Genomic DNA, 125472 nt, shown 5'->3' on the forward strand with positions numbered 1-125472 from the left:
AAACAAGCTGTAAATACATTCAGTTATTTGACTACCATAAAAGAAACAAAATAATATACAGGATTTGTGTTAGATTATTTTGTTTGACATATTAAAGTCATAAAAGTTAAGCAAGCATAATTCAGGTTGTATTACTGTGAAAGTAAATTAAGGATGTGAAATCACATACATTGCTAAAGGAAACAAAATAAGAAAAATAGGACATTTGCTTTTCTTATAAATAAGAAATTTTAGTTTTGCTTGAAGGGAAATAAGGAGAATCATGATTTTAACTACTTTATAAAATAACTTGCTGATGGTGTACCCTTTTATTTAATCGATGAAAATATTAGGTCATGATTATGACATATTTAATCAAATAGTTCTCTTCCTGAATGATTATCGGAGGCACTTTTGCGTAGTATGTGAATGCTTGTGATAAATCACTATCTATCAAAAGAAGCTGATGTATTGTTAGGGGTGTGGAATATGGGATTGCCAGTGATATTGCATGCATCATTTCACCGATAGCACATGTATCATTTATGCAGGAACAACTGAGCTTTTATAATCCTCTTTATACACTGTTAGAGACGCTCGTGCATGCTTACTACCCTTAGTATTCTGGCATTTGCTTTTCTCCATTTACCTTAAAATGGTTGTTTGTACAACATGATTGTGATGCAGAGAAACACAACTTCGGGCTTTCTATTCCACTACTGAGGAAATCTCAGTTTTGTTTGCAAAGCAACAGGAGCAATTAAAGGCAATGCAAAGGACATTAGAGGATGAAGAGAACACCTCTGTGGATATTGACCTTAATCCATACGACGGGAATGTGAATGGATCCCTAGCAAGAGAGAGAGTAGGCGATGGAAGCCACAATGTTGCTAAGGCGGGCTGCAGTACTTCCAACACGAGGCGCGTCAGGGAATTATTTGAGTTATCAAGTGATGAGGCAAGTGCCACAGAGAAGCATGATTGCAATAACAGAAGTGAAGGAGGGCAAGACACACAAGAGGTGGAATTTGCTGGTGCTGAATGTACAGTGAAGGGTGGATTTGGCTCTGAAGTCGATGGCGTTGAGACAGCACCCTTGGAGGGAGATGCTGTGGGAACTGAGCTAGTACCCGAAAGTGATACTGCTGGTGTAGCAGCCAATATGGAGGGTGACCTAGTTGGAACAGAACACGTGCAAGAGACTGAGAGCTTGGGAATCAATGGTGAAAGGAATATAGATTTAAACTTCTGTGCTTTAGCTGGGAACACAATGCAGCTGGATGATGGAACTACTGGGAAAGAAGCTCAGGAGCAGAACCCTGCAATTCCTCATGAGAGTATGCCTCCTTCCCCAGCAAATAATCTCGCTGATGGTGAAAATGTGATTGAAGATACTGAAGCTGAGGGAACCATTAGGACAGCTGATCTTTTAGCCTCAGAGGTTGCTGGCAGCTGGGCGTGCAGTACCGCTCCTTCTGTCCATGGTGAGAATGATACTCCTATGAGTAAAGACAACGATGCATGCCCTGCAGCTTTACACGATTCAGGCGCTCAAGTGGGTGAAAGTCAATGTGCTACATCTACTTCCAAAGCTTCTTCTAGATGGGATCATGATCGTAAAGCACTAAGTGAGATGATTGGAATTGTTGCTCCTGATTTGAAGGAGCAATTCAGTCATGCAGTTGGTAGTGACTGTGATCAAGGAGGAAATGAGGGAGACGCTTCTGATTCTGCTACAGAAAGTTGCACCGATGATGAGGATAACATAATGAATACTGAAGCTGCATCTGATGCAGAGGCAGTTGACAGTGAGAAAGTGAATGAGGATGTGATGGACGAAGATGATGAAGCCACCCAAGAAGATTCTGTTGGATAGCAGGCATACTTATGGATTGAATTGGGTGTTATCTTTGATTTTTTTTTTTTTTAGGATAAGTTAGGGATTTACAAGTGCAAATGTGACCATGGGTCATGAAGCCACACTCCAAGCTTTCGTAAACAGGAGGGAGGGAGGCTCGTGCTTTGATGTCTGATTTAAACTTGGCATTTCGGACAGCTTGGATCATGTACAGAAGGTAGCCCGGCAGTGTATGTCTAATTTTTCTGTAAGTTTCAATTCACTTTAGCAGTTTGTAACCGAAAACTGCCCTAGAACTACAAATCTTGGTTAGGCTTAGGTCAATGTGCATTAGGTGCTGATTGTCTGCTTGGCATCTCTCAAGTAAATTATCAAGAATGTAGACCGTCTTATTCTTTTTCTTCATAATTTTTTGTATTTATGTTTTATCCAAAGTACACAAGGACTTGCTGGTCATTTATTCACACTTCGGTAACAAGCCTTCAAAGGCGCTGGTTTTTAATTTTTTCTTTTCGCTTAAAAAAGTGGTCGAAAATGTCTTGAGATTCTGAGTTCAAACCCCCACTCAGTAAATAAAAAAATAAAAAAAATCGCAAGGCAAGACTTCACGAAAATTTTGCATTAAGGCAAAAGGTTGCAAGACAATTTTTTTTGGGTAATTTGCAAGATTGCCCTTCGTAGGGGGTGGTCTTTACTTTTTGCTCCTCAAATTGGTGGTCTTAACTTTTGCTTTTTGCTATAAAAAAAATTTGCAAGGCAGAATTTTGCCTTGCGATTTTTTTTTTCCTGAGCTGGAGTTCGAACCCGTAATTTTAGGGTATTAGGCGAAGGACAAAAATTAAAGACCACCCCAAATGAAGGGCAATCTGCGCAAAAAAAAGTTTTTTTTTTCACTCTGCTGGAATTTTACAAAAGATAGGCCTAACTTTTGCCCGAATAGGCTTAATTTTGCTACGAAATTTTGCCTTTTTCAATTGAGCCGGGGTCGAAACTAGAACCTCGGGGTATTTTAGGTGAAAGGCAAAAATTAAAAACTAGCAATTTGGGTTGAAATGAATTTTTGGCCTTTTACAATTTTTTATTTTTTTTTAATTTTATGACTTTTTTACAAGAGATTATGTGTTTTTACACATAAGAGATATGAAAAAAACATTTTCTTTATTCAAGTTGTAAGAGGTCAACGGGTTCTATTTCCTCGCAATTTGAGGGACAAAAATTAAAGACCACCCTTCTGAATAAGTTTAGTTGTGCAAATTGCCCATTAAACTTCTCCGCCGAGCATTTTAGTTTCTCCCAGAGGCGGCAGAAAAAGTTTTGAGTGCCTGAATTTTGACCATCTTCTGTGAAAGCTGGACATGTGAAATCAAAGGGCATTACTTGAACGCATACTGGAAAGCTGTTGCAAGTTTATGCGAAGAAATGATTTAGAAACTGTTTCACTAGAATTAGGCATATTGGTCATAATGTATGACTACTTAACGGGGAGATTCATGCGAAAAATAGCTTGTTTCTTGTCACTTGAAATTTCGATAAATGAAATATCTCTTCCAAAACTGGTCGATGTATAAAACCTTCGTACAAAACATAAAACCCTGAGAAATTACGAAATGTTCATATATTAAAGGAGATACTTAAGTTGAATTTAAATAATGCAAAGTTGTGTATAAAAAAAACAGTAGAAGAACATGGCGTTGAAATCTATGTTGACTTCGTTTCAACTAGTTAAATATAATTTTAAATAAGCAAGTAAATTTTTAAAGACTAAAACTTAGTATTGTTTATCCCGAATTTAGGTAATCAATTGAATTTGTAAATGAGGTATAGGATATGTGGTTGAGCTTTAATCTATTTGATTGGGAGAAAATGGATTAGGATCTGCTATGAGCAAATGAATAATAATCTATGGATTATACTAAATGTATGTATTAAATAATGTATTGAGTATTGTTTGATTGAATAAAGTTAAAGAACACACACTAAATCCGGACCAAAATCAGAGAATGAGAGGGAGAGATTTTATATATTTTGCTATTACAATGTTCTAGATCTGAAGAAGCTAACCCCTAAAAGTAGGATAATGGCTCCTATTTATAGTTTTGCCTTATGGGCCTCATACAACATAAAATCCTTTTGAATAAAGAAAAACCCTAAAAGGATAAGGTTGGGTCGTACGGTCTGACACTCGTACGACAGGCAGTACAATGTGGCAGAACGGTCTTGACGCGTGGCAATTGTGTAACGGATCACCCGGACCAACGGCCACGAACAACCGGGCCAACGGCCACGACCAACCGGACCAACGACCACGATCAACTCAGCTATGGAGAAACCGGATCAAACGATTTCCTTCGCTTTCTTCGAATCAAGCACTTCTCCGATCCGAAAGAAAGTCTTCATGCTCGTGCTTGTTTTTCTCTTCCCTCGATCTCCGGTCTCACCGGTTTAACATATGTCTGATTTTTACCGTATACAGATAGTCCCCAAACTTTCCGGACCGTAGTCTTATCGGAGTAATGGGAAGTGGATGAATCAAGAAACCGGTGATTCCATATGCTCGTTATTATCTTTTCATTTTGGCGGGAACAGTTACATCACGTCCTTCTGTCATCAGCCACGTGTCTCATCCCGGATGGTCAACTCTGACAACCGCCGTAACGCACGTCATTTCAAGTCACTTCTCATTAATTATGGGACACGTGGCATCCCCCGGTTGGCTGGGATCTGTAACCGCCTCGATCCCATATCTATATAATGCCTTCCACCATTTCATTTTTCTATTTCACGCCTTCATTACATTTTTCCTTCATTTTATTTCTTCACTTCACTTTATTCTCTCTTCATTTCGTCACCTCTAATCATTCTCCATCTCAACTTTGTTGCTGATTCAACCATGTATCCCCTTTGATTCATCGCTTAAATTACGTGAAAGGAAACAACTCTGCCAACTTCTTCACTAGCTGGTTTTGTTTAGAGTGTGTTGCTGCCGCTTCTTCTTACTCTTTACCATTTTGAATTCTTTTTTGACTGTTCCCTCACTCCTATTTTTTAACTTCCCCTTCGAATTTGCCAAATCTCTTTTTTCATAACCTCCAAATGTCTGCTAACACCGAAACCACCTCCCATGATGTTCCCTCGGTTTCTTCTCAAGGAACCGAACCAACTTCTCAACCCAAGGGGAAGATCGCCTTCGAACTCACTGCTTTGGATATTGTACCGTCCAAACCTAACTATAACAAAGATTTCGAGGTTGAGAAACCTTCTCTGGTTTCTGATAGAGGGTTTGATGTAAGGCGGTATCCCTCGTCCATTACTGAGGACAAACTCGATTTAGTCCGGGCTGATTGCGGATGGGATAACCGCCTGGTTCAAGTTTTTGCCCCCGGACCAGATGAATCAGTCACTGACCATCGGCAGGGTTCTTGTACGTTTACACTTATCCTTTCACCCTCAAGATCGGCCCCCCGATCGATCCGGTCATTTTAGATATGTGTCGGACTTACAATGTAACCCTGGCCCAGATTGGTCCGATTGTCTGGAGTACCGTGGCCGGTGTTATATCCCGCATTTTTGTACAGTCGGATAATTCAAGACAATCGCGGGAAGACAACAAGCAAGGCCATATTTTTATTTTGTTAAGCATATGAGTTGTTTATGAAAATTTTGAAGTGGGAATATTAAGAAAGGTCAAGGGTATAAAGGGAAAAATTCGCAATATGACTCGTGGAAATATGGAGGAAGACGAAGGGCAAATTTGGAATTCGGAAAAATAGTTTTCATGAATTATAAGAACTAGCCAAGAAATAAATGGGCTTGGAATTAAAGGGGCCATTTCGGCCATCCAATTGGAGTGGCCTTAGCCCATCTAGAAGCTTAATGGATAAATAAAAGATGACTAAGTCATCTTATTCACTTATTTCCCTAGAAATTTCAAGAAGCTCCAAGAACAAAAGAAGGAGGAGAAAAATAAAAGGGGCATTCGGCAACCTTCAACCCCAACAAAAATCTTGGAAAATTTTTGCCAAAAATTATTTTCTCCTAGCCAAACAATCCCTTGAAGGGTCCTTAACAAAGTGGAGTGGTTATTGAAGTAAGAAAAACCTATATTCATACAAGTTGTAAGTTCTATACAAGTGAAGAATCATGGAAAAAGGTGAGGTTTAATCCCTTTTCTTATATGTTATGGGTGATTATGTATGTTGTAGTGTGCAAAAGTGAATGAAAATCATGAAAATAGAGATGTATGTTGTGGCCATATATATGGTGTTTGGCCGTGCATGTATATATAGGTGTAGGAATAATGATTTAATTATTTTATCTAGTTTTTGGTTGTTGTTGTTGTGGGTGTTAGGTTGATAATGAAAATTGGATGATTCTAGTGAAATTCTGGTTTCTTGTGAATTATGGAAAAAGTTAGAATGGCACTAGTGAAGTTTCTTATAATGGTGGTAATGATATTGTTAGTGTATCGGGTGGAGTAGTGTATTATTGAAGTCGTTTGAATATTATGTGAATCGAATTAAATGTGAATGAAGTGTTGTTGAATTGTGTGACAAAGGTTGCAAATAATGGGTTGATTGTTGAAGTTATTAGTTTGATGGTTGGCATTATTGTTGGTAGTTTGGCCGGGTTGAATTCCCGGATTGTTGTTGATTGAAAATTGGCTAAGTTGAACTTTTGGGAATGGTGTATTTACAGGGGAAGTGCTGCCGAAATTTCGGTAGCCAAGTATTATCTTATGATTCCAATTCTAAATGCTCTAACCAAAGTTTGGTAAATATGACCAATTTGTAGATTGTGGCGGATTTGCAACTTGAATTTGGAATAACATAAGGAGCGGAAAGAGGTATGTAAGGCTTTACTCTTCCTTCTATGGCATGTCTTAGACGTAATAGGTCGGATACGAGCCTTGGGGACAACTCTATTCTCCGGAATCCTCACCTAAAGTTACCTTTTTTTCATTCAAAATAATTGAATTAAAAATTGTGTGAAATGTTGGAAAAACTTCCTAAACCTCTAGAACTTGCATAAATAGGACCCGACTACCTTAAAACCCTCACAAGTAACGCCATGACATGTAACATATACAAATTGTGTACGCTACCTCATTCGGCCCGAGGTGGGCCCATTGCTCCCGGATTTTCCTTATTGTTTCGCTTGACTTATTTTGAAGCAGAATCCAAAGGAAACTTTTGATCCTTATCCCGATTATCAAACGATAAGTACTGTACCATTCTAATGGAAATATGTCTGTGATGACTATGATAACGATGATGCTAAGGAAGGGAATACGTCTATGATAAGTATGACAAGAATGATTCCATGACTAAGAGTCTTAAGCTAAGGATTCAATACGAGTATGAAAGTGTCCAACTAGTTCTTGATCTTTAATTCTATTCCTTGGTCATGACACTATTTTCTAAAGATTTCAAAACATGAATTGATGTCTATGATGCCCCTGGTTTCATACTATGTTTACTTCTGACGCTATTCTCCGTTGGTAGTCTCGCCTCAAAATACTCGTTCCTTCAGGGTGAGACAAGGCGATCACGAGTGTTCCATAATGTAATCGGAGGTCACCGACCTTACGTCACTCTGATGGCTACATGATTTTCTTTGGGCTCTCCTGCAGGCTTATATGACATATGTATATAAGATATGTATATGTACATGGGGTGGGGGAAGGGATACATGGGGAAATGGGAAGGGAAACATGTTTCATTGCCACCTGGTCAGCTGGCTTATCATCCTGGACGCGGGATGCCCGGACGCGGGATATATGGGCGAGCCGATGTATTTCGGTGCTATGTGGGCGAGCCGACATTGTTCGGTGCTATGCTATGACATGATATGATATGACACGATATGATATGACATGATCTCATATGATATGATACGATATGATATGATGTGATAAGACATGACATGATATAAGTTTCATTTTCTATGTTTATGAAAAAGAAATGTTTTTTTTGGGAAAGACAAGTATGCATGGTATCCGGCCTGGAAGGGTATTCCTATGCACAGATTACTTTCTTGTATCACTAAATGTCCTATGATCCCATGATATTGTTAATCATACCTTATGTTTCTGTTTGTATTATTTTCCATGCCTCACATACTCGGTACACTATTCGTACTGACGTCCCTTCTTGTGGACACTGCGTTTCATGCCGCGCAGGTCGGCAGGTAGGCGGATTTGATTCCTAGGAGCTCGATCAGCAGTACTTGGTAGCGCTCCAGTTGTTCCGGAGTCTCAGTTCCTTGGTACTATTTTTGTGTATATATTCGGGCACGGCAGTACTCGGCCCTTCCTATGTATATGTGTACTATGTTTAGAGGCTCGTAGACAGATATGTATAGTTAGATGTTTTGTACTTTTGATGGTCCTCGTCGCTGTGTAATGTGCTAGCAAAGTTTGCTAGCCTATGTTTATAATTATGCTACTAATGTTAATGTTAAGCAGAAAAAAAAAAGTACGGTGATGTTCATACGGCCCACTTAGTAATAAGAATATGATACGAGATAAGAGGTGCTCGGTACAAGTATCGGGTACCCGTCACGGCCCTAGTTGGGTCGTGACAGCCGGCCTCCGGCTGTTGGCCAATAATACGAAAAAGGAGTTCACGCTGGCTCACTTCAGACAGTTATACTCCCCGAGGTTGTTCTGGGGTGGTGTAATAAAACTCGTTAAGCGAAGCCGGAATCCAATTTTTTCAAAAATGGACGAAGATAGAGATCAGGGCTGGTTGGAGCGTTACGTCTGGGTGAGGACCACATACATTATTCCGGCCAACTACATGCCCTTTCCGGAGAGGTGGAATGATAATCGTAAGTCTCAGTTCTTTTAATAATTGCTTTTGAATGCTTTGTCAAACACTAGTTATTTCACATTCTCACTGCTTGTCCTCTTCTTTATACCAGCCGTGGGTTGGATACCTCCGGCTGTCCGGAACATCAACGAATGAGTTGGTGCTCTCCTCAGCCAACATACCAACGAAGCTCGGACATGGGGACTCCTGCGTGGCCGATGGGTCGCTCAAAACCACGGTAATACTTGGCTTCTATCGGTATTCAGTGCATGTTCTACCTCTCTTTTTTGTAACATCTTCGACTTTCAGGTTTGCCCAAGGGCTCGGTGGACCCGAGACCGGAATCAGTAGCTGAACCTGCTACGTTGGCACCCGAGTTCGATTCAACGGGTACATCCCGTGTCATTGCTGCAGCCAACAAGAGAAAAAAGCCCACAGACAAAGGGCAGAAACCGAAGAAGAGGGTGAGGAGCGTCGTTCGGACTTTAAGAGACAAAACAGATTCCGAGCTCCTCGTTCGGAGGATCGGTGTGGCCCCTTCCGTTGCTTCTATTCCGGAGGAGGGTACAACCATTTCATCACTTCCTTCAGCCGGGGAAGGACCTTCAGCTCCGGCATTACACACAGGTGGGGAATAAATTCATTACCCGACTCCTCTAAGGTCGATTGAATTCGTTGATATTTCAGGTGATGCTTCATCCGAAGAAACCCCCCTACAAAGGACAAGAAGATCCGGGAAGGCACCTGCTGCTGAAGCCGGTCAAAGGACTAAGCCGGTCCCCGAAACCGAAGTTTCAACGGATGTTGGTCCATAGCTCGGCTATGAGACTGCTGCAACTTCGGAGATCCCTGCCTTTGCCGAAACTGCTGAGGCCGCTCCGAGTTCTCCAACTCCAACTTCAAGGTCGGATGATTTTGATGACATGTTCTCGGATACTCCTCCTGCTACCGGGGAAGCTGCCGGTTTTAGACATCTCCCTATTCCTCGGGTCACGAGGGCGGCTAGCCGGTCCACCGAGACCGGTGCTAGGGATAGCTTGGTGCGTATCTTTTCGGCCCCGAGTGTGGAACCTAGGAGGAAAAGGTCGGCTGTGATCACTGTTCCTGAGGACTGCAGCTTTTTGTCTCGTCCGATGGGTGTGCCAAGCTACCTAAGGCCCCTTGTCTCGGACTCGGACAAACGGAAGATGAACGGAGTCCCCTGGCAGTGTCTCATTAACGAGGGCATGCATGCGGGCAATCGAGTAAGTTTATCAGCCATCCTTGCATAACTCATTGAGAATTTTAGTTTCTCGTTTATCCAAGTTTTAACTTGCTTCTTTTACAGAGTGTGGTGCTTATTAACGAAGCCTTCGTCCGTGCTGAGCAAGAGGTTGACGATCTCAAGGGCCAGCTGGATGCCCAAGGTCGAGAAACGGAGAAGTTCCAGCACCTTTTGCGGGCGAAGGAGGATGAATTGAACCGAACAGTTACTCTTTCCAACCTTCAACCCGAGCTCGATGCGACGAAGGCCGAAAACCTTCGATTAAAGGATGAGTTGGCCGAGATGGTCGAAAAGAACCGGCTTCTAGAAGCGGACAAAGTCGGCCTTAGCCAGGACAACACTCGTTTTTTCTCAAGGCTTGGTGAGACCGAAACCACTATTTCTCAACTCCGGAAGGAGCTGGACTTGGTCAAGTCTGATGCCATGAGCATGGCTGAAAGGCATCGGCTGCTCGAATCGGAGAGTGCCAAGTACAAAGAGCGGATGAGGGTGTTTGAGCAGAAAGCAGAGGACAGGGCCCGGATGTGTGATGAGATGAAAACCGAACTAGAGGATACGACCGATGCTAATGACCTTCTCAAGGCCGAGCTCGAGTCAGCCACTCAATTCCAAAGGGTCTTCGAGGAAGAGCGGGATGAACTGGTGGCAAAACTAGCCCAGAATGAGGCTGATTTGGCAGAATCCCTTAGGAGTGTGTAGGCTGTCGAGGCTCATACTACGATTGTTGTGGAGTATGAATGGTGGAAGTCTCGGAGGATCACCCCTGAGCAAGCCGGGCATGGCTTTGCGGATCTTCCGGCCCTGATACTCGAAGCTAAAAGAGTCGAGGAAGAAGCTAAGAGAGCCCTCGAGACTGACTCTGACGACTCCGAGCGGGCAGTGTCCGAACACTCCGGATCCAGCCATACCAGATAGACCAGGGCATGTACTTAGCCTTTTGTTTTTTGCCTTTGTAGGGGTTTCCGGTGTAAAAACCTTTGTATAAATGGAACATGCATTTTTCTTTATTTTATTTATTCTTTTGTTTGAATGTTTGTTATGACTTTTTCCCGAATTGTCGGTCCGTTTTAAGGACAAGTAGACTCGGAGTCATTATTCCGGACTGTGCTCGAATATCGTCTTTTCTCTTCGTCCGGTACGTTTTGTCCGGGAATTTGATCGAGTTTTTTGCCCATGGGACTTATCTAATGCTTTGTGAATTCAGACGTCTCCGAATCACGATAGGCATTTTTAGGGCCGGTGTTTTTCTGCTATTTTTTAGGGCCGGTGTTTTTCGGACATTTGAATCCCAGCCTTAGCAAAATTTGATATAGCAGTCCCCATTCGAGGGAGTTTAAAGATTTTGGCTCGGTTCACTGTGACCTTGTTGCCTTTGTCAAATTTCGACCGTAGTGCCCGGAATAGGGTATATGAATGAAGCAATGCCGAAATACGGCGATAATCACCAGGGTAGGGTGTTTTAGTAAGGAGACATCCGAAATACCGTAATCCGAACTTTCGATAATTTTTGTATTGCAAGTATTTGTACATACATGATATGAGAATTTTGTTTCCTTCTGCTTTTGCCGCAGCAAATACTAAACGGACACGATTCATTCTGATCGTTTGGTCCTTACATCGAAACCTAATGCAGAAAGTCCGGTCTTGGTTTTGCCGTAGCAAATACTGAGTGGACACGATTCATTCTGATCGTTTGGTCCTTACATCGAAACCTAATATAGAAGGTCCGATTTTGATTTGTTGAGCTCCTCCGTTTTTCACTAACCGGGGTAAACCTCGATGTGGGTATAATAGTCCCCTAGTCCTTGTCCGAGCTGCAAGATCGGGCAAGCGCTATTAAGCCCCCACTCAAAGGTCGTGACCCCGAGTTTCCGGGCGTTTGTCCTTGTCTTTGTCAAGTAACACGTTGTACTTGTTGCCTCATTAAAAACCTTGTCGGAAAACCTATTTTGGGACAAAACCGTACTAAGGAAAAGAGTGCAACACGCGTTTTCAGACCTAGATCCTAACTTTATCCGGTACTTGACTTCCTGCAAAAAAGAAAAAAGGTTAATTAACACGAGCTATCCATACCTTAGCAGTAGTATCTTTTCAAATGAGCCACATTCCAGTTATTGCACAACCGTTGCCCGTCCATGGATTCCAGCTGATACGATCGTTTGCTCGTTACCTCGGTTATCTTGTAAGGTCCTTCCCAGTTCGGACCCAGTTTTCCTTGGTTGGGATTCTTGGTGTTCAGGGTAACTTTCCGAAGCACCAAGTCCCCAACTTGAAAATATCGAAAATTGGCTCTCCGATTGTAGTACCTTTCCATTCTCTGCTTCTGGGCTGCAATATGGACCAATGCGTTTTCGCGAAGTTCGTCCGTGAGATTGAGTTTTACGGTCATGGCCTCCTCGTTTAACTCCTCGGTGGTATACCTGAATCGGAGACTCGGTTCACCAACCTTTACGGGAATGAGGGCTTCGGCCCCGTAGACCAATGAGAAAGGTGTTTCTCCCGTTCTTGATTTCGATGTGGTTCTGTAAGCCCACAATACCTCCGGTAGTACTTCCCTCCAGTGATGCTTTGACGCTTCAAGTCTTTTCCTCAGATTTTGAATTATTGTTTTATTCGTGGATTCCGCCTGTTTGTTCGCACACGGGTGATACAGAGTTGATACGATTTTCTTGATCTTCAACCCTTCGAGGAAATCATTGACTTTGCCGCCCAAGAACTGAGGACCATTATCACAAGTTATCTCGGCAGGGATGCCGAAACGACTAATAATGTGGTCCCATATGAAGTAAATGACTTCCTTCTCTCTAATTTTTTTGAAGGCCTGCGCTTCAACCCATTTGGAGAAATAGTCAGTCATAAACAAAATAAAACAGGCTTTACCTGGTGCCCATGGCAATGGACCAACAATGTCCATTCCCCATTTCATGAAAGGCCAAGGTAACACCACTGAATGCAGCAACTCCTGGGCTGATGAATCATCGGGGCATGTCTTTGACATCCGTCACATTTCCGAACAAAATTCTTCGAATCTTCCTCCATCCGGTTGCAATAGTAACCGGCTGTGACAATTTTCCGGACCAGGGCTTCAGCACCGGAGTGGTTGCCGCAGGTCCCCTCGTGCACTTCTCTCATCACATACTCCGTTTCTCCGGGACTTAAACACTTGGCCAGGGGTCCGAAGCAAGACCGTCGATACAATTGGCCTGTCTACCAAGCAGAAACGCGCAACTTTTGTCCTTAGTGACCGTGATTCTTTTGGGTCACTCGGGAGATTTCCATCTCGCAAGTAGTCGACGTATTTGTTGTGGCAGTCCCAAGTTAAACCCATTATGTTTATTTCGGCATGTTCCTTTTCTATTGCTGAATTCATCAAGTGCACCGTAGTCCCGAGGTTGATTTCTTCCCCTTCGACTGAAGATCCCAAATTGGCCAATGCATCGGCTTCGCTGTTTTGCTCCCTCGATACATGCTGCATGGTCCATTCTTTAAACCGGTGTAGTATCACTTGGATTTTTTCCACATACCTTTTCATCCGTTCGTCCTTGATCTCGAAGAAGCCATTCACCTGGTTAACGACCAAAAGAGAATCGCACTTTGCCTCGATTAGTTCGGCCCCCATACTCTGGGCTAGTTCCAAACCTGAAATCATAGTCTCATACTCGGCTTCATTGTTAGTCAATTTAACAGTTCTAATGGATTGTCGAACGGCATCGCCGGTCGGGGTTCTAAGGACGATTCCTAGCCCGGAACCTTTGAGGTTCAAGGCTCCGTCCGTGCGTAGCGACCAAATACCCGAAGCTTTCCCCAAGGTTAGCAGAAGTTCTTTTTCAACCTCGGGGACCATAGTCGGGGTGAAGTCCGCCACAAAATCGGCCAAGATCTGGGACTTGATGGCAGTCCGAGGCTTGTATTCGATATCATATCCGCTAATTTCTACGGCCCATTTAGTTAGTCTACCCGATAATTCCGGTTTGTGCATGATGTTTTTTAGGGGGTGAGTAGTCACTACACATATCAGATGGCATTGAAAGTAAGGCTTGAGCTTTCTAGAAGCACTTACCAATGCCAATGCCAACTTTTCCAAGTGGGGATAACGGGTCTCCGCATCCCCCAAAGTTCTACTCACATAATATATAGGGAATTGCGTACCTGATTCTTCTCGGACCAAAACACCACTTACCGCTATCTCGGAGATAGCAAGGTAGAGAAAAATCTGCTCGTCCACTTTTGGTGTGTGCAATAGCGGTGGGCTGGACAAGTACCTTTTTAATTCTTGTAAATCTCTTTGACACTTCGGTGTCCAAACGAAGTCGTTCTTCTTCCTCAGTAAGGAGAAAAAGCGGTGACTCTTGTCTGAAGACCTCGATATGAAACGACTCAGCGCCGCTATCCTTCCGGTGAGCCTCTGCACTCCTTTGACGTTATTCACCACCTCAATATCCTCGATGGATTTGATCTTGTCCGGGTTGATTTTAATCCCCCGGTTTGACACCATGAAACCCAAAAATTTACCAGACCGGACACCGAAGGCACATTTTTCCGGGTTAAGCTTCATGTTATACTTGCGGAGTACATCGAAGGTTTCCTGCAAATGCTTTAAATGGTCCTCTGTTTCCAGGGATTTGACCACCATGTCGTCAATATAAACTTCTATTGTTTTCCCTATTTGTTCTTCGAACATTCCATTAACTAGGCATTGGTAAGTTGCACCGACATTTTTTAATCCAAAAGGCATGACATTGTAAGAGTAAGTCCCGTATCGGGCAATAAAGGATGTTTTCTCTTGATCCTCCGGGTGCATCCGGATTTGGTTATACCCGGAGTAAGCATCGAGAAAACTTAACATCTCATGCCCGGCCGTCGCATCGATCATTCTATCAATGTGAGGCAACGGAAATGAATCCTTTGGGCATGATTTGTTTAGATCCTTGTAATCAACGCACATTCGAAATTTATTACCTTTTTTCGGCACCACTACTACGTTAGCTAGCCAGTCCGGGTATTTTACCTCCCGGATAGAGCCTATTTTTAAAAGCTTCATTACCTCATCCTTTACGAAGGCGTGTTTTGCCTCTGCCATGGGCCTTGTCTTCTGCTTCACCGGGGGAAACCTCCCGTCTAAGCTGAGTTTGCGAGTTGTTACTTCTGGTGGCACACCTGTCATATCTATATGGGACCATGCGAAGCAATCGGCGTTAGCTCAAAGAAATTTAATTAACTTGTTCCTGAGCTCCGAGGTTAACCCCGTGCCCAGGTATACCTTTCTGTCCGGTAGACATTTGAACAAGGTGATTTGCTCCAACTCCTCTACTGTTGACTGGGTTGCATCCGAGTCATCCGGCATGACGAATGATCTGTGTACACCGAAATCATCTTCTTCATATCCCAGATCTAACCCCGTGTGCTTTAATTGCTATTTAGTGTCCTTTACCTCGGTTGAATCTTCTTCCTTTTGATCCAATTTTTTGGGCTGAAGTGTCGCTTCCTCGACCGCGAACATCTCCCTTGCAGCGGGCTGTTCACATCGGATGGTTTTTATCCCCTCCGGGGTCGGGAATTTCAGCAGCTGATGTAATATCGACGGCACAGCCCTCATGCTATGTATCCAAGGTCTACCCAACAATGCATTATACTTCATATCTCCTTCGATTACATAGAACACCGTTTGTTGGATAGTGCCATCAATGTTAACCAGCAAAGAGATCTCCCCCTTCGTGGTTTCGCTCGCCATGTTGAACCCGCTGAGCACCCGGGCTACCGGTACGATCTGATCGAGTAGCCTTAGCTGTTCGACCACTCTTCACCGGATGATGTTGGCCGAGCTACCTAGGTCAATCAAAATACGTTTAACTTGTGTTTTAAAAATAAATATAGAGATTACCAACGCATCATTGTGCGGTTGAATGATGCCTTCTGCATCCTCGTTGCTGAATGAGATGGAACCTTCGGGTAAGTAATCCCGACTGCGCTTCTCACGCACAATAGAAACTTTCGTCCGTTTCATCACCGGCCCTCGTGGGGTATCGGTACCCCCGATTATCATGTTGATTATATGCTGAGGTTCTACTGGTTCGGCCCGTTTATGAGACTCCCTTTCCTTGTAGTGACCTTTGGCTCGTTCACTAAGCAATTCTCGGAGATGGCCATTCTTCAGTATCCGAGCCACCTCCTCTCTTAGCTGGCGACAATCCTCAGTTTTGTGTCCATGGGTTCCATGATATTCACACATCACACTCGGGCCCCGTTGGCCCGGGTCTGACCTTAGTGGTCTCGGCCATCTTACATCTGCGATACGGCCAATAGTCGAGACGAGGTTAGAAGTGTTGACGTTGAAGTTGTACTCCGATATCCTCGACAAGTATTTGTTTCCGGCCAAGCTTTCGGCATCGCTCCTGAATGAGAGATCTCGACTGTTCGACGGGCGCTCGGCCCGTTTATCACCCCACCTGGAGAAATGACTCGGGCCAATCCTTGATTTTTCCGACCGGAAGCTTGGCTTTTCCGAATGAGAGTATGGCCGATACCTTTCCCTCGATGGTCAGGACTCCGGCTCGTAAATATTTCAGGATCTCTTCGAGCTTTTGTTCATATTCACGGGCCCCGAGGGAAGCTCGAGTTGGTCGTCCTCTACCCGAATCTTCGACTCGTATCTGTTATGGACATCCGCCCAGGTCACAGCCTCATATTCCAACAGGTTTTCCTTTAGTTTGAATGAGGCCGTCGAGCTCCGAGGATTGAGTCCTTTGGTGAATGCTTGTGCAGCCCATTCCTCCGGAACCGGAGGGAGCTCCATTCGTTCCCTTTGGAACCGATTGACAAATTCTCTCAATAACTCATGATCCCTTTGGGCTATGCGAAAAATATCCGCCTTACGAGCCTGCACCTTTTTGGCACCGACATGAGCTTTTATGAACGCATCAGCGAGCATTTCGAAAGAAGTGATTGAATGCTCGGACAGATGGTCGTACCAAGTCAACGCTCCCTTTGACAGAGTTTCCCCAAAATTTTTCAGCAAAACGTATTCAATTTCGTCCTCTTCAACATCATTGCCTTTTATGGCACAAGTGTACGAAGTCACGTGTTCCTGAGGGTCCGTTGTGCCGTCATATTTCTGGATATCCGGCATTTTGAACCTCTTCGGGATCAACTTCGGAGCCACACTCGGAGGAAAAGGCCTCTGGATGTACCTCTTCGAATCCTGTCCTTTCAAAATAGGCGGAGCCCCAGGGATCTGGTCCACCCGAGAGTTGTATATTTCCACCCTCTTCTCAGTCGAGTCTACCCGCTTCGCTAATGTTTCGAGCATTCTCAGGACTTTGGTGGACGAACCAGCTCAGGACCCATTACTCTCGGCCATCTGCGTCTCGTCCCTTCTAGGTTCAGCAATACCTTTTATCCTCTCCGGGGTCGTTTTATTATTTTTGCTTTGCAACTGGGCTATTGCGATTCCTTGTTCGGCAATCACTGCTCTCTGTTCCTGCAACATTTCAAAAATTAAACGTAAGTCAATATTATCATCCGAGGTATCCGGTACTTTCCGGCCTTGTGTCCGGACAAAGTAATTGAATTGTGAATATTTAAAGGATCGGTGGCCGGCGGGGCGACATTCTCCTGATTCACGGTGTTTTGCCGGTTGGGGCCCTCCCTCTAATCAACGGGGTTCGGGTCAGCGGGATTTGCTGGTAATCCTCGTGGCCCACTGTCTTCATTTTCGGCCACAATCTCGTTGTTGTTGACGTGACCAGATTGTCCACTGTTAGCCATTTGGTCCGTTTTCACAGAGACGAACAACAAATATTTCTATTCTGATGGGTAAGAAACCAAGATCAAAGACCACTATTATCCTAGCCCCACGGTGGGCGCCAAACTGTTTACCCCGAATTTAGGTAATCAATTGAATTTGTAAATGAGGTATAGGATATGTGGTTGAGCTTTAATCTATTTGATTGGGAGAAAATGGATTAGGATCTGCTATGAGCAAATGAATAATAATCGATGGATTATACTAAATGTATGTATTAAATAATGTATTGAGTATTGTTTGATTGAATAAAGTTAAAGAACACACACTAAATTCGAACCAAAATCAGAGAATGAGAGAGAGAGATTTTATATATTTTGCTATTACAATGTTCTAGATCCCAAGAAGCTAACCCCTAAAAGTAATATAGTGACCCCTATTTATAGTTTTGCCTTATGGGCCTCATACAACATAAAATCCTTTTGAATAAAGAAAAACCCTAAAAGGATAAGGTTGGGTAGTACGGTCTGACACCCGTACGACAGGCAGTACAATGTGGCAGAACGGTCTTGACGCGTGGCAATTGTGTAACGGATCACCCGGACCAACGACCACAAACAACCGGGCCAACGACCACGACCAACCGGACCAACGGCCACGATCAACTCGGCTATGGAGAAACCGGATCAAACGATTTTCTTCGCTTTCTTCGAATCAAGCACTTCTCCGGTTCGAAAGAAAGTCTTCATGCTCGTGCTTATTTTTCTCTTCCCTCGATCTCCGGTCTCACCGGTTTAACATATGTCCGATTTTTACCGTATACAAGTATCAACTTCTTAAAACGAGCTGGTCATTCTCTATTTTCGAGTAGATTCATTTTTTCAACCCAAAAAAAAAAAAAAAAAAAAAGATATTTAGCTTGATGCCTTGACCTAGTTCGAGTATTAAAATAATGCCTTGAATCATCTATGAACTTGGTACACTTGGCAATTGGCACAAATCATGTTTGTAAGGTATAATCAACAATCAAAATAGGTTCATGCATGGATTACTTTAAACTCTTAAAATGAGCGTGTTTTCATATACCTAAATTGTTGCCTAACTATTTTTTTCTGACGGTTCATCACTGTCTTCAAAGTTCATATGGCCTGTTAAATTTTTTCTTGGGTCAACATTCAAATTACGCCACTCAAGAATAAAATTACCAAAGAAAGAGTTAGTAGTCGTAGCAGGAGCAGCAACAGTTAAGTTTATGCTGTTCAATTAAGGGACCATTTGAATTGTCCACACGTAGTAATTGGATAAACGCCACGAGTCCACAATCTTCTTCTTCCCCCTATAATCATGAACAAGACTCCAAGAGAGAGAAAAACGATAGGGGTTTAATGATGGTAATGGAGAAGTAGATGAGCTCAACTTTGGCACCTTTTGACTCTCCACCACCTCATTCACATGCACTTGGAACTTGCTTCACGTGTCTTTTTGTAGACAACAGAATTACAATCCCAGGGCTTTAATTTATTTATCACTAATTTTCTTATCCAAACTTTTTCCTTTTACAGAATTTATCCATTTAAAGTTTTATATATAGTCCAAAGTACCACCAATTTTCTTTTTTCGTCATCATTGATGATGTATCATGTGATATATCTAGCTAATTCTCCATCAAAAGGGTAGCCATTTGATTGCAGTTGAGACCCTACAAAGAAGAAAAAACAGACGAAAACATGAAGAAGATAAAAGGAAGGAAAAAAAAAAAAGAGAGAGAGAAAAAAATCCCCTTCACCCCAAGATATATATATATATATTAAGGAAACTACGTCCGCTATTCTTTGGGTGCGCTCTTGGTAGACCTCGCTCTAGTGTGATAGCCTGCAAACCATACAGAAAGTGTAAATGCAAACTCGTGCGACGAGCTCGACTGACAAATGCATGTAGTATCGATCCCAGGACCCCTACTTGAGAGATCCCCGCTCAATCAACTCGGGTATCACCGGTGTGGCAAAAAGTTTCATATACTTCCTGATATAATTTTTTTTTTTTGGTGAAGTTACATATATTAGATGACTATCCCACCTTTCCTACCGAAAATAACTTGAACACTAAAAAGAAAAAAGAAAAAAGAGAATTAGCGACGACCATCTTTGTTGCTAAATAACAAAAATTCATCATTAATCCTATCAAATGAGGAATTAGCGATAAATTATCATAAATCATGTTAGCTATGAGTTATTTTGCGACGGATTTCATATATAGCTAATTCTTGTTTCTTTTAGCGATACAATTAAAATAACTTCCATTATTTCTTACAAACCACGAATTCAAAAAATTAATGTCTAGTATGTGAAAATTATGAAAGGTTAAAAAGTTGAAACTTTGAAAAACAAGGTGAAATTGCTTGGTAATCTTAAGAACAACATAAAATCTGCAACAGTTTCTTGTCTGATTACAAATATAAATCTTTGTTTAGCAAAGTTTTCTCTGCTTCTTATCTTAATAATAAGCAATATTCAAAGAAAAACTTTGACTACTAAAATGGAATTAAATTCAAAAGGCATTCTTTACCAACTAAATTCAACTTTAATCAAGGCATTCTATTGGCATTATCTTAAAAAGTGCTTTACTATGGGCAAAGAACGAGCCTTCTCTGTATCTTCTTCAATTTAATAATTTTTATTTCCTCCTTTTGGACTTTGAATGCCTCGATTAAATAAACAGGTAGAGCCTTTGCCTCGTTCTAACGTCACATCAATTCGTTAAATTACATCACATAGTCTACAGTCGTGCCTTTTGTTTGGCTAGTAAAACATGAAAATTATGCAATTCTTTAGCTTTTTCCACACTATACTTATTAAAACAATGTAAAAGACTAGATAACGGGTATAATCATGACATCTAAAGGAGGAATCACCTAAAATTCAAAAAGGTGACCTCCAAGTGGTAGCTAGTAATGCCAAAAGGAAAAGTCATCTGATATTTTTGAGTTTACTGATTCAATTAATTTTAATTTTAATTTTTGCTCGAAATGTCCACTAATAAAATAAAACGCCTCCTAGCAAAAGGTTTATCAATTCCAGATTTCCAATAAGAAATATTTTATTGGGGGTAAAAGAATCCTAATTACTCTATTTATATCTTTCACTGATAGTAACTAGCGAGGGTTTCAGAGTACAATCTATAAGCTCATGAGAATTCAATAGCTTTTATATGTGTCTGTATATATATTCCATATAATTTCATTAAATATTTAATAAATTAAATAAATATTGTATATCAACCTGATATCTATAAAGTTCTGTAGAGAAAAAGACAAAAATGGTCCCTTAACTATGATAGTAGGTTCAAAATAGTCCCTTAACTATACACTTAACGGTTTTAGTCCTTTAAGTTTGTTATAAGTTAACAAAAACGGTCCCTTAACTATGAGAGTAAGTTCAAAATAGTCCCTTAACTATGCACTTAACGGTTTTGGTCCTTTAAGTTTGCCATAAGTTGACAATTTTAGTCTCGACAAAATATTCATCGAACTCTATTTGTTAGATTTGACGAGAACTATGAAAAAAAGGGAAAAATTAGTGAGAACTCTAGATCGGTCAAATAACTCGGGACAAAACCGACGGACGTTAGTCGGTTATAGGATGGACTTCCGCACATTTTTCCTCAAAAATAACCGATGGACTTCCGTTGGTTTTCGTAAAAAACAATAAAAATTAAAAAAAAAAATAGTGTCCCTCGATTTTATCCATCGGTTTCCGTCCATCGTTTTTTTCGCTTGTTTTTTATAGTGACAACTTTTTTAGTTTCTGCTATTTCTAATTTATTTCTAAAGTCTAGTGTATTTTATTTAGTCGATGGATTCCCTTAGTTTTAATCGATAGAGTCCGTCGGTCTTTGTGTTTCGAGACACTATTTTCTGACATTATCAAACCGTTAAGTGCATAGTTAAAGGACTATTTTTAACCAACCCTCATAGTTAAGGGACCATTTTGTCAATTTATGGCAAACTTAAAGGACCAAAACCGTTAAGTGCATAGTTAAGGGACTATTTTGAACCTACTCTCATAGTTAAGAGACCATTTTTGTTAACTTGTAACAAACTTAAAGGACTAAAACCGTTAAGTGCATAGTTAAGGGACTATTTTGAACCTACTATCATAGTTAAGGGATCATTTTTGTCCTTTGAACAAGTTCTGTAAATATTAAATTCTGAATCCTTCTCGTTTGGTCTTGGACTCTTTTCAAATGTGCCAAGTTAGTCTTGGATTGAGTTATCGAAAAGTCCAAAAGCATCATTTGAAGTAATTCTATTTATATTGCTCTTCCTCTCGTTCTTTATTTTCTTCTTCTTCATGAGATATGGTTTGTCTATAACTTTGTTGGCCTTTTGTAATCATGAGGACCTTGTGTCATCATTGCTGTGGAAAAATATACTCTCTCCCTCTTCCTCTCTTCTTCCCTATAATTAAGTTATTTCCCCTCCCTATAAGTTATCCATTCCTCTTGCACTTTTTTTCTCTGCTCAAAAACTTGAATACAACCTATAGTCTAATTTTAAGACCCTCTATTTTTCCCTCATCTTTTGGTCTTCCATTTTAATTTTCTTTAGTGAAGATCAAAATGTGCCATGAAGCATCAGATTTAGAGTCACTTCAGCCCTCATGCTACACTACTCTCAACAGGCCACATACATCTAGAACAACCAAGATGCATATGCTCAGGCTAAGAAGGTTAGTAACTAGTAAGCCTTTGTAGTTATTTTGCATTTACAGTATATATATTTTTTGTATCATCATTAAATTGATTTACAATAACAAGTAATTCTTCAGGCATGATATGTTAATCAAAATTGAGTTATAACCTATTATAATCAGTTATAAGTTGGCAAGGGCACTTTTTAATACCAAACGTGATATGCTAAAATATATTTAATAGCCTGCTATATAAATTATTTAACATCTAAAACTATATACATACAGTAGATATTTTTACATCATCAAGTTGACTTACAATAATGGGTACTCTTCATAACAAACATGATATGTTAAAATAGAGTAATAACATAGCTATAACTAGTTATAAATTGCATTGATAGAATTATTTGGACGTTTGATCATTTCATTTGTAATATGTGTAGGAACGGTGAGAGAGTGTCAAACGAAGCAAAAGAAAGGGCAAAGCTGAGGAAGTTGAAGAAAATAATGAAGATGAAGAACTTGAAGCTCTACAAAGAGAACAAAACCATTATTGAAGAGAATGAAAGGCTGCGCAAGAAAGCTCTTCTTCTTCATCAAGAAAACAAAGCCTTGTTCTCTCAGATTATTCAACAAGTTTCAAAACCTCTAAATCACAACTAATTAATACTAGTAATTACTATAAGTTAGCATCATATGATAGGGCTAATCAAAGCATAGCTAGCTAGAATACACGTAATATCTATCAAGTTATTGTAGTCTGGAGTATGATAGACCTATTGGTTATTTATATTTGATTTTTGTCATCTTGTATTCAATTTCTAATTATCACGTGGTGGAATAATAGTTTAAAATGATGATTTGAAGGTTTGTTTAGCTTCGAGGATCCGTGTGAGTTTGTGACATTGGAAAAGGGAATGGAGAAGCAAGTTGTTGAGAAGTCTTCCAGAATACGCATGGAAAGTGATTTTTGTTTATATTCAGGAAAATTGGTCAACAAATGTGTCCTAAAGGATGAGCGACTAAGTTCTCCATCAATTAAGATGCCATTGTAGCCATAGCTTTCGAGATATAGAATCAGGCTTTTCATAAAGAATAGAAATATACACTAATTAAGCACCTAATGTATTCTGACTTATTTTGTAAATATAAGCATGTATTTTAAAAGAAAATAACTACACCCTTTATACTAAGAAAATCCTACACAAATATTAATTTGAATAATATTTTCATTTTACTAGGGTGTTAAGTGTTTAGTTTAAAAAAACATGAAATATCTGTACCTAAATATATCAAAATAGAATTACCCAAAGACTAATTGAAACTAAAAGTAAAATGTTCATATATTTGTAGTTTTATGAGAACTAAGAGGATCAACATTTTTGTTGAACTTTTTTATTCAGACCTTTGACTAAAAAAGAATAGATATTTTGTTTAAACGTCTTAAATAGGAAATGACAACATATTACTCCCTCCGTTCATTTTTATTTGTCCACCATACTAAAAATAATTTTTCACTTTTACTTGTCTACTTTAATTTATCAAGAAAAAACAATTTTTTTTTTGTTTTTACCCTTAACATTAATTACTCATTTCCAAATTATTCTTCAAGTTCTATGAGACTATCCACCAATTAATATGGGCATTATAATAAAATATATACTTTATTTATTAAATCTTAAGAGGCGTACAAAGTTAAAAGTGGACAAGTAAAAATGAACGGAGAGAATACTTAATAATATTGTAAACAACAAGATTCACGTAGAGAAAATAATAGGATTAAAAAATATTGCGACAATTGTAGTACTACTTTACATCAATGATTCTTCTTTCCAAAATAAAATAAAAAATTCAAGGGTCTTTGAACTTAATGAATTTAATCTTGATTTTTATATGACTTCATGGGCTTGAAGCTTGATCTTGACTTGTATTTGAGTTCAAGGGCTTGAAGCTTGTTGTAAAATTTGATAAATTTTATCTTTACTTGTATCAATTCAAGAACTTGAAGCTTGATCTTGACTTGTATTTGAATTTTAGGGCTAGTTTGAAGCTTGATCTTGAATTGTAATCTTGAACTTGATTATGAAATTGATTTATTCATCACGAACAAGTAACTTTGATGTTGACGCATTGATATTTGATTTTCCTTGGTTTTTATTGTCGAGTATTTGATATTATAAAGAAATACTTGATAGCTTATAGAGTAATTTGCGGTGCTTTTTATTACCGAGTATTTAAAATTGTAGAGAAATACTTGATTGCTTGTAAAGTAATCTACTGTGTTTGATACATGAGCTTTCTCTCACTTCTTATTCTGAATCTAGTCTCTTTTCTAAATTATGAGAAACCGTTTAATGAAATTGATCGCAATAACTAATGGTTGCAAACTTGCAATGGTTATATTTAGGAAAGTGGTGTTTAGACAGAATGAAACTGGGTTGTAAAGTTTCCACTTCAAGCCCAGTATCTTTTCACAGTCCGTGAAATACTGGGCTTTTGTTAATCGGTCCCATATAATCAGAGACAACACTTTTCTGAAAATATATACTATTAGTTAGTGGGCTCGACACGATGGCCCGGACAAGTACACGGCCGAACCCCACTTAGACTTTCACGCATATCATGGCACTACTTTTAAGGCGGTTACTATTCCACAAAAGCCCAATTTGGTAATTTCACTATGCTCCACCGGTCGGCGCAATTCAAAGTCACACCCACGAGGGCGGTCCCTTAAGAAAACACTGCTGAATTAATATTCGGATCTGGCGATCAACATATTATTTTTGGAATTAATTCAGACAACATGGATTATTTTTAATTTCAAAATAAACTCCATGTGTCTAAAAATAAAACTAAAATTATACCAATTCTTAAAAATATATACATAAAATATCTAGTTTTACGGAGAGACGACGTGTTCACATGACCCAAAATTAGTACATAAAATCGCCCCTGTGAGTAATTGACCTAAAAAGATGCCGAAATATCCGGTTGATGGAGAATATTACGGCCCCCATGCTTATCTACTCAACTGCTTCTTATTCCATCTTGATGCTCTTAGTCCGTTCAGGCTGTGCTCACTGCTCGGTCATGATCGATACTCGATTAACTTGATCCTCTGCGTGCTCGGTTGAATCAATGTCAATGTTTGCCCTCGATCATGTTGAAGTCTCGACTAAAGGACCTTCGGTTGGAACCCGTTCAATCTCATATAACGGTCCAAATCCTTACATGACATAATGAGAAATCGAGAGTAGCTTTGACCTCGATCTCACCCGTATACAATTTTAATATTTAAATTTAAATTAAGTATTTAATTAAATAATATCACATTAAATAAAAAAGAGGAAATAGTGATAAATCATTGACATTTTTGTACTTCATCACAAAATCTAAGCACCATTTTTTTTAAATTACATAGAAGGTAGCGGAAGGAGAGATGGAAAAAAGAATTACAACGTGAAAATTCAAATTCTCATCAACAAAATAAAAATTCAGATAACAATCAACTGAGCTAATGGATCCGTACAAATCTAAGCGCCATACTTCGCATCTCTTGCTTCTTTTTTTTGGGTTCACTTCTCACTCTTTAGTGAGTACTCAGTCACCTGGTGCTCCTGACAAGCCTCTGTCTTTTTATTTTTGAAAATTTTATTTGAAGTCTCTGTATATTCACCGCAACTTGGACCCACACACCATCTCTCTCTCTCTCTATATATTCATTTTGAACCCAAAAAAATAAAAAAAGGTTCATCATCCTTGCTGTTTTTCTCTCTCTACAAACAAGAAAAAAACTCGGGCATTTGTAGAGAGAGTGATGGCTTCGGGTGGAAGTTACAGAAACGGTACTCAGAAAGCGCCGAGTAGTCTCCGTACTTCTTCTTCATTCAAATCCAAGCTTCCTCCCTCCGCTTCTTCTAACGGCCGTCGGAGTAGTAGTGCTATTGACGCCGGTAAGTTTCCTACAAGTCTCCGTTAACTAGTTGCTTTCTGGTTGCCGATCGATTTTATCTCTCCAATTGAATTTTTAACTTGTCGATTTTGCTAAATTGATGCTTTTCTCTGTGTGTGTGTGTGTGTGTGTGTCAGACATTGCGCTTTTTAGTGTTAATTCGACGATGTGGATGCATTTTGCTAGTTGATAGCTGATATTGGCGCTTGATTTAAATGCTGCATTGTATTTTATTTTTGTTTTGTAGTTGTGAATTTTACAAGTGACATTTTGTTTTAAACAGGTGCTTCAAGCCTTTAAACTTTTACTTTCCACTTAATCAATGTCGAAATGTGCACATATTTATGTATGATTTTTTATTATATATTCATAGGAATGGCTTGTATTAAAGTAACTCCAGTAATTATGGCTTTGATGCTAGGCGAAGTTTCTCTGGTATAGAAATGAGTTGTCATCGCTATCTGGTTGAGGATCAAGTTTATTTTTGTAATTGGATTTTTGAGTTTTGGAATCTATGGAGTTAATTCTGCTATTAATGTGCTAGAGATTGTGTTCTTTAGTGGTTTAGGTTTGTTTTAATTGGAGGATGTGATGTTATATACTGATTTTGTTAGTTGATACCGGAGCTCGATTTAAATTGGTTAATTCGAAAGTTCAACAGGTGAACTATTTTTTCCCCCAAATATTACCAATTAGGTGGACAGGTACTTCAAGCCTCCAAACTTTTCTGTGCACCTAATCAATGTCTAAGTTTGCTTAGGTTTGTGTGAGTATTTTTCACTAGACATGCCTAGTAATGTATACTGTGGCAGATTAGCTCGTACTGTGGAAGTTCATTCCTTTTCTTTTCTTTTTTTTTGGGATGAAAAACAAAGTCCATTTCTTTAATAGAATTCAACACTTTCCTTATTAAAAAAGTTTTTTTTTTTTGGATAAAGTAAACTCTAAGGAACAGGTTCATAAATTTAAGTAGGGTGAGAATCAGAAGGAGATCTAATTATCTGGGAAATAGGAAGTACTTGTATTAGCGGAACATAATCTATTATGCCCTTCATTCTTATTTATGAAATATGTTTAACTAGCACAGAGAAAAGCATTGGTCGTTGTATGCTGATTGTGTACTGCTTGAAATGTTTCTGTAATAAATTAATCATCCATACTAAAAAGAATATGAAACTAAGGTTTGTTTTGGTTGAAATTTGAAGTCGGTCAGACATATATTACATAATAAACAAATGTACAGATCTAGGTTATTTATTGGAATGATATCACATCAAGATATATGTCATATGCGGTACTTAGTGATTTCTCTCGTTGCTGCTAAGAGTATTTTATGTTATGCTCTTTCTGCTGCCTTAAGCTGCACAGCTCAGATTCTTCGTCATTCTCTTGCTTCACTATATGTGAATATGAACTATTTCTTTTGATTGTTCTAAATAGTGTATGGAAGAGTTAGAGTTTCTGTCAGATTACGTCCTCGAAATGCCGAGGAAATGGCAGCAGATGCAGATTTTGCTGATTGTGTAGAGCAGCAGCCGGAGGTTGTCATTTTTTACATTTTTCATTTTCCTGAGAAGTTTTTTTTTTTTTGGGAATAGCTTGAGTATGATGCAATTTTATTCATTTGGCCTTCCAGCTCAAAAGGTTGAAACTTCGGAAAAACAATTGGGATTCAGATACTTACGAGTTTGATGAGGTGTTCACCGAGTTTGCATCCCAAAAGCGTGTGTATGAAGTTGTTGCAAAACCTGTTGTTGAGGTTTGTTGCTTTCTTTTGTATTGTTTAGTTACCTTGACGAATTTGGAACTACTTACACCCTGGGAAGAAACCATTGATGCAAAATAACTAGCCCAACATAAATCTTTTCGTTCCTAGGGGTTAGTTGTGGATGATATTTTGTTATTTGACAAGAAGGAAGTTATTAATTAATGGAGGGCTGAGGGAGTGAGTCATTTCCCCTTAACGAGGTGATACCTCAGTGGGACCCTGATTAAAAGACAACATTTGACCCTTTCAGTATCCATTTGTTCCATCTTTGACAAACCATGTTTCGATCCTAAACTGCAAGGCATTAGGTGGACTTACCACAATAACTTCTTGTTCCTGCAGCTATTCTTCTCATTAAATGGAACATATTATTTAATTTTATGACAATTTTGATGATTGTGGTGAACAATACATGTTATGTTACATAAATTATTTCATGAAAGATGTGAAAATTCATACAAGAAATATTCAGAGCACGTATTGATGTATTCATTGATATAATAAAAAATGATTTGTTACCTACAAACAGTTGGATGGAATCATTAAGGACACCTTGAGAATCTAATTTTTATGGTATTCCTATGCTATATCTTTCTGAGATAATGCTTTATGAACAAACTTTCTTTATGAACAAACTTTCTTATATTTTTGCCCATTTTACTAGAGTGTCTTGGACGGTTACAATGGAACAGTGATGGCTTATGGTCAGACTGGGACAGGGAAGACTTATACCCTTGGACGATTAGGTGACGAAGATGTCTCTGCTCGTGGTATCATGGTTCGTTCAATGGAAGACATATTAGCAAATATTTGCCTGGAGACCGACTCAGTTTCAGTCTCATACTTACAGGTGGGAATGTGCTTATTAAACCTATCAGCAAATACATTGTCATTGTGCATCTTTGGGCTTGCTTGCAGACTATTGCTCTCTTGACCACAATCACTTTGCAACCAAAAGATTTGCCAAGTTTTATCTAAATATCCTGGTTTGCATGCAGCTTTATATGGAAACAATTCAGGACCTCCTAAATCCTGCTAATGACAACATCCCCATAGTTGAAGACCAAAAAACTGGTGATGTGTCTTTACCAGGGGCAACTGTAGTGGAGGTCCGGGACCAGCAAAGTTTTCTTGAACTGCTACGGGTCGGGGAAGCTCATAGATATGCTGCTAACACAAAGCTGAATACTGAATCTTCCCGAAGTCATGCTATTCTCTTGGTAAATCAGGAATTCTATATTTCATCTTTTCACCCCTTGGGGTGCGGCGCTTCCCGGATCCTGCTAATGCGGGATGCTTTGTGCACCGGGCTGCCCTTTTATATTTCATCTTTCCAGTTAAATGCATTGTTTATCAATATCAATCAATCAATCAACAGTCCTCAAAAAAACTATAAATCTGTGTAGAAGATATCAATATAAACATGTTCCATTTGGAATTTGTGTTTTTAATATTGTTGTAGGTACAAATTAAGAGGTCAGTTCCTGGAAGAGAAGCTGATTTTTCTGCTGAAACAGATCACTCATCTCACTTGTCAACCAATTATAAGCCACCTATGTTGAGAAAAGGCAAACTAGTTCTTGTAGATCTTGCTGGTTCTGAGCGTGTAAACAAGTCAGGTATACTCAACACCAGGATTCCTAAATTGAGTAGCAAATATTAGTTATTTTTGAGATTTTCCTCTTTAATCTCTTCCCTAATTTAAGAACATTTCGGTGTATGTGCTTTTAATATATTCTTTATTTTAGGCTTAATGCATATGCAGCCCCCTAAACTTGCCCCTTTTTTCCATTTTGACACCTCAATTATGTGTAGTTCCCATTGAACCCTTGAACTTGGCCTCAAGTGTGTCAATCAAACACAATTCAACTTACATAACATATATGGTGAGTTTCATTTTCTTTAGCCTTGCACGTAAACGTCAATCGCATCCTACGTGGAAAATTCAACCAATTAAAACTCCCCATACATTTTAATTATACACATCATTAAAATATGTGTATAACGGCCTTTTTTCAAGAACCAAGCAATTCAGCCAACTAGGCATTGAAGACCAACCTTTTGAGATTGATTTTGAAGGTTTTTTGGGATTCTGGAATAACATAATAGTATCTGGTGTTGCTTAATATTTTTGACTTCTTATTATCCAGTTTTGGTTTCTTATTTTTCAGTTTTCAGTTTTTGGTTTTAGTTTCCAATTTTGATTTCTTATTTTCCATTTTTGTTATTTGATTGGTTGAAGTGGTGCTTCTTCACTTGTATAACACAATAGCACACTTCTTCCTATCTGATGTGTATAATTAAAATGGATGCGGTGTTTTAATTGGTTGAGTTTTCCACGTAAGATGCGATTGACATTCATGCGCAAGGCTAAAGAAAATGAAACTCACCATATTTGTTACTATGTAAGTTGGATTGTGTTTGATAGACATACTTGAGGTCAAGTTCAGGGGTTCAATAGGAATAACACTTAGTTGAGGTGCCAAAATGAAAAAAAATGTACAAGTTTAGGGGGCTGCATATGCATTAAGCCTTATTTTTATCTTAGTTATATACTCTTTTCTATACAACAACAACATACCCAGTGTAATCCCACAAGTGAGGTCTTGGGAGGGTAGGATTTACGCAGACCTTACCTCTACCTTTGAGAGGTAGAGAGGCAAAGAAGATTGAATATTAGACCATAGTTTGTTAAAGCAACATCGAGATAGCATCTTGATCTAATTGTAGGTATTGTAGTGTGTGTTAGTGGCCAGTCTGTAGGAGTATATGGTTGAACAGAAGAAAATGTGGAGTGAAATATTGTTGTAATAGAACAGAAGAAAATATGCACTTTGTATACATAAAAATATAAGAATGGGTGAAATGAAAAGGAAGGAACAACTTATTGCCCAAAAGGAAAAGAAGAAAAGATTTTTATTGCCGGAGTCATGTTGATGTAGCAACTCTTCTGGTTATTGCTGTAACTTGTCCTTTTGATTTGTAAACAGACTACATATCCTTTTCTTTCATCTCCTGTAGGAAGCGAAGGGCACATGTTGGAGGAAGCAAAGTCCATCAATCTTTCATTAAGTGCCCTAGGGAAGTGCATAAATGCCTTGGCAGAAAATAGTGCTCACGTACCTGTTCGAGATTCGAAGCTTACGCGGTTGCTGAAGGATTCATTTGGAGGTGGGCTTTTTTTCTTGTGTCTCTGCATAACATGGTAAAGTTTAGAGGTATCTGATATCAACAGATGTCTACCGAGTGTACTGCATTTACAAATGGGCTATACCGGTGTCTAGAGTTGTGAAGATTCTGGTTTGGCTTTTTCTTACCCAAGGACACCACATTTAATTGAGATATGCTCTTTTAACTGTTTCAAGAGCTAGGAGGCGATATTCTTTCTTACTTGTCCATAACCCCAAAAAAAGGAGTTAGGACTCAATATCTTAGTTCTTAAAGAAGTTCCAATCATGTTGGTTTACTTCCTGTGATTTTGCAGGAACATCGAGAACTTCACTAGTTATCACCATTGGGCCATCACCTAGACATAGAGCAGAAACAGCAAGTACCATATTGTTTGGACAGAGAGTGAGTTCTCCATTTGGAACGATTTATGTGGATAGGTTATGCTACTGCGTATGTGTGCCAAGATAGTTTTATCCTTTCGTGCAGGCTATGAAGGTGGAAAACATGTTGAAGATTAAGGAAGAATTCGATTACAAAAGTTTATCAAAAAGGCTGGAGGTGCAAGTAGACAAACTTATTGCTGAAAATGAAAGACAGCAGAAAGCTTTTGAGGCTGAGGTTGAACGAATTAGATTAGAAGCACAAAGGCATGTCATAGAAACAGAAAGGAACTATGCTGAAGCCCTGAAGGTAGTTTATGTTACTTATTTCTCTTGGCTTTTGAGTCTTTTTCTGTAATTACTAATTAGACTGGGAGTTGATTCAGATCAAGAACCACATATTGTTGAATGCACCACTTCACTGTCTTAATTTGATGGGAAAAGGGTTAAATATACCCCTCAACTTTGTGATTTACAGCATATATACCCCTCGTTATAAAAAAGTGGTGCATATATACCCCCGCCATTACATAAATGGTGCATATTTACCCTTTTCGTTAACAAACCTATATTGATTGAATTAAAAATATTTATCTGTTTTTTTTTAAATATGAAATTACCCTTTTGCCATTTAAAAAATCAGTTGATCCATCATCTTTTATCGACTGGGGAAATACCCAATCACTAGCGTTCTTACGGCTGTGGAGACGATGCCACAAGGGACTTCTAATAATTGAATGTCAATGTTATGAAACTGTCTGGAAATGAAGTACTGATTTTGGGGGCAAGTGCAGAAAAATTTCAGTTAACAGATCTTCACTGCTGGCGATTGGGCAGATTCTAGTGAAGGGACTTCCATTTCAGTTGAGATTTTGCCGGAGATTGACATCTGTGATTTTGATTGCCTTTCGAAACTCCGGCAGTGGATTAAGGTGATTTTGATTATACTATCAAATTTATCGAAGTAGGAGGAGTCGATTGGGTATTTCCCCAGTTGGTTCGGCTCGGGAGGGTAAAAATTGATGGGTCAACCAATTTTTTAAAGGGCAAAAGGTAATTTTTAATTTTAAAAACCAGATAAATATTTTTAATTCAATAAATATAGGTGTGTTAACGAAAAGGGTAAATATGCACCATTTGTGTAACAGCGAGACTATATATAGTCGAGGGGTATATTTGCCCCTTGTCCCTAGTTTGATTATCTGCCCCTAGTATTGCTACCAATAGTTAAAGTTAAAGGGCAGCCCGGTGCACTAAAGCTCCCGCTATGCGTGGGGTCCGGGGAAGGGCTGGACCACAAGGGTCTTTTGTACGCAGCCTTACCTTGCATTTCTACAAGAGGCTGTTTCCACGGCTTGAACCTGTGACCTCCTGTTCACACGGCAGCTACTTTACCAGTTACGCCAAGGCTCCCCTTCACCAATAGTTAAAGTTAAAAGAAGGAAAAACTTATACTCCTGTTTTATTATATGTAAATTTATCAGGGCTCTTTTGCAGTTAGTTGCGCTCAGATAAAATAGTTTTTCCTTTCTTAAATGTATCTCTTTTAGTTTGTCTTTCGATTTCGGAAAAGTATATATCAATTGACTATCCCTCAATCCCAAACTAGTTAGGGTAAGCTCTATCATCATAATTTAAGAATTGAGTTATAAGTTGATGGAATTTTACTAGGATTCAATATTGTTCCTACTGGAATTATGTTTCAACTATTGTGGAATAACACTTCTGCTTTACTTGCAGGACGAGAAAATGAAATGTCAGGTGGAATATATGGAATCAATTAAGAAGCTGGAGGAGAAGTGGAGCCTTAATCAACAAAAGCCCACAAACAACGTCAGAACTGGTGGGGCATGTATCACAGAGGTTGTAACTCTGCTTTTGTCTTTTTTTTTTTTTAATTTAAATTATCATCATCATCTTAATTATTAATGCTGCTGTTCTGTTGTTCATGAAGACTGTCCTTAACGTTTCCTGTAGCAAAGAGTCGGTTTCTGGAAAAGGAAATACCATAATTGAAACAAGTAGGATCTAATTCCATAGTTGAAACAGGTCAAGTATTAAGGTTGTACTTTGTAAAGAGTCAGTTTCTTAAAATGGAAATACTATAGTTGGAACACGTAGCATTCAACACTTTAGTTGAGACAAGTAGCATGTTTCATGCCTTTGTCTCCATAGTGACATCTTTGAAGCTAGACTTATATCTACCAGGTAAAAAACAGAGGAAGGGAGGGAGGGAGGGGGAGAGAAAGAGAGGCACTGGGTAAATATTGAGGTTCAGAGTTTTATATATCAGTACAGTAAGAGAACTTCTAGAACTAAGAACCTTATTTATTGAATATCGGAATGAGACTGGTCTAAATGAGAGCGAATTGGATAGTGAGGGTTCATATTGCCGACTCCGACTAGCTTAGGATTGAGACTTAGTTGTTGTTGTCGGAGATCCTTTTTCGTGCTTCTAATGAGTCTGCAAGTTCAGTGTGGGTGCTGCCTGATATTATAATAGAACCTTGGTGTCTCCTCTATAAGTCTCTTTGTAAGCATGTATTTCAAGGCATAAATTGGGTTTTACTTCTAGGGAGAGAACAACATAGTGCTTGTTGATTCTTTATTTCTTTCCAGATGTTTAAATTGCTTCTTGTGCAGGAAGCTTCTGAACTTAAGATGTTGCTTCAAAACGAGATGCAAACAAGAAAGGCAGCAGAAGAAGAAATCAACAAACTCAAAGATCAACTGCACAAGTTTACAAAACCAGGGGTATGCTCTTCATCGATTATTCATTTTTCAAATAAAATTGCTTGAATTCTATTGGGATTGAGCTGATGAATATGACTGATTAATGTGCACTGTAGTCAGCAGGTGGAAATTCTGATATTCTAAACCTCCAAAGCATGCTGGAAGAAGAGATTCGTCAGAAGAAGAGACTGGAAGAAGAAGTGATTGTCTTACGTAGTCAATTTTCTCAGCTAACTATGGAAGCTGGTCAAGTACGGTCTTTAACTTGCCTATAAGCTTGATTACACCTTTGCTTTCTGTTCTACTTACTGCTAGTATCTTGTTCTGTTTGCCGTGCGCGATTGACAAGTTCTATGGTTTGTGAGAATTTATGATTTGATGGATACGTTTATGTCCCCCCTTTGCGTCTCTGTTTTTCTATTTCCTCTCTTTTCCTTGGTAAATGTTTCAATCAGTTTAACTTTAATTGCCTGTACACAGAGAACAAGCTATTTGGATAGAAGCAGAAATGGCACTGGGCTTCCTGGCCTAGATTCATTGTCTCCTCTTAGAAATCTGCATTGCAAAGATGCGACTAATGGAGAGAGATCTTCAATCACCAATCTGCACGAACAAGGTCCCAATATATTCTTCAGAGTATGTCCTTTTTAAGTTGCAAAGCCTCTCAACAAAATTTTCTCATCACTTCTTCATGGGCATTACAGTTGGATTACACAGGATTTTGTCGCTGCTGGAGTCTGAAGATGCTACCGTGCGGATTCATGCTGTGAAAGTCGTAGCTAATCTAGCAGCTGAAGGTAATCTAGTCTCCACCCAATCTTCCCAAGTGCAGAAAGCAAAGTCTGGCGATGGCATATTTTTCACTTGCCACTTTTCGTGATTTATTGGAGAAAAAGTGGATCACTTATTTTTTGTTTCTTCATACTAATTCCGTAAATTGCTCCAACTACTTGGTTGTTGGGTGTTTCCATACGTTATCCTTGAAAGTTACATCTTGGTTCTTGGTGGCTTCAGTAGGTTGTACAGTGTACATAACATTTTTTGTATTCTTGTTGCTCACAACCTTTGCCTCTTCGATGGAACCAAGGATAAAAAGGATAGGGTTCCATGGGTGGTATACTGCTGTTTGTGATAGTGGTCTGATACATTTTTAATCCTGCCTCAAATATACCCTGCAGAAGCGAATCAGGAAAAGATAGTTGAAGCTGGTGGTCTTAATTCATTACTGATGCTTCTTAGTAATTCAGAGGATGAAACCATTCGCAGAATAGCAGCTGGTGCAATTGCAAATCTTGCAATGAGTGGTGATTCTCAATCTATAGCTCTCTTTTTCTTTTTCTCTTTATTTCCCCTGCAGAGGATGCTTTACGTCCTTGTCGAGGCCCTTTGTCTCCTAAGAACTACTATGTTTTGAGGATTATTTGCTGTCTTTTCAGAAGCCAACCAGGAACTTATAATGATTCAAGGCGGGATTGCGCTATTGGCGGTGACAGCTGCTGATGCTGAGGATCCTCAAACATTACGCATGGTGGCCGGAGCCATTGCTAATCTATGTGGTAACGGTAAGCTCATTCACTTTTTCTGTAGGAGTAGCCCCTCTGCATGCCCCATCCATCAGCCTTTCAGGTCATTGTTGGAATAGCTCTGTCAATTTTTGTTCTTGTAGTTGGGTCCAACAAAGTCTTTTGGCATGTTGTTGATTGAATCAAGAAGCATCCATTTCTTCAGATCCTGAAGAGAGATCATCCTATTTTGGTAGGGCAATTTGCAGCAGTAGTAATGGAAGTGAAAACATGGTCATTTTATAGAGTTTTCTTGCATTCTTGTTACTATTTTCGCTGTGTTCACGACAACAATGAGGCCCTACTGATTTAAAGGATTCCTCGAAGCTGCTATTTATCCTTGTATTCAGTGAATTTAGCTTCACTATGGTCCCGTCACTTCCTGGGAAGATTCCATCCAAGTTTTACTTTGTGTTGTATCTAAGCCTGCTCCTCCTTCCATCAATTAATTTCAGTGCTTGAATCTTGATCATGGTATATATTTCTATTCCAGATAAACTACAGACAAGGTTGAGGTCTGAAGGTGGAATCAAGGCACTGTTAGGGATGGTGAGATCGAGACATCCAGATGTTTTGTCACAAGTTGCACGGGGAATAGCAAATTTTGCGAAGTGCGAGTCCAGAGCTTCAGCTCAAGGTAATGCTGGACATGTCAAATCTCGTTTATCAGATTTGTTGAAAATTGTTTTTGTTACTGCAGATAAGAATAATAAGTAATTTAGTTGCAGGAGGAGTTTTTGTTTAAATTTGAATTCCAATTTAGTTAGATAAAGTTTAGTTGAGGTAATTTGGGATTTTGAATTGTATTCTGCAGATTTTCTGTTATCAGGTTGGCTATTTAAAGTCCTCCTATGCTTAATAAAATAATTGAGAGACATTTTCAATCAATACTTCCAACCTTTTTGCTGCCCCATCTTTTAAAAAACCAAGATTACCATGATTCTTAAGGTTGATCTGCTACTACAGGTCAGAAAGCTGGACGTTCTTCTCTGATAGAAGATGGTGCACTTACATGGATTGTTCAAAATTCCAATAATGAAGCCTCAATGATCAGGCGTCATGTTGAACTGGCTCTCTGCCATTTGGCACAACATGGTAAGCAATCCTATCCCACCGAAGAGTTTTAGGATACATCCATTGCGTTTCTCTCAAACTATACTTTTAAGTTTCACCTGTTCTCTTATCCTCAGAGGTGAATGCAAAAGACATGATCAGTGGGGGAGCCCTTTGGGAGCTAATTCGTATCTCACGAGATTGCTCTCGAGAAGACATAAGGTCTCTTGCACGCCGAACTCTGACTTCAAGTCCGACTTTCCAAGCTGAAATGCGACGCTTGAGGATAGAGTTGTAGTCACCTTATTGGTTTCACTCCAGTGTTGCACATGCATAATGTACATGAACAAGTTCCTGAATAGAAATTGCTCACAATTTTGTATCGAGGGAGTGCATCAAGCAAAGTCCTCTAGAAGAAAAGTATCTAAGTTAGATAGTTGTATCTAAATTAGATAGTTTCTACTATGTAGCAGCCTATAACGTGCTATTAAGGTTCAGTGAGAAACTTACATTCTTTAATTTTTCTTTGGATTCTGGGTAAGAATCATCCCTAAAACGGTTGCTTCAGCTTCAATGTTGTAATTTGTCAGCCTGTAATTATAATATCTAACTAATGAAATTTTTTTATTCTTCATTTGTGGAAGACTTGATTTCTGATTGAAATAATGAAACTACTATAGTTGTTTCAATCAACTAGAAAAGTGTTTCTATGCACCTCTTTTGTGTCTTCTAATAATTGTTGAAAACTGTTGCGATATTATCTTGTCTTTGTAGAAATGGAATAAAAAAAAAAAAAACTTATTTGTCTTTAAAACTTGCCAAGTGAGGGTTTAGACATGAAGTTGACGATAAAATAGAGGGTAAAGCCGGGAATTTGGCTCCAATTACTGCTCTCCATTTAGTTACTACTCGAGACTGACTCCAACTTATCTCTGTCTTTTTCCTTTTCTAGTTCTAATTACACATTGAATCTCTTCTTACTTTTCAATAAGTTTTTATCCTTTTTAAAAAAAAAATTAATTTGCAAGCTATTCTTTATGTTTCTATACTTATTTAGTTGAATGCTGGGACTCGGTGTATCTTTTAATGGTATTCACAAATGGACTCTGTTTTTTGCATGATGGGTTTTGTTGTATGAGATTTAACATCTACCCAAAGTACTTTCTTTTTTTTGTTGCGGGGATTGTCCTTGCATTGGTCTTTAATTTTTGCCCTTCGCTTAAAAACTCATGGGTTCCTGCTTTGAACCCCCGTTCAGTAAAAAATAAAAATCACAAGATAGAGTTTTGGATCCAAACTCTGCCTTTGCAGGCAAATTCTGCCTCGCGATTTTTTTTTTAAATTTTTGGCTGGCGAAATTCGAACCCGAAACCCATGAATTTTTAAGCGAAGGACAAAAATTAAAGACCACTCCTGAATAAGGCAATCGTGCAAATTGCCCCCGAAAGTAAGACATGGTTGTGATTCTCCTCGTTGACATTCCCATTATATGGAAGAGAAAAATAAAAGAAGAGTCATACCCACCAAATTCGTGTATCTTTCGACTTGCATTTTTGGTGAGGTCAATCGTGTTCTGTTAATTGACTCCTTAGGAGAATAAGATGTACGCAAATCTTAATTTAGTCACGTTAGCTGCGAATGCATTGGATCAAGTACTAACATTTCACTGGATCAAGATTTATAGAATTGACTGGAACTGGAGACACCGAGACCAATTAGCGATTTGGACCACTGTTGGGAAGAAACAAGCAATAACCAAATTGCACGACGAGGTAACAGTGGAAGAAATACCCAAGTCAAAACTTTTCACACTAATTGAACTAAGAGAAGACAATAAATACTAGCACAAATGGAAATTCGAGCAACAGCTATACTAACAATAAAATAGCAAAGCAAGCAAAAATAAATCGAATGCAAGAGACACCAAATTTACGTGGTAAACCCCTTCAAGGTGAAGATGAAACATCCACGGGACCTCCGGCCCACAAAAGCTTCACTTTAACCAACAAGAATTACAACAATGTTCTCCAAATGGCTACAACAACAAAGCCAAGCACAACAATACATAAAAGATAGTACCAAAACTAGTGAAGAAAGGAGAGAAATCACCCCCAAAAATGAGCTACTGTTCGTACTCGAAAAATGGAGCTACAGACCACAAAATCCGATCTCCACCGTTGCAATCGAAGAACCAGATGTTGAGAACCCCCAGTTCAAATTTCAGCATGGTCCAACGGTTAAGAAATTGGAAAACGCAATTTAAAGTGGACTGCTGTAGCAGAAAATTCCTGGACGAAAATCTGCTTTCTCTCTCACGTTTTTCTCTCTATATGGCTGCTATAAATTCACTCTTGTATTCTGAAAATTAGACCTAAATTGATCCTATATATAGAGGAATTTTTGGGCAAAAGTGGCCTAGTCCAAATTGGATTGGGTTTTATTAATCCAATTTCACATATGAAGAGAAAACCCCAAAACCTAACCTCTCTTGAGCAAAGCCAAGTTCCTCCATAAATCTCTTCATCCAGAGCAACTCTTTACAAGCTTCAACAGCAGCTATAAGCTCAGCTTCTGTAGTAGATAGAGCAACACATTTTTGCAACCTAGATTACCAAGACACAACTCCCCTTGCATAAGTAATCAAGTAGCCCGAAGTAGACTTACGAGTATCAACATCACCGGCCATATCTGAATCAGTGTAACCATAAAGAATAGGCTTTCCTGTCCCAAAACACAAACTCAGACTAGAAGTGCCACAAAGATATCTCATAATCCACTTCACAGCATTCCAATGCTCTCTTCCCGGATTAGAAAGAAAACGGCTGACAACACTAACAGCATGAGCAATATCAGCTCTTGTACAAATCATCGCATACATCAGACTGCCAATGGCTGAAGCATAAGGAACTTTCTTCATATCTTCCTTCTCACCATCACTGGAAGGAAAATGCTTCGTGCTCAATTTGAAGTGCATAACTAAAGGTTTTTTGACAACCTTAGCTTTATCTATGTTGAATCTGTGAAGTACTTTCTGAATGTACTTCTCTTATGATAACCACAACTTCTTGGCCTTTCTGTCACGAACAATCTGCATGCCAAGAATCTGCCTTGCTGGTCCCAAGTCTTTCATAGCAAAAGACTTATTTAACTCTTGCTTCAGTACTTGTGAATTCTACAAGCATTCTGACCAACAACAACCATGTCATCAACATAAAGCAATAAATGATAAAGTCACCATCAGAGAATTTTTGCACAAAAACACAATGATCTGAAGAAATCTTCTTGAAGCCCTGTTGACTCATAAAAGAACCAAACTTCCTGTACCACTGCCTGGGAGCTTGTTTTAAACCATACAAGCTCTTCTTCAATTTGCAAACATAATTCTCTTTACCCTTGACTTCAAAACCTTCTGTCTGCTCCGTATAAATTTCTTCATCTAAGTCACCATGGAGAAAAGCAGTTTTAACATCCATTTGCTCAACCTCTAAATCTAGACTTGCAGCCAAGCCCAGAACAACCCGAATGGATGACATCTTCACAACTGGAGAAAATATTTCATCAAAATCAACTCCCTTCTTTTGATTAAAGCCCTGGACAACCAATCTAGCCTTGTATCGTGGAACTGGGTTACCATCTTCATGTTTCACCCTAAAAACCCACCTATTTTTCAGAGCTTTTCTATCTTTAGGAAGCTTAACCAGATCAAATGTATGATTATCATGCAAGGATTTAATCTCATCTTGCATAGCATCGAACCACCTTTCTTTTTCTTCACTATCCATGGCCTCATCAAAACTTTCAAGTTCTCCCCCATCAGTCAAGAGTACAAACTCATTGGGAGAATAACGAGATGAAGGTACTTTCTCTCTGATAGATCTTCTAAGAGAACTCACTGGAGCATCAATAACAGCTGGTTGCTGGCCAACCACATCATCTTCCACTGGAGCATCAACACCATCATGCTGGTCATTCTGAACATGATCACTATCTTTATTATCAACTTGATCTTCATTATTTTGAATATTTTCTTCAAGTGCAATAGTTACAGGAACTGGATCAACATTAACTAAGCTCTCATTGCTCTGAGAATCAACCTTCTCAGCTTTGTCAAAATCTTCAATTGTCTGGTCTTCAAAGAACACAACATCACAGCTTCTAACAAGTTTCTTCTCAAGTGGATCATAGAAACGATAGCCAAATTCTTCTTGACCATAACCAATGAAGATACACTGCCTAGTTTTAACTTCCAGCTTTGACCTCTCATCCTTAGGAACATGCACAAAGGCCTTACACTCGAAGACTCTCAGATGAGCATAAGAGACATCCTTACCAAACTAAACTCTATCAGGGACATCACCATCCAAAGCAACAGTAGGAGATAAATTGATAACATAAGCAGCAGTATTAAGTGCTTCTGCCCAAAATGAATCTGGCAGCTTAGCATCTGAAAGCAAACATCTAACCCTCTCAACTAGAGTTCTGTTCATCCTCTCTGCTAAACCATTTAATTGAGGAGTCTTTGGAGGCGTTTCTGATGCCGAATACCCTGCTGTCTATAATAATTATCAAAAGGACCAATGTATTCACCACCATTGTTTGAGCAGATGCATTTTAGTTTGTTCCCTATCTATCTCTCAACCAAGGCCTGAAAAGTATTGAACACATCAAGTACTTGATCCTTAGACTTTAAAGGAAATACCCAGAGTTTGCGAGAATGATCATCAATAAAAGTCACAAAGTAAAGTGCACCACCATAAGAGCTTACTTTAAAAGGACCACATAAATCAAAATGTACCAACTCCAGCAAATCAAGCTTTCTTGAAGGTGAATGACTCTTAAAAGAAACTCTTTTCCGTTTCCCGGCTAAGCAATGGACACATCTCTTTAACTTTGCTTGTTTCACTCCAAAAAGCAAATTCTTCTTAGCCAAGGTATCAATCCCCTTCTAGCTCATATGACTGAGTCTTCTATGCCATAACTCTGATGAAGTATCATTCTCCACCAAATTTACTGAGTCACCACAAATGGAGCCCTGAAATAAGTACAAATCAGATATCTTGTTACCTCGAGCCACAATCATTGAACCTCTAAGAAGCTTCCACTGGCCACCACCAACGGTTTGATCATAACTCCCATCATCAAGCTTTCCTACAGAAATTAAATTCAGACGAACATCTAGAGCATGCTTGACATTGTTAAGAACCAACCTCGAACCATTCTTATTTTTCAAGCAAACTGTGCCAATACCAAATACCTCAACCTCACTATTATTGCCCATTCGTAACATTCCAAAATTACCCGGAGTATAAGAAAAAAATAATTCCTTCTTTGGCATGACATGAGAAGTGGCACCTGAATCCACAAACCAGGTAAACTCATCACAAACAAGATTGATATCATTTTTACCACAAGCAACAAGAAGATCATTTTTCAGCTACAATAGCAACACATTGTTCATTATGTCCATCTTTCTTTTGCTTTTTCTGGTCTCTCTTAAACTTGTAGCAATGTTTCCTGATGTGCCATTTCAAGTGATAATAGTCACATGTAAGATTCTTGTACCTGGAGGATCTTGACTTGCTTCTACTTTTACCTCTATCATTTTGACCTCAGAAACTGCTTCTCCCTCTGTCTTTAATAACCAAAACATCGGAGTGTGAAGCTGAAGAACACGAAGCTTGAGATCTTCTTCTCATATCATCATTCAAAACACCACTCTTAGCATATTCCATAGTTACACCATCACTGGGAACAGAATTAGTCAAAGAAACTCTAAGGGTTACCCAAGAGTCTGGCAAAGTATTAAGAAGCCAAAGTCCTTGTATTTCTTCATCAAACTTGACACCCATTTCAGATAGATGATCAAGAACACCCTGAAAATAATTTATATGATCAGAAATAGGGCTGCCCTCTTTGTATATAATATTCATCAACTGTTTCAGTAAGAACAACTTATTATTGCCAGTCTTCGAAGCATAAAATGTCTCGAGCTTTTCCCACAAGCTTTTAGCATTTGTCTCATTCACAATATGATTTCGAACATTATCTTCAACCCATTGCCTAATATAACCACAAACCTGTAAGTGCTCAAATTCTCAATCCTCATCTTCAATAGACTCGGGTTTCTTAGAAGCAAACACAAGTAAATTCAATTTCTTGACAAATAGAAGATATTTCATCTTGCTTTTCCAAATATGGTAATTACTGCCATTTAAACAAACCATCTTGCTCATATTTGCCTCCATCATTCAAATAGACAATCAACACAACCAAATACAACCACAAGCTCTTATATCACTTTGTTGGGAAGAAACAAGTAATAACCAAATTGCACGTCGAGGTAACAGCGCAAGAAATACCCAAGTCAAAACTTCTCACACTAGTTGAACCAAGAGAAGACAATAAATACTAGCACAAATGGAAATTCGGGCAACAGCTATACCAACAATAAAATAGCAAAGCAAGCAAAGATAAATCGAATGCAAGAGACACCAAATTTACGTGGTAAAACCCCTTCAAGGTGAAGAGGAAACATCCACGGGACCTCCGGCCCACAAAAGCTCCACTTTAACCAACAAGATTTACAACAACAAAGCGAAGCACGGAGCAACAATACATGAAAGATAGCACCAAAACTAGTGAAGAAAGGAGAGAAATCACCCCAAAAAATGAGCTACTGTTCGTACTTGAAAACTGGATCTACAGACCACAAAATCCGATCTCCACCGTTGGAATCGAAGAACCAGATGTTGAGAATCCCCAGTTCAAATTTAAGCACGATCCAACGGTTAAGAAATTGGAAAACGCAATTTAAAGTGGACTGCTGTAACAGAAAATTTCTGGACGAAAATCTGCTTTCTATCTCACGTTTTTCTCTCTATATGGCTGCTATGAATTCACTCTTGTGTTTTGAAAATAAGACCTAAATTGATCCTATATATAGAGAGGAATTTTTGGGCAAAAGTGGTCTAGTCCAAATTGAATTAAGTTTTATTAATCCAATTCCACATAGGAAGGAAAAACCTAAAAACGTAACAGTTTCGTCACTGCATATTTATTTAGTCACTTAGTTGCCTATGCCTCACACTCAGTTCCAAACATTCGTTATACTGATCGATCGATATATGAAAGAATGAACATTAATTTTCCTCCCTTTTCTTGATCTTTTTGAGCATGTTGTCTAACCTCCTTACTTTGTAAAAAGAATGAACATTTTCAACTAGAAAAAAATATCATTATCAGTATTCGCGAGTTTTGATAGCACTTTGTCTGCCAAACTTCTCATTTTCATTTGAAAAAATGTGCCATGAAAATTGTGCTTTTTTGCTCGAAATATTACAACCTTTTCCGAGACTGTATAAAGAGCATATGAATACCTCGGGTGTTTAACTGTATCACTGACTGTATTAAGGAAATTTTATGCAATCATCACATCATATAAATAAAGAATTTGAATTTTATGCACCGATAGTATAAGTTCTTTTTATACCCTCGCCACAACTGTAGCAAATTAAATTTATAGTACTGTATACGGTAAAAACCGGATAAGCGTTAAACCGGTGAGACGAGGAACCGAGGGAAGAGAGGCACAGGAACGTGCACGGAGACTTTCGTTTTGAACCGGAGGAACGCCTAGACCGAAACCGAAGAAGGGCACCATTTGGTCCGATTTTCTCCATGGCCGGGTCGGACCCTCGTTAGTCCGGATGATTGAGGTCGTCGGTCCGGGAGATCCGTTGCGCGTCTGCCACACGTCGATAACGTCCTGTCATGCTCAACTGCTAACCGTACGGGTGTCAGATCATACGGCCAACCTAACCCAACCTAATCCAACTCATAACTTTTTTCTTTATTCTATTATTTTTTATGTTGTATGAAGCCCATGGGCAACACTATAAATAAGGGGCATTGTCCTCCTTTTAGGGGGTTGGCTCCTTCTGGTCAACATTCTTGTAAAAGCAAAATATATACAAAATCTCTCACATACATCAGATTGGTTCCATATTTGTTGTGTTCATTCCGTATATTTCTTAAATCAAACAACGCTTATTTGCTAGGTGATACATGAGTCTAGAACAAATCATTGGTCATCAACTGTTCCTCGTAGCATAGTCACATATTTCTTTTCTCCATCACATAAACTCAAGATAAAGTCACATATCCTATACCTCACCAACAAAATTAATTGATTACCCAAATTCGGGGTAAACAAGTACCATCTTCATCAGGTCATCAATGGCTATAAGATTTACTTGTAATGACTTATAAGTAACCTGATTGTGTAGATAATTTAGCCGCCATCATTGCATACAACTAAAAACTCAAAAGATAATTACAAGCAACTTTTCATAATGAGCAAGACTAGTGATGTAAAATAAGACAGGTAACTTACAACATGTTAAAAACTCACATTACGCACTAGCTACTCGTGTCAGCGTGAGGAATTTTTTCACTATCAGGTTCACTCAAAGAATAATCTTGAAAATAAATTAGGTCACCTACTACAATAGGCAAAGAGAACATCATCGTATAAATTTCTTCAATATATATATATATATATAACTTAAAACTCTTTATGTTAACCGTTCTAGAACCCTAAGACTTTCTGCCTCTTGAAAAGAAGAAATTATGGTGGATTTGATTGATTATTGAATCCTTTTAAGGTTGAACTTAGTATGCACAAAGAATGAGGCCGAATGCAGTGAACAGCACTTTAAATTTAAGGCCATTCCTGCAGTCACCTACTCATTTACTTCTAGCTCGGCAACTACTTTATTTTTGAAAGATTTAATTCGGATGACTCAAAGATCACTCTCAAGTTAATATCTTCATTGGAAGCTTATGAGAATAATGAAAATGATAGCTTGAAGGAAAAAAACAAAAAGTAAACGATAAAAGACTGAAATGAAAAGTAGTCTTAGCTCCAAAATGTGGAGTATAATGTATATGTAGTCCCTGTATAATATGTATATATAACAGTGTATAATAAATGTATAATCTATGTTATCGGTTAGAAAAAGTAAACGATGAACCTAGCCGACTATTTTCGTAAAGATCCCAAAGCTAACTCGTAGGTTGAGAATTACCCAATATTATATATATATATATATATATATATATATATATATATATATATATATATATATAAAGACTCCTTCCCATCTCTAACTAGTTGATGTCAAAACTCAACACCCCGCACACGCTCAGGCCTGAGAACGGGAGCGTGAATAATAAAATATGGGTCCAACATCGAATAAACCAAGAACCAGGATGAGCTTAGCTCTCGGCCTTTTAGCCCTGATCAATGTGGGCTCGTACCACTTTTTGCGGACTAGTTAAGGGTAAATTCATATAACAGAACCTATCTTTGACAAAGTGATAAGAAATGAACCTTCAGCTTAACTCAACTCTAAAAACCAACTATTGGGATGAGGATTGTCCTATAAAGAGTCATTTCTAAATAGTTGAGGTAGAAACTCAGCAATATAAAGCATTACTATAGATAACATTAGGCATCAATATAGGCATTATTTTAGAACCCACTCTTATATTTTAGAACTCATGTACAATCAATTGTGGCGAAATCAGAAATTTTATTAAGAATATTTAGAATTAAAAATATGAATAAAAAGTAGTACTACAATATATTTCTCGTATATGACCACCTTTCTTCTGCTATAACTTTAATTCTACATATAAGGCCTAAATTCTGAATCTATCACCGAACTGAACAGGAGGAATGGGGGTTGAGGCCTGAGTTATAAAGCAAGAGCAGAAGTTGTGGCCTGTGGGTAATACCTTAGTATGGAAGTGAAAGTGTTAGTTGCCTCGAAAAGGAGCTAAGTTCAGAGAAGTGCACGTGTAACCCCCCACTACGCAATGTTCATGTCTGCCTCTCACTTCATAGTATTAACCCTAAATATAGTATACTTATAAAAGTTCAGTCAAAAGAGCAATCACTCAAAGAATACTAAATGCCCATACCTCTCTGCATGTTCTCATTCTTTGTCCCTCCAATACTATATTTCTACACCTCTCTTTTTTTTTCTACATCACTGCGACAACTGATGTTATAATGGCGCCGCTTCTGCTAATAATGATGCTACTTCCCCCATAAAGTTCCTCCATAATTATCATCACTGTCCTCGCGGTGTCAACTTGAGTAGAAGAAAATATGATATACAAAATATATAGTAACGATTTAAAGAACTACCGAAACTTCGAACCTAAACTATTTTTTTTGTAACTAAAATATAGTAAAAATCTAAAAAGACTGTAAAATGGAGAGGCTTTTTGCTTCTGCAGGAAGTAAAAGATTGATTATTATCTAAGATAACTTGAGGAAAAATTCATGCCCCCTTCTGTTAACAACTTTTTGCTACCATTCACATAAAATAAAGAAAAACCCACAAATGATTCTTGAAATTTTACATCCCTCACTAATCAAAATGTAAGTTCATGACTAAGAAACAGATCAAATAACTCCACAAACTCGACTAGCACTTTAAAGAAGTAAAGGTGATCAATGATGGAGAAGAAGTTGTAGTAGAAGTACTACTGTACTATAATATTGGATTTCGGAAACCATGTCCAAGATTAATAAAATGCAAAGAGAAAAAAAAAAAAAAAAAAAAAAAGACAACTAGTTTTTTGAAGTTTCCCAAATTTTTTATCAATAAGGAGGACGACCTCCTGTTCCCCAATAAGCATCAGTTGGTAATTGACATGAATTTAGTAGATTTGGAGGCAACCCTTGAAGTAAATTAGCATTTGGATCATTACCACCCATAATTTGCTGTGCAGCTTGATGTTGTTGATTAGTACTTACTATCCCACTTGTTGGTAAAGCCCCACTTCCTTGCTGCCCCACCGGGGATTCTTCATCTTCAAGTGGAAGCCTTTCATATGCTGCATTTCCAAACGAAGCCGCCATAATCACCACCGGGCCCGAAGCATTCAAGGGCCCGACAACGCTACCGCCTACTACTTGGCCTTGTCCTCCGGCCAAGTATATCGTCAACCCTGATGCGGCTGGTGGTGCTGGCGGTGGTAAGTATGAACCAGAAAGCGATAAGATTTCGAATCTTCCATGTAGAGTTACCACCGCGCCTGGAGACGCTGGTTGTCTGACAGTTAAAAATTAAAGTGAGAATACATATTACAGGACAGTACTGAATTTGACGCAAATAGTTTGTGGGGATAAAATATTTTACCTAATTGTAACGTTTGTAACAGTTCCACTACCACTTAATATGCAAACACCGCGTTGTCTTCTGGTGGCGAAAGTGGAGATACTGTCTTGTATATCACAGCCACTGGCGATTTCCATAACGTGAGATCTAAGAGCGTTAGCGCTATCACGAGTGATTATGATGGGTGGTTTTGGTTTGTTCTTAGAACCAGCTGGTCTTCCTCTTGGTCTTCTGCTTACTTCTCCACCACCTTCTCCTCCCGTATTTCCTTTGCTGTCCATAGAGCCTGATTCAGGATTTAAACTGAAGGTATCTTCGCGATCCCTTTTCTGATTTCGATGTCCGCTTTGTTGTTCGTCTTCAGCTTTCGTTTGTAATTGTTGTTGTTGTTGTATGTGATGGAACTGGTGGTGGGGATTGTTATTCTGTTGTAACTGAAGATCTCTAGTGTGAAAAGGAGGTGGTAAAGGACGGCCATGAGCTGCTAACTGATCCATCTTTTCTGGAAGCTTGTTCTTGAAGTAGAGCTGAGTAGTATATATTTTCTTGGGAACTTGCAAATTCTAGCTGAACTGAGAAGAGTTGAAGGTGAAATCAATGGGTTTGTTCTAATTAACCTTTACCAGAAAAGAGTTGGAAAGGGAAAGTGAAGTGACCTAAGAAGATTTCAGCTGAAAGAGATGAATCAACCATATTTGTATAGTAGTATAAGTTGATATATAACAAGTGAGTTGTACAATTCTTGGTTTGATCTTCCTTCTCTTTTGGTGAGGGTTTGGAGAAAATGAAGAGAGAGGATGAGTTGGAGGAATTTGATGCTTATGTTTGATGATAGGATTGTGAAGGTGGGTTTGGGGTTAATAGCAAAGCTAAGTTGTAATTGGGTTAGGGTTAGATGAGGGGTAAGGGGGTGTGGTGTATGGTTGGGTGGATGATGGGTTCAGTTTTGGTAAGACAGACAGCGTGCGTATGGGCGGTGGAAACATGGGACCCACATGTCCTCCTTCTTTCTCTCTCTTTGGTCTCTCTAATCTAACCCCACTCTTTAACAAAAACTCCTGTGAGGGTCCCTTCCTTGCTTTGGGTGGCTGGGGAGAGCTTTCATTAATCTATTAACATGTTGTAAAATGGCTTTCGCCTTGTGAAGGCACATACATTGCATGTTGACACAAAGTTGATTACCATTACTCCATCAGTCCGATTTTACACGGGTGTGTTTGACTATGCATGAAGTTTAAGCACCGTTTGGTCATGAGAATTATTTCATTTTATTTGGAAATCAGAGTTTGGTCATTTGGAATTTAAAAAATACCTAAAACTTTTTTTTCACTTTTTTCACTTTCAATACATTTAAACAACCAAATATTCTTTGCAAGAACTATAACCAAACACAACTCCATCTTCAACTCCAACTTCAAAATTTCAAATAAAGTGAAAAATATTTGATTTTCATGGCCGTTGCCTACAAAAAAATAAGGGAAAACTTTAGAAACTTATGGTCTAAAACAAACTATAGAAATTTTGTGTGGCTAGAATCCATTTCATTAAGAATAAAAGGGTAAATTTAATTGTTACTAAATATAGAAAGGTCACATTCTTTTTTTTACTGATTAAAAAGGAAAGAGTGATAATTTGGGCGGAGAGAGTAACTTTTAAATGCTAATATTAGTGCTATAAATAAGTAGGTACATATTTAAATAAAAGATTATTGATAATATGTAATTGATGTGTTTGATAAAAAAAAGTTATGATAAATTGTCCCTTTGATATAATTTCTTTTATTTTTACATAAATATTTAAAAATTTAAAAATATCTTTGTAAGGAAAAAGATAAACGATGGGTATAAAATGGAAAGTAGTTAATTAGGAATTTTATTTTGAAAAAGATAGTTTGAGAATTAAAAGTATATATTAAGGATAAAGTAGTAAAAAATTTGGTTAAACTATACATGAATATAAGCTGAAAAGCATAAATTGAGAGTGACCATCTTGTAATTTTTGATTGATTATGAGTTATAAGCACTTTGAATGTTATCATAAGACGTAAATAAACCCAAAAAATGCTTATGAATAAATTTAGCACTTACCCAAACACCCTCATATTCTTACCGTACCTTAGCTACACATTTTATTTATCTTTAATGACATGGCTAGTGCAAACATGAATGTTCAGTCACCTTAGAAGTGAGAGTATTGATACTTGGTGGTGGTGTTGGGTGGGGTAGTTGAGAAGCGTTACTAATGAATTGGACCCGGAATTCACGTAGAGAGTAGGTGCCATAACAAGGGAAGAAGAGAAAAAGCATCAAAACTCGTAGTTTAATGCAAAGGCAAATAGCTAGAGAGGTCTTTTTTTTTTTTTGGCAAAGGTGATAAAGACAGGCAGGGCAAACACAAGAGTGTGTGCGTGTGTGTATTTGGCTGCTCCCCCAGAAGACACGGTCTGATCATCTTGGATGGCTTTATTGTTTTTGGGGAATTGTCTCTTTCTCTCATCAATTCCTCCAACACCCCACTTTTCCTTGTTCTTTTTTTTTTTCTTCTTATTTTGGGTCTATATATCCCTAGATCCGGATGTCAAATCATTTACTACTCCACCACGTCGTTTTATTTTACATAACGGCTTTGACTCTATATCATTTTTTTAAAAAAAAAAAAAAAAAGATGAAGAACGGGAAGAAATGGAAGAAGAGGAAAAAAAAATAGGTTTAAAACTTCCCATTGAAAAAGTTGTGATTTGGATAATCTTTTAATAGTTATAATAATGAAAATAATAACTAAGTCTCAATCTCAAACAAATTATGATCATAGATCATATTTATTTTGAGCTCAACTCATGTCATTACCATAACCGGTGGCGGATCCAGAATTTTAACTCAGGGGGTTCGAAAAAAATAACAAAATCTAAATATAAAAATTAATGTTGTTGATGGAAATTGAACCTATAACACTAAAAATAATTTTGAACACCCTGGATCGCTTGAGCTAATCTTTTACATTTATTTAGGGTGTTCAAAAGCTAATATATATACATAAACACAAAAAATTTACTCTATATATACACTGTAAATTTTTGCCGAGAGTGTTCGGATGAACACCCTCCGTTGGCTCTGCATCCGCCCCGGACCATAACCATTAAAAATAGAAGTGAAAATATATAAATAACAAAAGTTCTCTATAATTTACTATGCATATCTACAATAATGTCAAAATACTCCTAGAAAATCAATAGGTTCAAAATCAACATAGTAAAAAAGACTAAAACCTATTTCAAGCTAGTATATATCACCTATGTTAATGTTTTTCCTTAATTTTGCCCTATTTTTAGCTAAATCTGCATTCCAAGAACTTGTAGGTCTTTCAGATCAACGCCTTCCGTGTGATCTTAAATTTATCTCATTCCTTTTTAATATCTTCCCTCGCCATATATAATTTCATTCCATTGAATTGGTGCATCGCAGGACACAACTAAATAATCACAAGCGTCCTTCTCTCATTTTAGAAGATTGGAACACTTATTTTTTCCGTAACAGCTGAACATGTTACGTGACCTATTCGGAGGATCTTAACAACGAAAGTTGTGCGTGCCAAGGTGTCTATGCAAATTAAGATGGCTAAAAAAAAATCATTCAAGTCAAGCGGGAGAAAAGTTTGTACAGTACTAGTATTAATTAAGCCTTCTTTCCAACAAGATAATACTCCCACCGTCTCAATTTATGCCGTATGTGACATTTTTTTAGTCTGTACCAAAAAGAAAGTCATCTTTCTATAATTAGAAATAACTTAACTTGAAAATTTCGTTTACCCTTAATAAAATGATTTATAGCCACACAAATATTTAAGGTTTGTTTAGATCACAAATTTTAAAATTCTTCCTTTTTTCTTAAACTTTGTCCCAAATCAAACGATGCTATATAAATAGGAACGGAGGGAATAAGAATTATTCTAAAGTTTATTCTATACAAGCATAACTACTATGCGCCGTCAAATAAAACCGTAGTTTTTACTCAAGCAACATCCAAATAGAGCCCCACCCTAAAAATAATTATTATTAACATTGGCCAAACATTTTTTTATAGGCTAAAATCTAACTATTATATTTGTTAGAGTTAAACACGGGTCAGACACGGCATATAGCATTATAGCTATCGCAACTCCTATCTTTGTATTCTGCTTGAAAATGAAATGCTTCTTCATAAAAGATGCATTAATCCTTCGTAAACAATATTTTCTTTAAAAGAAGGAAATTTTAAAATCTTCAAATTAAGTCAAGATTAGTCAATATATAACCAAATGAATAGATAAATAAATAAAAGAGTGAGTAATTAAATGCACCTGCGAAGCTTAAAACGTCGCAAAATGGACTATGCGTTACTCATCGTATGCGGCTATCTATTGCAACTCGGTATGATATTAAGGTAATTAATTAGTAAAATATTTTGATTTGCGGTAATATCATCTTTGATTCTACGGTTATTGATCCTGTATATGAATAATTTATAACTACCAATGGTACATGGTCATTTCTAAAGTTTAAAGGGTGGTAGCTTTATCCTTCTAAAATTGATTCTTTTTCTTTATAACATTTGAAGAATCTAACCAGCTCAAGTTGAATAATCACATCACAACAAATATAAACTAAAGTGTGTGAACTACATAATAACAATATATGCCAACTAAGCTGGATATATTGTCACAAGTCGACTGATGATAGTAGTATATATTTCGGCCTTCTAGTGACAGGGAGTGGCCATATTTTCAATGCAAAAAGAGAGGAGTTTGAGGAGAGAAATTAATTGGTCAAAGAGAATTAGTGAGTGAGTATGCTGCTATTGGATATAGAAACCAACAAGAGTGGGCGTGATTGAGAAGGTTAGTGGGTTGCACTGACAACTGACATATAAAGTATTTTGCCACCATGAGCACCCTGCTACTTGTGCAATTTGTTCTATCACAACAAATATATAGACAATGAGGATTTATACCATTATCAATGAAATTTAACTTTTGATAGGTCAGTTATTATTTTTTATCAAATGATTAATTATATTTATTAAAAATATTTTTAAATGACCTTGGCCGGACGAAGACTGGCCTTTGAATTAATGCACGGATTATCGTGTAATTACTTCTACATCATCAATGCATAAGATGATAAGAACATAAACTCTTATTTTTATTTTTATTTTTCTTGGAAAGAAGTCTTGACATAATAACTAGAGTTTGCTTCATGTGACCAGACGGCCATTTATAGATTCAAGTCATAAGAACAATACATTGAAAACAATACAAAGCAAATGATTGACAGCATATGATAGACCTAATGTTATTCGACCTATGCCGAAATTATGAGTATTGGGAGAGTTTAGTGCACAAACAACTCTGTCTTAATTTTTCTTTATTATGAGTATATGTATGTATGTTTGAAGCTAGATATTGGTCACTGAAGCACGTTTTAGGGAAGTTAATGAAGTTGCCGTGTTAAGTGATCAAAACGCAATACAATATCTATTTAATTAGGGGTAGTTTAATCAAATTATCTATTTTTGCGTAGAAATTAATATTTTCTAAAAGGATATGCAAATGACTAAGTGGACACTCTTTGAATCGGAGAGAGTACCTTATGTTGTGAAACTTTATTTTGTGTCACACACGACGAACTCAAGTTATGTAACCCTTTTTTTGCCTTTCATAAATTAGTAGACCATCTTACAGTTTTGGATCCACAAACTTTGAATACATCAATTTATGAAACAAAAAGTCTCACGCCACTTGAGTAAATTGTGTGAGTCACAAAGTAAAAAGTTTCGCCTATTCGCTATTCTGAAAGAGACAAAACCGATATTACGTTGTCCAAACTGGTATCTCCATGGAATGAGTCTTAATAGTATTTGGGGTCGTTTTATTCAGAGACTAAATCATCCTGGAATTATAGTCCTGAAATTATAATTGTTGAATTAATTTATCCCATCCACAGACTCCACTTTGTGAGATTATATTGGGTATAATGTTGAACTAATTTATCCCACATCCAAGATAGTATAATCTCAAATTTGATGGGGTAAGGGACGATATCCAGAATTAAGTTTGAGATTAAATACTGTGATTGACGATCAACCAAACACAGTATAATTTTTATCTCAAACTTAATCCTGGATATCCATATATCAAACCACCCTTTTACAGTGTTGATAAAATGCCTTCGTTACCAAACAAAAAAAGTTGAATGAATAATTAAATCAGTCAAAAACAGTGAAAATGGTCGCACCTATTAGCAAAAGTTGTACTCCTTCACTGTTAACCGATTAATATTTTATAGGGTTCATACTGATGACTTTCTTCAATGTGTGCAGTGTGAGTGTATTTTCATCTTTCAATATCCACCCACAGCAATTACAATTCTTGACAGCTTATTGGTTCTTCAGTGATTATTACTCCTCTCTTCCTGCCAAAACCCCGCACGCCCTCTCTCTAACTCGTGCACTTCCACTTCCTTTCCATCTATTTTTTCTTTTTTTTTCTTTTTAACTCTTTTTTGTCCAAACACGCATTGCATCACTTACTCTCTTCCCTCATTTAAAGTTTTAAGTCACACATATTAAAAAAAAAAAAAAAATATATGTATATATATATATTACTCCCTCTGGTTCAAAATAAGTGTCTACTTAGCATTTGACACACCCCTTAAAAAAATTATTAACTCTTAAATTTAAATAGGTATTTTGACTAAATTACCCTTAATTAAAATTTGCATGTTTTGGGATCTGATCGCTTAACACTTAATAAGGATAAATCTGAAAAAATAAAGTTAATTTTTTCTTGATTAGGACATTTATTTTGAACCAAAATAAAAAAAGGCTTAAGTGGACACTATTCATAAATTGGAGGTGTACTTTTTCGTTATCGTGCTATTTTAGCCATCACTTCAATTAATTTCACGGAGTACCTGTTTTCTCCTAAGCATAAAGAGTATATACTTGAGCAAATTACATTTAATAGATTCCTTAAATGAGTTATTTCTTAGTATGTGCCTCTCTTAGTGTAGTAAAGGTGGAATTGAGGGGGAAAATTAATGCATTTTTATTTTTTAATTATTAAAATATTATTTTTACTTACAGATGAAAACAACCGATGAAAGTAGTTTGAGATAAGGCTTGAACATAGGCAGATCCAGCACTCATTATTTAGTCATTGAGTGTGAAGTGTAATGACATCAATATTTCTTTATACAAAGTATATTTCTATCACGTATAAGCGACAATAAGTCAATTTATATATGAGTCCTGTGGAGGTGCCTCGTTCTCTCAATTTTATCTAAATAAAATCGAATCCAGTGTAATTGCTATCAAAGCTTCCTTAGCAACATTTTCAAAAGAATGAGTGTCGATCTCAAAATATTAGTCTATTGATTGTATACAATACAAGTATCATTCAATTTAAGCATATACTAAGAAGCCTCACCGCAGCAATTCGGTATAGTCAACGGTGTAATCAGTGCACCTATATATCAGACCATACTGCTCACTCGGGCAAATTAACTATGCTTATCAATAACGAAAATTTTCAAATACTTTGAGGTTGCAAAGCAATTCTAACCTCAAATTAAATAGTTTAACCTTAGCAAGTAAAATTTAATGTGAAAAAAAGTACAACTTAACCGAGACGAATCCTATTGAGCTAACATTTTAGAGTTGTCTACCTTACTAACTAGCTATAACATCTGTCAGGAAGGTGGCTGCTTGTTCTATGAGCTCATAGTGACAAATTCCCTCTGTATTATTAAGTCCTGTTAATTTAAGATGCATGGTCCTTGCTGCTAATAATAATAACATAATATTGTTATTAAATTATTAATCTGGTTAGAATAATGGTTGACAATTGGATAATGAAGAATCTACATAATAATGTGGGGTCCTTCCCCAGTACAACCGGCCCGCCTTCTTCTCTAATCTCTTAGCACAGGAAAATAAATTAAAATTAAGAAGGGGGAAATTTAAATACCGAAATTTTACAAATAAAAAGAAAATCAAATACAAATCAAATAATAGAGAAAAACCATCATTTTCAAGGGCAGTCAACGATTCTCCCACCACCTTTCCAGGAACTGAAATTAATGCCATCCTGTTACATGTGTACGTTTTCTTTAACAATATATTATCCACTATTTTTTCTTCCCTTGTTTTAGTAGAAGGAAGTACATATCTGGCCAATGGTTTCCCAAATGATTGGTATTTCTGTTATTCTTTTTTTGTAATATAGTTTTTACCTTTGCATAAGTACTCCAATTGGTAATGGAATTTCTTCATTCCAATCAAAGTCTTTAAAAGCTTGGTCAAACAGACTAATCTGAAAATATGAAAATATGCATGTCATCATTTCATGGATTTCAAGTACTAAAATGTTGATTTTTTGATTATATATAGGCTTCTTGAATACCAACCTTGGCATTTTAATATACCAACCTTGGCATTTTAATAAGTTCTTGGGCTATGAGTCATAGTTTCATAGGAATGTACCAAAAACAAATAGCTCCATAGGAAATACTTCAAATATAAGGAACCACTTCAGTCATTCAGTAGTCCTACACTAGGACATTCTGTTCCATGTTATCGGTGGGGTTACTAAAATCCAGTTTTTTAGGGTCAAATGGGTTCATGTATATGTATAGAAAATAACTACAGATATAGTTATATATATTTTGTTTCTCATTCAGTTTCGATACTCGCATTGGAGTCTGATTAAATTCGAATTCCGTACATAGGGCCAATTCAAGAGAAGTGCTCTCTACTAAGGATGTTTTCATACTCGAACTGAGATTTCTAATTAAGGGAGGAGCAGCCCCTTAAGATATATATTCCAAAACTTACCCTCTCAATTTAGAATATAACCATAACATCGTTTAAATTATGAATTCGCCTACATATTATCCCATTCGAAATAAAACAAGGAGACGTTTTGAATGCTTACTGAACAAAGTAAGCACCATTCTTCCATGTTAATCTGACTAGAGAAAAAGATTGAGACTCTAAATCAAGATGCTATAAAAGAAATTATGACCAGCAGATTTATTTTTTGGGTCAATCCTAGCCTTCGAAGCTAAGGAATGATGAGTCCATTTATCTGTCCTTCTCCACTTAATTACTAAACTTAGTTCATGAAGATGAAACAATTTTAACTGTCACAAATAACCAAAAAGGCAAAAAGAGAAAAGAAGTGGTTTTTAATTGTTGTTTCACTTATAACATATTAATTTGTCCATTAATCTCCCATTTAATGCTTACAAAACAAAAAAGAAAACCCAAAAAAAAAATCAACAAAAACAAGATATTTCATTTTACAATATTTAAACAAGCAGGAAGAAAGTGATAAATATTCTATATGTGTAAAGCAGTTAATTTCACATAGGAGCATAATGTAAAGGAAGTGCAATTCTCCGTGATAAAATGAGAGGTCACGAGCATCAGCAAGACAAATCTGTTTCCAAAGATGTACCAACCATATTGTCTTGTGTTTAAAATCTTGGAAAGTGGGGTCTTCAAGGAAGACATGGTCTTCTTCTTCCCCTAACTTAGAAAAACATAGGAAATTGTTGCAAAGATTGGACAACCACGATGATGAAGATATTAATAATTGTGTCCTAATTAATTTAATGCTTTTCTTAATCAACTACTTGTTGTCTTATTAAACAAATGAACCCCCATTACCTTCCAATTAGACAAGCTAATGTTGCGGCAGAAACATGATCATGGACCACTATGATTAGCTCCAAAATAAATTAAAGACAGCATTATCTTTTTCCTTCATGTGAAGAGCACATAATTATGGTTTTTGGCTTTCGGAATCTTTTGACTCACAAATGTTCTGCATGTTCTCACCTTTCTGGGGACTCGCTTTTCTATTAGTGGATTCTTAGCCCGTGTTTATTGCACTTGATCTAGATGCACCAATTACCTTTCCCTTGGATTATATGCACGGAGTTGAATTTTGTTTCAAAAATATATATTTACAACATCTAGTTCATATTATTTGTATCTTAAGGTTTTACGCGCTCCTAAAAAAAATATTTAATAGCTTTGATCATAAGATTATCTTTAGAAAAAATAGAGTCATTTATTTTGATGGAATTCATAGGAAATAGGCTTGTCAAAAATGTCATCGACGGACTTCTCCAGTGATCTCATATTTCTTATGGCATCACGACGAGAACGTCTGTTGAAAATTCACGATATAGTGCAAAACAACTAATATTTGGATTACAAAGAGTATTTACTTACATTAAGTCCGCAATATATGATACTTCGCGCCGATTTAAATTTCAGAATCCGCCTCTTCATCTAATTAGAAGCAACACACGCTTAATAATATTGCACTGCATCTTTAAACAGTAATCCCTTGGTCGAATTGATTATAGTTGCACTGCCCTAATCAACTCTCACTTTTCATTTCAACAAAAAGAACGGAAAGAGAAAAGAGATGTAAACTTACTTGTCGCATACTAATTTGTCGTCATTGCTTCCTGTAGCTCTCAAGTTGAGATTAATTAAAAGCAAGTAGCAACTTTAATTGGAATATTTAAAGTCCTAAACAGCCGACCAGTTAAGGGTTATCCATGTGAAGGATGAGAGTGATCGTTTTGGATTCGACTCTCCTTAGTCATGCCACCTGCTACCCTTTGTTACTCATCAACTTCTTTATTAATTAATTAATTATAATCTGTTTGCTAATGTCCATTATTTTGGCTTTAGCATTATGTCAACCCTCTCTTTTCACATCAATTTGATTGACATTATTGATCATATATATCTTGTTTTCATGTAGGAACAAAAATTCTTGCCATTTAGACAAGTATTGGTGTTGGTCTCGTTGATGTTAACAAGTCTTTGTACATATTATTTAAGCCCCTCTCACTTGACTGGATGTTAAATCGAGAAAAAAAAATCTCTTTTATCTTTAATTAACAATCGAAGATGCAGTAAGATGATTTTTAATTTCTTTTACGGCTATTCAGAAATTTAATTTAGAAAATTTAGAACTTTTTAGTATGGAGCATTTTACCCCCTAAATGTATGCCGTCTGAATCTGAATTAATGTTGTTGATGAGTCCTGAATCGAATTATTAAACTGAAAAAAGTCTCTTTCACCTTTCATTAAAAAAAGTACTGATTTTTTGTTGAGTCAATCGTCATGAGAACTAAGTTTCGAACATCGTGGAAAGCTAACTAATCATCATACCAATCAGGGAGCGACTATGAGGAGATGCCAATTTCTTTTAATCCCACTAATTAGGTATTAGCATACCATTTGAGACTCTATTCAATAAAATTATCAAGTATGAAATCTGAACTGCTTGAAGATAATTCATTCAAGCCTTTTCAAATTTCTACACTTTAAATTAAATGTCATCCTTTTCATTTGAAATAAGGTCAAATAGAATGTTTCTTGATCTTGACAAGTGTTTTTTAACCATATATTTCTGAAAATTGCAACTTAATAGTATTTGAGGTAGTAGAATTTCTGAAATGCAAAAAGCTTAGCTTCTTATAAATTACACTTTTTCTTTTTGAAACTGAATAAATTAGTTCAGAATCTAATTCCAAAATTTAATTAGATCTAATCCATCCCACGCCCGTAACTCCTCCTACTCGCAAACCAATAAGGAAAAGAGTGTATCTCGACTTTCTACTACTCAATCTTTCACTCGTCCTTTAATGATTTCTAATTTTCCTTTCCATTATGATGTGGAATTTTTCTAAGGTAAGTTTCATAATGAAATTCCTTGTTGGTTCAGCCGATAGTCCTTGGACCGTTACACTTGTTATTTAATTTAGGAAATTAATGTCCTTGTTGAAGTTTGTCCCATCTCATACGTACAGGTTTTAATATTATTTAAAACAGCTCAAGTTCAACTATTAAGGTATTGTCGATCTGCTAGCGTAAATTTTTGGGCCTCACAACTTTGTTCCCTTGGCCATTAACCCATAAAGTACCTCGATTGTTGAATCCTGCACTTGCTTTTCATGAACGGCCCTAACAAACCTCTTATGAGTTAAACCGCCAGCGATTCGTGGATTGTTACTTCATAAAGTTCATGCTAATGCTAGCTCTTAATTATAAAGGTATAGAGGTTTTGATTCAACGTTTATATTTCCTTTCTACTTCCCTTCGTCTTTAACCTGAGATAAAGAAGAAATTAAATATTCACTCCCTCCCAGCCGGCTAACTGAAAATTCTATCGGCTCATGTTTGAAAGTGGAACTCAAAAAAGTTGGGAGATCAAGGTAGAATAAATGAGATTTTTTAAGTTACTATATTAATAGGAAATGATTCTAGCAGGATTCATTATCCACCTAGCAAGTTCATCAGGGCGCTGAAGAATTGTATCCTATAATTATTGTTTTTAAGCTAATTAAATAACGCACAAATTTAAAACATGAACTAGTATAGTCTATAGTCGATTTTCCTATTTAGTTAACCAGAGTTTAAACCAAATAGATACAGGTTCTATGCTCCTGCCAACTTGGAATAGCTAACTTATTATTATATGGAGGAGCCTCCAGCAGCAAAGTGATCAAAATTAAAAGTCATTAATATATAGTAACTTTAAACACAATAATTAAAATCAAAGGTTAGGAATTCCTTTTAGATAGTAATTATAACTAGTAATACTAATCTATTTTATATTTCAAAACATATAATAACATATACAGATGCTTGTTTTAAAGTGTAGACGATCTGTTTGTAATGATAACTTTATTGAAGTGTTATTGAAAAGCTTTCTAAACATTCTGAAAAGTCATCAACTTATTAAATAAATAATTAGAGGGTACTCTTGATATCCATTTAAATATTATCTTCTTATAATAAAGGATAAATCGAGTTCACGGCATGATCAGCAAAAGGACTTAGAGAGCAAGAAATCAGAAACTCTGTAGTTTAACTAGAACAATATGATTGCCATGAACATGACTATAACTTTACCTAAATTACTGTAAAAACAATCCGATAAACAAATTAAATGTCTTTTTCATATTCACTGTATCCAGGCAATAATTAAATTTGGACTTTTGTACAAGAGAACATGTAATTAGCTACGGATTTTGTCGGTAATTCTTAGTTAATCCATCACTAAATAGCTACTCGCTAATTAAATTTTCTTATAATCTGTAGCTAAATGAGATTAGCATGAGATTTTTGCTGTTAAGATAACAAATTTTGTCCGTCGCTAATTCCTTGTTTTCTAGTAAAAATCATTTACTAATTATTACTTTTTGTATGCACGCGATAAGTCAACAAACTAAGCGGGCACGGACAAGAAATGGCCAAATGCAAAAAATAATTTGTAGTAAAATTCTTGAAGTTAAAAAGGCCTATCCAAGTGACTGAGTGAGTATTTTTTTTTTACTTTAAACAACAGACCTCTTGTATGAGTGACAAGTTATTAGGGGGAACACCTTGCAGTTTACTAATAAACGAATGTCTACTTAATTAATTCGAATTTTATTTCATTGAAAAAGAAATATTGGGATTGGTAGATATATCATGTCCGTACAAGAGCAGCACATAAAATAGATGAAGAAAAAAAGTGAAGGGAAGAAAAAGAAAAGATAAAATTTGGACATGTTGCAACATGCCTATATAACGACCAACCTAGATCATATATTTAACTGAATTAAATTTTATACTGATAATCCTGACTTTCATGCCTAGGAACTGTACTTTTATCTTGAAAAATAATACTCTCAGAATAGATTTTTTTTATACAACTAGAATGTACATGAGGATGTTGGAAAAGTGATGATTAAATAAGTTATTATTGCAATAAATAACAACTATAGGAAGACAGCACTATATTCAATATGGCCTGTTTCATTGAATATAAACTTAATATAGGGTCCTAAATCTGATCAACAATACCCATAATTGGAAATCCAACAGACCCCTCTTTATATTTTTTATGTTTATTAGTAATATTATAACCGTTTAGGCTGTAGATATTCTGATTAGGTTTAGACAATAAAATCTTTGTTCTATGAAATCAAGGTCCTGCTTAACCCAAACCTTTATACAATTGGGATTTTGCAATATCCACAATAAGATTTTAAATATGAACTTTTGTTGTGCCGTTATCTTTAGTACTTTGTAGTTTGTACTCAGCTATTTTGAAATACATTAGAATAGTAATCTAGTTCCGGCTAGATTAAAAAAAAAGAGAAGAAAACGGTAAGCCTTTATCATTTGGCATAGGTCAAGATCTTATTGCTGAGAACAATTTAAAAACTCATTTAATTAGAAGAGCAATTTACTGGCTAGAGATTTTAATAAGAATATAGACTATTGAATTTGGTGCATCTTAGTGTAATATATTAATTAAAAATAGGTGGTTTTATTTTTATTTTCTTAGTTTCCTGTCTAGTATTCGGTACCCGTCTGGGGCTGCCTGACTACTTCAAATTGGCACCAGTAAGCCGCTCCCTAGCTACCAAAGACGATTCATTTCTCAAGGCTCGAGTCTGAGACCTCTAATTAGGGATAGAGGGATAGTTACCACTTCGACATTGCCTTTGGTGGTAAAATATGTGGTTTGATACTATGAATTGCTGGTAACATATATAGTAACATTTTTCGAGCCCTGAGTATGGGAAAATCCTTGATATGGAGCACTTCCTCCGAATGGGCTACGCGGCCCGAATCCGGAATAATCGGGCTCCAATGCGGATACCGGATGGGAAACCCCGAAAAAAAAAATATGTAGAGTAGCATTAGATTTTCCAATTTTTATTTTCCAATTACATATGCTTGGATTTGTTTTGTATTTTTATTCCGTCTTGTTTCAATGGTGGACTTCAAAGTTGTGGTTAATAATTTGATTATATTAGTATTTGCTGGGTGAAGATTAATTGAGGTCAACTATTATTTTTTCGCTTCAATTTCTCCTTCACATGGAAATAAGGAAAAATTTGCTCCTACATATCTAACGAGTAACGTCTACCCATATTTGCTTACTTTTAATTTTAGTACTATTAGTTACATGCTCGTTTTGAAATAGTGTTACTTTTTTATTCACTCATAAGTCAGTTTATATTATTATTGTCATATTTAGCTCAACCTAAATAAATTGGAAAGGAATAACCAAAATTGAGGGGAAAATAATTTAAAATCACTTATATCCATCAAGACAGAGTTATGTGAATTTTCGAAACTTTATAGCACATATCAATTGGCATTTCTATGAAGTAACTTAAGTTACTTTTGTTTTCCGTCAACTTTAAGTTACTCCCAATGACATATATCATCTAGTTGTACTCTCTTTTTTCTGACAACTATTATCTAGTATTACTGATAAAGGATTTCTAGCTTCTGGAAAAATAAATAAATAAATAAATAAATAAAGGTTTTCTAGCTTGCTTACTAGCCAAAGCCCACGTTAGACCACTGGTGATCATGAAGGTGAAATCGATTTGGGCCATAATAATACAGTGGGCTCTAGCAGTATATGAGAAAGGCCCATTTAACAAAGCTTAACACAAATCCTAGCTAACTATGCATATAATTAGATAATTTTACCGGATTATTTTTTTAAGTGAAACTTACAGAAATAGCTACCTTTTAATAGCTTCTAACAATTTATAACTACAAGTTGAAAAATTACAATTCGTAACTGCTTTTGGCTGTATTTCCAGTAAATTTCGCATTTTCGAAATACAGAGAAATACAGCGACGCTGTTGAATAAAGAACAGCTCTATTTAAGGCAATAAAAATATTTCCAAATTAAATGGTAATTTGTATTAATGCTTCCATGATTCACGCAAACTTTATGAGGTTTCATAACAGCTCACGTCTGTCAATCAAAATCACTCAATTCAAAAGTTTTTGAATTCAAAAAAACTCAACAAAATCACTCCATTCAAAAGTTGTAGTATGCCTATATACAATGGATTATAATGAAATACAGTGAAATACAAGAAACGCAAATCACCCGAGAGTAAATCAGGCCCTATTTATGGAACAATTTAAAAAAAAAAAAAAAAAAAAAAAAAAAAAAAAAAACTGGGATTCAATTTAAAACTTCTCATAAATCACGCATAACGATTATTCTTTCATAACGGCTCACGAATCTCTCTCAACTTTTATCACAATCAAAACTTTTTGAATTCAAAAATCACTAAAGATCTAAAAACTTCCAAATACAGAAAAATATACACTGGAATACAATAAAATATGGTTGATTGTTTAAGAAATATAAAGTTGTAGTATGCGTATATACAATGGAATATAATGAAATATATCAGAATTGTTTCATAAATTAGAAATACATTGAAATACAGCGAGATACAAAATCGTGAAAACAAAGTGGAGCAAAAATAGGCTATATATTTGGAACATTCACTATATTTGCGCCAAAAAAAAAAAGATAAATACATTAAAATACAGTGAAATAATACACTGAAATACACTGAAAATTAAATATAATGTTTGTTAATACACAGAAATACATTGAAATATATTGAAACATTTTATCAAACACTTGGTGGGCATGAAACTCCACAACTCTCATCAATGGTGTTTCTATACCAACAACATATTCTCTTGCTCCTAGATGATGCTACACCACCTAAGAAACTATTAACACTGTAATAAAACATGTTTCGCTCTCCATTCTCTTATTCGACATCTCTATTTCCTTGGTCATCCAAAATAGAAATCCATTAACAACATTGTTTTTCCATGACCTTCATATTTTTTCTCTTTCCCTTCACTAATTTCATCAACACTCTCAATATGAGTCATGTACCCACTTAAAAAAAAAAAAATTTAGTTGCTCAAATTTTCATAACAAGAAACTGATGTGAGAATTGAAGATGTGATAGAAACTGATTTGAATAATGAGGAGATGTGCAGAGTGACAAACAGATATGAGAATTGAAGATGTGATAGAAACTGATTTGAATAATGGAAGAAATTGAGAGAATTGGGGAGTTAATTGCCATATATTTAGGAAGAGAGAGTATATTTAGGAAGAGAGATAAACATGTAGCGTGTATGTAGGGATATGGGGGCAGCACAGTTAATTAGTAAAAAATGGGGTAGCTATGAATTGTAAAATTTGAATATAGCTACTAAACTTAAATATTAGAAAGGGTAGTTACTATCTATAAATAAGTCTTAGGGGTAGCTACACCAAGTAAATTTTTCTTTTTGTAATGTCCTTGCTGTTGCTGGAATAGTAGTGATCAAGAAAACACAATTTGAATCTTAATGTCTAAGGATGATACTTTTGTTGGAATTTTCGGTGGATCCTTGACAATATTATAGGGCACAAAAAGGATGAAAGAGGGAGATAGACATTAAGTTACAAAGGGCACTAATTATATATAGGTGCTAATAGAGTCTTATAGACTCTCACCTATTAAGTACTTTTACACACACTTGAATTTAATCATATTAACAAGTCACCTAGATAATAAAAAAGATTATGCACCTAGGATAAAAGGCATAAATCTAGACACTTGAACATTTAAATTTACTATTTGCAACAACTCCTAATATGGAAACTAACGTCACGTGTAGAATATATGAATATTGAGAAAAATGTGTGTAAAATAATCATTTATGTTTCTTCTATCATATTTTTCTGTCACTATCAGAAAGGAAAAATGATAATAGAAACGATGTTCTTGATCACTAAATAACAATTTTTTTGTTACAGCAGTTTCTTTTAAGAACATAAATAACAACATTTTGAAAAAAAGTACTTGAAATTGAAAAAATAACATTTTGAATGCAAGTGACGGGGAAAATTGGAGATAGCAAATTAAAAATTTGTGTCTGATAAGTTTAGTTTTCAAAGTTTTCATTATACTTGATCCATCATGGATTTTGAGTCTAACTCAACCTCAAAAACTAATATATGAAGGAAGGATTATCCAAATTCATATAAAGAGACCACTCATCTCATTAATTACGAGTGTAAAAAAAAAAAAAATCATTCTTCGACGATATCGATAGCTATATTATTTACTTTCACGCTCTCTAAAGTTGCAAATGCCACGAACTTTATCCAACTCGATCAATGGACGGAGAGAATGTAAACAAGAATCCCGTGCAAATAGGAGATCAAAGTGAATTTGTCTATTGAGCCAATCCACTTTTAGGTCAAGAACTTGCGACAATATTAACAATATTGATATTTTCTAGCTGTTACATCCCCTGAAAGCATATCAGATTTGACAGATGTCACGTGATGAGGCAGCTAATAATTACTCGTGTTTGTATTAGGTATACTTGTAGATACTTATTTTGTCTTCGTATCTCGACTCTGATCTCTGGAATGGGGAAACAAAAAATTGAGAAGTTGGATCACTCACCCCAACCCCTCTCCACTCACTCCACCCTACATTCATTTTAATAATTTGGAGGCATTGAAAGAGTCGAGCTTAATAAAATGAAGAGAAAATCACAGCATGAAAATATTAAGGAGCCGTTTGGACAGAAATTCTTTCCTTTCCTAAAAAAGAATTCAAAAACATTATTTTGGGATACATTAGGGGAGGTGATTAGACATGAAATGGCTCATCTTACGCTTACTGAGGACATGACTTAGATAGAAAGATTTGGCGGAAATCGCAGATTAGGGTCAAAAGTTAGATGGTAGTTGAGCATTTTCTCACTTTCCTAAGGTATAAGCTTAGTCGTACCTTCACATGCTCTCTTACAAGTAGTATTAGCAGTATTCTCGTAGTTTCTTGTTCTTCGATTTTGTGTTTCTTATGCTTCAATTATCGCATTATTTCGTTATTGTTATTGCTCTTTCTTTGAATGTTATATACTGCTTTCCATTTCGCATTATTTCGTTGTTGCTGCTGCTTTCATTTCTGTAGTCCTTTTTTCAAACTGCTTTGAGATGCTTTTTACCTAAGCCGAGGTAGGAGTAAGGTCGGCATACACTTTATCCTCCCCAAACTTCACCTGTGGAATTACATGGGGTATGTTGTTATTGTTGTTCTTGGTGATACATTGGATTGATTTTTTTGTTAGTCTTAGAAAATAAGTTTTTCAAGTTTGACCAGTTTTTTCAAGTGAAATTTTTTTTTCCGCTAACAAAACTTTAACTATTTTTAAGTGAAATGCATATCCAAACACAACTTCAACTTACACATATCATTTCTAAAATTTAACTTCAAAATTCTTTTTCGTGAGTTCCAACCAAATCTATATCCAAACGCCTGCTAAGTCTATCTAATTACAAGACGGTCAACTTTCACAAATGAACGTGCAAATGAAGAAACAAACACAAACATGAACACAAAGCATCAAAGATAGAACTTGGAAGAGGAATTATGCTTATCTGTACCTGCTTGCTTTCACAACATTGAAATTTTACATTAAAACCTGTACAGAAAAGCTGCACAAAATTCTGAACTCTAGATAATCCAACAACCAAAGGACTCAAAATCCAAAAATTTAACTCACTTGTTCAAAGACATCTCAACAAGAACAACAACAACTACGGCTCAATCCTCCAAGCATGGAATCGGCTTACATGAATCCTCACTATCTACATCACTCCATTTAAGCCTGTCATAGACTCACAATCCAACAAACAAAGACAGAGTAAAAAAGATTATGTAGGCTAAAGATTGCATCCAGCAGCCATCATTTCTCTAAACTCTTCAAAATTTACAAATCCATCACCATCTTTATCAACCCCTTTAATCATTCTTCGACACTCTTTAAGTCTGCAATTTGCACAGCCAAGGCTAATTAGGACTCTCCTCAACTCCTTAGCTGATATAAGCCCATTTTTATCAGAGTCAAACACAAGAAAAGCTTCTTTAAGCTCATCAATATTCTTAACAGAATCACCAAAAGTTTGATCTTTTTCCACCCTCATAACATTCAAGAACTCATCCAAATCCACAAATCCATCCCCATCATAATCCATTTCTTTTACCATAACTTCAGCTAATTCCTCAGCAGCTTTCAATTCTTGATGATGTCCAAGACTTAACAAAATTGCAGATAGCTCTAAAGGAGATATCTTTCCATCCCCATTTGCATCAATAAATTTAAAGACTAATTTCAGTTGACTAGACACCTCCATAGATGCAAAACCTGATAACCAACTGAAATCAGAAACCATTCTATTTGGTTTCTTTTTCCCTTTCTTCAAGTACTTAAATTGTCCAAGAAATTTCCCAGCAGAGTGATTAAGAGTCTTGAACCATATTCCAAAAGAATCCATAGTAATCTTGAAAACCAGGACAAAAGATAAGAGCAAAAAGAGTGATGAGTTGGGTTGTTGTCTATGTCAATGGTCAAGAAGTGGAATTAGTAAGTAAAACTGAAGAGAAATGAAAGTGAGTGTGCATGTGAACATTACATGTGTACCGTGGAATTTGGGAAAAATAAACTCACTCATTTGTTATTTTCTAATCATACTACAGCCCTGTGACCGGGCCTACACAAAGCAACTTCTATTTTCTAAGCACTCTTTCTATTGAAGTGAAAAAATTCTGAAGCTTCTTTCTGCATGATAAAAAGTAGCAGAAGAAAGAAGAGGAACAAGTCATGTCGTGGTGTGGGGCGTCGACAGTGTCCTTGCACTGCCAATTACCAAGTCTAATTCATAGTGGAATATATAAATATTTCTACTATATTAGAAGCACCGGTTAGTGCTCCTCTCGTTGTCCGTTGTGGACCCCCCCATAAAAAAAAAAAAATTGGTCACATATTAAACAGACCCTAAAAAACAATTGTGGGCCCCATATTAAACAACATTCAATATTAAAAAAAAAAGTGGAATCCACCACATCCAAACTCTCGGGAAAAAAAAGTGGATCCCATATTAACAAAATCAAGTAATATTGAAAAAAAAAAGTGAATCCCATATTTAAAAAACAAACAATGTTTAAAAAAAATGTGGGCCCCATATTAAACACGATGTGTATTCGTAGCAAACACTAATATAATAAAGTTTTAAATACGGAGCACAAACTATAATGTTATATTAATCGTGTTTTGAACATAGTATCCCATATTGACCAAATCAAGCAATATATATAAAAAAATGAATCCCATATTAAAAAAATAAACAATGTCAAAAAAAAAAAGTGCAAACTTTGTATTCTTAGCAAACACTAATATAATAAAGTTTTAGATACGGAGCACAAATTACAATGTTATATCAATCGTGCTTTGAACATAGTATATAAAAAAAAAAATTGGGCCTCATATTAAACAGGCCCATAAAAAAACAAAATTGTAAAAAAAAATTATAGGCCCCATATATATTGACCCCATACTAAACAACATCAAGCAATACATAAAAAAAAAAAAAAAAAAAAAATGAAACCCCCCATTTTTAAAAATGGCCGGCAATATTTGTCATCATTATGCAGAGGTAGTTTAATTGTTCTAAATTCTAGAAAAACGCCACTTATTTTGAATTCTGCTGAACCCATTACCGGAACTGTAGCACTGCCCGTATTTATATGCTAAACTTCTTTTTAATGTTCATATTTTGACCAACAATTAGTCGTGTCAAGACTCCGAAACGTTAATATTTTATATAGAATCTCATATTTTTTTCTGCGTATAATAATGTAGGCTCAATACATCAAGGATACGTATACGTTCGGATCGTCATTTTAGGGGTTGAAAGGTGCCCGAAGTAAGTTTTGTTTGAAAAAACTTAGTGTTTGACTGTAAGGTTATTTTAGTCAACTTTATATGTCGAGAAAATTAGTCAGCTTTATTTTCAAAAATTGAAACCGCAGAAGTGAATTGACATTCACAGCTACATTACCCCGGAATTTTTACGTTGAAATCTATTGCGTATCATCATCCTATAAGTAAATAAAACTGAAAATTTCACGCCAATTTGGGAAAAAATTGAAATTGAATGGGATAAAAGGTGTTTTTTTAAAAATCGGCTCGGGTATGGCGGTTTGTCCACGTAGATCTCAAAAAAATACGCAAGTTCAAAAAAAAAACGCGTAAAACGGACGTCCGAGCGCAAAGTTATGACCATCTAAAGTTTGACCACTTTACAACTAGTTTTTCTCCCTATATTTTTTAGAATTATATTTATATTCAAAATAAAGTTATGTCTTGATTAAAAAATAACACGCTTAAATCAAAACTTTAAAAAATAAAACACTTAAACCTTAAACAAAACTTACTTCGGGTACCTTTTCAACCCCTAAAAAGACGATCCGAACGTTTACGTATCCTTGATGTATTGAGTCTACATTATTGTACGCAGAAAAAAAAATCAGGTTTCATATAAAATATTGACGTTTCGGAGTTTTGACACACGACTAATCGTTGGTCAAAGTATGAAAAAAACACTAAGCGCTGCAAAGAAAAGATTTATTAAAATAAGATGTTGCGATCTTTTTATGGAAAAAAACACTAAGTTCCTTAAGTGTGTTATTTTTTAATGCGTAACTTTCTTTCGAATATGTTGCAAAAAAAAAATCGCGTAAATCAGACGTCCGAGCGCAAAAAACCGCATATATTCGAAATAACACACTTAAATCTAAACCCTAAAAATAAAAAAAATTAAGCTAATGACAACAAGTCTTCAAACAAAAATGGACGTCTATGTATATAGAACACTTAAACCTAAAGTTTACAAACAAAACTTACTTCGGACACCTTTTCAACCCCTAAAATGACGATCCGAACGTTTACGTATCCTTGATGTATTGAGCCTACATTATTGTACGCAGAAAAAAATATCAGGTTCTATATAAAATATTGACGTTTCGGAATCTTGACACACGACTAATCATTGGTCAAAGTATGAAAAAAAACACTAAGTGTTTCAAAAAATAAAGTTGACCAATTTTATTTTTTTGTACTGTTTCTATAACGCAGTATTTTATTGCGTTATAGAAAAAAAAATTTAACTGCTTCTATAACGCAGTAAAATACTGCACTAAAGCAGTTAACGGCTCCGTCTCCGTAAACTGCTTTAGCACAGTAAATTACTGCACTAAAGATAGTTTTGTAACATTTTTTCTTATTGAAATATTTTGGTTCAAAGTGATTTTTTGAGGACATTTTGGTTCCCGACTCCAATATAGAAGTCACCTAGTGGTTGATGCAAACTTCCTGTTCCTTTCTCCATCTTGGTTTGACCAATTTGCAGAACTAATCAAATACAATTTATTCATTTAGTGAATATTAAATTTCAAGCATCCAGAAAAAATTTTAAGCCACACCTGTCCTCTTATCACAGTACCACTAAGAACCAGTGTTTAAAAAGAAAGGGGTGTAAGGCGGGGTTTTACATATACGTCGGTGAAGCGTAAGCCCCGAGGCACGGGACGTAAGCCCATGGGTATTTAATTTTTTGTATTTCATAAAATGATATAATTATAATAAATATTTTTAAATAGGTAAAATTACATAAAAAAAAAAGAATATATATATATAACCTTACAAGTATAAATAATACAATGAAATAAAAGTTATTATGAAATGCAAATCAACTCTAACATCTTAACTTTCAAACAATGAAAAAATCACAATTTGTTAAAACAATATTACTATCATATTATTCATTGTATCTCTCTATAAATAACTTTATCAGTATTATAATTGAAACGTAACTCCTTCATGAATAAAAATAAAATTACTTTCAAATAGAGAAATAATAAAATATGATAATTTTGATACATAGGACAAAAGACCAATGACAAGTGAAAATTCACAATTCGGTTATGTATTCTTAAAAGAAATATTAAGTGATATTCACCCTCACGATGTTCTCATATAGTAAATATGCAATACTACGACTTGTTATTTGAGTTATACCCAATTTTCTTATTTCGATAAATGAAAAATTATTAAGTATCAATCATTTGTTAAAGAATTATGAGGGTCAACGGTTTTAATTAAGGAATTTAACATATAATTGTGTAAGAACTGTTAAGCGAGCCCCAAGCGTTGGGCGTGTTTAGAGCGTACAATCGGGCGCTTAGGGCGTAAGCCTCGCAGAAATTAAGCCCCGCACGTGAGCCCTGGAGCATTTTGTTAGTGCCCCGCCCCGGAACGAGTCTCAGAACTGCCTTTTAAAACACTGCTAAGAACTAAGAACACTATTAACACGTTCTCATACTTGGTTTGAAGTGACAACTGACAACTGGTAATAATTTGGCCGGAAAAACTTTTTGAGCCTCCTTTTCACATTGATATCTAGAAGAAAAAAAAAACTTTTTTTTATTGGAACCAGTAGGGTAGGTCTTTCAGTCATTTGTATTTCGGTAGCTGAAACGGAAAATTAACAAAGTTAAAAAAAATTAAAAACAGAGTTTCTCAGTAATTATAAATGTAATATTCATTAAATTATTCGAATAGTAGAAACTGGAAGATAGCCAATATACAATTAGTACCCCATTTACGAAAGTTGATTGAGACTTGAGGGTCAAGCACTCACAAAATGTTCAAAAAGTTCCCTGGGTAAATGAAAAATCATTTTCAAATGATATGACCATAAGAAGACACTGTCAACAATATTCTTAGAAGATAGGAAAATTACTCCTTTACCCCCAACGAAAAAAACTTAATTGTTACAGGGAAAATATCTCGCATTCAAGATGTATACAAAGGTAGCAAAAGATAGAAAAAAATATGACTTCCAGAATCACCAGGTAAAGTACTCCGTAATGCTTTTTTGTGAGATAACCAGAAGCCAATAATAAATGCTCATTGCGGAATCAATTGCAATGTGCATATATCCAGAATTGGTTGATGGTGACATAAATTATCATCAGTGTCAATAATCAACTTCGAGATTAGACACAACTAAGTATAAGCCCATTGCAGAAGCAAACCATTGCAAACAGCGCACATCTCAAACACATAAAGCAGATAAATCTGCAGAAATCTACACAAACAGAACTCGATAATTTTAAGGATCACCAAAATAGTAGCAGCTATGATTGCAGTAAATAAAGGAATATACAACCATACAAAACAAACATGGCAGCTAACCACTCAATAATATCTAGATTTTTCATAAACTAGGTGGAAAGTGGAGACGGTTAATCTCCCAGACCTAGCAGAGACAGAAACTTGCATAAAGAGGAAACAGAATGTTTTCAAAGGTTCAGAAACCCTAGTTACTCTTAGTCCTGATAACAGAGAGAAGAACTGGACCACCAGTAAAATATGGCTTTGAGTTGTAAAAGAATAATGACTGTCTCTACACCACGCCTTTCAGAAAAAATGTGCTTTAATGGTCAATGCTTGTACAGTAGTAACGTTAAGAGAACATTTGGATATGCCAGCGAAAACACTTCCTTGCAGGTTCAGTAACAAATGAAGGCCCACTTCAAATATATTCCGTAGCAGTTAAGAAAAGGTAACCTTCTACCCGCACCCAAGGGAACGGGCGAGTGGTTTAGGTATAGAAGTAACAACCTAAAAATCCTAGGTTCCAATCCCAGAAACAACACTTACCCTAAGCCCATCCGCTCATGAGCAGGTCTAACCATCACATGTGCTTGCGGGGTGTAGCAGGCACCTCAGTGCAATAGTCGAGGTGCACGCAAGCTGGCCCGAACACCATTACCTTCCGAAGTAAATTGACAAAAAGAGAAGTAACCATCGATCTAGCATACGCCTGTGCATCAAACACTAACATCTCTCTTATAACCAAAGGAATCAACATGGATGTCTTATACTGCTTCAGAGCTGTAAAATCAAACATTAATTACCAAACCCCTGCAGCTAATCAGATAAACAAAGCCCACAAGATAATTCTGAGTCGATATAGAACAAGCAATCTTTAGGCATAAAATTGCTCGTATATTGTAGAGGAAAATGCTACACATACAACATCAGAACTCCTGCTAACATCTAATGACTCTACAAAGAGCTAAGCCCCTCAATATACTGCAGAAGGTTCTAAATGCCTGGTCATATAAACAATCACCAGTTCTTGAAGCACCGAAACTATCTTTCTGCAATATTAGATGATACCAAAATTTGCAAAAATACAAGAAATATTACCATATATCGTGAAAAAAAACATATGAGTACCCTAAGCTCAACATGACCGAAGCAAAACAGGACCCACGGATGAGCTGAGCATATCACTCAGGGCTAACTGAATCTCATTTGAGCCATGCTCACAACTTATCAAGCTTGAAAGTAATGGGAAGAAGCAAGACAAGTTTTTCTCAAATGCTGCATCTCCTAAACTACATATTGCCTGGAGTGTTGCAGTGATAAGAGGTGCACGTGCAGCCAACTCTCTCCTTCTACCAGAACCCAGTGGAATTAACCAACGAAGCTGTGCACCAAGAGATGACTCAGACATTTGTCCTGAACGTGCAATTCCAATATAGAAATGTAAGACCTCACTGCAAAGGTTGACGAGGTAAGTTTCCACTTCAGAATCTTCAAACCCAGTAGGTTTATCTAGCACAAGATTTTGTAAAAATGAGAGGCATATTTGATAAGCCTCATTCTCAAGCCGTAATAATGGAGGGTCCTGCATTTGGGTTATGGAACTGAACTCTAGCAGCTTTGATCGCAGTGTTGTGTCACTGTTTATCTTATGAGCATGAGATGCCACACCATGCATGGCATCAAAGAGGACAACGATGTTTTTGCTAGATAGCTGAGGTCTGTACATGTTGTAGATCTCCATCACAGCCTGCAATGTGCAAGAGACCATTATGGTAGAAATTAAGCTATCCAGATTTACACAAAAAACAGGAATAATTAATCAAATTGACCATACGAGGTTTCCCATAATATCAATGTTTTTCCTGAAGACATGACCTTGAAGGAAGCAACAACACAAGGCCCATTCTTCAGAGAATTACCAAATTAACAATACAAAGATATCCCAAGTGCAAGTAGACAACTGAAAGAGATGCAAGACTGACATGCCAAAAACACAATCACCTATCATATCAAAGATCTTCCAACAGGATTGTGAGATATTCTCAGTTACTAATCTCACACTACAGGGATCAGTAGTATAAAGATTATCTGAAACTTGAGAAGGCATTAAGAGTTCATAGTTTTAGTCAATTGTAATTTGATTCTCTTTTTCCCAATTTTATATACATAAAACGAAAGTAGGATGAAATAAAATTGGTACTAACTTCAACGAAGGCGGTACTAGTTATAGCTCTAGTTATCAAAAGATAAACTAATACTAGCTTCAGATTGATTAAAAACTGTGAGAAAAAGGAACGAGGCTGTAAACTGATAACTCTTGAATAATAATGGTAGGGTGTTTATCAAGTGGAGTATTAATCTGGTTATCTTTCCATATTAAAATATCTTAGCGCAATCTTCATCAAATTACTCCTATTCCAATATGGAATTGATGGTATCTCCTTTTAGACAATTAAATTAGCATTAACTTCCAACACAAATTTGTTATTGTATATCCAGATATACATGTCTGACTTAAGAACTTGAATCTACAGCAGCACACCAGACATACATGCGTTCAAAGTTTCTAACTGTGCCTATTTATTTAAAGACCAAAACTTATATGGCAACCCCACATTTCTCCCACTTAATTTGACACAGTATCCACCTTTATTTGTATCTAACCATGTCAAGTCAAAACACGAGATATTCAAAAGATTTTTCAAATACCACAACACTCATTGGGCTTTTTGAGTCCATCGAACTATCTGTTTTTATGTAGGAACGTGAAGCAGTTTACTATTTAAGCCCTTTATCTTCAAAACACGAGATATTCAAAAGATCTTTCAAATACCACAACACTCATTGGGCTTTTTGAGTCCATCCAATTATCTGTTTTTATGTAGGAACGTGAAGCAGTTTACTATTTAAGCCCTTTATCTTGTACCCCTTAACATAGTGTGTATACCATCTTTACTTGCTTCAAGAGAGCATACATAAATGAATTAGAAGTAAACCCACAGTAGTGGCTTTGCTGGATACCTGAATTAATAATAGCTGAACAGCAGCCCTACACTTCACATCAGAAATAGCATCATATAGACGGTGCCTCCTCAGGTTTTCCAAGTCCTCATCTGGAGTATCTGTTCCAATGGTTTCTGCATTGCTATTCCTAGTTATATCTTCTTCCTGGGACCAATAATTGTTATTTTCATTGAGAAGAAAAGAGAAGTCGGGAAGAGTTGCAATAGCCGCTTCTTTAAGGGACAAAACAACTTCAAGCCATTTATCTTCGGAGAAGAGATTCCCAGCATTGCTCATAAGACGGACAAATGCAGCAATGCCAATACCAGCAAGGCTCTGATGAGGACGCTTGACAAAATTCACCAATAAGAACAGCACTTTCTTCAGAAGTGGATTGACTGTGTCATAAAATTTAACAAAAAGATCTACAACCAGTTGAAGCGCCAGCGTGCAGGTCTCATAAAGCCATGCATCTTGATCAGGCTCACCCTCTTCAGCATCAATTCCATGTGTAGGTGAGTTTTCACCTGAAGGATCAATGGTATGTCGAACATAGTCAAAGATGGGAAATAGGACGGATTCAAACACCCTTTCCCATAATGATAGAGAGAAATGGTGCCCGTAATTGCGTAGGGTATCAAACAGCACTTGCAGAGCACTCTTTCTGATTTCAGGCCTCGGGTCGAAGCTAAGTTCAGATAGTCCTGTAATAGAAAAAGAGTATTTTCTTAAACAAGTATAGCGAATGTTGACCTAAACTTGTCTTATCAAAAAGAATAGTGAAAGAGACTTGGTCTAAGTCAAATGTCTTTGTCCTTACCAGCCAACAGCGGAAACCAGAAGTACAGATGATCCTCCTTAACAGTCAACTCTCCATTTTCAATGTTGTAGTCTTTTCCTTTATGAGGTGAAGATGGTGAAACCTTCCCAGAAGTTTCTCTGTCCTTGTTCCTTGAGGAGCCAAGTTCACCTTCAGCAAGTTTTGCCGCACATAAACGAAGGAAAGCAATGGCATTGAGACTAATATCTTTGTTGAACCTACTATTAGTGAAAGCAACAAGGCAATTAACGCAGTCTGTGAATGTGGTGGTCTCAGTCTCCGTAATATATGGAAAATAATCTCGCACAATCTTTTCCATTATCTCAAACGCCAACAGCACAATGTTTTTATGGTCATCATAAGCAGCAGTGGTGAAGACCTGAAAACGTTGGGTAATCAATAAAAGAAGCAAAGAACATCAGGTGAAAAGAATAAACTAGAATTTTAAGAAAAGAATGTATACTCATAATCAAGTAAAGATCAAAAGATGGTTTACACTACAAAGATTAAATAATGGAAAGAAAAGGGAGAAATTTGATACCATGAACATGCTTTTCCATCCGGACTTCACATGATTGACTCGAGATAAAACCATTTGAGAGACGCATCTGATGATTAATTCTCTGATCTCCACAGCACTACTCTTGCGCATAACAATCACAAAAGGCTTCATAAACTCATTCTGAAAATTATAGTTAGCCAATTCTTCTCTCTCCAAGAACTTCATTGATAACTGGCGTAAAGAATCCATCGCAAATATGGCAATTGAAAGATTTTCAGAGCAACCAATGGTCACAAAAAATTCACCAAGAACATGCCAGATTTTTGTCCAAACAAATCTGATACGATTCATGTTGTAGTGCCTGTTTAACGAAAATGAATCAAAAATTCTGCTAGTTATCAGGAAGCAAAAGGGAAAGTAAAATGTACACTTTATATAAAGAGACCAAAGGACATACGCAATCTCAACTATCTTTGTGAGACTAAAAACCCGTGGATCCGAAGTAGAACGTAATTCTTCCATAGAGACCTTGCATAAAGCTTTCACAAAGTCCACTATAGCCTCACTGTTTAATTTCTGACTCCTTATGAATATGCGGTTCATTTCACCCACTTGCTCCAACATGTTTAAGTTAGAGACCAAGTTGTTCATCTGCTCAGATGTCATGCCTGCAGCAGCACTGCCACCAATACCAGCACTATCATATGAACCCCTTCGCATGGCTGAAGCTGCACTTTGAATCTTCCCAGGACCTTTCTTTTTCAGGACAGGAAGGATGACAGACTTGGCTTGTTTTGACTTGTCAAATTCATTCTGAGGAAGTGCAAAGAAAGTAGCATCTGGAGGGGCACCCTCCCCCAAGAGATGCAAATGTTCAAACCGAGAAACACATGTCAGAATATGTTCCCATGCCTCCTGTAGGTAGTTCCCATCCTCGTCTGCAATTGTAACTATTGCCTGTTAAACAAAAAGGTAACCCATGAGTTTCTCCCTTCAAAACTCAAGAAGAGAACAAAAGATTAGAACCATCAGCCTTTGTACGGAAACTATATTAGTCTTCCATAAACCTCAGGGAGAAGATAATAGGATAACTTAATAGCACTGACACAGGGAAACTAAACACTCGGCTAAAACAAGGTCCAGACTACTTGCTACTTTGACAAGAAAGTCCTGCTTTTACATTTGCCACTTGGTCGGCGATGAGCATCTATTAACATACATAAAATTCCACCAGAATATGAAAAATCTAGAGCCTAAAAACACACGAGTAGTGTAGTTTAAAGGTCAACACAAAAATAAAAACCTAACAAGAATATTTGCCAAAACCCCTCCATTATACACATGAAAATGCCTATCTGCAAGGAGGCGCAGGCAAACTCGTACAAGGAAGAAATTTTTTCCTTAGATTTGAGTAAAATTTAGTTTAATCTCTGCTAAAAGAAACAAAGAGAAAAATGAAAGAGCTTAAGTTTCACTAATTAGTCAAAAGGGGGGAGAAGAGGGTTGAGAAAAAGAATGTCCAGGTTGAAAGAGAAGACAAAGTGTACTAAAGTCTCTTATATCCCCACACCTTATAAAAGGACAACTGAATCATAATACCAGGCGTGATTATGGGTAGCATAGGAATGATGCTGAGGCCTGAGAGGTATCCTCCACCAGCCCTATTTGATTGGATCCACAAAATTTACAACCATCATCTACTCTGGTAGAAATCCTGGCACTCTAAATGTTCATAATTTCTAGATGAACTTATAACTGTCTACTTTGAATACAGTGTAATATTAGGTCGCAAACTATTCCAAGTGATAAACTTCCTCTTTCTCCTTTTCATTGACCCTCTTTGCTCCGCTTAAGGTTCTTTTTTCGGCAAAGTAAGTGTTTACGTAATGTTCGAAGCGCAAAAAAGTGAAGAAATCTGTTGAAGAGATGTAACTTTTTTAATAACGCAAAGTATAATTGACATAGTGGTAGGCACCTGTCAGCAAAAAGGTGCTTTTGAGTAGAAGCAGAAGTTGCTTTTGAGAAGCTGGAAAAAGTAGTTTCTCCCCAATACAGTACTTTTTTGGAAAGCACTTTTGAGAAAATACACTTAGAAGCAATTTTTAAAAGCTTGGCCAAATACTAATTGTTGCTCAAAAGTGCTATTCAAATTGATTAGCCGAGCAAGAACTGCCTCTCGCCAAAAGTACTCCTTTGAAAAGCACTTTCAGAAAAGAATAAAAACAATTTCCAAAATAAGCTGATTTTAAAAGCTAGGCCAAACAGGATATGAACTCGAGACTATTTCTGGGGACGTTTTCTCCCAAAACTTTAAGAACCAAACGTCCTTTCATCAGAAAATAGTAAGAACCAAAATTCCAAGTTAACCCAACTTAATGGACAGTCGAGCATGGATTTTCCGAGCATCCACACCTGTTAGTTAATAATATTTCAAATTATTGGAAGCGAAAAAACTTTTACTAGGAATAAGTCATTTCTTTGGGCAGGCTTAAAAAATGAAGAAATTCCCCTACCAACCCTAAAATATAGCAGATTCAAGTAGGCACTATAAAGTAAACAATAGAAAGTGTACTTATTCTCAATTACCAAGGCACTGACATCCGTTAGAGCAGACCAAAAACCTTGTCTTTTGCATTCATATCTTCATCTCAAGATCATTCTCGAACAAAATTTAGTCAAACTATGGTTTTCCTGTTTGGCCTGTTTATATCTATAATCAAATTTTGTCAAAATTTTAACTATTACCAGATTGAATGTCCACATTCAGCTTGGACAGTTATCAACATGAGAGTTTGAATTTATTTTTTTTCCTACTTGTCAGAATAGGTGTTGACAAAAGGTTACAACTTACTATTTCTAGGGATGGAGAATAATACAATTTTGAAGTTGCGGAGTCTAAATTCATTTATGTGTAAAGGATGCCCTGAAACTATCCTTTGACACATTAATGTTATACCTAAAAGGGTGAAAGCTACATCGAACTAAGATCATTGCCCAACTCTATTGACAATTATTTGACTCAAACATCATTTTAGGTGAAAACAGATTGTTTAAGTATCAGTGGAGTCATCATTTCACAAGCTAATAGTATCCACTATTCTGGACCTGAATTAAAGGGGTAGGTTGAACTAATGAAACTTCAGAACAACCTTACCCCATAGAAGGTACATTAGCTCAATTCATCAATTCCAATGATTTTCCCTACATTTTATCCATTGACAATCAGTTCCAAATAATAGACAATACCTAACTTTAATGTTACTAAACCGTATTATCAGCTGCCAACACAAAGGAAGTCCTCTTGGTAAATCATTCCCTTTGATGTTGGAGGTCAGGTAAGTCATTAGCTCAGGGGGAAAAAACAAAATCAAAATGCAAAGTTGATAAGAATCACCAAAATGCAGATTAGCAACAAAAAGATCAACTCAGTACAGTAGAAGCATGGGCATGCAAAAGCCGGAGCAAACACAAACCTTGATTGCCTCTATGTTTTTCTGATTGATGTCTGCAGGTGAGTGAAGAGAAGTGAATTTTGCAAGAGAAGTCACAAAAGCATCCCTATGTGTTTTCATGGACATTGCAGCAGTTACATGGATTGCACAACGGAATCCTTCCAAACACAGAGATATCACAACTCCATTGTCAGTTTGGTCTAAGGGAACACTAAAGGCAGCCAACATCGGGGCCCAGCAAACCTCAACCATGAATCTGAGGATCACCACATCTGTTGCAGCATAATAAACTGACCTGCAAATTCAAGTTGATTAGGTGATCTAGGTTAATCACGCAATGGAATGGAAGATGGTAGACAAGATTGACCTTGAGTAATAAAGTTGTACTCACGGGAGGGGGAAAAGAAGACCAAGGGCATGGAGTGTTGCCCCCTTAGCAATCATGTGGGTTATTTGGAAAGAGAAAAATTGGAGGGCTTTTGAAGGGGTGGAATTAGATTTTGTAAAAATGCAAAGTAGTGTGCCGTCTCTAGGTTCTTTTTCGTGTACTTATGAGGTCCCTATTTGTATAGATGATTGGATCTCTTTTGTTGAGAACCACATTTTGGTGTAGGTTCTCTTCTTTTGGTATATGTCTACACTGAATTTTCCACTATTGTCAATAAAATTATTTACCTTATAAAAAAAAATGACCTTGAGTAATGAATAAATTACAAATTTCTTTCTCCCTAAAAGATATCATACACTGATACTAGGACATATCCTTCTACAACAACATACCCAGTGTAGGACATATCCTTCTAAACTTCCTTATTAATAAGAATGTGTGAAGATTGATTTCACAAAAAAAAATGCAGTAAATAGTATCATCATTTTCTGCAGCAGATTGATAGGTTATTCGATTAAAGCTCTCATTCTGTTATCTTTACATAGGGTAAAGAAAGGAGTTGTTAAGAATAAAGACAGAATGACGGAAGTAACATACAAGAATGTAACATTAAATAACAAGCATCGAAGAATTATCTGGTGAATCTTACTCGGATTTGCGAGCTTTCTCTTTGAACTGCTCCTGCATGTGTCTGACAAGATCATCACTAGTCTCCATACTTTCATCTCCTCGCTTACGGACAACAATATTCAAAATACTGTCTAAACCTAAAATCTTGTTAGAGTTCAAAGACTGCTTTTGTTGGAGAGCCAAGTTATCATCTTTCATTTTAATTTCATTTCTCGATATCCTCTCAAACAACGATCTCAAATACTCCTCTGGCAAATCCTTTCCATCATCAATTCCGCGATTGTTCCTTATAAAATCATCAGCTGACATCTACAGAAGGTAAAAGGGGATATCAGGCCGATTAACTGAAAATGGGCATAAGCAAATAGTCATCTCCTGCCAAATGAAAAGCATACCTTGGTTTTGACCATAGGATTATGGGCATCAGTGTTAAGCAATATAACTGAGTAAGCAAGGACATAGGCAGTGTCTGCACTACTAAAAACTTTTGGATTGCATTTACAGTACCGTTCAGCAAACTTTTCCATGATTCGATCAATCTTCTGTGCCTCGCCAGGCAATCTGAATCCTTGTAGAAAGGCCCTGATGGCCTCATCAAATTCCTTTCCTTGGAAGTCAAAGGAATCCACGTATGCATGCATTACTTTCAATGGTAAGTCATCCCTTTCCCCCAGGTAATCACCTATTAAGGTTTTATTCAAGCCAGAGGCATCTTTAAGAAAGGCCGCAATTTCTTCTGGTGAGTTCCCCACTTTATTAGCATTAATCAGGAATTCAATGCCTTTCTTGGGTTTCCTATTAAACAAAGATATACCTTCCTGCACAAGTTTCAAATTAGACTGTGTCACAGACGCTGCTCATGACAATTCTTTTGGCAATCAGAATAGTTACTGGTCCAAAGAACAAATATATTTATCACCTACCTGAAGTTCAAGCTTGTAAGCGCGACGCTGCTCAATTGTAGCAACATCAGAAACTTCACTAGAGGATTCAGAATGAGAATCTGATACTTCAGTAGGCTCATCCTCATTGCCATTTGCAATGGGAAGAGTCCCAGGTTCGGAGTTACTGTCAGGTGCCTCGTACTTTTTGGTTGAAAGAGGATCTGCAATACGCAAGTGTTTGTTCATCCAATCTCCCAAAGACTTCAAGATAGCCACTAAGCACCTCATTGCTTCTAGCTTCATGGTTGATTCTTGGGGTGGCAAAAGACTTGTTGTTGTACCAGGAGGTACACCTTGAGCAGTTTTAAGAAGCCCATTGACCATTCTGAAAGAATTTTGCAGAAACAAAGGAGGAACCAGAGATTGAAATTTAAAATCAGACTACGCTGAAATTTTCTAAACTAAATAATACAGACAATAGGATTTGAAAGATACCTCTCAAATATGTTTGACGAATTGACATCACAATCATAATTGAGGAATATATCAACCAGAATCTGTGAATCAATGCAAAGCCTCTCAAGAAATCGAAGCACTATCATTTTCTGTTGGAAATTTGGTTGAGCAACATTTTCCAATACTCTAAGAACGATCATTGGAAAGAAAACTCCAATTTCTGCCTTGAGGCCGGCTCTAAATCTTGCAACCAGACTTATAAAAATTGAGCACGAAAGCTGGAAGACAATCATGAGGCTTGAAGCACTGTTTTTCAACAGTGACAAACACAAGTACTGCTTAATAGCACCTAAAAACCTGTAAGAGTTTAAAAAGAAAAAAAAAATTAAACCAACATAACCATGAATAGACCAACTATTATTGAAATTGGAAGATGCAAATGCTGATTGCAGTAGGTCAAATAGTCGGACAGCTTCAAGACCTAAGAGTACGCACTGATTAAGAATTTCAGATAAAGAGATGTTATGAGACTTACACACCAAACAAGTGGACGACAGAAAAAGTTATTGCAGATATCAGGGCTAAAAGAAATATGAGAAATGGTGACTACACTGTGACAAGTGCCTAACCAGCGAAAGGATAACCACCATCATAACTTCAACATGTCACTTCCCAGGCATAACTGCAAAGGTATTGTAAGCTTTGGCCCGAACCCTCTGCGCCACCTCAAGGCTTTTGGGTCGTATAGTTTTGTCCCCTTAAGCTTTAACCCAAAACATGTCTCGATAGTTAGAATCGTGAACTCTCCCTTATATGGTCCCTAATTCTCCCCTCCCATTCAAATGTGGGATTTGCACTGTATTGCTCGGAACTCTTCAAAAATATCATCGGGTGCGCATCAGATCCTCCGAAAATCTCCAAAAATAGTGTAGTTCTGGAGAATTTGACAGGTGCGGCAGCATTTTTGGAGAGTCCGAGCAACAAAGGATTTGCCTAGGGAAAACTTCAGAATGAACCCCCTTTAGAGTTCAACGCCAGTGGTCCATGAGCTGTTACACAACGGTCCAGGCAACAACTAAGAAATAGACCGTAACAGTAACTAATAATTGGTGAAAGCAAACAGTTCGTCAAGTACACCTATTATTAGTAGCTAACTAGCTAAGATCGTGCAATTTGAGCTTGCTTCTTTCATTCATTCCAAATCCTAGGACAGTAACGATTGGAAAGTCTCAAGCGTGTACAAGTTACAATAGCTATGTATAAATCATCTTTAATAGACAAGAAATGTGAGGTACAAACAATCTAATTAACCAAAAAGGCACCTAAGGAATGTCACTCTTACAAAGTAACAGGGACAACAAAGTACACCACTACAGAAAACCAGGTGTTGCAAAAAAATGAGAAGGTTTCTGTTCCTCACCAAACAGACCTCAAAAGTGCCTCTGAATTTACAAATACGTAATCCCCCCCCCCCCCCTTCCCCCCCACCCAAAACAAGAAGGCATTGAAGGATGTCTAATTCAAGATTTCTCCACATTAACAAGGAAAGCCTATAGAGCTGTTCAGCGGTACAAGCTTTAGGTTTGACAGCTTCAAATAGCTCAGGATATCCAAGTCATAAAAAAGGCAGAAAGGTGATGCCTGTAAGGCATAAGCCTTAGAAATATCGCAGTGTTATGCAACCTTAAATGTTTTCCGACTAAGTGGAACCACCGTGGGCAATGATCTAAGATCATTGTCCACTGTATGAGAAGAGTGACGACATCAAGCTTCCTCTCACCTGCGTAAGGTAAGATACGCCAACTCTGTTTTCTCGTCTTTTTCCTTCGTTGATTTGGTCAGTATAGCCTTGGAGCCGTGGTCCAAGCAAGAAAATGTCACTTTAAAAACTTTTAGCAGCACAAAAGGCATAGAAACTCATATGTTGATTTTCATTTTGCAAATCCTTTTTGTTCCCTGAGAATAGTCTAAAAATGAGCTCAGCAAGAAGACAATGTAAATTAAAAAGATGGTGGCTACAGAGGTAATTAGCAATACCGTTTCAAAGACAGATGAAGATATAAAAAACAAGAGTCATGTTCAAAAAAAGATATAAAAAACAAGTTGGAAAGCCACTGAACTCATCTTATTACAGTGTGAGCAGTTTTTTGGACTCTTTGTATATCTGTCGGGATAACCTTAGCTAGGAGCATATAAGAGCAACAAAGAACATTTTTCCATGTGAAACATTGACAATAGTACTTTGTAAATACTTATTAAAAAAGAACAGACTTTATAACTTAGATCAAATAAAAAAAATAAACATGCGCCATTAACACATTTATGCCACCAATAACAGAAAACAATACTTCGAAATAAGAACCACTATACAGTAATTAGACGAACAATTGCATAAGTAATTGAGGCATAGAATATATTTCAATCAGAATAGCAGGTAAATACCTGTCGCTTGTCCTAAATATTGCTCCGGCATTCTCCAACAATATCTTGAGCAGCTCCAACGCAACAATCTTGCCCCTCATTAACTGTGGATCTGCTGCTGCTTCCTTAGGTGGGGTCTTCATTGAGAGCTTACACAAAGCTCTAAACACCAAAAACGCATCCCTTCTCAATTTATTCCCAATTTGAACCTCCAAATCATCGTCCCTTTCTCCTTCCCCGTCCACCAACTCCCCTTTTCGCCCTTCCAACGCCGTCTTATACATACTAATCTCCCAATACTTGGCGTCCAACATATCCTTATCCGTGGAATCCAACAAATCAGCAGGATTAGTCGACTCCACAGTCGATGTAGTAGTCTCAAACGCCCCATCATGAGCGCCAGTAGACGTAGCACCCGCTCTCGGTGTCCCAGCATTAAAAACCCCATCAATATCCTGCAAGACTTTAGTTATAAACCCCTGAACGAACAACGTCATCGATCCATCGGCATCGGCTTTCTCAGCTGGTTCCATTAATTCCGCAACAACAATAGGCTGCAACGGAACAGTCGACGAATCAGCCTCCATTCTCCTAAAAACAATCACCAACATCTGAACCAACGACGCTTTCGCCGTAGTCTGATTCACCACATTCTTACTCTCCAAATAGATATCATAACACGTCCTCACAACCTGCAACAACGAATCCCCGTGTATTCGTATCGAAACCGACGTAACAGCAGACAAAATAGTCTTAATCACAAGCAATTCAACCGCATCATCACCCAAATCATGACATTTACAAACAGACTCAATCAATTTGGCTAACAGCTTGGAATCAGGCCCACCAGTGGGGTCCGCTTCGCCACGTAGGTAACCATGAGCAATTAACTTCTGGACAGCATCAAGAGCAGCTTCAGCGATCTTAAGATGACCCGACCCGGAAGCATTAATAAAGGGGCTAAGAATAAGCTCGGAATCATTAAAAGAAAGATCTAGAAGAACGCCGGAATCCGGATCGGGTTCGGCAGATGGGGAAGTGGGTGGGGTTTGAGATGGGTTAGTAAGGAATTCAATAACGGATTTGCATTCATGTGATAATTTAGAATGCTTACGCCATGATCCGTTCTTAATGATTTTTTCAAGAGCTGGGATAAGCACTTGGTTTAGCCGGGAATCGGCTTCCGAAGAAGCCATTCCCGATAAGATTTAAGGTGGATCTGAATCAGGTTCGTTGAAGACGACGTCGTAATTGGGTTGCAATGGTGGCCAGAATGTGGATTGGATGGGAGTGTAGGAGAAGTGATGGCAAGTGTAGAGAGAATCTAGATCGCGAATTGGAGTATTATATTTTCATTTAGGAGTATTATCAAACGGGTGGTGTGCAGCCCGATGATTTGACTATGGAGAGTAAAATGAAAATGGTGGTTGCTTAGTTGTTGGATTTTAGGAAATTGGAAAAAAGCATACTGGTGGCTTTACTAGTACGTTTTTGAGCTTTATTATTGTCAAATCTCTAGCAACAGGATTGTTGAGTGAAGTTTCCCTTGCAAATCTTTGGGGGGACGTTTTAATCTAAATATTTATCGTGTTTAGATTCGAATATTGAGTGATTAATTTTTAAAATATTTGACTACTTATAATTTATTTTTATTAAAAATTTAATAAATATGATTTTCTAAAATAATAATTTAAATATTATCTCCACTTAATATAGTGCTAAGTTGATGGTAGTTGGAGGATGTATTTTGCGGTGGTGGTTATGGTTGTGTAGCAATTGTGCTGGCAGTGTTGGTTGCCAATAGTAATGATGTTTGCGCGATAGTGATAATGGTGGTTAACTATGGTAAAGATGATTGGGGTGATTATGGTTGGTGGTGGTCATGATGGTTGATGGCAATGACGGTGGTGGTAGCAATTGGCGATGATATGGCTATAATGGTGGAGGTGGTTAATGGTAATTGTTGACGATAATAATAAGGCTTGTAGTGATTTGTTGTGGGAATTGTGACTGTGGTGATGTAGGCGGCTGATATTGGTGATAGTTGCCTGATATTGGTGATAGTTGCAATGATGGAAGTGATTGGCAGCGTTGCTAAGTGAGGTTGTGATTGAAAAAAGTAGTCAGGAGTGATGGTATCAGTGTGCTATGGCGGTTGATAGTTGTGATGGTAGCGGCTGACATTAATGATTTGTGTTGTGGTAATTGATGGTGATTGTGAACATAATTTTGGTGAAATGTCATATTTGAAAATGAAACATTTTACTTAATAACTGCTTAATAATATTTTAGATTTTATATAATCTCACATTGATTCAGATATATCCTGATCCACTAAGTGATTAGATAATAAAGAAGCAAATACAATTATTGAATTGAGTCTGAACCATTCATATTAGAAAATTTATTATGTGTAAAGAATTAAAGCCTTAGCGAAACCTAAATATTGAGACTTAAAAAGACATTATCAACAACAAATAAACTATTATTTACAATTCTCCACAATAATGTATTTTATGGAATGTTTGCGGTAATACATTGTATAAACATATTTGTGGTACTAAAATAAATGTACAAATCGTGGACCATTAAATTTTATCTTTTTATTATTGTGTGACAGAAAAAGAAAATAAATAATTGAGTATGGCATGTCAAGGGAGCTTAAAGTGATTTTCTCCCTTGTTATTCAACCACATCATCATATCATATTAAAAGTTGATAGTACCAATTAGATGTACATTGCACAAAATATGTATCGGCATAGAGCATTGACGTAGATCTTAGGTACATACATATACCTTATTATAAACGTTATTTGTGTGGTGCTTGTGATGCAACGAGGATAGCCATCTTATGACACTAAATTCATGACATTTCACATATTATGATCCTTTCTAAGTTTGCTATATTAGCCATCAAATTGAATGATATTTCGTTCAATACCAATAAGTATTACATTAAGTATGAGCCGGATTAAACGACGACTTCAAACGAACCTTCTATCTTTTCGCAGTTATCCATGTTTGAAAATGTTACGAAATTCTTTTTTTTTTTTAAGGATGTTGTATTTTTGGATCTCTTTTCTCGTCCTAATACAAGTATAATTATTGAATTGTATAATTAGTACGATAATAATTACATTGTTCAATAATTACAAGTGGTTCCCAGTCATATTCTAAATGTATATTAATGTTAAGTGAAGCATTAATAAGATGTTATTAAGGGTGTGTTCGGTATGAAGGAAAATGTTTTTCTGAAAAATGTGTTCTTGGAAAATGAGTGAATTTCTACTTATTTTCTCATGTTCGTTTGGGTAGCGGAAAATAAGTGAATTTCTTACTTATTTTCTCATGTTCGTTTGGTTGGTAGAAAATATTTTCACGAAAATACCTACCCAAGCCCCACAACTCTACCCCAACCCACCCCCATTTTTTCTTTGAAGTATTTAATTTTTTTCTGAATTTTCTAAACCACCACATCCCCCTCCCCCGGTGTGGATCCCACAACCACCTACCCCCCACCCTCAATTTTTTTTGGAGGGTGTGGTGGGGTGTCGGAAAGGGGGGTGGGGCAAAAAACCAAAAAAAAAAAAAATCAAAACTTTTTTTTCAAAACAAAATTATTATTTGGGGGGGGGGGGGGGGGGTGAGGCAGGGGTGGTGCAAAAAACCCAAAAAAAAAAAAACAAAACTTTTTTTTCAAAACAAAATTAATTTTTTTTAGGGGAGTGGGGGTGGGACAGGGTGGGTGGCATGGGCGTGGGGCAAGGGTGGGGGTAGGGTGGGTGGCATGGGGCAGGGGTAGGGTTTGATTGCGGGCGGGGTGGTGCAAAAAACCAAAAAAAAAAAATCAAAACTTTTTTTTCAAAACAAAATTAATTTTTTTCCAAGGGGTGGGCAGCGGTGGGTGGGTGGGGTACGCGTGGGCGTGGGGTGGTGGGAGTAGTTGGGGAGTGGGTTGGGTGGTTGGTGGAATGCACTTATAGACTTGTTTTCCCTACTTTTATTAGTGAAATCATTTTCTCTATTTTTGAGGAACTTGTTTTCCTAAAGAAAATATTTTCCAAATTTTTTTACCAAACGAACATGAAAAAATTGGAAAACATTTTCCGAAAAATGTTTTCTTCCATACCGAACACACCCTAAATCCAATATATTCAATCATAAGAGCATTTTGAGTTAAAAACATGAATATGAAAATACTTCTTAAAAATAAATAAGTTAAGAGAATTATTAAAAATAAATTAAAATAAGAAAAACGGTATACTATTGTAAACCAAGATTCAAGTAAAATGTAAAGGAAAAACTTTTTTTTTTTTAGGAAAAATTACTTAGCATAGCTACCTCTAAGAGGTAAGTATGGATAATAACTACTCTTTATTTTATTTACTTTTTGTAGCTATAGTCTTTTTCTAACTTACACCTCGTAATTAGTGCCCTGTATCTCCAAAGTCTTTTCTATTCAATTGATTTTCCCTCACCTCCTAGATCTATCTTCTCCCTCATCTCTCTCTTTCTCCGTTCCCTCTCCGATCTATACGAGCTCACTTCCATCTTCTTCCCTAAACAATCTCCCCTTTTTCTCCAAAAAAAAAAAAAAAACTTTTCGTTGACCTCTGATATGATAAAAAGGCAAGTGAAGAAGAAGGAGATCTTTTCTCTCTTCTTGATGGAGACGAATCATCGGTAACGGTGAAAGATGTGGTTCTGGTGAAAAAGCTAGATGAAGATCTAGCGGCTGAAGAAGAGACCTTTCTCCCTGGTACTCTTAACATCAATTTTCGATTCGCCAGAGGAAGAAAGTGACGCCGTCGTTGTCGCTGATGCCGCCACCGCCCATGATGGCTGGGAAAATATTAAGATCTAAGTGTATATCATTTTTCAGCGTATTTATATACAATGTATCTTTTAAGTGTATTATTCATTTTCTTAATGTATACATTATTCAACAAGGTTGCATTTGTATGATCTCTGGTGGAGTTGTGTAGATCTGTATGAATACAATATATTTTAATTTTTTTGAGTAAATATAGCGTATTTTTAAAATGATTTGATCGTATTCTTCATTTGTTTGAGTGTAAATACAGTCGAATAAAAGGAATTTTGAGTGAAAATACAGTCGAATTTGCGACGCCGGTGGAGACCTTGCTGATCGGAGCTCGAATACATTCAAATACAACCAAAACAAAAGGATATATCAACTTATAAATATACTAAAATACATAGTACCGTAGTGTATTTAAATGCACTGGAATACAAAAATACACATGTATTAAGAGAAATTAAGGTTACATGTATTTAAATACACGTGACATCAGACAAGGTTGGATACAACTGAACAATGTATTCAAATACCCGTGAATTGCCTAAATGTAGTTACGAACCGTAAATAAGTAAAAGGCAGCTACTATTTGTTAAGAGCTCCTAAAATGTAGTTATTTGTGTAAGTTGTCCCCCCCCCCCCCCTTTTTTTTTTTTTGCCAAAGGAGATAGTTAAATTGTTTATTATATATATGAGTAACATTAACGAGTGATTTGAATATCTTGATTGATCTCTGCTATCAATTCATAATGTTAGGGCTTGAGAGTGGAGATCTAACCGCTATATGTGATTTATCTAAAAACTAACATGTCAAATGATGGATAAATTATGAAAATATCTCGTCAAAATATAATTTTCGAACTACCGTACCGAAGTTTGACTTGCCGAACTGAGATTTGATTTACGCACTTTCAAAATTCGGAATTAATATCTACTTTCAATTATCAATCACCCAAATAAAACTTTGAAAATACAAAACCGAATAACTTGCTAAACTGAAAATGTCTCCGAATTAATTTTAAAATAAAATAAAAAGAAAAGTTAACCCGTTATGTTATCCACTTATAGCCAGCCCCTCCAATTTTCCAGGCAACGCTTCCGCTCTTTCCTGGCGGAAATCTTGGTTGGTTAAGGAGTACAATTGCCAAAAGAAAAGAGAAAATATTAGAGCATCGATGAAAAGAGAAAACCCACTATAGTTGAAGTGTTCTTGTATTAATTTCTGAATTTGACATGGGTTTTACGGCATGTAATGTCTTTTCTTGTTCCAATCAAACATGTACTTTAACCAATACTATAAAAATCTATCAGTACCCTTTAAAGGGTGTTTTTTTCTTGCAAAAACGTACTACCATTTTTGGGTACTGTGAATTGGGATTTAAGCCTTTATTAGCAGTGCGTAGTAATGTAGCAGCTCAGAATGTTAGTGCTGAAAACCAAGCTAATGATAAACCCAGGTATAAATGGGTTAAGATAGGTTCTGATATTACTGAGGAACAGAAAAAGGCTATATCGAAGCTTCCACCAAAGATGATAAATAGATGTAAGGCATTAATGCAACAGATTATTTGCTATTCACCTGAAAAGGGTAGTGTGTCACTCTTGTTAGAGGCTTGGGTGAAGAGTATGAAGCCTGATAGAGCTGACTGGCTTGTGGTACTCAAAGAATTGGACAGGTTGAATCATCCCATATATTTTGAGGTAGTCTTATTTTCTTCCTGTATTACACAGTTCTTGATTTCACACAAGTCTTACTTGCTGTTGGCTTTTGTTCACATTCATTGTGAGTTTGTTACTTAAAGTTTGCTGGATTAGTATTCTCTGTACTCAGTCTGCTATCTACTGTGGATAATTGTTATTTACAACCATTAGTTTGGTCACTTTCTAACTCAAAATGTAGTTGAAATTGTGCTTTAGTGTCACATTGCCTTCATCAAACTTGATGGATGTAAACAGAAATGGTTGAAATTCTTTCTACTTGCTATTGGTTGGTTGTTAATTCTCGTCCATCTTCACCCTTTTAAACGCTCACCCGAAGGCACAACACTCTACGGTAGCTATTTGGCTACAAAGTCAGGAATTTCGTTAAGGATGTTCAAGGTTTAATATATATATGTATCACAGTATAATTCTCCGATGAAGGGATGAAGGGTGTTCAACTGACCATTCTTCACTGTTTGCAACCATCTCCATATATTTGTGTTCAACAATTGTTGGTATGCCTCCTTTTACTAACTTGACGATGTTTTCTTTTCAACAGTTTTCATAGGTGGTTTCGAATTTACTCTGCCAAATCATATGCATTCTTCCCTTTGTTCTATGGCTTCCATACATTATCATTTAATATTAATTTGTCTGATCTTTCAGTTGCCCCATTAAGGTGTTTTTTTGGTAACCATTAACAACCAAAAATAAGTACATGTTATCCCCATTAAGTTATCTTAAAGTTAAATATCCCTTTCTTTGTGCAAGTCTATTCATGTGTTTTCTTTGTCCTTTTCCTTCCTTTTGGAGTTAAGTTGGAGGGATCATTGTGGCAACGCGTGAGGTTTGTAGTAATGACTTGAAGTAGTAGCGCCGTCACTTTATGATGGGTAAACTTTGGGCTACAAGAATTTGATGCCATTTCTTGTCAAATAGTGTGTTTCCTCTTCATAACCTTTCGATTTGTAGATATTCTCCTTGAAATAGCTGGTATCATTGCACTACTCTTAATGTTAACTGGTCAGGACACTAGATTAAATATGAATTTGTTATCTTTGAGCATCATCGCCCACTGGATAGTAGATTAGAGGTTTTATTTATTTGCTTATTTTTTAGATAATTGAGGTGTAGACTTGAGATCAGTCCTATGTGAATGCTTGTGACTTTCTTCTTGTGCCCATGGTTACAATTTACAGATTAGTGTTGGCCCTTTTTGTTGATCTGCTACTTAAATGGGAGAAGGGTAGCTGGCCAAAAGATACAACACCAACAAAGCTGGCCAAAAGATAGTATTGAGAAATGGGGAACATGTTGAACCCATCTAAGACCTAGTCAGAAGAGTCGATTCGGAGTCTAATAACCTGTTCGGCAAACTTTTCAATAACTAAAACTACCTTTTTTTCTTCCAAAAAACACTTCTTTTTTAGAGATTTGAGGTGCTTGGCCAAAAATGAGAAGTCCTGTGAATTTTCTTTTTAGAGATTTAAGGTGCTTCTGCTGATCCAAGGCATTCATTTTTCTTTCCTGTGATTTAAAATTGCCGACTCGCTCCCTTTTTCCAACATCATTCTATAGTTTTGGTTCAAATTAGCTGTGTGTCTCCTTTAGTTGCTGACTGAGCTTTTATACAAGATGCTGGACATTATCTACAAGAAGGTTATTTATTGCCTTTGAGGACTATTTATTAAGTTGTGCAATGAGCTTACTAGAACCCTTTTCCTTAATTCCTACAAAAAGCAGCGACTTGACAATACCTGTCAACAACTTCCTTACACTGTAAAATAGTGCTTTTCTTGGCACTTAAGGGTTCTCATGGCGCAGGGGTTGAACCTATGTCCCAAGTCACAAGTCCCTCCACCTTTGCCACTTGAATTTATTCCTGGGCCACTCTGTAACATTTTTGGTACCACTACTACTGCACTTTTTGGAGGAAAAAAAAAAGTTAGTGCAACTGCAACATCATTTTAGTGAACATCCAAACAGCTGCCAGCCTGCCAGCAAGAATTTCAAAAAGAAGTCCCTTTTGCTAAAACTTTTGTATCCTTTTTAGAGTGGGAAAGGACTAGGCATGAAAATATGGCTAGGCTCAAGCAATCCTCAAGCAATCATTCCCAGATATAGGGTTGAGCTTGAAAGGTGATATTCATGTAAATAATTAGAATTCTGGTTGAAGAGTGATCTCTTGAGGATTGGTAATGACTTGATTTTCAGTCTTCTTATTTGCAAGTTTTCTGAACTATTTTACCTTAAGTTGGACGTAGGTTTTCTAATGGAGTCTGTATCTTTCTTTGTCTTTTCCCCGAGAAGAAGAAGAATGGGATTGGTGTCATCTCGTGGGGTTCAGCCTGAAAAAGTAATATACAGTAGAATCACGTTAATGTCTGAGTGAACAAGTAAATGTTTTTCAGTCTTCCTGTCAGCAAGTTTTTCTCAACGGCTTCACAGTGCAGGTGGCTTTAAATAGTAGAGTCTGTGTAATCTCCTCACTTTCTATTAGAGGAAGTGATCTACTGGAGAATCTCTTTACCTCTAGGTAAAGAGTAAGTTCTGAAATCTGAATGGACTGCTAAGGGCGTGATGCAAAGTCCTTCTTGTTTGTAAGTTTACTGAACAGTTTAGCTACAAGTTGCTGGTTGATTTTACAGTTGAGCATGCATAATTCCTATTTCTCTAGTAATCCTAAAAACTTCATGACAGTTATCACAAACAACATCATTAATTTAAACCTGGAGAGATGGTGGAGGTTTTGTTGGAGGGGGTGAGGGAAGAGACCAGCAGTCTAAGTGCTGAGCTTATTTAGTACTATCGGATTTATGAATGCATCAGGCCAGATGCTTGCCATGTTAGTATTTGGAACCCCTTTCAATCAATCAGGAAAGTGTAGAATCATTAGAATACCATGAAGATCTTCTAGTTCATTGCTGTGAATATGGATTTTTTTTTTTGCAGAACTTTTTCCTAAATGGTATAGGTTAATCTGCACCTTGGTATGTGTATGAGATTGCTAGAACTGGTTATTGTATGCCTACCCACTCAGGAGAGTAATTTGAAGTCAGTGTTTGACTATGCATAGAAAATTCATCGATATGAAAAGCTCAATCGCTTTTCCCTTTTCTTTTAAATGGGGTAACATCCAATCTCCCAAATCCATCATGTAAATAGTTTTTATCTTACTGCTCCTTGTGGATAACTTTTTGGAGGTCTCCAGCATATCCTTAATGCTGAGGAATACAATTTACCAGGTTTCAAAAAAAAAAAATATTTAAAGCTGTGGACTATTCTCTAGTAGTTCTGGTATTCTCTCAAAGAACATTTGATTCTTCTTTTTTTATAAAGAGTTATCCATCTCCTTTTCAATATTAAACTCTTCAAGTGAATTAAATTGTGGCCAATGTAGCCCCAAAATTGTTGGAATTTATTCAAAATCATTTGTAGAATAATGATTCAATTAACAACAATTGAAGACAGACCCTTCCCTGATCCTAGTTGAATTTGAAAGATAGGAATCAGGAACAGGGCCACAACTATTGTGAGTTTTCTTGATTTCAGTAAACTATGTGCTTACTAGTCTGTCCACCAGACTTTCAACAAGTTCTTTTGAATGAAGAAAAGGAAATCAGTCAATTTATCAACTCCTTGGTGCGCTTCCTGTATCTCAGGTAGCTGAATTATCCCTCTTAGCAGAATCATTTGAAGCCAATGTTCGTGATTACACCAAGATAATTCATGGCTATGCAAAGCTGAATCGGGTGAAAGAAGCTGAAAGTGTGCTCTTATCCATGAAAAGTAGAGGCTTCACATGTGATCAGGTGACACTGACAGCTTTAGTTCACATGTACAGCAAGGCTGGTAACCTTAAGCTGGCTGAAGATACTTTTGAAGAGATGAGGTTGCTTGGAGTACCATTGGATAAGAGGTCCTTTGGGTCAATGATCATGGCCTACGTCAGAGCTGGAATGCTCAGTCAAGGAGAGGCTTTATTGAAGGAAATGGAAGAACAAGAGATTCGTGCTGGAAGAGAAGTTTGTAAAGCACTTCTGAGAGCCTATTCGATGATTGGTGATAGCAAAGGAGCTCAAAGGGTTTTTGACGCACTTCAGTTAGCAGGAGTAATCCCTGATGCGACTATTTGTGGGCTGCTTATGAATGCCTATATTGTGGCTGGTCAATTGAGTGAAGCTTGTATTGCCTTTGAAAATATGAGAAGAGTTGGCATAGAACCAAATGACAAGTGTATCGCATTGCTATTGACAGCTTATGAAACAGAGAACAACCTGAGCAAGGCACTAGATGTTTTGATGGATTTGGAGAGGGATGGTGTTGTGCTTGGCAGAGAAGCTTCTGAATTTCTGGCTTGTTGGTTCAAGAGACTTGGGGTAGTTGGAGAAGTGGAGCTTGTGTTGAGAGATTACGCATCAAACTTAGTGCATTAAGAAACTGATGCTTTCTACTGTAGTCCAAAGTTCTCTCCGTTGTTTCTGTTTGAGAAACAGTCTTGGTTTCCTATCTGCAGGTGTGTAAACTTTTTCACTTCAGAAACTGGTTGGTAAACCTTTTTTCAGTAACTGCAGCCCACCCCAGCTCACAATAAGAAAAAAGGGGGTAAGAATACTGGAGACAGGAGTTTGCTTTTTGTTCTTCTCAATCCGAGTTGGTGAATATACTTGTAGATATGCATATATACTTGCACATATTCAAGCACACGACAACACATGTGTCAACGTTTCTTAGCCTAGTGGTCTAGTTTAAAGTTTTGGCTTTGGTTCAGGTGTCTTCACTCTTGCTGTACATTGATACAGCATACCGCCCAGGAAAGTATCACAAGTCACAGCTGCTTGTATCCACAAAGCAAGCAGAGACATGTTTTTCGTACGTCTGGTAAGAGGTTGAGGGCCTAATACATTTAGAAGAAGAGCTCTTCATGATCTTGGAGATGTAAGCAGCTCTCGGAAGCTGGAATGCGTCTCCCCGAGTCTTGGCAACAGGAATACAATAAGGTTGGCAGAAACAAAGGGTGTACATAAAGGACATGACTGTGCCCCAAGTGTTGGTTGATCCTCTTCTTTCAGCTTCAGTTTTTAGTCATGTGAAACCATTTCTCGTAGTATTTCTATTACTTTTGGTTCATTATAAGTTGTAACTCTATTTTATTAAACTTAATTGGAGAAACATGGTCAGTGAGAAGTGAGAATTCATATAGCTGACCCTAACTTGTTTGGGACTGAGGCGTAGTTGTTGTTCAAGCGATCGAGCGAAAATCCAAGTGTTTGTATTAGGTAAAAAGGATTAAGAGTAATACCTAAGATCCCAATGGATATTGCAGACCTGGAAGCAGCTAATGCTAAAAATCTTCCATTTTGATGAATTGTTAACAGTTTGCCCAATATTATACATGTTGCCCCTTTCTAAGAAGGGATGTATATCTCTAAAGACATTTAATCCTTTACTAAAGACAAGTGATATTTTCTAAAGTTGGGTTGAGATAGGTGTAGCCTTTTCGAGGACTACTCTTTTAGCTCAGTCGATTTAATATAATATCAATAAAAAAGCTGTAGTACCTTTGATTGGAAGTTACTTCTTTCACTTCTAAATTTTAAGCATGTTTTTGCGCGGATTATATTTCTTTTGGGTGGTCTTTGATTTTTACCCCTCAAATTGGTGGCCTTTAATATTGGAAAAAGAATACTGTGTGTACAATGGCCCAAAGTAATGTCACATTTGGCCAATATTTGGGCCTAATACCCTTAGGAGTCCGTTCGGCCCAAAATAATGCCAAGCGCTGGCCGGCCCAGCAACCCAAGTGTTTTTTTATTTTTAAAGATTAGACTTTTTGTGGCGACTTTTAGTCGCCACAAAAAAGTCGCCACTAAAGGTCTACTACAGAAAAATCAGGCTTTTTAGTGGAAATTAGGTTAAATATCCCAAAGCATGTATAATATGTGTATATTTAGTAAGAAATATCCCAAAATATGTATAATATGTGTATATTTAGTAGTATATACAAGAATGATACAATTTATATACATATGCTGAAATTATATACACTTTATATACAAGAATGATACAGTTTATATACATATGTTGGAATTAATTATACATAAATTATACTTTATTTATACATTTATTATACACATATTATACAATAATGATATGATATTTTTTTAACATATACAATAGTGATACATATTATATACCACAATGATACGGTTTCTATGATACATTTTTTATACGTATGATACACTTTTTATACAAGACTGATACAATTTATATACACATGCTGCAATTATATATACACTTTCTATACAAAAATGACACATATTATATACAAAAATGATACAATTTTCTATTCTATAATACATATTATATACACAAATGATACATACCTTAGTGGTTCATCTTTTATACAGTTTCTGTACATTACAGATAGGTACTGATACATATTTTATACACAAATGATACATATTATATACAAAAATAGCCTCAGAGTTTTTTGCAATATTTCTTACAAAATATACACATATTATACATGTTTTGGGATATTTAAATTTTAGTGACGACTTTTTTAATTGCCACTAAAAAGCCTGATTTTTCTGTAGCAGGCCTTTAATGGCGACTTTTTTTTTTTAAAAAAAAAAAGCTCTTGAGCTGTTGGGCATGCCAGCCTTTAGCGGCGACTTTTAGTCGCCACAAAAGGCTTGCTACAGATTTTGGCTACCGGATGAGAATTGTTTAGGGACTACTTTTGGGTTTGGGAAAACTTGGGCCAGGGCGTGGGTTTATTTTGGCCCAGCGGCCATTTGTGTCTTTTTCCCTTTAATATTTGCCTTCACTTAACACCCAGATGTTTTGGGTTTGAATCCAGGCTCAGTAAAAAAATAAAATAAAATTCACAAGCCATAAATTGGGATTCGCGGGGTAGAAGTTGGAATTCGCAAGGCATAAGTTGGACCCAACTTATGCCTTAAGACAAACTTTTACTCAAAATTAGTTCTTAAGGCAAATCTCTACCTTAAAGCCTAACTTTTGTCTAAAGTTAAGCCTTAAGGTAGAGGTTTGTAAAATTCCAGCAATTTTTTTTTCTTAAGGCAGAGTTTGAAACCCAACTTATGCCTTGGGGTCCGACTTATGCCCCACGAATCACAACTTATGCCTTGCGATTTTTTTTTTATAATTTTTGATTTAGCTGGGGTTGGAACCTGCAACCAAGAGGCTTGTAGCGAAAAAAAAATTAAAGACCACTGATTTGAGGGACAAAAATTAAAGATCACCCCAGCGAAGGCCAATCCTGCAAATTTCCCAATTTGAATGTGTTTCTAAGACATGCATTGTTCAGTACTTATTAAAAGGCCAAATCCATCGCCAGCCCCCTGTGGTCGTCCAGTTCTTTCACTTGAACACCTTAAGTGGCCGTTGTTCCATTTAGACACTTCAGGTGGGCAACTGATGTTTCATTTAGACACTTTTTTCGCAATCAGCTAAAAAGCCTAAAATTGCAAAATGAGTGTCATACACTCGCGAATGACATGGCATGGTGACTAATTAAAATAGGACATGTGGCAAAGGGTGTAAAATAATAATTTAAAAATCAATTACAAGAAAAAAGAAAAGAAAAAAAAATATTTTTCACCAAAATAAATAAATAAATTACCTACTTTTCTAAACCCTCCCCACACCTACCCCACCCCTCCTTCCTCCTTTCTACACCTCTACTACTGCTGGGCACCATTTTTTTTTCTAACGGCTCCATTTTTATTTGTTTGTTTTCATTAGATTTTGATCCATTTTGGAAGCATATAATTCAAAATTTGACACTAATCTATAGCCCCAAATCATTATTTGTTTTTGTTTTTGCAGTCCTCCAATTCGAAAATTCGATTTTCGAATTTGAAGCTTTAAGTTATGTTAATGGCGAGTTCCTCAAATCTCAACCAAACAACACCAAATTTCGGATTCGAACTCCTCTCGATGTTCCGGTTCTTTTGAGATATCACCCACTCAAAATGGAGCCCGTTTGAGGCAACCCGAAAATTCAAATTGGTAGCTTTGAGCTTCAAAAATGGCGGCTTCAACTTTCTTCTTCAATGGAGATATGCCACATTCGGGAAAAAATTTGTAGTCGGTAAGGCAGTGTTTTCAAAGAAAAAAAAATGTGACCTTCATGGACCGAGCTTAGAAGCTCGGAAAGAGAAAATAATTAAATCAATTATGTGCGCTAAATATTGTTCTTAAGAGCATTAAGAACTTGTTCATGAAATATTCAGAAGTTTGGTTGAGAATCAAAGATGTTTGAATGATTTTTGGAGCTGGGTTTGACGAGGAACATATTGCACAGTGAAAAAAAAAATTGCAACCAGTGGTGGTGTCAATTTGCTAATTTGCAGTGAAAGGGTTTGTCAATTTGTTATCACTGTTATGCCGGAAAACTTATCCGGTGGTGGTGTTGCGGTGGCAAGTTGATGGTTTGTGGTGGAGGAAGTGTTGGAATGAAAGAGAAGGATGAAGAAGACATAAAAAATAAAATAAAATCGTAAAATTAAGCCCTTCACGCACCTGTTTTGTGTGAAGGTCACACAATTTTCCAACTCAGCGAAAAGTGCCTAAATGGAACATTAGTTGCCCACCTGAGGTGTCTAAATGGAACAAAGGTCACTTGAGGTGTTCAAGTGAAAGAAGTGGATGACCACAGATGTCTGTCGATGGGTTTGGCCTTATTAAAAATAAATATATAATATTGGTTTACTTCCAAGCAAATGTCCAATAAATACATCATACAATTACTGGATATTTTTAGCACACTAGAATGGATAAGACAATAAATTTCAATTGTGAGGTAAAATAGTAGAATTGCGGGTGCGTTGCATCATTCTTTAATTCTTTGGCTTGTATATGGAATGCTCCTACGGATTATTTTTTATGCGTAACCTTTGAACTTCTTTTAAGAGTGCACGCAATTCTTTTAAATTTATCAGAATGTTATGGCATACTTTTCTATCTTCTATGAGTGAGTTTATACTTGTTGAAATTTAAAATAGGAGTTTGCTTGTAATGGCATACTTTAAGGGCAAGATAAAATTTTGAGTATGACATGACTTTTTATGTAGCCAAAGTCAAATAACAGTGGATTAGGTTTCTCTCCATTTTTCTCAAGTTCTACCTTAGATTAGAAACACATGACATGAGTTAGAATTAATGATTAAGATTTAATTGACTAAAACAAGACCCTAACCATAATTTATATAATTAATAACTTATCCATAAATACATTAAAATATTTTCTCTCTCTTCCTATTTTAATATTCCATCTTTTTTTTCAATCAGACAACTCTTTAATGGTGATATTTACAACTCTTTCAGAAATATATAATTACCAATTGAATAATGGGGTCTATATATTATGTGATAATGTAAGCATCATAATTGAAAAAATGGAAAATATCACCAATTGAATAATGGGTCTATTAGGGAAAAAAAAATAAGTGGCAAAAAATAATCGGATAAATCAGAAAAGATATTTTACCGGGTAAGAAGAGTAAATAGGAAGAGAGAGAGAAATATTCTAATATATTTTTGGATAAGTTATTAATTATGTAATCATGATTAGGGTCTTGTTTTAGTCAATTAAATCTTAATCATCAATTCTAATTCATGCCATGTGTCTCTAATCCAAGATAGAATTTGGAAAAAATGGAGAGGAGCCCAATCTAATATATGTTATTAACCCAAACATAGCATTTATGATGTCGAGAATTTATACTACATGACTATATGTTATCATCTCGACGATTAATACAAATCTCAATCTAAAAGACCTAGCTATTAGCCTATGACAGGACAAGGGGGCAAAAAATCTATCAGCTTGGACCTTGTGACTAGAGTAAGACAATGTATCTGCATTATTACACCAAAATACATGAGGAAGCTGTTGAAATTTAATAAGAAAATTGAGAAACTTTGTGATCATTGATTAGACAAACAAACAAAAGTGGCAAAAAAAAAGGAAATTTCTATGGATAAAATGGTGTTATGTTTCTCCTATGTGAAAAAAAAGGTTGGTTACCATAGTGAGAACTAGCGAATTAATTATAACCACCCATAATTCTGAAATCTGAATAACAAACACTCTTTAGTAATTGCTTATACTTTTAATTTGTTAATGATGACCCAAAACTGGAAAAATATAAACTTCTTATTTTTTTTATTCTGTGGTTTACTTTAATATAATTCTTCGTCTATGCTAAGAAATGTCTCCAAATAATTAAAGACATAGGAGTACTAGTTAAGTTCAACAGTATTGGCCATGTCTCAAGGAATGACTGACGGAGTGGATGCAACTAAATTTATTTAAGGAATAAGAGATAAACAAAAGTGATCGAGATATTTCATAATTAGCAATAACAAGAACAACCAATAATAAAGCAAGAAAGTCATAAAATTAAATTAAGCAACGTAAGGAATTGCCCTGAAATATACCATGTCAAACAATAATAGTAATTTGGTTCATTTGCTTATACTCCAACTAGGAGTCAAAATAGGGATACAGATTTTAGCCTAAACTAGAACACAAAACTAACAAGGAAACAAAATAAAAGATCACAAGCAAAAAACCAATTAAGAATACTAATATTCTATGTACAAAGAATGAAAATAAATATAAGATCCTATGTAAAAAGAGATAAATCAAGGTCTTATATGGGTGTAAATCAATTCAATTTACACCCATATATAGCTCAGGCCAACATCAACCAATGCGATTTACTTGTAAACCATACATCTTTTAGTGTCTTAATTTTGCCATGACTTCTTGGACTATAACATGAATATAGAGCATTCTCACCATTAATTGTTAGCCATCTTATCCAAGGGAAATTCATCATCTAAAACCGCTCAATGGTGTATTATCGATTAAATTGGCAAATAAACTGAAGAATTTTCAAGATAATATTTACGCTAAATGTAATCGAAATTCAAACAACTAGATATTGTCATGTGCAAAGGTTATCAATTAATAGCGATACCACCACACACGTACAGGGAGTAACTAAAAGAAAGCATTATAGATCTATAACTAATATTGAATGTAATAAGTATTCCAAAAAAAAAAAGTACAACAAACAAAAAGGGAAGGATCAACAAAATTACAAATAGGGTAAAATTAAAAGGATTTCCATGACTTTGCCTAAGTATTTTTGATTAATTAAAATTGAAACCCTCATTTTTTTTAAATGAATCTCATGAGTACACCCCTATTTAACATGTTATAGGTCAGTACTTCTCAAACTGTCTCTCATCACTTGGTCTGTGGTGGCAAAGTTGAGGGTTCTGTGCATGGAAGTGTTGGAGATCCATGTCTATGCAAAAGTTCACGTGCCAATTCTTGTAAATCCCCGTTGCCGCCTCCGGTTGACGGTGACATATCCACCGGAGCTCTAGTGCCGCCATAGTGGCGTGGGTCTATAGGCGGCTGGGGCGGCCGCGGTTGCTGCATTGCCCATGAGGGTTGAACCATTGGGTCAAAAAGTGAGGATAAATCATAGGCTGCTGGCAACATTGATGTTCCTGCTGTTGGCAAGTCTGATATGGAGAGTGCTGGCTGTTGGAGCATAGTCTGAGGTTGTTGTAGCGGTGGCGGTGGCGGTGGCGGCGGTGTTGGAAGCTCCAGGGTTGCTAGGTGGGCTTGTAAGTATGAGAGTTCCGCTTGTAAATTCACTACCTGAGTTTACAATGCGTGAAAAACTGTATACTGTTAGTGCACAGAAATTAAGTCGTACTCTTTAGTCTTTACTACTTCTTTGTCTAAGTTTATGTAAGTTGTGACGGTTTTTGATCGACATGAATTTTAAGATTTTTTTTTTTTTTTTTTAAAAAAAACTTATAATCTAAAATAAGTTATAGCCTATGTGGCTATAAGGCATCTACTCATTAAAAGGTAATCGCCAGTTTAAACATTAAAGTTAAAATTATTTCTAATTAAGAAAGTGTGACATTCATTTTGGAACATACTAAGAAAGAAGTAACACATAAAATAGGATAGACTAATAGAGGGAGTATATATACTTCTATTTCTTTTTTACTTGTCACTTATACTAAAAATATGTTTTACTTCTTTATACATTTTAGCAAATCAAGATAGATGTATTATTTCTTTCAATATTACCCTTCTCGTTAAATAACTACATAAAGTACTACTACTAGTAATCAAATTTAGATTTTTAAAGCATAATCAATAAGGGTAATTTAGTAAAATGACTCTTAATAAATACTTTCTGAAGGGGAGTGTCAAATCAACATGGGCCAAGTAAAAAAGAACTCAGGGAGTAACATACCATATTTGAAAAATGAACAGTTTCATGGAGCACAATTGTGGTTAAATTAATTATGCTTTGAATCTTTTAAGCTAAAACGCCACCTAATTTAGAAGGAAGGTTAGAAAGACTCTTACCTGTAATTCTTACATGATGGGTGAAACTCTCAAAAGAGTCGGGATGTGATTACATGAAAATTGACATTTGCTTTAGCCAAATCTAAAGAAAAGGTATTGCATGCTATATAGTCTAAGTAACCATTTTGTAATCATGGAGATGATCTGAAATGCCTTCATTTTTGTCTTTCGATTACAAGGAAAGAAGAAATGCAATTTTAATTTGGTAAATGCATACTGAGTCATCTATTTGGCTACGTTCTGATGGAAGATTAGTGAAATAGAAAGGTGATCAGATATTGGTATTGAGAGAGTTTCTAATTCAAAAGTTTTTATAGCATAGTTTTCAATAACATTTTAAATTTTTAAGTGTGTAAAGTTATCAAAGTATTCATATTAAAATACACGTTAAAAAGAAAAAATCAAACACAATATAGCACAAGAAATTACATAAAATATACAGAAGCTAAAACCTGAATCCGCATAAACTATTTCACTAAAATGCACACAAAGTGAGCTGGGGGATAACTTTTTTCCATAAGAATGACAAAATCATCAAAAGGCTGGGTTCTAAAGGTCCCCTTTTTACTTCATATTTTTCATACTTATGCCATTTCTGTAAAACACCATTAGTTATACACTTCAATTTTGTTATACTACTAATATATTCTTACAGGATTTTACGTAATTCAAAGCAAGGACTTTAGGATCGCCGCATTACACAAATTCAAGGGAATAAAAATTGTTTTAGGTTCTATCTGGAAGCATAAAAGTCATCTAAGCAATTCCCTATTCTCCATACTCCAAATGACTAAATAAAACGAGAGAAATGATCCAAATGTAAGCAGCAAATAACCTTAAAAGTCAACCCGCAGACACGGAGACAATTGTCTAATTAAATCTCTAGTGCAAGTGAATTATTGAAGTAGAACTTTAATTAAAAATCGTTTAATCCATTCAATGGATCAAAATCGGCCTTATTCTGAGAGCAACTGAAATGTAGTAAACACAAACATATGACACTGTTAATTAACGTTAAATATGGTATAAAAAGGACAGGTATATCAACAAACAGACATAATTCACTATACTAATGGAAGAGCAAAACTTAAGTCAAGCTGCTAACAAGGATTAATGAAAAAGAAAAGGTATTTGTTACTACTACTAGAAAAAGCTTCTATTAATTTTTATTATTATTATTCTAGTTGAGGAGTATCGGTTTCAACATGCTTTATAGAGAAACAACAAAAGAGTGGTCACTGTCCCTTGTGCCACAAATAACCAAAATATATTCTTTAAAGGGAGAAAACTAAATTCTATTTGTTTAGGAGAAGAATATTTCAATGAATTTTGAATAAGGAGAAGAAGATGGAATGGATATTTTAGGCCTATGCCGACCATTTCCTTAATAACAGCAAAATTCAGAGAGGTATGGAAGTGAAAAGTAGAGGCGCTGTTGCCCACATCATCATAATTAAGTTAATCAATCAAACAACTTCTTGATTTCAGCAAAGTATAAAACTGTTCCCTAAATGCAACACATCATGGTCCATTTCCCCTTGTACAAGAAAATCTTGTTCTAGATCTCTATTAAAAGTAGTGAGTATTATTTTCACTCATATATATACAGGACTTTAATTAATTTACTAATTTCGCACAAAAATGTGAGACAAATTTACATATGCCAACTCAAAATCTTAAAACATACTCATCGCAACCTTAAGAAGAAGCTACTTTTGACAACCAATGCCAGATCCAAGACCATGTTCCTCAATTAATACGAAGCTAAGCTTTATCTTCTATATAACACTAATGCGTAAAAGCTGTCTTTTTTCACTTGAAAATTTTAGTCTTGTCAATGAAAATATTAAATTTGTATTTCGTTTTCAAGATCATCATAATCTTAACTCTCATTGACTTATTTTGGACAAATCTTAGCTAGAGTATTCTTATAACCGCAAGAGGTCAGTTTCAGAGTTTCATATTGTAACGCATGGAGAAAAAATGGTTAAAAAATAATATAGATTCTTGAATACGCAAATGGTTTTGTGCCTTGTATTTATCCACAAATTGATAAATCAGTTGTTGGAAAAGTTCTAAAAGAAGAAGCAAAACGATTTGTAACGGAAGAAGAGAAGGGTGTCTTTAGTTTACCAACTTTAATGATAAGACAGACTTCGAATGAGATAAATAATTTTTTTTAAAAAAAATAAAATCCACGAGTTAAAACTATTCTTGTGAGGATAAATGAGTCTTTTTCAAGAAACAAAAGTTTCATATGATGAGTGTTAAGTTAGCCTAATAGTAATAGTAATGGAAGGAAACACTATTGATCCTGATGAAGTTTTCAGTTGTATGAATCAATCATTCGATTTTATATAGAGACCGAAGGTTTTTACGAATTTAAATTATATACGCTGACAGTTTAATACTAACCTGTTGTTGAAGAGCGAAGATATGAGCTACGCAGCCATAGACGGGGTCTCGGAGTCTTGCTTGAGCTTCATAACAAATAGTGACAACTGCATCAAGGCGTTTGTGGACAGGAATATGAAGGAGAAGTTTCGAAACATTGCTAGCACCAAACACTTTGTGGACAGCTGCAAAATGGGCAGCACCTTGTTCTGAATCAAAATAAGGTGCAAAAATGCAACCAGCAACACACTTTCTTCTCAAGAATTTACAAGCACCGCATGGTCCTCCTCCTCCTGCTCCCCCTCCACCACCACCTCCGCCTCCTCCGCTGCTACTACTGCCACTGGTCCCACCACCAAGTCCACCACCCGTGGCGGTGACCCCACCGGTGCTACTACTAGGATTGTTTGAGCTCATTTTCTTAGAAAATTCACCTCTTTTGGAACATAATTTGAAGGGGTTTGTAGAGAAGAAAAAAGGGTATTCCCTAGGGTTTGGTTGGTGGTATTTGTTGGTATTAATGTTTTTATTTAATTTATGTTATGTTGTAGTAGTAGTAGTAGTAGAATATATTTAGTGGAGGAAGGAATGGGGTGTTTTAAACACTAAATGAAGTCTTTAAAGCCACGCGATGAAGCAAACCCCATTTAGTTGCTTGCGTGAAGCAAACATGCGATAAGCCAACTGCCTTTTTATTTATCTTCCTTCCTCTCGTGAGTTTTGGCCTTTGCTAACTAGCATTAGCATTTAGCAACACCCTTCATGTTTTCCTTTTTCTTTTCTTTTAGTAAGTAAACTATTTTTTTTTCTTTCAATACCACTTTTGATGTAATACAAGAAGAATACATCCAATCTTGCTTTATACTAGAAAAAAAAAAATTGCTATATGACACTAACTTACAAACTAATACTTAAGAGAATAGTTTTTGTGGAGAGAGAGAAAAAGGGATGTTGAAACGTGTCAATGGGAGTGCCTATATTAGCCTTTCTCTGCGTGTTTCAAGCTGCGTAGAGGGCAAAAGACGCCAACTATATCTCTCCCTTTCGACGTTGAAAAGGAATTCATTCTACCTCATCTTTTTATTCTTTTACAAAGCTTTTATTTTAATAAAAACTAAATAGAAACGGCTTTGTACTCTTTTTTTCTATACATAAAGAGTTTGTTGGAATGACATAATTACCTAGAAAGCTACTTGGTTTATCATTTAGTTCTTATAAGTTTTGTGTAATTAGACGTGTTTTTCTTTCTTTTCTTTGTAATAGTAAGGAGAGTAAACATTTTAAGACTATGCATGCTAATGTTTATTTCATGTAATCCAGTGTATGTGACACACTTTTCTTTTTAATCTGTTCTAAAAAGAATGACGTACACTTCTAAATTTGGAAACAATAAATTTCATACTTCTCATTTTATCCTTAATGAGAAATTTTAATAACCAACACAAATGTTATGATATGGGTAAGGTAACATATTTCAAAAGTTTTGTAGCTACAAAAATCTTATGCCACATTTAAAATTACAAGTTCCAAATTTTTTTTATTTCTTTCTTAAACTATGAGCCGGTGCAAAGTAGTTAACATAAATTGGAATAGATGAATTAAGTAATAATTTATATTGATAGAGATTTATTATATTAATGTTTACATGAAAGGTGTCAAGTTGTCGTGAAACTGAAAAGGAAAAGATGGGAAATGAAGCAGAGACGGAAGAAAGTAACAATTTTGTGTTTTAAATAACATTTGTAGCAAAATCATTATCATGGATTCTTGTCCATTGTCTAACCATATCTAGATTTGCTAAGTTGGTATTGCAAAACTTTTAAATTAACATGAAAATATGGATTGATATTGACAGCCATCATTTTATTTTAGTTTTAAAATTTTCTTATTCAAGCTACGAAACTTGCCACTTATACATATTACCCCACTTGCAGTGAAGTCCCATCGATTTGTATTTTTCCCCTTGTAGAAAATTCTGAAGACTTAAGTACGTATGAAGATTAACTATTAAAAAAAATTGTTCAGGGGAGGAACTTTATTTGTTTTTTTTATATATTTAGTCGAATAATCAATCATATCATGTCAACAAAAATAAACCAAATATATGTTCTCGAAACAGACTATATTCACAGAATTACCACTTTGTATATATTCTTTCTATTTTTCTTCCATTTTGTTGCAGTTTCTCATTCAAATGCTCAAGATAAATTTCGTCTATATATATTATAAAAATCATGAAAAGATAAGGTTAGGTTAAGCTAGATGCGGCTCTTGACGTGCATGATTCGAAATATATGATTGTTCTAATGATGAGGAATGTGAATCGATACGCATATATATGGCTAATTAACTTTTAATTCTTAGACGTTCACTTGATTAATTTCATGATAACTCAATCATTCATGGCACAAAAGTTTGAATGTTTAACTATTTTGGATAGTTAAAAGTATATATACACGCTATGTATGGAGTTACTAAATGTCAGTTACATATAACTATATTACTCTAAAAACTTTTATATTGTCAGTTTATATTGGATAAATCTAAAATTTATTATGTCATATATACCCCTATACTATTGGAAAAGGGCTAAATATACCCCTATACTATTGGAAAAGGGCTAAATATACCATTCGCTATACTTTGGGTCTAAATATACCCCTATCGTTATAATATTGGTTCAAATATACCCTTCCACCGTTAAAGTTGTCCAAAGTGGACATTCAATCGTACATGGCACTAACAGTAGATGAGGTGGCATGCCACGAGGTGGATGTCACGTGGCATGCCACCTCACCACCCCTAACCCATTTTACCCCTCCTTTCTATTTGTTCTTCACCACTAAATTTCCTTCCCCTCCACCACCATTGCCATCATTGCCGCCACATGGAAGAAGGCAGACCTCATCCAAAACGGATAAAATGTCCAGATATATCAAACTTCGAATGGTAATACAAGCGCAAATTAATTATTAATGACGAGCATTTTACACAACAAACTCAGTTTGTAAAATGGTTGCAAGTAGCTTTTTCACAACAATACCAAGACAGAATGGACAAAACTCAATCCTCACCTCTGTAATCTAGGTGGGACATTGGATATCGAAAGTTTATTAATGGTACTGAATGTTAGATCCTCAATCACTCAATGTGCTCTAATGATTTCCCAGTCCAATTGACAGACATTAAAACCCCAAAAGAAAGTGGTGCAATAGGAACGAAGATTTTCAAGCTGCATTGATATATCCACCTTCTGCCATACGACGGCAATGATGGCAATGGTGGTGGAGGGGAAGGAAATTTAGTGGTGGACGAACAAATAGAAGGGAAGGGTAAAATGGGTTAGGGGTTGTGAGGTGGCATGCCACGCGGCATCCACCTCATCTATTGTTAGTGCCATGTAGGATTGGATGTCCACTTTGAACAACTTTAATGGTGAAAGGGTATATTTGTACCAATAGTATAACGGTAGGAATATATTTGGACCCAAAATATGACGAAAGGTATATTTAGCCCTTTTCCAATAGTACAGGGGTATATTTGGCCCTTTTCCGTTATTATTATATGTATAATGGAAGGGATATCTTTTGGTTTAACTCGTAAATCTGACAAAGTGGCAATTATATACTTTTACAACGATTACCACTTTTGTCCGCTCCTGCGTAAATGATAGACACGTCAGTACTTCTAAAAATTGAACAAAAAAATAGAAAAATAATTCAGGCCGTTAATTTCTGCACTAATCGGTTGTCCTTATATAAAAGCTTGTAAGACACAAATTAAAGGAGAGTTTGAATTATATATACCGTCAAGTATTCATTATACTGATAATATATATAAAAAGTTATTAAAGGAAAAACAATATGAAATGGAGGCTTGCATTCGGGTCCTATGTGATATATAAGAATGTGTCACCGAAATTTAAAGGTAAGTTCTATAGAATGGTTGTTAGACTGATTATGTTGTACAGGGTGAAGTGCTGGCCAGTCAAGAACTCGCACATTAAGAAGATGAAGGTAGCAACGATGAGGACGATGCTTAGATGGATGTGTTGGCATACTACGAGAGACAAGATTAGGAATGAAGATATACGGGGATTTGAACGAGAATGGTTGGATCAGGTGAAACTTTGCAGTCTCTAATTGAAAAGAATAGTAACATATCCTTATTCTTTTCAGACGAGGGAAAAATGCAATTTTAAATCTTACTGGAAAATATGGTTGATATAACATATGATATGCTCCTTATACAGCAAAACACTAAACAAAAGTAAGAGTATCTTAATTTTTGAGTATGATGAGTTTTGGTCGGGTCGGGTTGCATCAATTCCTTTTAATTTAATTTGTATTTATTCGGGTTAAAAAGGAGTAAAAGGTTACTCATTGGATATAAGTTTTGGATTGGGCCGGGTCGAATACTTTTAATTAATAAAAAAGTATTACCCACAGGAAATTGAATTTTTCGGCACATGTGATTTTTGTGTTAGTAAGGACAATGTTTTATAATTTTTGTGTTTAAAAACATAATTAAGTAACTGGTGAAAAAAGTCACAGTTATGTGACCATCTGTATATGAAATTTACCCTCTGTTAGAAAAAAAAAAATACTATCATTGCTTTTCTATTTTCGTAATTTTATTCAACGTGCTTGTGATTCTCTAAAGTAGTTCGAATATGATAATTGCACTTCGACATCTTAATTTTCTTTTGAGCTTTAATTTTGTCAAATTATTCTGAAGTTTTCACAACATTACAGCAAGAAAGTTTTGTTTTAGATTTCTCACTTTATTTAATCGTTTTTTCTAATTAAATCAGTTCCAATAAGCATAATTTACCTAATCAATCAATTTTACATACATTTGACCCAACATAATGAACAAATTCGAAAAGATCAATTTTTCTTAATATTAAGCGGATGTCGTATGTGAGTGTTTACAAATAATACTTTCATTTTATTTTGAGATAATGGTAAAAAAATACACTTGAATTATTACCTTTTCGTGAGTTTCCTATCTGAACTATTAGGGGTGTAAGTTTCCTATCTGAACTATCACCAACTATTTATCAAAACACACATCAATTATCAAATGTTCACTTTTTCTACATGAACAATGGTGATAGTTCATGTAGGAAAACAGAACAACTAAGTAAGCGTTTGGTCATAGAAACCAAAAAACAAAATCATCTTTTTTGGAATTTTTAAAGTTGGAGTTAGAGTTGTGTTTGGCCATAGTTTTTGCAAATAATATTTGGTTGTTGAAATGTACTTTTCCTAAAAAACATGAAATATGATTTATACCCCTAATTTCTAAAAACTACCAAAACCACCCAAAGCAATTAATAAACATAACCAGTGCAAGAAATTTATCAATTATACTTGAGACCAGCTTATGGAGTGCTCAAAACTGATAGTTTTTTTCCATCAAAAGGCTGCAACTGGGAGACTTATTGGTGTACACAAAAAATATAGCATCTCTAAATATGATTTTGTTGCAAAATCCCCACCAACGTTTTCTTTTAGAGGTTTTTAGCACATGATGTTCAATATTGTTGGAGTGGAGAGCAACTGAGAAACATAAGTTGTCTCTAACCAGTGAAAAAGTAGTGTGAACTTTTAGGGTAAAAAATGAGCAATATAAAAACTTTTGGGATAAAAATTGAAAACAAAAAAAAACAAAAGTAAAGGTCCAAAACAAAAAATGAAAAAAGTGAAAACAAGGTATTGGTTGTTTTTCAAATTCCAAATACAACTTTAAATTTTTATGGCCAAACACCATAAAGTGAAAAAAAATCCGGAAAAAAAGTGAATAATTCTCATGTTCAAACAGGTCCTAATAGTTGAGGTGTGCTTAGATAAATAGTTGGAGCATGATAGTTCAGTTAGGAAACTCACACATCTAATATCTTAGGTAAGAAACTAACGAAAAAGTGATATAGTAGTTTTGACCATTAACTCCTTTATTTCAAAAGGGAAAAGAAATTCCATCCGATTGAGATGAAAGTTGAAGAAGGAAGTAAGTGTAATTAGATGAGAATGTAGGACTTGATCGTCACTTAACAAAATTTGAAAGCGAGTCCAAAAGTGAACTCAACTCCAAAATAAAAGAAAGAATAAAGTCAAAGGGACAGTTCGGCGTTCAAAGCAGACGCCACGTGGACTTCGTGATGCCAAACGTAACGGCCACAGTGTGGATGATCTCATCATCACATTTAGGACCCACAGAAGTCCTCTAGCTATGCTGCATATATAGAACTAAAATAAAAAATGAGTTAGAGAAAACAGAGAGAATAAGCAGATGATTTGACAATATTTGGTTGATTTAAACAAAAACAAAAAAAAAAAGAGTATTTGCAGTTGAAGTAAAAAATTTACTGTATATGATTTTGCATATGAATTTCACGTGGGAAAAAAAATAATGTTTTGTAAGTAAATTCTTAGGAGTATTTTACTAGACATACTTCTCGAGCCAAATTTTTAGCTTTATATTCCTTATTTCAAGTTAAAGAAGCGGCAATTAACGAAATTGTACAACAAACATTCATTTGCAAATAGTATTTAAAGTTACAGTGAAACATAAGTTTAAGTGACGTGAGTTTAAGAATCATGCCAGCCTAGATAAACTGTGAAAAAATGCGCTCATTAGTAAAGTATGGGAGACTCTAAAGAACGGATAAAGTATACTCCTGCGGTTTCAATGACAGGAGAAAATTGAGCGACCAACTAACTTCGAGTGAAGTGGGTTGATTAAATTTTAGGTGTATTCTGTATAAAAAAAATTGTCTCCTTTTTTTTTTTTTTTTTAAAACCAAGACTTTCTTCATTATTCTGATTTAATTGTTCAAACCCGCTAATTTTAAGGGATCTCAATCATCCATTGAAATTAATGGTCAAAAACATATCTGAATTATGATTTTTTCGTGAGTTTTCTATCGGAATAGTTGAGGTAGGAAAATAAACTACTAACTGATAAGTGAGATGTGTTTTGATAAATAGTTGGTGGTATAAAATACTCAAATACCTAGTAGTTTAAATAGAAAACTCACAAAAAAATATAATTCAAATGTATTTTTTATCATTATCTCATCCGCAAATAAAAAGAAAATGTTAAATTGATAGTAGCAACTCCTACTCTCCTAGTATAATTAGGGAAAATATTGGTCAAAATAATAATTGGTGTACTGTAGTAGTAACTATTCAAGGTGTGATGAGAAATCAGTAACAGTTAGTAACGGCGGTATGTATGAGCGCGCCGTCCGATTCTTGTCTAAAGCGTGTGGTGTGTGAAGGAAGCAAAAGGACAGGAGGTCTTTTCTGGAACCAAAAATGACGTGCCACGTGTTACTGTGATATCCCTTAAATGACCGCTTGCTTATGTTAGAACACTCTGTTTTCACTAAACACAAGAAGCTCAAGGTATACTACTGAGTACTGACTCATCTCATTCAGTGACGTCACCTTTTTTATTATACTTGTCTTTTCTTTTTCTAATTCGAGATTAGTTTGTACTTTGTATAATGCAAAATTTACGACTTAAGCCATATTTATTTTTTATTACTAGATATCAGAACCCGTGGCAGCACAGACCCAACATGTATTTATAATTTCATTTTTATGCAATTATAAAAAGAATTAATATACTCTACAATATTTCTTGAAAGTCACGGATGTAAAGATAGAAATTTTGGGAGCACGGGTTCAATAATTTGTGCCATATTGTTATTTCTTTGTTTTAGTTTATGTTTACTTTATTTAAGAAAAAGGCTAATAGACACTTTTTAAATTACGCGTTAATCAAATTTGAATCATAATTGCAAAACTTATTGAATTTTTAACTACTTCTAATACGGAAACGTCATTTGAATTATCATTCCCCTAGGCTAAAACGTGAAACTTTTATACATATGGTATATTGTGTCATATAACATAGGCATAGATGCTGTATAAGATTTCTATCCTTTTTTTTTTTTTTACTTAAACTATCATAAGTATGTATTAATAAATTATTTTGGTTATTATGGTGCTCCGTATTTAATTAGAAACTTAATACATTGGAAAATGTTTTTTGAGAATGTAATACCCATCTTAATTTCTTTTTAGGATATTAAACAGTATTGCAATAAACATTCGAGTAATTTATTTTATCAGTTGTAACAATATTCAATTAATTTGATTATAGAATTACAGTTGGCGAGGTAAGATATTACCCATGGAACTACAAAATGTAATCAGTTGTAATAGTAACTTTTAAAAAATGAAGCTTGATAATAATATATTCAAAACTACTTTTGAAAAAATTAATCCTTACCTGTACTCTCTCCGTCTATTGAATATTAGTACTATAGGAGTACTAAAAAAGCTATGGAGATTGGAGGGAGAGATAAGTAAGAAACTGCCACATTAAAGTTTAATGGGGGCCACTTTTTTTTTTACAGTCGATACTTTGAGAATTACATGGATATTGCTTGATTTTTAAATATGGGGTCCATGTTTTTTTTTTTTTGATATTGCTTGATTTTTTAATATAGGGTCAATATATATATATATATATATATATTACCATGAGTTGGAGGTGGACGACAAAACCACCTCCAAACTCATGCTTCTAATATAGTAGAAATACTTTAAACTAGTTTAGTGAGGCCCGTGTTAAGCCCGGACACAAATTCATGATACAAAGTAGTAAATTTAATTAAAAAAATATAACTTATGAACATTTTTCTATTGTATAATTTATTTAATCTAGTGACACGTTATTTGTTAGTAAGTCTTTATAACTATTAAAGTTAGTCACGTAATTGAATAATTCTGAAAGAACAAATTATTTATCATGAAGGAAGTCTGGAAGGAGAATTAGCAAATATAAATGGATACAATATTCGACATGCACTAAAGAAGAAAAACTTTGGAGGTTTACATTTTCTAGAAAATGTTTTTCAACAAAAAATTTGGAAAAATATTTTTTGTACAAAAATAAGTTCTTTAAAAATGAGGAAAATGATTTCTCTAAAGGAAGCAGGAAAATCAGCAAGCTAGCGTCAAACAAGGTGCATTGTAATTGATGAGCACATATGGTAAGAATTCCATATAAAACAATAAGTAAAAGAATTCCATATAAAACAATAAGTAACCAAATGGAGTAAGTAAGCAAAAAACTTGATATGCTTGGGAACTTAAATTCAAGTTAAACATTCGAAGGCTTATTCAGTTTTGAGGTTGCTTTCAGCCTATCCAATGTTTTCTAGCAAATGTGCTAGAAGGATTTAGGAGTTTGTCTCATTAAGAATATCTTTAATTTTAAGGATTATCAACCTTTGCTGCAGACAGGGGCCGATTTAGAGGGTGGGGAGGATGTTCACCCAAAAATCCTCGGCAAAATATTACATACTTCCTCCGTTTCAATTTATATGAACCCATTTGACTGGGCACGACATTTAAGAAAGAGGGAAGACTTTTGAAACTTGTGGTTCAAAATAAGCCTTGAAAATTTGTGTGGCTGTAAATCATTCATAAAGTGAATTTGTTTCCAAATTAGGAAAGAAGTCATTCATTTTGGCACGGATTAAAAAGAAAATAGGTTCAAACAAATTGAAACAGAGGGAGTACTATTTTTTGTGTTTATGTACATATATTAACTCTTGAATATCCCAAACAAATGTAAAAGGTTAGCTCAAGTGATTCAAAATGTTCAAAATTGTCTCTAGCGTCCTAGGTTTGATTCCAAGGAGCAACATTATTTTTTATATTTAACTTTTGTTATTTTTTTTCCAACCCCCTGAGTGAAAAATCCTGGATCAGCAACTGGTTGCGGGAGCAATGCAAAGCGCCCTCAAGATATACCAAAAAAAAAATATATATATATATATAATAAACACTGGCATATCCTCAACTTTCTCGATCTCACATCACACGTTCACCGGAGAGGAAAAAATTATGATATACTATAATGCATTTATAGGATAACGAAAAAAAAATCTAATACACGTGTTTATTTATAATTAAGCTAATGGTGATGACATGCAATAATGTCAAGTAGAGGCTATCATTTACATAGCTTGTGGTACAAATCTTCACAACATGAGGTTGTCCTTTTAAGATAAGATCAATAGGCACGGGAGAAAATTAAAGGTAAGCTTTGGGATAAATTTGGAATTTCACCTAAGAGGGCCCCAACCAAAGTTTGTGAGGACGAGAAAAAGGAGATGTTCTCCAAGTACTAATGTCTAAATTTATATACACTTCTCTGAATACAAGATGTGTATCAATCTTGATATTTGAATCTAAATATTAAGATTTTGATATTTGAATATTAAGATTTTGCTATCTGAATATTAAGATATTGTATTAAATTATGAATATTAAATAATTAAGAATGTCGCTTCAACATTTGAATATATAAAATTTATCTTTATTTTAATATTATAAACAAAATTTTAAATTGATCTAACATCGTATAAATAAAATATTTTTAAAAATTACATAACGGTTGGTGGGGGTGATTACTGCCACTGGTGTTTGTCAATGCCGATTGTGGATAGTATCGGTTGATGGTGATAATTATGGATAGTAGCTAATGGTTATGGCGGCTAGCAGTAGCGCTCAATGTTGATGGTTGATGGCAGTAGTTGGTGGACACGACTACTATATAATTATGGTGGATGATAGTGATAGCTAATGGTTATGGTGGCTCGCAATAGCGCTTAACGTTGATGGTTGATGGCAGTAGTTGGTGTTGGAAAAATATTAGAGATGATCATATTAAGAAGAACAAATAAGAGACAAATAAAATATAATAATTACAATAAAGATAAGACCGAGTTGAAATTGAAAAACCCGGTTCAAGGCACGCTATGGATAGCGCTATCTTCAGAGTAGATTTCCGTTGCTACCTGGGTGCAATAGCAAAGTGACGTTCTACTTTCAAGATTTAATGAACCACTCAGGAATCTTCTAATGTGCACTCAAATAGAAGTTTCAGAGATCTCTTTTAATCTCTCGATTGCTTTAGTAGAAAGGAAGAGGCACGAATGTAGAATTTTATGTTGCAGGAATTTTTTCTAAGTCTGAAATGTTTTCTAAGTGCTGGAAATCTACATCATACCTATTATTTATAAGGTGTAGAAAACAACTAACACACTTTTTCAAAGAAAGGGTGCAACCCTTAAGATTGGATGATATTTTTTCACAATGAATAGGTGTATCCTTTAAAGAATGGGTAATACCTCTTCATAATATATTGTGTCTTTTCAAAGGTGTGTTTAAATTTGAATCACATATAAAATAAATTCTAACAATCGCCCACATGATTGAAGAATTTAAAGAACACAAAAGCAGTCTTTTATAATGATGTCAGTGAAGGTGTCTTGTGGACTTGAACCTCACTTAGTATGATGAAATCCAACCGGAAGGACCTTAGTGAACTTAAGCGTCACGACCCATCTAGGGGCCGCGACGGGTACCCGGGGTTAGACACCGAGCACTACTCTTTCTACTACTCATCTTACTCATTTAATGCTCTTTTACCAATTTATACTCAAGACATAAGAAAATCATCTTTTCATTTGAGAACATAAAATACTTTTATACGCATAAGCCTCTCGGCCATCAAAATAATATATATATATATATATATACATAGTAACAATCTCGTGAGATCATCTAACCCACACTGCGTATCTACGAGCCTCTACTGGAATGCTAACATGAAGACGGGACAAGACCCCGTCATGCTCAAAATACATATACATGAACATACACAAACGAATAATCAAGCACCTCCGGATCAAAGGAGTGCTTTCAATCGGCTGACAACTACTACGAATCTGGGTCAAGCTCACCTCCCTGTCTACCTGTGGGCATGAACACAGCGTCCAAAGAAAACGGACGTCAGTACGAACATTGTACTGAGTATGAGAGGCATAAACAATGAAATAAGACAATGACACAAAGGAAAATATCAATATGAAACATCTGTATCTGACTGTCAAATATAAAAGAAGTAATGCATCCTGTCTTACTCATACTCATCGTCATCTCATAGATGCATAAATGTATAAGCTGCCCGCCCATATAGGTACGGTGTGATAGTGTATAAACTGCCCGTCCATATTGGATCGGTGTGATAATCATAACATTAGCCTGCGTCCAGGCCTCCCGCGTCCGGGGTATCATCTCATGCTGCCCACTAGTGGTGTCTGCCCATGCCATCTGACCATGCTGTATACGCTGCCCGCCTTAGCGGTGACTGCCCGGCCATATAGGCACGGTGTTATATCATCATCATACATGCTCATCATAGTATGCTTATCATAATATACTTATCATAATATGTTTGTCATAGTACATGCATAGGGCTCAAGAACAACTACACTTTATCGGGGTGACATAAGGTCGTGATCCCCCGATTTCAGTATGGAACATTCTGCCTCACCTTGAAGGAACTAACGTATAAGGTGAGTGTGAGCAATAAATAACAACATCATTATTATAGGATCATCATATCATACATTTTAGAATCTTTATGCTTTAACTCGTCACCATCATTATAGGGCTCATAACATGTCTCTTATCTTATATAGCTATTCATAGACATAGGCTTTTAGCTTTCTGGAATATAGGAACTCATGAAGGGGAAAGAAAGTCATGCTATAGCATTCATGCCATTAGAAAGAAAGGACTAGCCTCACATACCTTTGTTGTTTACTAATCTATGGCTTGCTTGTTCTCCTTTAGTGCGTACGTTCTACCTTCAAGAGAATTTGTATCGACATTAGCTAGCGATTATAAAAACAGCTTACTAACGCTAGAGAAAATTGGACAACATTTCCTTTCGTTTATGCAACTCTTCCCCTATTCTATATCAACTCTCAAGCGTTCATAACAACATTCTCAATATGATAGACAACACTCATCATTCATTTACAATATCCGTATTTCACAATTTGTCTTCAATTTCTCCATAATCATGGCAATGGTTCATCGTTGCATTTTTCTCACCTAGGATACTTATTCCATGTTCTAAATGTCATCCATAACATTTTCATAATCACAATTTACTAATGATCATGGCTCAATTCAAACCTTTACTCAACAGTGCTACTATTCACACTTTCATGACCCATTTCTTACAGCCTTCTATAATCCAAGTGTTTCAACTCTTTCATATCCTAAATAACACGCAAATGCCATAAAACTTACCTTAGATGTTGTACGAATAAGCCTTGAGTGGTATTACTCTTCTTGCACCAAAACCCTAGTTTGCTTCTCTTGAAATTTCTTAACTTGGATGAACTTTGATGAGTTTCATACACTTGATTCACTTGGATTCTTGATATTGATCTTTGATTTCCTTTGTTTTCTTGTAGATGAAGAGTGGAGAATATTCTAGAGGTTCCTAGAAAGAAGTATCGTGGAAATGAAATGAATTAATGAGCTTGGGTCTCCTTTTTAATGACTTTAAAATCTGATCCGAAATGAACAGTAGTTGAAGTGCACAGTGGTCGAAAACCCAGTTTACGGTCCGTATTCCAGTTTACGGCCCGTATTATGTGGACATATTAAAGCATAACAGAACCAGAAAGTCAGGCTGAGGACATGGTGGTTTACGACTCAGTTTACGGGCCGTATTTCAGTTTACGGTCCGTATTTCAAGTCATATTTAACCATTCAAGCATTTGACAGAAAGTTGAAGTTTTGTAAGTTGAAATACGACATGGTAGTTTACGGGCCGTATACCACTTTACGGTCCGTATTTCATTTTACGATCGACTGGACCAAAGTGCAAATCTACAACTTTCACGTCTTCAAAACCTATAATTAGTCATTGTGGAGCATAACCTATCTCTTGTTCCCAGTGCCTTTGAAATCTTACTTAGGGTCGTCAAGCGTCATTCCTTTCTGATTAAAACATCGTATACTCGTATTCTTCGTTACTCTATTCATTGTACGTTCACGGGAAAATTTTCGAGGTGTAACATTACGTCTTGAACTAGGACCTTGTAGCTCGATCTACAATTCAACATACACACTATACGAGATTTTTATCGAGTTCATAAACGGGGTTGTGCATTAACAGCCTAGGCTCGTATCTTGATTCGCCGGTGCTCGAGAGAAAAGCCCAATCTCATAGGTTGCGGCCTCACAACCACACTCGAATAGGTGAATTCTTCAAGGATATGTGTAACGGAAGCATATCCAGCATCATTTGCTATGAATTCATTTAGAGTATGTACTCTTCCTACCCGTTACATCAAGTACCATGATGATTACTCATTCACGAAGGGACTAAGATAAAAAAGATAAGTTATGGTACTTCTTCAATTATTGACAAGTTCTTGTTACCACGTTGAACCTTTGTCATTGGATCTCCAATCAATAAGGTTGGATTGCCACCGTCAATAATTATAAATTAAGGGCTCTAGTCCCATTCCTTTGAGAATTACAACTTCCTTTATGCAAGTTCTTGTCAATCCACAATATGTCTTGACGAAGTGCACTTCCCAATACGATTAGTCGGTTACTCTGATTTTAAGTCACTCATAATTGCTTTCTGCCTCAAGCTTGGATGTCTCTTCCACTTTGAATTTTGCAATAGCAATTCGATAATTACAAAGAAAAGCAAACAATTAGAATAGGCTTTTCAATAATGGTAATATCGTTTAAATTTCAAACCATTCTACAAGTCATACCATCACATAGAGGGCTATCATATATATAAAAAATTGTAAAGTATATCAAGAAATACATGCTTCTTGAAATATTTTCAGTTGGAAGGAAGTTTTCTGCCTTAATGATATCTGATCTCTCACATCTAATTTGCTTTGATTTCAACTAAGGTAATCCTGTAATAAGTCCTCGCGTTGCAAAGTTTTAATTTCTTATATTTAAATTATTTGAGCATACACATCAATCTCAAATACATATATAACAATTATTCGTATACTAACCCCCACATTTTGTATGTCAAAAAAAGGGACTTCAATATTCATATTATTATGCATGTAGAAGTAATATCACAAACTAACACGACCATGCATAATCTCTTATGTGAAGTCGATATACCTTGATCACATGCATAGTTAAGCATGCAATAGATTCATCTAGGAAAAAGAACATTTATCATACTTTAATAGGTGTCAACATGGAATGAAACACTCAACTTGAAAAATAAACTTCACATATGATCTTTACACAAGAATAACACATCACAATGATCACATAAGAAAATATTATTCCTAAACTTAGCAAGCATTTGAAGATCATCATCAAAGTGAATCATCTACCCTAACATTATGAAAACAAGTATCAAAATGACTAGGGTAGGAATTTATAAATACATAACTAGTAAAGTTAGTTCTTCAATAATTATATGAAAAACTCATCAGAATATAGATGTTTGTGCGCACAAAACTCATATATATAAAAAAAAACAATAAATTATTTAAGCGTCAACGTTATCGTCATCCATATGTCTCTACTAAAAGAAACATATTAACTTTGGACATGTTTTCACCCGAATCATTTGTCCCATAATTGTCAGAAACATATTGCCACAAATTGATATATATCACTATTATTTGTAATATCAATACAATTTCTGTTTCATTAATTTAGAGAAAATTTTCTTTTCCTTAATTTTTTTTCCATTCACCAAAATGGACATATGTATATCTCTGTAGCGATTTAATAATATAAAATATCAATATGATCTTAAGAAAATTTTCAAGTGTTGGAAATGACCTCTCTCATATTCCTATACATGTAAGTCAATCGGATGTCAATCAGTAATTTAATTTATTTGGCATAAAGAGTGACAAATATAAATTTTGACATGTGTTATCCCTAATAACAGCATGTATATTGTCACAATCATCACAATTAGATTATCTACTCTAATATTTATGAAATCAAATATCACAAAAGTCATAGAGCATAGAAATTCATAAACAAATAATAAATAGAGTTAAGAAAGTAGAAACCGATTTATTGTTACTTTCTTCTTAATTTGTTGCTGGCCACGTTCGCCAAAATCAAAGTAACTGCGGCCTTAGACAATCTTCTTGTGATGATCTTGCTGCACCTTTTAAAGACTTTAGAACAATCTGGGAAACCAATAAATTCAACAATGGTTTCTCATTTTTTTTCTTTTGGTCACTCGAGTAACTTTTTTTTTTCAACGTCCCTTGACTAATTGGCATATCAAGATTTTGTCCTTTTGTTGAAATATATATATATATATATATATATATATATATATTAGATTAAAGATATTCTCAATCATCTCACAAGGCTTCAATTAGGACTGAAACTTTTCATAGAGGAACAGTATGCTAGTGACAATACGGCTATTAAGGCTTCTATCTGCGACTAACAATCTCTGCTAATCAACATGAACGTCTTAGTACTATATTTCATCTTTTTTTTTTTTTCTCCCAAGAACCAATTAACAAATGTGCACAACTTCATTTTCTCAAGAAAACCAAAATTCCCAAAACCACACTTTTTCACGTCGAAGAAAATTATAGAAGAAAGGAGGATAATAACCCGTATCCCTCAAGTTATGTTCTTCTCAATATTCATCTTTTCCTAACGAAAAGACAGGAGTCTACTCTGAAATTGTTGGAAAAATATTAGAGATGATCACATGAAGAAGAACAACTAAGAGACAAATAAAATATAATAATCACAATAAAGATAAGACAGAGTTGAAATTAGAAAAGCCGATTCAAGACACGCTATGGATGGCGCTGTCTTTAGAGTAGATTTCCGTCGCTACCTGGGTGCAAATAGCAAAGTGACATTCGACTACCAAGATACAATGAACCACTTAGGAATCTTCTAATGTGCACTCAAATAGAAATTCCGGAGATCTCTTTTAATCTCTCGACTGCTTTAGTAGAAAGGAAGAGGCATGAATGTAGAATTTTATGTTGCAGGAATTTTTTCTAAGTCTGAAATATTTTCTAAGTGCTGGAAATCTACATCATATACCTATTATTTATAAGGTGTAGAAAACAACTAACACACCTTCTTAAGAAAGGGTGCAACCCTTAAGATTGGATGATTTTTTTCTAAGTCTGAAATATTTTCTAAGTGCTGGAAATCTACAGCATATACCTATTATTTATAAGGTGTAGAAAACAACTAACACACCTTTTTAAGAAAGGGTGCAACCCTTAAGATTGGATGATACCTTTTCACAATGAATAGGTGTATCCTTTAAAGAATGGGTAACACCTCTTCATAATATATTGTGTCTTTTCAAAGGTGTGTTTAAATTTTGAATCACATCTAAAATAAATTCTAACAGTTGGTGGAGACGACTACTATATAATTATGGTGGATGATAGTGATAGCTAATGGTGACAGTGAAGGAAGACCGTGGTAGGCGGTATATAATGACGGCTGATGATGGTGATTATCGGTAGATTGGTGATTGTTATGGTAATAGTACACTACAAAAAATACAGGAATTAACTATGAATTTCGTCGCCGGCCAATCCATTGCTAAATAGGATTAGCGACAACTTTTGTTGTTTAGCTACATAATTTATCTGTTGCTTATTTTGGGTTTTTAATAGTGATTGTTGGCGGTGATGACCGTAAATGGTGGCTAATGGTGTAATTGATGACTAACTGTAGTTATTGGTGGTCATAGGTGTGGACGGATGATAGTTAATAATGGTGGGGGAGCAACGGTCAGCAATGAAAATATATAGATTGAGTAGAAATTGAATTTGGTATTAATCCCACCTTGATGACTTGACCTATGTCTCTTACTAATTCACTTTTTGTAAATGTAATATTCTCAATACTCATATGTAACATTCTCAATACTCATATATCGATGTCGGTTAATTATCTTATTTTATTCATATATCACTGAAGCAGGTATATCCAGTTTTCACCAAACAATCCAAAATTGATCCTTGAACATCTGACCACTAAAATAAAAAAGAAAACGATAAAAAGCTTATTTTATTTAATAGTATAAGATTTGGAGAATGGACAAAATAATTTCATCGAGAAGAAAAATGGCATGACCTTAACAACTCTGAATCTAGAAATTAACAATTTCAGAGATATGGTGCATCCCTTGTCGATATGTTAATTTGCAACTAAGCAGATTGCCTTAACGTCCTTTCTAAGCAAAGAAAATGACGTTATTTGATGGTTTGAAACTTTGATTTTGTTTTTGTCGGACAGGTGCTACCTTCTTTTATGTATTTGAATTTTTATTTAACTTTTTTTGGATTACCCTTCATAATACAAGCACCAAGAAAGCAGTTACTTAATTTGCTTGTTTTCATTTTTAGGTAGTGGCAGAGGCACTCTTAATTAAAGGGGTCATCCAACAACGTTACGGTAAGAAAATTGCTTTATAGTATGTGTAAATGGAATACTTACTACGCTGAGACTACTTAAAAATAGTAGAAGTAAATATTAATTTGAGAAAGGAAATAAATTCTTAAAACTATCAGTCTTA

The 125472-nt window shown here is 36.0% G+C and overlaps 8 protein-coding genes across 11 annotated transcripts in view; 4 read left to right on the plus strand and 4 right to left on the minus strand.

Annotated features, from left to right (window-relative positions):
• The window catches only part of LOC132645689 (uncharacterized), an 11670-nt gene extending 9352 nt beyond the window's left edge, over nt 1-2318 (plus strand). For both annotated transcript variants that reach the window (XM_060362824.1, XM_060362825.1), the window contains exon 13: nt 667-2318. In XM_060362824.1, the coding sequence (XP_060218807.1) occupies nt 667-1855 (1189 nt within the window). In that variant the 3' untranslated portion in view covers nt 1856-2318. The remainder of the gene's footprint in view (nt 1-666) is intronic.
• A 19589-nt stretch (nt 2319-21907) lies between these two features.
• LOC132600026 (protein LITTLE ZIPPER 2-like) lies at nt 21908-23218 on the plus strand. Its single transcript, XM_060313161.1, has 2 exons — nt 21908-22378; nt 22786-23218. The coding sequence occupies exons 1-2, from the start codon at nt 22269-22271 to the stop codon at nt 23003-23005; spliced, it is 330 nt and encodes a 109-aa protein (XP_060169144.1). The 5' UTR covers nt 21908-22268; the 3' UTR covers nt 23006-23218.
• Nucleotides 23219-26004: 2786 nt separating this feature from the next.
• On the plus strand, nt 26005-37595 carry LOC132645690 (kinesin-like protein KIN-UB). Its single transcript, XM_060362826.1, has 19 exons — nt 26005-26295; nt 27735-27835; nt 27931-28053; nt 28727-28912; nt 29061-29282; nt 29525-29681; nt 31084-31233; nt 31547-31635; nt 31720-31923; nt 33354-33476; nt 34257-34367; nt 34463-34597; nt 34827-34962; nt 35051-35143; nt 35525-35650; nt 35783-35908; nt 36402-36545; nt 36875-37003; nt 37099-37595. The coding sequence occupies exons 1-19, from the start codon at nt 26160-26162 to the stop codon at nt 37257-37259; spliced, it is 2652 nt and encodes an 883-aa protein (XP_060218809.1). The 5' UTR covers nt 26005-26159; the 3' UTR covers nt 37260-37595.
• Nucleotides 37596-47133: 9538 nt separating this feature from the next.
• Nucleotides 47134-49044, minus strand: LOC132600027 (AT-hook motif nuclear-localized protein 22-like). Its single transcript, XM_060313162.1, has 2 exons — nt 48175-49044; nt 47134-48087 (listed from the first exon to the last, which is right to left on the minus strand). The coding sequence occupies exons 1-2, from the start codon at nt 48648-48650 to the stop codon at nt 47634-47636; spliced, it is 930 nt and encodes a 309-aa protein (XP_060169145.1). The 5' UTR covers nt 48651-49044; the 3' UTR covers nt 47134-47633.
• An 18445-nt stretch (nt 49045-67489) lies between these two features.
• LOC132600028 (probable calcium-binding protein CML23) lies at nt 67490-68776 on the minus strand. The gene has a single exon (XM_060313163.1). It carries the CDS (start codon nt 68394-68396, stop codon nt 67785-67787), a length of 612 nt encoding a protein of 203 aa, XP_060169146.1. The 5' UTR covers nt 68397-68776; the 3' UTR covers nt 67490-67784.
• Nucleotides 68777-73937: 5161 nt separating this feature from the next.
• LOC132645691 (brefeldin A-inhibited guanine nucleotide-exchange protein 2-like) lies at nt 73938-87168 on the minus strand. The gene is made up of 11 exons (XM_060362827.1): nt 85656-87168; nt 83253-83570; nt 82797-83142; nt 82269-82691; nt 81893-82182; nt 80877-81150; nt 77861-78360; nt 77443-77764; nt 76902-77280; nt 76100-76785; nt 73938-74825 (listed from the first exon to the last, which is right to left on the minus strand). Exons 1-11 carry the CDS (start codon nt 86828-86830, stop codon nt 74214-74216), a joined length of 5325 nt encoding a protein of 1774 aa, XP_060218810.1. The 5' UTR covers nt 86831-87168; the 3' UTR covers nt 73938-74213.
• A 4335-nt stretch (nt 87169-91503) lies between these two features.
• Nucleotides 91504-97524, plus strand: LOC132645692 (pentatricopeptide repeat-containing protein At1g01970). Of its 3 annotated transcripts, none has more exons than XR_009584158.1 (3): nt 91504-92156; nt 95819-96761; nt 96928-97524. XR_009584158.1 is itself a non-coding variant. In XM_060362828.1 (2 exons), exons 1-2 carry the CDS (start codon nt 91689-91691, stop codon nt 96590-96592), a joined length of 1242 nt encoding a protein of 413 aa, XP_060218811.1. In that variant the 5' UTR covers nt 91504-91688; the 3' UTR covers nt 96593-97524. The 3 variants fall into 3 exon arrangements, 1 of the variants encoding a protein (XP_060218811.1); XR_009584157.1 differs by having other exon boundaries at nt 95819-96672; XM_060362828.1 differs by having other exon boundaries at nt 95819-97524.
• Nucleotides 97525-103194: 5670 nt separating this feature from the next.
• LOC132645693 (LOB domain-containing protein 30) lies at nt 103195-107830 on the minus strand. Its single transcript, XM_060362829.1, has 2 exons — nt 107014-107830; nt 103195-103869 (listed from the first exon to the last, which is right to left on the minus strand). Exons 1-2 carry the CDS (start codon nt 107407-107409, stop codon nt 103447-103449), a joined length of 819 nt encoding a protein of 272 aa, XP_060218812.1. The 5' UTR covers nt 107410-107830; the 3' UTR covers nt 103195-103446.
• Between the last annotated feature and the right edge of the window lie 17642 nt (nt 107831-125472).

The sequence above is a fragment of the Lycium barbarum genome, chromosome 6 (genome assembly GCF_019175385.1).
Source record: "Lycium barbarum isolate Lr01 chromosome 6, ASM1917538v2, whole genome shotgun sequence".
NCBI classification, from domain to species: domain Eukaryota; kingdom Viridiplantae; phylum Streptophyta; class Magnoliopsida; order Solanales; family Solanaceae; genus Lycium; species Lycium barbarum.

Coding starts and splice junctions, on each gene's coding strand:
- LOC132645692 (XM_060362828.1), top strand. CDS start 91,689: ATGGGTTTTACGGCATGTAATGTCTTTTCTTGTTCCAATCAAACATGT. Junction 92,157..95,818: donor ATCATCCCATATATTTTGAG/GTAGTCTTATTT, acceptor CCTGTATCTCAG/GTAGCTGAATTATCCCTCTT.
- LOC132600028 (XM_060313163.1), bottom strand. CDS start 68,396: ATGGATTCTTTTGGAATATGGTTCAAGACTCTTAATCACTCTGCTGGG.
- LOC132645693 (XM_060362829.1), bottom strand. CDS start 107,409: ATGAGCTCAAACAATCCTAGTAGTAGCACCGGTGGGGTCACCGCCACG. Junction 103,870..107,013: donor TCTTCGCTCTTCAACAACAG/GTTAGTATTAAA, acceptor TTGTAAACTCAG/GTAGTGAATTTACAAGCGGA.
- LOC132645691 (XM_060362827.1), bottom strand. CDS start 86,830: ATGGCTTCTTCGGAAGCCGATTCCCGGCTAAACCAAGTGCTTATCCCA. Junction 83,571..85,655: donor ATATTTAGGACAAGCGACAG/GTATTTACCTGC, acceptor AAACTCTTACAG/GTTTTTAGGTGCTATTAAGC. Junction 82,692..82,796: donor CTTACAAGCTTGAACTTCAG/GTAGGTGATAAA, acceptor AAACTTGTGCAG/GAAGGTATATCTTTGTTTAA.
- LOC132600027 (XM_060313162.1), bottom strand. CDS start 48,650: ATGGATCAGTTAGCAGCTCATGGCCGTCCTTTACCACCTCCTTTTCAC. Junction 48,088..48,174: donor GTTACAAACGTTACAATTAG/GTAAAATATTTT, acceptor TTTAACTGTCAG/ACAACCAGCGTCTCCAGGCG.
- LOC132645690 (XM_060362826.1), top strand. CDS start 26,160: ATGGCTTCGGGTGGAAGTTACAGAAACGGTACTCAGAAAGCGCCGAGT. Junction 27,836..27,930: donor GTGTAGAGCAGCAGCCGGAG/GTTGTCATTTTT, acceptor TTGGCCTTCCAG/CTCAAAAGGTTGAAACTTCG. Junction 35,651..35,782: donor TGCAAATCTTGCAATGAGTG/GTGATTCTCAAT, acceptor CTGTCTTTTCAG/AAGCCAACCAGGAACTTATA.
- LOC132600026 (XM_060313161.1), top strand. CDS start 22,269: ATGTGCCATGAAGCATCAGATTTAGAGTCACTTCAGCCCTCATGCTAC. Junction 22,379..22,785: donor CATATGCTCAGGCTAAGAAG/GTTAGTAACTAG, acceptor TAATATGTGTAG/GAACGGTGAGAGAGTGTCAA.